The sequence below is a fragment of the Saimiri boliviensis genome, chromosome 17 (genome assembly GCF_048565385.1).
Source record: "Saimiri boliviensis isolate mSaiBol1 chromosome 17, mSaiBol1.pri, whole genome shotgun sequence".
Taxonomy (NCBI): Eukaryota; Metazoa; Chordata; class Mammalia; order Primates; family Cebidae; genus Saimiri; species Saimiri boliviensis.
Genome location: NC_133465.1, coordinates 58,043,608 through 58,159,133, shown reverse-complemented (window position 1 = coordinate 58,159,133; position 115,526 = coordinate 58,043,608). Strand labels below are relative to the sequence as shown.

At 43.0% G+C, this 115,526-nt stretch overlaps 1 protein-coding gene and 1 long non-coding RNA gene across 4 annotated transcripts; one reads left to right on the top strand and one right to left on the bottom strand.

The window, feature by feature from the left end:
- Window positions 1–11,626: 11,626 nt before the first annotated feature.
- GNA13 (G protein subunit alpha 13) lies at window positions 11,627–58,096 on the bottom strand. The gene is made up of 4 exons (XM_039476884.2): window positions 57,629–58,096; window positions 54,921–55,147; window positions 21,120–21,170; window positions 11,627–14,884 (listed from the first exon to the last, which is right to left on the bottom strand). The coding sequence occupies exons 1-4, from the start codon at window positions 57,909–57,911 to the stop codon at window positions 14,312–14,314; spliced, it is 1,134 nt and encodes a 377-aa protein (XP_039332818.1). The 5' UTR covers window positions 57,912–58,096; the 3' UTR covers window positions 11,627–14,311.
- Window positions 58,097–102,458: 44,362 nt separating this feature from the next.
- Window positions 102,459–112,311, top strand: LOC120366882 (uncharacterized). Of its 3 annotated transcripts, XR_012514693.1 has the most exons (5): window positions 102,459–102,691; window positions 102,858–102,928; window positions 107,566–107,665; window positions 108,619–108,836; window positions 110,451–112,311. It is a non-coding gene; the product is annotated as an uncharacterized LOC120366882 (long non-coding RNA). The 3 variants fall into 3 exon arrangements; XR_012514692.1 differs by lacking the exon at window positions 107,566–107,665 and having other exon boundaries at window positions 110,451–112,310; XR_012514694.1 differs by lacking the exons at window positions 102,858–102,928; window positions 107,566–107,665 and having other exon boundaries at window positions 110,451–112,310.
- Window positions 112,312–115,526: the final 3,215 nt, after the last annotated feature.

Below are 115,526 nucleotides of genomic sequence, written 5' to 3'. Positions count from 1 at the left end.
AGGCGGAGGTTGTAATGAGCTGAGATCCTGCCACTGCACTCCTGCCTGGCTGACAAGAGCAAAATTCCACCTCAAAGAAGAAAAGAAAAGGAAAGAAAAAGAAAATCCATTAGTTAGAGTTGAAAGCTTGAGTGAAAAAAAATGTAGTGTGTTATGTCCTCTGCCTGGAATCAGCAGTTTGGATCTCTTTTATTGTTGAGCAAAAAGGCCATTAAAGAAATGGAGCACAGTTAAGGCTGGCAAGAAAGCGCTGGCCCGCAGGGCTTCATTATAATGAGGCCACGAGGGGCTTCTGGCTGAGACAGAAGCTCTTGATGTCATGGAGCCACATAACTCAGTCCTTCATGCCTTCTGGCGTGGACCCTACTCAAGTCCAGGCTTTGAAACTGACTGCATTTATAACCTTTCCCCAATGAGGGCATGATCTCTTTATTCTTTCTGACTTTTTTATGATGAAAAGCTTCAAACTTACACAACATTTGAAAGAAGAGAATCATGAACACCTAAGAATAGAATAATGAACAATTAATATCTTGTCACTTGCTTTATTTCTCTGTCTCTGTCTGTCTTTCTTCCTCGACTTCCTCCTTGGCTTCCTTGATACCCCCCCCCCACTTCCTCCGAGAGTATCTGCCTCTCTGCTGCTCCTACTTGGACAGTTCTCCATCTGACTCTTGAAGGCAAGGTTTTCTGCTAGCCCACTTCTCTCCTGACTCTAGGCAGTCAGTCCCCTAGGATAGGGATCCCCAACCTCTGGGCCACAGATCAGTATTGGTCCATGGTTTGTTAGGAACCGGGCCACACAGCGGGAGGTGAGCAGTGGATGAGAGAGGGAAGCTTCATCTGAATTTACAGCCACTCCCCATTTCTCACATTACCATGAGCTCCACCTCCTGTCTGATCAGCGGTGGCATTAGATTCTCACAGCAGTGCAAGCCCTATTGTGAACTGTGCCTTTGGGGGATCTAGGTTGCACACTCTACTAAGTAGAATCTAATGCTAGATGATTTGCCGCTGTCTCCCATCAACCCCAGATGGGACAGGAACTCTTGTTGCAGGAAAACAAGCTCAGGGCTCCCCCTGATTTTACATGATGGCGAGTTATATAATTATTTCATTATATATTACAATGTAATAATAATAGAAATAAAGTGCACAATGAATGTGTTGTGCTTTAATTATCCCAAATCCCCACCCCTACTTGGTCCGTGGAAAAATTGTCTTCCACGAAACTGGTTCCTGTTGCCAAAAAGGTTGGGGACCACTGCCCTAGGACAATCTCCCTCAAACCCGTAACTTCAGCCACCGTGCGTGTAGCTTACATTCTGTGCTTTTATTTATCCAACCTCTCCACTGAGCTTGAGACTTGTAATCCAGCTGCAGCTGGATACCCCAAAAGGACCTCAGACTCAGCATTTCCCTCAGAGCCTGCCTGGCCCACCCAAAGCTGTTTCTCCCCCCAGAAGTCCTATTTCAGGAATGGCTCCACCCAGTTGCTCCCCCAGAAACCTGGGGAGCCTGCTAGGTTTCAATCCTTCCACCTGCTGCTTCCAAGTGCTCCGTCCAGTTTTCTTCCTGAAGTATCCTTTACATTCACCTCCTTCTAATTCCATTGCTAATGTATAAGCTCGGGCATCTTGCTCTTCCTGTACCTCAGCAGCCCTAAATTTAGTTCTTGCCTCCAGCCAGTTGTCACTCTCACTGGGATTACTGTCACATCACTGAGGACATGTCATTCTGCTTCTTTTTTTCCCCCGAGATGGAGTCTCCCTCTGTTACCCAGTCTGGAGTGCAAGACCCTGACTATCCAAAAAAAAAAAAAAGAAGTTGGGCGTGGTGGCATGCACCTATGGTCCCAGCTAGTTGGGAGTCTGAGGAAGGAGGGTCACTTGAGCCCGGGAGGTTGAGGCTGCAGTGAACTGTGATCCTACTTCTGCATTCCACCCTGGGTGATAGAGCGACACCCTGTCTCAAAAAAGAAAAAAAAAAAAAAGGCCATGCGCAGTGGCTCACACCTGTAATCCTAGCACTTTGGGAGGCCGAGGCTGGCAGATCATCTGAGGTCAGGAGTTTGAGACTACCCTGGTCAACATGGCAAAACTTCATCTCTATTAAAAATACAAAAATTAGCCAGGTGTGATGGCAGGTACCTGTAATCCCAGCTACTTGGGAGCTTGAGGCAGGAGAATTGCTTGAACCCTGGAGGCAGAGGTTGCAGTGAGCCGAGATCATGCCACTGCATTCCAGCCTGGGAAACAGAGTGAAACTCCATCTCAAAAAAAAAAAAAAAAAAAAAAAAAAAACACAGGCTGGGTGCCTTGGCTCATGCCTATATTCCCAGCACTGTGGGAGGCCAAAGCGGGTGGATCACGAGGTCAAGAGATTGAGATCATCCTGGTCAACAAGGTGAAACCCTGTCTCTATTCAAAATACAAAAGTTAGCTGGGCGTGGTGGCATGCGCCTGTAGTCCCAGCTACTTGGGAGGCTGAGGCAGGAGAATCGTTTGAACCCAGAAGGTGGATGTTGCAGTGAGCCAAACTCTCGATCGTGCCATTGCACTCCACCTGGGCAACAAAGAGCGAAACTCCGTCTCAAAAAAAGAAAAAGAAAAAGAAAGTCTCTGATTCCACCTAGATGGAAGAAATTGCCTTTTTCTGAAGGCTTGGCATTTTATCTAATCCTCTCAAATGGTATCTTGGCTTAAGTATTTATGCACCTATATTTTCTCCCCTGTTGGACTGTAAGCTTCTTAATTCAACTCCATATGTGGATTGTTTTCTTATCACCCAAAGTGTCCAGCACATGGGTGATGTCGTAGACATTTGACAAATTCAGTTAAATTCTACAGACACTTTTTGAGCACTTATATCTATCCATCGAGCTACTAGACTGAGGATTCAGAGGTGAGTGAAACCAATAGAGTGATCTCTGACTTCCGGGAGCTTACCATCTAATCTAGAAGTCAGGCTGGAAAACAGTTACACGTGTGATGACTGAAATCCACGCAGGTGAGCTCCTGTAAAGCAAGCAAGGAGAAGCATACACTTTGCTGGTCAAATGCAGGGTTGACCTTTGGCCTCTAAATGTTTATTAAGTTTTTTCTTCATAGAAAAGTAACCAATGCTCTTTGTAGAAAATTTAGAAAACAGAAAAGAGTAAAGAAGACAAAATACTTTCAATTTCCATCACTCAGAAAAGCGAACATTTTGCCATATTTACTTTTAGTCTCTTTGCTAACTTTGTGGAGTGACTGCAGTTTCAAATTCTTATATATATATATATATATATATATATATATATATATATATATACACACACATATATATATATACACACACATATATATATACATATATATATATATATATATATATATATATATATATATACATATTAGACAGGGTTTCACTGTCACCAGGCTGGAATACAGTGTCATGATCTCAGCTCCGTGCAACCTCCAACTCCCAGGTCCAAGCAATTCTTCTGCCTCAGCCTCCAGAATAGCTGGGATTACAGGCACGCACCACCATGCCCAGATAATTTTCATATTTTTAGTAGAGACAGGGTTTCACCATGTTGGCCACGCTGGTCTTGATCTCCTGACCTCGTGACCCACCTGCCTTGGCCTCCCAAAGTGCTGGGATTACAGGTGTGAGCCACCATGCCTGGCCTGAAGTTTCAAATTCTTTTAACAGCCTTGTTGAGATATAATTCATATACTATAAAACCGGAGAACCAGACCGTACTGGTAGGGTGGCATTCTCTCCACTCCTCCGCAGCCAGCCTCTCATCACAATTTGATTGAGAATTGAATTAGATGAGTCCGATGGGCACTCAAAGAGCTTAACAGGAGCATCTGTGTAGCAATGTGGAGTTCACAGCACAGTGGAGTAAAGGAGCTAAGAATCTATGAACAATAATAGCTTCAAAATAAGGTAGAGAGGCCAGGCGAGGTGGCTCACGCCTATATTCCCAGCACTTTGGGAGGCTGAGGTGCACAGACTGCTTAAGCTCAGGAGTTAGAGACCAGCCTGGGCAATAAAGTAAGACCTCATCTCTCCAAAAAAAAAAAAAAAAAAAAAAAATTGTCCAGGTGTGGTGGTGCATGCCTGCGGTACCAGCTACTTCTTGAGAGGCTGAAGTGGGAGGATCATTTAAACCTGGGAGGTCGAGATGGAAGTCGGTGTGCTTGCACCACTGCACTCTAGCCTGGTTGGCACAGTGAGACCCTATCTCAATATATAATAATAATAATAATAATAATAATGTAGAGTGATTTAAGTGCCCTGAAAAAGCGGTAATATGGGATAAGCACTCAGAGAAAGAACTGCTTCTAGCCCGGGATGGGTAGCAATTGGGAAATCCTTTGAACTGGGCCTTGAAGGACAAGTAAGATTTGCCATGTGGCCAACAGAACCAGAGAGAAGAGGTGTGGGGCAAAGGAGCCATCTAGTTAGCTGCTGTGGAGGAAGCTGAAGGGGAAGGCTGGTTAGAAAAAGGTTGATGCAGCCGGGCACGAGAGCTCACGCCTGTAATCCCAGCACTTTGGGAGGCTGAGCAGGTGGATCACAAGGTCAGGAGTTTGAGACTAGTTTGACCAACATGGTGAAACCCTGTCTCTACTAAAAATACAAAAATTATCTGGGCGTGCTGGTGAATACCTGTAATCCCAGCTACTGGGGAGGCTGAGGTGAGAGAATTGCTTGAACCCGGGAGTCGGAGGTTGCAGTGAGCTGAGACCGTGCCACTGTACTCCAGCCTGGGTGACAGAGCAAGATTGTCAAAAAAAAGAAAGAAAGAAAGAAAGGGAGGGAGGGAGATGAGGGAGCGGGAGTGAGGGAAGGGTGCAAGGGAGGAAAGGGAGGAAAGGGAGGGAGGGAAGGGAGGGAAGAGGGAAAAGGGAGGGAAGGAAGGAAGGGAAAGAAGAAAGAAAAGGAGGGAGGGAGGAATGAAGGAAGGAAGGAAGGAAGGAAGGAAGGAAGGATGCTGGATCCTGAATGGCATGGATGCCGTACAGGGGGTTTGAACACCCTTCTGTCACATGCGCTACAGAAAGGAATGACATCCGATATTCCTGTGTTAGATTCATGCTTCTCATTTCCGTTAAGTTGGGCATCAGCTCTTCATCTAGATTGTATTCCCCTTTTATATCAGTGTATGGCATCTTCCCCCAAACTATAACCTGCTACAAATGCAAGGATTGCCTGCAGAAGATTAGCTTGAATCTGCAATTTCATTAATAGAGCCAAGTTTGCTTTTTCTTTCTTTTCTTTTCTGAGTTGGAGTCTTACTCTGTTGCCCAGGCTGAAGCGCAGTGGTGATCTCGGCTCACTGCAACCTCCGCCTCCCAGGCTCAAGCGATTCTCCTGCCTCAGCTTCCCAAATAGATGGGACTACAGACCTGTGCCATCATGCCTAATTTTTGTATTTTTAGTAGAGACAGAGTTTCACCATGTTGGCCAGGCTGGTCTTGAACTCCTGACCTCAGGTGATCCACCTGCCTTGGCCTCCCAAAATGCAGGGATTAGAGGCGTGAGCCACCAGCACCCAGCGAGGTTCCTCTATTCAGAATAAAGTTTCAATTAAGTCTGATGGTAAAATCAGCTAGTTAAATCCCACAAAGTTTACAAGAACTGGGGATTTTCCATGTAGAATAATAGGAAAGCAAAATGAAACGACGATTTTTTTTTTTTTCTCTCCCCAGGTCAGCAGTGCTTGGCCTTCGGTTCATTTCATGTTCCCGCTCCCCTTCACCAGCTGCCAGGGGCAGAAAACCAAGCGTGTCTAAAGCTGCAGTGTGGGTCATTACGGAAGAATAATTAACTTTAAAGAAGACTTGATAGCTTCTGTTTTCCTACCACGAACCTTCATGGGGAAGAGAAAAACCAACATACTCCTCCACTCGCTATAAATGTAAATTCTGGACACAACGTCCCTCAGTATTCTTGTGGCAAACAGAGAACCCTAACACAGCCTCATTGAATGGCTAATTTGTATCACATACTTCTTTGAGCCTTTTGTTTTCTTGGTGCGCTTCAAAGAAAAAGGAACACTTGTAAAATATCCTTGCAGGAGCATTTTCATGGATAGCCCTTACTCTAATCACAATAATGTATTTCAGAGGCCCCACTAATTTCTGAGGAAAAATTACAGCGTGTACTTTGTTTATTTTGAAATGGAGTCTCACTCTGTTGCCCAGGCTGGAGTGCAGAGGCATGATCTTGGCTCACTACAACCTTCCCCACCTGGGTTCAAGTGATTCTCCTGCCTCAGCCTCCTGAGTTGCTGGGACTACAGGTGCATGCCACCACACCCAGCTAATTTTTGTATTTTTTTTTTTCTAATTTTTGTATTTTTAGCAGAGACAGGGTTTTACTGTGTTAGCCAAGCTGGTCTCGAACTCCTGAATGTCAGGTGATCTGCCTGCCTCGACCTCCCAAAGTGCTGGAATTACAGATGTGAGCCACCATGCCCGGCCTTTATTTTTATTTTTATTTTTTTTCGAGATGGAGTCTTGCTCTGTTGCCCAGACTGGAGGGAAGTGGCGTGATCGTGGCCTACTGCTTACAACCTCTGCTTCCCAGGTTCAAGCAATTCTCCTGCCTCAGCCTCCCAAGTCGCTGGGATTACAGGTGCCCGCCACAGGCCCGGCTAATTTCTGTATTTTTAGTAGGGATGTGGTTTTAGCATGTTGGCTAGGCTGGTCTTGAACTCCTGACCTCAAGTGATCCACCCACCTTACCCTTCCAAAGTGCTGGGATTACAGGCGTGAACCACCACGCGAGGCCTACAGAATGTATTTTAAAACACTGCCCTGGGTCATCCGTTGAGGATTTGCCAAATTTTCTAAGTCACCAAAACAGACCTCCGGTTTAACCTGTAGACCTTGAGTTTCCTACATTCTTAGGACCGAAAAGTCTCCGTTTCCTAGAATATTGAGGGAAGCTGTGTTCAGAATTGACATTTATACTGAGTGGAGGAGTAGGTTGATTTTTCTTTTCCCCCGGAAGATTCGTGATAGGAAAACAGAAGCTATCAAGTGTTTTTTAAAGGCAATGGTTCTTCTGTAATGACCCACCCTGCAGCTTCAGACACGCTTGATTTTCTGCTCCTGCCAGCTGGTGAAGGGGAGAGGGAACACGAACTGAAGGGAGTGAAACAGGTCATTTTGAGAAAGCATCCTGTACCGACATGACATTCCACGGTGCCAATTAACCAGGATTGTGCCAAAACACTTTGCTACAAATAGTTGTGTTCTGTTTCTTTTTACACAAGAAAAATATTCCCTTGTTCCAACAACAGCATAAGAAAGGCTGTTTTTGTTTTTTAAAATGACCTCTTGGTTTGGGGATTCAAATGCTCAAGTGAGTCTAGTTTCAATTTTTAAAGATCTTAAATCTCTCCCAGAATTTAATGACCATTTTCCAAAGTCACAGATTTTTAGTATTAATATTTAGACTCCAAGTCCAAATTTTCTATCCCAGTTTTTCTTGACATGTTAGAGGTGAGGCCCTGGAAAAGAATTTTGATTCGCCAGAGAGGGTGGAGTCAAACCAGGCCAGGAGTACAACCATCATCTCCAGACATTTCCTGACACCTGCTTTGCAATACCAAGAGAAAGCCCTTTGTTCTGTTTAGGGGAGGAAAAGTACAAGCACAGCTTTATCTATTTGGGTACTTATTTACTTAGAGACAAGGTGTGGATCTACCACTCAGGCTGGAGTGCAGTGGTGCAATCTTGGCTCACTGCAACCTCCATAGCCTCCCGAGTAGCTGGGACTACAGGCACACGCCACTACGCCTGCCTAATTTTTGTAAAGACGGGATTTCACCATGTTGCCCAGGCTGGTCTCAAACTCATGAGCTCAAGTAACCCGCCAGCCTTGGCCTCCTAAAGTGCTGGGATTACAGGCGTGAGGCACTGCATGTAGCCATAGGTTTCTACACATGCTAGTTAAGAAAAGGCGTAAGCGTGCCAACAGTGATTTGCGAACTGCTAACTTAGTGGAAAGTGTAAAGGGAAAAGCTGAGTAGCAACCACACAAGGTGCGCCCGATATGAGTTGATGAGAATCATGCTTTATCTCTGTGGTTCCCAAACCCATAATCCAGTCTATCATGAGAAAAACACCAAATTTCAACAGAGGGATATTCTACAAAATACCTGACTAATACTCCTTAAAACTGCCAAAGCCCTCAAGCCTGTAATCGCAGCACTTTGGGAGGCCGAGGCAGGCAAATCACTTGAGCTCAGGAGTTTGAGACCAGCCTAGGCAATATGGAGACACTCCATCTCAACTAAAAATACAAAAGGTAGCCAGGTGTGGTGGCAGGCACCTCTAATCCTAGCTACCTGGGGGGCTGAGGCAGGAGAATCACTTGAACCTGGGAGGCAGAGGCTACAGTGAGCCGAGATCAGGCTGCTGTACTCTAGCCTGGGTGACGGGAGAACCTATCTCAAAAAAAAAAACCCAAAAGACAAAAAACAAACAAACACACACACACCTGCCAAGGTCATCAAAAACAGAAAATCTGAGAAACAGGAGTCTGTTAATTTACCAAGAGGAGCTGAAGGAGATATGACAAGTAAATGTAATGTCATGTGCTGGATGGATCCTGGAACACAAATAAGACGTTAGGAGAAAACTAAGGAAACAGAACTAAGTATGTGCTTTGGTTAATAACGTTATCAGTACTGGTTCACTAATTATGACAAATGTACCAAACTAATGCAAGATGCTAATTATGGGAACCATTGTAAGGGGTGTGGAGTATAGGGGAACTCTGTACTGTCTTGAAATTTTTCTGTAAATCATAATCTAAGTTTTTTTTTAAAAAAAAGATGAGTGGTAAACATTGGTTTGTCTTCAAACATTAATTACAACAGACATAACAGAATTATTAATACTGTCTCAGCTGGATGAACTGAGCTCAGGTATACCCTAATACAGTTTCAGCGACCTTAAGAGGAAAAGGGAAAAACAAGCTGTTTCTCTTTCCCAATTCCCATGTCAAAATATATTAAGTGTCTGAGAACTTCTTTGGAAGAAGTCCACATCTCCATTTCTAGTAAGAAGTTTCTAGACTAATATTCAAGCCAAGTGTTGCTGGGGATTCTGCTGAAGTAGATCTCTGTGTCTTAAGTCAGTCCCTCGATGAAACTTTTGCTTTCAGACTTTCAGCACCTGCTTTACACTTTACAGTTAGCAAACTGTTAGTTGAAATAACATTGTAGTATTGAATCATTTACAAATGTTTATTAAATGTCAGTAAATTTTACAAAGCAAATATTAATAGCAAGAGGCAAATGTTTTGCAAAATATGTACAAAAGGAAAAGCTGTAATGAACTAGCAACTCATTTTATAAAATCAAACCGTTCTTTCCACTTTTAGACCTCCTTTAAAAATAATTTATTACCCATCCTGAACTAAAGCACTGACAAAATTTACAATTATCAGATAATGTGCTTAGTTCCTGGAAAGTTATAAAAAGACATATGTAAAAAAAAAAAAAAACAAAAAAACTCTAAGCCACAAAAATATTTTATACAGAGCTAATACAAATCATGTTTGTTAGGTACAGTATTTATGAGGTTGTTACAAAATGTATTTTATAAGGCTTCTTGTGGTAGATGAGCTCTCACCAGAGCAGAGTAGTACAGAAAAGCCATTTCAAACGTTTTGCAATTCTGCCTTAAAGTAAGAGGTAAAAGGTAAATGACATAGTTTGTTCCACTGTTGCATATACTTTGCAAGAATTAATATCTACCCTTTTCTTTCCTAGTACCACCAAATAGGCATGATTAAGGACAAATGTATCACTATGGCAAGAAACGTCACAAACTTTCTTAATACAAACCAAAATCACATACCAAGTACTGTATGACTTTCAGTGATATTCACTGATTGAAAATTTGTGCATAGGGAGTTCCAGCATACTCTGATCCATCTGTAAACTTTCATCATTAACAGCAGATTTGTATAGGTCACAAAAATTTCCTTATCAACCCATGAAATATTGCCATTATCATTCATGCTTTCAAAACAATGTTTCATATAAGCTCTTGCATTTGAAACCAGATGGTTAGACCTGAATGCCACAAGAGTGAACATAACTTAAATGCTAACTATACATTCAAGTACAGACATAAGAATGCTAGTAGTACAAACACTGTACTTCAAATGATATTGTTAATCACCTACCAGCCTAAGGCTAACATCTACTTGATGGAACTTGCAAAAGCCATAAAGTCCAACTTGTTTAAAATGTTCAGGCTTAGACTTATACTTCAGACTCTAGTATACATTTATTAAGCCCTAACCTCGTACCATAAAAAAATGGGCATGTGCTATATTTGGGACGTGCAGACACACCCACACCTACCCATAATCTCTCCCCTCCTGTTTACTAGACTGAAAAGCCACCCTGTATCCTATCATTAAAAAAAAAAAAAAAAAAAAAAAAAAAAAAAAATCAGTGCTTTTAGTCAAGCAGCACAACACAAGGACAGATCATCTGTGATTAACGTAAGTGAACACCTTAAAATGATGGGAGACAGACAAAGTAACTAGATCCTAAGTCAGATTTCCAAGTGAAAAAGACATGAGCAAAACTTCTGGTTTTGATTCCTCAAATAAAACTAAAATAAATGAAATGGTAACAGAGTGACTTTCTCTAAATTTATTAGGGAGTTTGTTACAAATGTTTGGGCTTTACAGGCATGATTTCATGGATTCAAACAAGAAATTAACACTGATCGTTAGCCTTCTCATGACATACACAGAAATAACATTGCTACAAATTGCAACAGAGAGAATCTTGTTTTAAATGGCTTGGTTTGGGGTTTTGCCTAAATGTATCATTATATAATGAAAGCACCACTTTGAGGGTTTCTCAAATAGTGATTTGAATTTCAGGACATAACAGCGTAACATGGTAACTTTATTCTTCATATATAAATAAGGCATAACCGGATGTGTATTAATGTGGAAAATACATTTTATCAAAAGCATAAATACAAGTATTTGGGTACACACTGAAAGTTAAGATTTATCTATTTCTTCTTACAAAAAATGATATGGACATATGATATCTGTTGAATCTAAATCAGTACTTCTAATCATTTCTAGTATTAAGGTGATCTTATCTCCTTCTACTTTAAACCAGCTGCCACCAACTTAATAAGGATTTCTCTAAACAGCCTCAATTTGAGAGATTAACCAGAGGACCCTCTCTATGTAAAGTACATGCCAATATACCTTAAAAGAAAATAAGACAAAAGTGAATGATCTTTTTCATTCCACATTGCTTTCTTTGGTTGCAGCGCCAAGCCAGTGCCCTTTCCAGATAATAAAACTAAAATGAAGATTTCAATTTAGTATCTGGCAGACAGCAACAATCCAGGTTATTAAAAATATTAAAGTGGCAGAGGCACACTTTGAATTATTCAGATTTTCAGAAAACATTTGACAAAACCCTTTCTCTATAAAAGTTATAGCCTAAATTTATGTTGTTGTTTTGTAAGGCAACTGTGTATATGATACATTTCTTCAAGGTCAATGAAGACACTTGTGTGATATTTCTTCAGAATTAAATGAGAAGGCATTCAGATTTAAGAACAGAATGTAATACAGGATTAGGCACATTTTATTCCAAATCATAATCATAAAGATTTAGAAAATCAAATACATCAAAGAACTTTAAATTACGTTTTTAGAGACTGGGGTAAGTTGGCATAGTGAAAATTATGAGCACCTTTTCAATTCTGTTCACTAAATTTCATCTCTCTCTTCATAAAGTGGTATTTCAAAAGGATTCAGTTTTCATGATACAGGTATAAGACTCCTTTCAAATGGTTTAAAAATACAACACATTAAAAAAAATGTGGACTAAAGCCTTTAGATTGAACTTAAAGTTCTATTGAATGTCAAAACAAGCCTAAGTTGAATGTAAGTAATTCATTGCCTCAAAATTGATTCTAAAATTTAAAAGAATGTTGATTCTGAGACATCACATGCAGCAGGGAAGAAAATTGCAAATGCCCAAAATAACACGCTATCTATTGGGTGTTTTAACACTTCCTAGTGGTAAGTCAAAATGGGGAAACTTCGTGATTTCTGGTTTGTCAGGCAGTATCTACGGTTCGTATCACAGATCTTAACTATTACTTAAATAACATGAAGTGTCCTCTTTCTATAGGGATCTAGCTTGAGTCCTCATTGGAGTTAAATGTTTTGGCCATTCAATAAAACTATCTGCAAAATGTATGGCTCAATTCTCCACCAAACAGGCGAAATGTTACTGTGCACATTCAGATATTCATTAGCACTGCGATTATGCTAACTTTGTGAATTTAAACAATGTATTCTTTTTGGTAAGAGGCACTAGATGTAGAACTAATCAAACAGGCATGAATGATACCATGAACACCTGCATCACGATGCCGGGCTAGGTGGCATGAAAATGCTGGAAGTTACATGGATATAAGGACAGTAGAAGTTCCAATGGGAGAAAAGTCAGGTATGTCGGCCGGGCATGGTGGCTCACGCCTGTAATCCCAGCACGTTGGGAGGCTGAGGCAGATGGATGGCTTGAGGTCAGGAGTTCAAGACCAGCCTGGCTAACATGGTGAAACCATGCCTCTACTAAAAAACATATGAAAAGTCAGGTATGTCAAGAACAATCCCTGGTTAGTTCACAGAAAAGCCCCACTCTTGTATCAGACAGCAAGACAGAATGACAGCCCCTGACTTGGAAAGACTGGGCGATTCGCAATGACCAGTCCTTCAAAGACCAATAAAATACCTGAGTGCACAGCCAGCTATACAGCAACATGACAGATATCACAGTCTTAAAATTTTCAGGAAAAGAAGAAAAGCTGTCAGACTTTTCTAACTGCCACCAGCCTTGGACTTTTGTTTCTCTGATCTAATTTTAACACTACATACAACCTACAAGATAGTATTTCAGTACTGCAAATCAGCCACTCTGATGAGTTCACTATGAATGCATCTGCAATCACAAAGCTACTTCATGGACACATTTTAATTTGGTAAGCAATGGGGGGAGGTCAATGTAATCATGTTTAGGTGCGAACTAAAAAAAATTACTACTTATCCTTAGAAGCATCCTAAAACATTTAAAATATACCTCAAAAAAGCTGGACTTCCATAAACAATTACACAAATGTATACATACTGTATCTTTTAGAGACACACCAAGAATGAACAGGAATCTCAAATAATGCCTTCTTGAATACTATGACAGAAAAATACTGCCCTTGGTAAGCTCCAAACAAACAATCCCATAAATGCTACAGTCTGTAGTTGATGGGAATGGAGAGGACAGCAAAAGATAGATGCTTGTGATGTTACAACAATGATTCCTTCAGTAAGGACTGGTCTTTACTGCCCAACTGAGACAGGGCTTAAAAGTCAAACACCTAACATTCCGCAACAGGTTGTTTATTTAGAAAGTTCTGCTACCAAGTCACTTGCAGTTTTTAGTTGCTGCTATGGCCACAATGTTTCACCTACAGTACATTAAACTACATAATAATTAAACACGAGAAAGGCAAATTCTACTTCACTCATTACGTTTCACCGAAACACTGTAAATAGCATTTGCTTGTCTTTTGCTCTCCCGCCGTACCACCTGTGAACTCTTCATCAGCATCAGACCGAAGATCCTTATGTAAACTTGAAAACACTAAGAGCATTACCCTCAGAAACACAGACATTTAAAAGCAAAACAGCTGCTGTGTATACAAGCAATTAAAATATGAAGGCTAAACCTTCTATAAATCTACAGAATGCCATTTCTTAGACCAAACTTTCTTCTAACAGCCCTTTCAAAATAGGAGGTCACCATTAAGCTAGGCAGCAAGTGTCACTGCTATGTGTAAGGCAGACAAGATATCTTACTTGTTTTGGAACCCAATATTCCTAACCTCATCCCTACAAGTGAAGACACCTTCTCTACTTGGCACTGCAGGGGAATTCAGTTTGAAAAGCAGAATTTAAAGCTTGAAATATGCCTAGTCTGAGGTCAGGTGGGAAGTTTTAGCTGGACTTGAATAGAGGCCATAGTGAAACGGATCAAAGCCTGCATTACAGCAAATCTTGGCAATGTGTCACTCAACAGCTTTCAGCCACAAACCCAAGACTGCAGAAAAAGTACTAAGATTTTCAAGAAGTTAAACACAGAATCAAGATTGTTCTAATTCTGGTTGTAAACTGCTATTTTAAAAAACAGAACACAGAAAACAATCAAAAACACAAAAAGATATTAAAACAACAAGTCTTTTGTACATCACTGTAGCATAAGCTGCTTGAGGTTGTCATGCAGAATAGTATCCTTCACGTCACGGAAAACAAGGCGGATGTTCTCTGTGTTGATAGCAGTGGTGAAGTGGTGGTACAGGGGCTTCTGCTGCTGGTCCCGGCGTTTATTCCGGAAACATTCCACTAGAAATTTTTGGACGTCTCTTAAGCAGTGGGGATCCCCTTCAAATTCTAGGAAATAGTCCTTGATGCTCACAATTTGCACCTTCTCCTCAAGCAAGTCTGTCTTGTTTAAGAACAGAATTATGGAGACATTGCTGAAAACCCGGTTATTGACGATTGTTTCAAAAATGTTCAGAGACTCTGTAAGGCGATTGGTCAGTCGATCTTCCATAAGCACCTGGTCAAATTCACTTGAGGAAACAAGGAAAAGTATTGATGTCACACTGTCGAAACATTCAAACCAACGTTTCCTTTCTGATCTCTGACCACCTACATCAACCATTTTGAAAGGAACATTTTTTATTTCAAAGTCATACTCATGAATGCCTTTGGTGGGTCTTCTGGCAAGCAGAATATCTTGTTGTGATGGAATATAATCCTGGAAAGGAAATAAATGGTTTTATACTTAACAATTCAGAAGTAATTAGAATTTTCAATGGACTACTAACTGGACTAGTGAATAGATATGCAAACAAAATGATCTTTTAAATTACATTTTCAGATATATTATTCTTATTATAAAATGCCAAGACTGGTCAGACATGGTGGCTCACGCTGAGACAGGAGGACTGCTTGAAGCCAGGGGTCTGAGAGTATCCTGGGAAACACAGTCAAAACCCCATTTCTGCTCCCCGCAAAAAAGCCAAGACACATTAAAATGTTAGCAGGACAGGTTCAAAATGTACTACAAATGGCCGGAATCTACTTGTTTTCATCCCTGCAACACTACTCAAAGTTTAGGCTGAAATCTTATCAACTGTTCTCACCCACCTTCACTGCTATGTATCTACCTGCAATTTTACTCCCCACTATCAGCCACTCTTTGTTCTAGCCAGAGTGATCTTCCTGTCTGCAAATTTACCTTCTTCACGCTGCTCCTTGCTCCTCTATTAAAAGCAATGGGATCTGAATCCAATGCCAATTACAAAGATCACTTCCCGGTTCCAAGTTCTGTCCACCTCTCTCTAACCTATTCTAAATGTTCTTTTACTGTGCTACCCCACTCATGACTTAGAATGTCCATGTTTTCAATGCTGCTATACTATGTGTGTGAAAAACACGGTCTCTACTATAATTAACTATGTTACAGCTTTCTTCCTTATTGACCCCAAAACTCAAACTAGTCACTTACTCTGAGTGTCAGCATCTCTGTGAAATGGAGGTGATTACATTGGCCTGTCTGCCTGAGAGGGAGGGCTGTTGCAAGGATCAAGTGAGCTCTTCTCTGCACTCTTGGTCAGTGAACTACAAGACCCTGAACAAACAGAAGCTGCTGGTCGCACAAGTCACTAGCTACTCTATGATGGCACACTTTCTTATGCAATGCAACTGGTTCTTCCTTCTCAGTGTCGCATTTCTTCCAAAACTACAACACAGTTTTCTGGTAATACATGAACAGGACAGCTAATATAGATCATCAAGGTAAAAATATTTTAAAAATCAAGGCAGAATTTAAAACAATGCTGTTATTCACAATGCTGCATTTTATGCCTTTCTGAATAGTGTAATGATTTTGAAATTTCATTACAAGAATACTCATTGTCTCAAAATGGTATAATAGAAGAATGTGTGTGTGTGTGTGTGTGTGTGTGTGTGTATGTATATATATATACAGGTGCATGCCACCACAAACACACACACACACACACACACACACACGCACACAGTTTTTGAGATGCAGTCTTGCTCTGTTGCCCAGGCTCAAGTGCAGTGGCACAATCTTAGCTCCTGGGTTCAAGCGATTCTCCTGCCTCAGCATCCCGAGTAGCTGGGACTACGGGCATGCACCACCACACCTGGCTAATTTTTTTGTATTTTTAGTAGAGACGGGGTGTTGCCATGCTGGCCAGGCTGGTCTCTGACCTCAAGTGATCCGCCGCTTCGGCTTCCCCAAGTGCTGGGATTACAGGCATGAGCCACTGCACCCAGCTGGAATTAAGAATTTTTAAAAAGTAAGCAGGTTCTTAGTTACTGGCAACCAACAGCTAGTCATTAAATAACTCTAGGACTCAAGTGTTAGCTTTTTCATGTTTTCTTCTAGCTTTTGTTCACACGCATGCCTACTTTACTTATAATCAGCATATGGACACAATATTCAGCCTACCTCTATGTTTTTGCTTAATGTTTTATTGTGAACTGTTCCATATGCTGATGCAGTCATGCCTTATTTTAAAAGACAATAAAATATACCCAATGCATTAACGTGCTATACTTTACGTTAACATTCCCTTACTAGTGGTCATTAAAGTTGTTTCCAATTTTTTGCCATAATTAACAGAAATACTGCAATTAAAATTCTCATGCACGTATTTTTTTTCTTTTGGATTATTTCCAAAGATTAAAATAATCAAGGATAAGATTATGAGGTTAAAGGTTACAAACATTTTAATGACTGTGGATACTTAATGTCCAACTGCTTTCTAGAAGGCAATACCAATTTACAGCATACACCTATGCCAGCCCCTTCAGAAACGCACCAGCACTGAACCTTTAAAAAATATAATTCCAGGGCTGGGCACAGTGGCTCCTACCTGTAATCCCAGTACTTTGGGAGGCAGAGGTACCAGCCTGGCCGATATGGTGAAACCCCATCTCCACTAAAAACACAAAAATTAGCCAGGTGTGGTGGCATGTACCTGTAGTCCCAGCTACTCAGGAGGCTGAAGAATCACTTGAACCCGGGAGGCGGAGACTGCAGTGAGCTGAGACAGTGCCACTGTACTCCAGCCTGGGCAACAGAGCAAGACTCCTTCTCAAAAAAAAAAAAAAAAGAAAAAAGAAAAAGAAAAAAGTAATTTCATAAAAATGAGAAGTTCTCTATCTATTATTGTCTCTATTAAAGCTAACAATCTAGGTAGGAACCTAAAGCTCTAAAGACTGCTTCACATGAAGCACAGAGCTTCAGGTAATTAAGTGTTAAACAGTCTGGCAGAGTAGAGTATGTTGATGAGGACACACACATACTAGCTGTGTGACACTGGGCAGGTCATTTAACCTCTCTGTGTCATAATTTCCTCATTTGTAAAGCAGAGGTAACATTTATAGGGTTGCTGTGACGACTAAATGAGAAAGGTTTAAAAGGCCAGGCATAGTGGCTCATGCCTGTGATCCCAGTATTTTGGGAGGCCGGGGTGAGTGGATCACCTGAGCTCAGGAGTTTGAGACCAGCCTAGGCGACATGGTAAAACCCCATCTCTATAAAAAATACAAAAATTAGCCAGGTGCAGTGGCATCCACCTGTAGTTCCAGCTACTCAGGAGGCTGAGACAGGTGAATCACTTGAGCCTGGAAGGCAGAGGTTGCAGTGAGCTGAGACTGTGCCACTGCACTCCAGCCTGGGTGAGAGAGCAAGACCCTATCACAAAAAAAAAAAAAAAAAAAAAAAAAAAAAAAAGTTTTAGTGAAGTACATAAGAACTGTGTTTGGCACACAGGTGATGTGTCAGCTTTTAAGATGTCTACCATGGTGACCACTGATGGCCAACACTGCCACTGCTGGGGGGCGGGCAATCAAAGAAGGCTAAAACAGCCAGACACACTTCCATTCCAATCTCTCATTCGTAAATGTTCACCAGTTATTTGCACCTGACAGTCTATTCAAAATCCAACACAACAAGCTCAGTAAGAAAACGCATTTTTTTCCCTACTGGCTCCTCTACTCCAGGTCTCCTAGTGCACGCTCCTTTCTATTTCCTGCACCCAGCAGTCCCCGCTTCTTAGTCTCCCTTCCCCATGGCCTCTTCTCTATCATCGGTTTTGTACCAAATCCTGTTGCTCTTTCTTTGAATATTTCTGACATGTTCTCTTTCCTCCTATTCCCACTGCTCCCACTTTCTTCTCATCTCAGGCATGGCTGCCATCTCCTTACTAGTTTTCCGACCTCGGATGTCTCACACCTCAAGTCCGTGTCTAAGCCACTGTATGTTTCTGTAGAATAACCATCCTGCATCAGGACTCCAGAACTCAGTGGGCTGACTGCGCCACCGCACTCCAGCCTGGTGACGGGTCCCTCCCTGCATCAAGTCTAAACTGCTGATGGGCCTCCGGGGCCCTCCTTACACCTTGTTGTTTGGAATTAGCGGGCTCTGCTCGGCATTGTTCCAGCTCACCAGAGTGCCTACCAAAACCTGCAGAAAGCTTCACATCTGAACATCATTACATGTTTGTTCATTTGCACAATAGTGCAGATACGATAAACAATGCCTACTGCCTTCTAAAAGTCTGTTTTCACAAGTCAGAGCTAAAAATTTCGCATACCCTTCTATCAGAGAGATGTGCCTCCTAGAACCAAGCACATCCAGCTGTCTCCCATATCAGTGGGCCACATCATGTCGTTATGTATCTAAAAGCAACCCATCCTTCAGGCAGTTCGGGTTCACTTACTCTTATAGCCTAGCTCCAACTTTTTCAGCCAATATATCTCTCTCCAGTTCATAAACTGATTTATCTTTGTGATCAGTATCATTTCATTGTCCTCTACTTGTTTTACATATGTTAGTTCTGTCTCTCTGAGTAGACTGAGCTCCTTAAATGCAGAGATCAAAGAACAGCTAACGTTGAGCATTTACTATATTCCTTCACCTTCAGGGGTTATTTTTTATGTGACTGTCCCATAACACTGGGAGCTCAGTTCTCTTACTCTGCTATTATGCCCAGTTATGAACGAAAACTACAGTTTAGAGATGACTGACGTCATAAAGAGCCAGTCAGTGATGGAGCTGGGATGGGAAGCTAGGCAGTCTGGCTGCAGAGCCCATGTCCTTGACCTTTGTGCTGTTCCACCTACCGGAGGGGAACAGGGCTCAGCACAGCAGGGTATCGATGGCCTTAGTACTTCAGTAAGAAATAAACCAGCAAGCAGAATTCTGTGACCTGTTCCATATGCACAAAATGACTGACAAAATGCAGTGCTGCTCAGGTGTAGTCTCCCTGCTCCTTTACCACTTCAGGCTGAACACAGCACTTTTTCTTCTTATTCCAGATGTGGCCTCAAAATTGTTCTCAACATAAGATCCTAAGCAGCTACAACAAATTGAATGGAGTTAGCCCAGAGTCATTCATTCAACTATTTGTTGAGTGCTTACTTCGTGCCAGGCATTGTCACTGGGCATCAGGAACCCTCAACTCCTCATAATCCAGAGATGAGGTCCTTGTACTTAAGGAAACAGGTGGGTGAAAACAAAGATAAAATAATTATCAAAGGACATGTGCGACGGAGGAGAAAAGCAGGAGCAGATGCTGCGCGCGGAAACTACTTTGGTGTGTGGTGTGCGCAGGAAGCCCTGCCTGAAAGGTAACCTGAGGGGAGCAGGTCAAGTCAGCACTGTCTGAATTAGAAAACAAGAAATAACTCTTACAAAACTAGTTTATTTGCTAACGTTCCTTTTTACTTGACTTTTTTAAGTTTTACAATCTGGCCAGATGGTAAAATGTTAGTAAAATAGATCTTAATACAAAGTTTCACTGATGTAGACTGAATTAGTAAAAACAAACTATGGAGACTTTCTCAACATGTGGGGTCACCTGTCGAGCAAATAGGCAGGAGAAATATACTGGACTGAAGGCAGACAAATGCAATTCAGAAAAATACAGGGAAAATGTAAAAATCACTCTGCTAGGATAAAAAGGAGGCACCTTTTCACGTGTCCTGGATACATTAGTATGCTATTTTCCTACTTGCAACAGGTTCATTTTGTGCTTTCCTTCAGTTATATTTTTAAAGATGAAAACCTCAAAGTACCCATACGGCCTTATTACAATTTGTAACATAAATTTGCTTTTACATAAGCAGAAAATGTATGAAAGAAAGAAAAGGAAAGGAAGAAAAGAAAAGAATGAAAAGTTTGCCTTATGAGGAGGCAAACAAAGATGCGCTACATTTAGAGAGTAACAAACGACTCTAAGGCAGTGGCTTTCAAAATTTTTCTAAGCAGCAGAAACCTTTCTCCCAGTAAACTCTCCTGTGTACGTCCAAAACAGAGGTCAAACAAGTGGAGCTGCTCTGCCTGCAGCGGGCCCCGCTGGCCACAGCGCCAGCTTAGAGCTGCTGGCTCCAAGGAATAACTACAGGAAAATAATAAACTCTCTTTTCAAGGGCAACTCCTCGTAACTCAACACAAAGGGGCATGAACTCAAAAATGTTGTCTGTCAAAAGATTTGGAAATCAGTCAACCCACTGTGTCCTATTTCTGTTTACAAACAAAAACCCCCAAAGACGCTAAGGTATAATAGATAATGTGCAATATCATTTTCGAACATAAACTTCTTTTTTAAACAGTTTTATTTTCAAGAAATAGCAGATAAAACGTTCCTCAAGAAAATGGTGACGATCTGGACAGTTAGAGGGAGAAAAAAAGAAGTGCCATGATTAAACAATAAAAATATTATTTTCATTTTGAAAAAATAAAAATCATTCAATATTTTTAGCTACCAATCACTCTAAATAAAGCAAGAAAGAATCAGAATGACACCACTAAAAAAAAGGAAAAGAAAAGAAAAAGAAAGAAAGAAAGAAGCCAATAGCTTAATACATAATTTTTCTCAATTTCCTAACGTTGGTATCCTGACTTCTGCTTTCAAATGGCACTAAACATAAACATCAGTTTAAACACTTACTGGTTCTCCAAGTTTATCCAAGTTATCCAGGAAATATTTTACAGATTCACCCTAAAAACAAGGAGAAAGCAAATAGTTATTAGGGCTTAGAAACAGAAGATCTTGTTACAACAGTCTGTATTATACTGTCTGGTTGTACACTTAACCCAAACTTTGTACACTTAACCTAAACTTTATTTAGTCACCAATTTCAGAGAGCTAACCTTCCTAAAAACATGTAAAATGTCTGCTCTGTCACAGAATGCTACATCTGCAAAGGCAGGTTGAGTTCACAAATGCTGTAATCAGTATCCCAAGTGCTCATCTATTTGGACAGAATTACATGCGTGCTTTTGCTGTAACTACGCATCCATAGCAAAGACGTAATTAGAAGATGAAAACTGTTTTTGAGATAAAACATATATCTACAACTAAAATTTAATTGACAGTCTTTTTGCCTACATTTTCTAGCTTGAGTTCATAGTGATGGTAGTTATCTTCAGAGACAAACCAAACCAGAGATGAGGTGAGACTACTGTACAAAATCCTCCAGTAACAGGCATGAACCTGGACAGACGTGCCTTGCTCAGCAAGATCCTGGACAGTGCCGCAGGCTTCACATCTCCAATAGGTCCTTTTCCAAGTGGCTTATCCTTTCTGAGCCCAGATTTCTCTACTAAACCTCCAAGCAATTTCAGACATCTAAACTGTATGAGACTACATTCCTAAGGTGAAAACGCTTGGCCAGAGGACACACAGAAGAGCAGAACTATTTTGGGAAAGAAGGGCTCTGTGTCTGAGTCTCCCAGTCCTCACTCCCTGCATTTCACTTTCCCTCGGGATTCCACAGCTGCAGCACTGCCCCTGCCTGAAGCTTCTTTCAAGTGTTCCTGAAAGCAGCACCTCATTTAGTATACATGGGAATCACATGAAGATCTCCTTACACTGCAGGCTCCGGTTTCGTAGGTCTGGGTGGGACCCCAGTCTCTGCAATTCAGGGAGTGCCTGGGACCACACTTTGAGACACAAAGCTTGAAAAAAGCAGTTCTGTAATTTTTTGGTCTCAAGATCCCTTTATATGTCTTAAGATTCTTGAGGATCCCACCATATGATCCAGCAATTGCACTGCTAGGTATATGCCCGAAAAGAAAGGAAATCCGTACATCAAGGAGAGAGATATCTGCACTCCTATGTTTACTGTAGCGCTATTCGCAACAGCCAAGATTTGGAAGCAATCCAACTGTCCATCCAAAGATGAATGGATAAAGAAAATGTGGTACATATACACAATGGAGTACTATACAGCTATAAAAAAAGAGATTCGATAATTTGCAACAACAGGCATGGAACTGTAGGTCATTATGTTAAGTGACATAAAAACAGGCATGGAAATATTGCATGTTCTCACTTATTTGTGGGAGCTAAAAATCAAAACAATTGGGCCGAGTGCGGTGGCTCATGCCTGTTAATCCCAGCATTTTGGGAGGCCAAGGTGGGTGGATCACGTGAGCTCAAGAGTTAGAGAGTAGAAGGATGGTTACAAAAGGGTGAGAAGGGCAGCAGAGGTTAGGGTGGCAGGAGGTGGGGGCGGCTAATAGGCACAAAAGATAGTTAAAGTAAATGAATATGGCCCAGTATTTGATAGCACCAGAGGGTGACTATAGTCACTAATAATTTCAGTGTACATTTAGAAATAACTAAAAGAGTATAACTGGATTGTCTTTAACACAAAAGATAAATGCTTGAAAGGACAGATATCCTATGTTCCATGTTGTGATTATTATGTGTTGCAAGCCTATATCAAAACAGCTTATGTGTGCCAGAAATATATGAATCTATTATGTACCCACAAAAATTAAAAACGGAAAAATTTTTTCTTAAATGGAGGACATGAAAACAAATGATGATGGACTCAGTAAGCTCAACAGCTTCTGATCACTTCTTTTTATCGTGTTTTGGGTCCTCACTCAAATTTTATACAAAGCTCACTACTAGACAACTGGTACTACTCTTTCTTACCTAACTCTCCTCTTACCTTACAAAAGTGTCTGGCAGACGAAATATGCACTACTGGGAGAAAGTTACTCTTCAATATTTTTTTCCTAAAAATTTCAGAAGTGATCAAAGTCTTCTCTCTTTTTTTTTTTTTTAGATGGAGTCTCACACTGTCGCTTGGACTGGGGTGCAGTGGTGCAACCTCCGCCTCCTGAGTAGCTGGGACTACAAGTGCGCACCACCATGCCCAGCTAACTTTTTGTATTTTTAGTAGAGACAGAGTTTCACCATGTTGGCCAGGCTGGTATCGAACTCCTGACCTCATGATCTGCCCGCCTCAGCTTCCCAAAGTACTGGGATTACAGTGGTGAGCCATCGCGCCTTCCCAGTCTTCTTGTTTTCTATTAGTGTTAAGGAAAAGATGTGAATTTCAGCCCTTTTTCTAACAAGGAGTGATCTGGCCAAGTCTCTAAACTCTTCCAGGCCTCGATTTCCCCCAGAGTTACATGAAGAAGTTCAGTGGTTCAATGGATAGCCAACCACCCAAGTTCTGACCTATACAACAGTTTTAGTTAGTTCAAGTGATTTAAAGTTAAGTTCTTCCCTCCTCATATGCCATATGTCTATTAATCCTAAATCTGTTTTTGTTGTGATTCATTCAAGTTGTGCTGTTTCCACGTTTCTGGCTAATAAGTAAAGGATTTAATATACTGGGCAAAAACATTATGGGTTTAAGGTTCACTTTTTGTTGGTTATAACTTGAGACTCTCATAACTTTTCCCAGTTCATTTTACGTTACTAAGGAGGATTTTTTTTTTTTTTTTTTTGAGACAGGTCTTACTCTGTCGCCCAGGCTGGAGTGCAGTGAAGTGATCTCAGCTCACACAATCTCCGCCTCTAGGGTTCAAGAGATTCTCCAGCCTCAGCCTCTGGAATAGCTGGGATTACAGGTGCGCTCTACCACGCCTGGCTAATTTTTGTATTTTTAGTAGAGATGGGGTTTCACCATGTTGGCCAGGTGGGTCTTGAACTCCGGACTTCAGGCAATCCACCCACCTTGGCCTCCCAAACTGCTGGGATTACAGGTGTGAGTCACCACGCCTGGCCTGGGAATTTTATTTTTTTTGAGATGGAGTCTCAACTCTGTCCCCCAGGCTGGAACACAGTGGTGCAATCTTGGCTCATTGCAACCTCCTTCTCCCAGGTTCCAGTGATTCTTCTGCCTCAGCCGCCTGTGTAGCTCAGACTACAGGTGCATGCCACCACACCCAGTTAATTTTTTTTATTTTTAGTAGAGACAGGTTTTACTGTGTTAGCCAGGACTGTATCAATCTCCTGACCTTGTGATCCGCCTGCCTTAACCTCTCAAAGGGAATTTTTAAAATAAAATTTAAAGAAAATTCATTTCACAGTTAATACTTTTAAAACTTAAGATGTTTTATTCAGCCCTTAGATCTTTTTTTTTTTTTTCTATTTCTTTAGTCCTTGTAGGTATTTCAGCTCCATTTAAATGGTATAGCAGCCAGTAGACTTGGATTTTAGCCATAAGACAGGATTTATTATTATCATTGTTTTTATTATTATTTAAGATGGAGTCTCATTCTGTCGCCAGGTCGGAGTGCAGTGGTGCAATCTAGGCTCACTGCAACCTCTGCCTCCCAAGTCCAAGCAATTCTCCCGCCTCAGCCTCTGGAGTAGCTGGGACTACAGGCGCATAACATCATGCCCAGCTACTTTCTGTATTTTTAGTAGAGACAGGATTTCACCATGTTGGCCAGGATGGTCTTGATCTCTTGACCTCATGATCTGTCTGAGCATTAAAAGTCTATGAGGTTACATGAACTATATTTCATATGAGTTTTACAAAGTGGTGTCCAAGCTGAGAATGGCCTCTATGCTGCCCCCACTTCATAAGAGTAATCTGTTATAAACATTCTTTGATTGTAAAGACAAAATGGATCAGGAGTCCTCAGTTTAAAGGTAACAGAAAAGCTAAGAGCCCAAGTTAGAAAATAATTTCTAATAAACAAATTCATAGTCACAGAGAGACTTAGCAGTTTATCTACCCAGTTACTGAACAAGTGACATTTTTATATTCAATGCTCTCTTCTGCACAACTAAAAGATACAAAGGAAAGGATTTAGAATGCACTTCTTTAAAAGGATATGGAATTTAAGCTGGAGAGCCAAAGAATACACAGTAAGAACTGAGCTGCTGTTTTAGAACATACTCAAGAATACCAGTGGCTTTATGTCAGTTAGAAAAGGGCAACTCTGCTTATAGAAAATAAGTAAAGAGTAGGGTTTTTTAACTTGGTCTAATCTGTGCCTGAAGAATATAACACAATATAGATTTTTTAATAAAAAGGTAAACATATTCTAGAAAGCAATTTGGCAATACGTATTAAGATCTTTCAAATGATCCTCAACACAGTACCACAGAAAAAGTATACACAACTACAACAGTGCTAGTGAATTACCATTATGGCAAAAGGAAGAGCTGGTTGAGAACACATGGATTGCTCCCTGTATTTATCTAGATTCTGGCCAGGAGTCTGTCCACAAACTACAGCCAGAAGGCCAAATCCAGCCCACTGCCTGTTTTTGTAGGGCTCATTTTTAACTGGTTAGGGAAAAAAATTAAAAAAGACTATTTCATGGCAGTAAAAATGATATGAAATTCAAACTCCAATATCCATAAAGAAAAATGTATTGGAACACAGCCATACTTGCTTGTTTGCATGTTATCTATGGGAATTTCAGGCTAAAACAGCAGAGGTGAGGAGTGGAGACTGATCATGACCACTGCTTGGTGCACCACAAACTGCCGTGACAGTTATAACCTGAAAATGTTGCAAGGGTCACCAATATTGCCATACCATGACAATAAGAAAAAAAAAAACTAGTAAATACACATCCATCCAAATAAAAAGAAGGCCCTCAATATCACATTTTGAAGGTACAGTGGGATGTAAATAATTCTGCTATCAAATTCCATGGTAAAGTATTGTTTATTATGCAATAACACTACAGCTATGCTAAAAGAAGGCCATGTATGCCAACATTTACAGACTAAGCTTTCTTCAGTCTTCCTGCCCACAGAAAAGCAACAGTCATAAAACAAAAACATGCAAAATTTTAAAATGGAATAGCTTATCGATGCAGAATTTCTTCACTAAAACAAAAAATGAAATGAGACTGCAACCAAAGTGTTTTCAAAGTAAGTTTTTGTTAGACAAGCAAGGAATGACATTTGCCAAGTGAGTTAATAGCTCATGTATGATTGTAACAGCTGAAGAAATATGGCCAGAGAAAATAAACTTGTTTAGGACTCTGAGCCTTTCAGTGAGAGCAGTTGCTCAGAGTTGAGGACACTGGGAACAACCAACCATCAACTGTCAATTAAGAAACAAGGCAAATTATTTCAGTGGCTTTCCTTGGCTCTTGCTGAGTTTATTACCACAGTGCTCAGTTGATGTTTACTTGGGGAATTGATGCCAAGCTTGAAGTGACTGAAGAACCAACCAGTATGAACAGTCCATGTGGAAAAGCTACATGTGAGAATTATTTTCAGAGAAGTTGAGAAAACACTAAACAAGTACAACCTAAACTGGAATATGCGAGGGTGTGTTACCACTGACGGTGGTAAAAACGTGCACGGAATAGAAAAGAGGTCAAACATACACAACCTGCCTGTGTAAGGGTTACTCACCGCATTCCTCATGAACATGTACCTTGTGGGAAACACATGAATCTATCGGGTGTTCCTGAAAGAGTGTCAATGATGTAACATGCTCATGTGTACCTGACCATCATCAGGTCATGAATTTTTATCAAAAATAGAAAGTGAAAATTCTGACACAGTATGATGTCTTAGCAGTGCTGAAGTTTTACCGACATTTTTCTGAGCCAGGGATGGAAATGATTTCTTTTCCTAAACAAGAACTACCCTTAACCACTACTGTTGCACGCTGAATGGTTTCGAAAATTAGCCGTAGGGCAGACTTGATTGACTTCTGAATAAATTCAACCTAAAATTACAAGGCAAAACCCAGAATTTTTGGTGAAACTTACACTCTGGTAAAGTCATTTCGACAGCATTATTTTAATCAAAAGTGTCAAACTGCTTTATATATTTCCTTTGCTGTCAAAAGTTAAAACAGGTGAGACCTCCATTCCCACACAAATTTCCAGTGGACATATTTCTAAACTCTAATTACAGTTCCAACAGCATCTTTCAGACCCCTATGGAAGCACAAAGGAAATTTCCATTATTTCAAAATCTATTTACCTATGCAAATGAAGAGCTTCCACCTAATCTTCAAGTGGTTGATCTGCAATGTAATGACATGCTAAGAGGCAAACACTGAGAAGAATCTAACATAATTCTTTTTTTTTTTTTTTTTGAGACAGAGTTTCTCTCTCTCACCAGGCGCCAGGCTGGAGTGCAGTGGTGCAATCTCGGCTCACTGCAACTTCCACCTCCTGGGTTCAAGCAATGCTCCTGCCTCAGCCTCCCAAGTAGCTGAGACTACAGGTGCACACCACCATGCCTAGCTAATTTTTGTATTTTTCAGTCGAGATGGGGTTTCACCATGTTGACCAGGATGGTCTCGCTATCTTGACCTCGTGATCCGCCTGCCTTGGCCTTCCAAAGTGCTGGGATTACAGGTGTGAACCACTGCACCCGGCCTTTTTTTTTTTTTTAAAAAGGTTCTTTTATTTATTTATTTATTTTGAGATGGAATCTCGCTCTGTTACCCAGGCTGGAGTGCAGTGGCTTGATCTTGGCTCTGTTTCCCAGTTTCAAGTGATTCTCCTGCTTCAGCCTCCCAAGTAGCTGGGACTACAGGTGCCCGACACTACACCTGGCTAAACTTCGTATTTTTAGTAGCGATGGGGTGTCACCATGTTGGCCTGGCTGGTCTCGAACTTCTAGCCTCAGGGATTCCACCCGCCTCGGCCTCCCAAAGTGTTGGGATTACAGGCGTGAGCCACAGAATTCTATAAGCATCTCTCAAGTAATGACTATCTGCTCAATAAAAATCATATGCTATGACTGGGCACCGTGGCTCATATCTGTAATCCCAGCTCTTTGAGAGGAGGCCAAGGTGCGAGAATTGTTTGAGCCCAGGAGTTTGAAACCCACCCAGGCAACACACTGAGACCTCATCTCTACAAAAAGTTAAGAAAATTAGCTGGGTATGGTGGCATGTGCCACCACAGTCTCAGCTACTAGGGAGGCTGAGGTAGGAGGATCACCTGAGCCCAGGGAATTGAGGCTGCAATGAGCTGTGATCATTCCACTGCACTCCAGCCTGGGTGATAGAGCAAGACCTTCTTTCAAAAAAAAAAAAAAAAAAAAAAAAAAAAGTACACTTATTTGGTAGTATTTGTGTGAAAAGGTATTTTCAAGGATGAAATGTGTAAAATCTCATTATAGATGGGAATTAATGGAGGAACAAATGTAACTGATTTTGACCAAAAAAAAACACTAAAATGTTGAATTCCAATAAGCAAAATGTAACCCCTGCAAAAAACCCAATTTTTTCCTCATTTGTAGCAACAAAAACTTGTACACAAGTTTATGATATTTTTAATTTCATCAATAAAAATCCTGTGGAAATTTGTGTTCTCTCTTTTTTTTTTTTTTCTTTTTGAGACGGAGTTTCGCTCTTGTTACCCAGGCTGGAGTGCAATGGCGCGATCTCGGCTCACCGCAACCTCTGCCTCCTGGGTTCAGGCAATTCTCCTGCCTCAGCCTCCTGAGTAGCTGGGATTACAGGCACGCGCCACCATGCCCAGCTAATTTTTTGTATTTTTAATAGAGACGGGGTTTCACCATGTTGACCAGGTTGGTCTCGATCTGTTGACCTCGTGATCCACCCGCCTCGGCCTCCCAAAGTGCTGGGATTACAGGCTTGAGCCACCGCGCCCGGCCCTCTCTTCTTATATAAATACATACCTACATAATGTCCTTGATTTCCTCTCTCGGCATGCAATGAATAAAGTATTACACTATCTGACCCTTTACACAGTTTTCTGACTGCTATTTCTAGACCAGTGATTCTTAATCCTGGTAGTAGATCAGAATCCCCTAATGTGCTTATTAAAAATACAGATTCCCAGGTCTGCAAACAAATCCACCCAATCAAAATCTTAGCAAGCTCCAAAAGAGGTGATTCTGATGTAGCCAGCCCTAGCATTACTTCAAATCTGGATATATACTTTATTCAAAGCTGGATTCTATAATTAATTTCACCTTTTAGGATCAATTACACAAAATCTGTTTTTAGAGTCTTCTAAAAATGCCAAAGTATTAGGTAGATAAGAAATGTAATTTAGTTTTATCTTACTGTAAAAGCGGGTTTTGTTTTGTTTTTTTGAGACAGGGTCTCACTCTGGTTGTCCAGGTTGAAGTACAGTGGCACAATCTCTGCTCAATGTAACCTCAACCTCCCGGGCTCAGGTGATTCTGCCACCTCAGCCTCCAGCGTAGCTAGGATTACAGGCAAGCACTACCATGCCTGGCTAGTCGTTTGTAATTTTAGTAGAGACAAGATTTCACTATGTTGCCCGGGCTGGTCTCAAACTCCTGGACTTGGGCACTGGATCGGCCTCCCGGAGTGCTGGGATTACAGGCATGAGCCACCACACCCAGCTATGGAAGTGGATTTCAAGCAGTATTTGCATTCCTCATAATTCACCAAGTCTCACAATAAAAACATCAGGCCTTCCTTTGGGATATCTGAATCATAAACAATAAAATTAAGTCTACATATAGCTTCCTCTTTTAAAAAAAACTTATTTGACAACTCTGACAAACTTTATTTCCTACTTTATGACGGTTCTAACTGCCTACCTCTCTATACCGCTAGAGTCTATTTTCAAATGTTCACCATAGTCAACAGCTTTCAAGCTAACTCAGATTTTGTGGTTAAAAATTAATGAACCTGATACTCCAGATGTAACATTACTGTTAACCTGATAAAAAGTACGAATGAGAAAAGTTACAAGTGCTAATTATGTTTTAGCAATAGGACCCTAAGGAACTTGAAACCTCAATTAAACTTACAAAATTAATTTCCTTCTTATATAATAGATACCTAAACACTGCGTGGTAGGTAAACAAGCAGTTAAAAATGCTTAATAAGGAACACTCCCTGGCCAGGTTCAGTGGATCAGTGCCTATAATCCCAGCACTTTGTGAGGCTAAAGTGGGAGGATCACCTGAGCCCAAGAGTTCGAGACCTAGCCTAGGTTACATAGAGAGATCCTGTCTCTACAAAAAAAATAAAATTAGTCAGGTGTGGTGGTGCATGCCTGTGGTCCCAGCTATCTGAGAGGCTGAGGTTGGAGGATCACTTGAGCCTAGGAGTTAACACTGCAGTGAGCCATGGCTAAAAAGCAGCTCTCCATCTTTTTATGTGGTGAACATGTTAAAAAAACAAACAAACAAAAAAAACTGCACTATGAGATGAAATCAGCAGATAAAACACAACAAATAAAAATTCTACGTAATGTTTAAGGTTTTAATTTTCAGAGTTAAAATGAGAGGCCTACTCTGCCAAATATAATTGATTTTATATATTTGTGTTTTTTTTTTTTTTTTTTTTTTTTTTTTTAAATGGAGTTTCGCTCTTGCTACCCAGGCTGGAGTGCCATGGCGCTATCTCTGCTCACCGTAACCTCCGCCTCCTGGGTTCAGGCAATTCTCCTGCCTCAGCCTCCTGAGTAGCTGGGATTACAGGCACACGCCACCATGCCCAGCTACTTTTTTGTGTTTTTAGTAGACACGGGGTTTCACAATGTTGGCCAGGATGGTCTCGATCTCTTGACCTCGTGATCCACCCGCCTCGGCCTCCCAAAGTGCTGGGATTATAGGCTTGAGCCACCGCGCCCGGCCGATTTTATATATTTGTTAATCATCACTAAAAGTCCAAAAACTATACCATTTTCTATATTTTATACTCCCAAAATAAGACCAAATCACTACTCTCCGCCAAAATAAAAAAACCCATAAAATAAAAATAATGTCCAACTCTTAAAAACAAAAATCACATCCAACCCTTAAACCTCAAATCCTTCAAATCAAGACTACACTATCCCTCTGAGTCAGGTCTACAAATACAATGTATCACTTTATCATCTGATCCCCAAAGGGAATGATGATCTATAAACAGTTATCAGTATCAGGAAGCGATGACAAGAAAACACTCTACAGCTTAGATGAGAGACCTTCCATTAAAAAACAAAAACAAAACAGTATTCATTTTCACAAATCATAAGCCAAGTTTATATAGGCTGTAAAATAAAGCCATTTCCAGAATAAATATAATTAAAGAAATAACTTTTTACCAAATGAAATCTAACACTAAAGAATTACAAATTCATTAAAAAATATGAAGCAGAAGGGGTTTATTAAAATACAGAAATCCTAGATCATTCAAGATCTAATACAGTATGAAACCCCTTTTAAGAAAATTGCATAGAAAATGAGATTATAAGGACACTCATCAAAATGTAATAGTGGTTATAAAGATACATACATGAACCTTTTCTCAGCATGTTCTTAAGGCTCACTACTTTCTGGAGCAGAAGGAAAGAAACTATTTTATAAAAATCTAGTTTACTGACTTTCTAAGCATTTTTCTACAATTCTGATCTTAACACCTTTATATCCTTTCTCTTGCCTCAGAAATCCAAAGTGCACCTGTCTTTCTCAAATCATCCAGATCTATTTACATAGTAAAGCCAAATTCCCACTTCACAACCCTCCCCCAGCCCTCCCCCCACCACCGCCTTTTTTTTAAGAGAGAGGTTTTGGCTATATTGCCCACACTGGTCTCAAACTCCTGGGTTCAAGCAATTCTCCTGCCTCAGCCTTCCAAGTAGCTGGGACTACAGGTGTACCACCACATCCAGCCATTAGGGGCCCTTTAAAAATCTAAGAAAATCTTTTGCTTGAGTTTCCATAGCCGTTTTATCAGTACCTCTTACGGCATGAGTCACTTTCTTCCTCATATGCGATCATCTGTGTACTTGTTTTATTTCCTTTTCTACAATGCACTGTCCCTGAGGACAGTTTTTGTATTATTAGTCATTGTATCCCTCCTACTATTTTCATATAGTGTTACACATTATATATGTTTGAAAAAAATGAGTATCATAGAATTGGACTCTCTTTAAAACTAGAACCACTGACATGCTAACTTCTTTACAACAAAAGGCTTTCCTAAGAATGAAGGAAGAGGCAAAAACAAAAACAAATATTCAAAACTTTTATCAGTTAAGAAAACAAGGCTGGGTGTGGTGGCTTAGGCCTGTAATCTCAGCACTTTGGGAGGCCAAGGCAGGCAGGTCACTTGAGGCTGGGAGGTAGAGACCAGCCTGGCCAACATGGTGAAAAATACAAAAATTAGGCAGGTGTGGTGACAGGCCTGTAGCAGGAGAATTGCTTGAACCCCAGAAGCAGAGGTTGCAGTGAGTTGAGATCGCATTCGAAAAAGAAAAAAAAAAAAAAAAGAAGACCACATACCATATAAGGAAGAAAGCGGAAGAAAACCCCCACTTCGCAGGTGATTCTTAAGGTTGCTCATCATCTATTTGCAAGAACCACTGTAATTATAATTTTCCTAAATTGTAGCAGTTGCCTCTTGTAGTAATGAGCTCACTGGTACTTATGGCATTTCATAAAATACTTGAGCCTAAAAAGACGACTATTATATCATAAGAAGTATGACTCTAGATCACTTGTCTTGGCCTCAACACTAGGATGATGGTGCCACAACCTTAAAAGCAACTTTCAGGTCACCAAGGAAGATGACAGTCAAGGAATACGGATCAAACTATCTCTAATCCTGCGTCCCTACTTTACTCTCCAGCTTCACACCACCTTCTTCTTCCCATGCATCTCTCACTTCCCCCCACAGACACACTTTCCAGAGAGCTACAGCTTCTACATGCAGTCTCTATAATCTAGCCTTCCCTAACTGGGTGACAGTTTCCTTAAAGAGGAATATTACAGATTTTGTTTCTTAAAAAAGGAGGTAAAAACAAAAAACGAAAAGAAAAAAAGAAAAAAAGGAGGCAGAGTTACTGATACAATACTGAGAAGATCACCTGAATGAGAAACGTTAAGAATGTCAGGCAAAACGTGGTGAACAGTGAAGGAACAAGGATACTAACTCAGTTGTGCCGCTGAGTCAAAAAGTATTTACCAAGAACTACCTAAGACAGGAGAAAGACAATAGTACCTGATAAAATGCTGAATTAGTCATGCAGTTAGCATCTCCTGCTTGAATTCTCCAGCTAGTCCCAATTGACCATTTCCAACATTATTTCCTACTTTTCCTTATGAAACAAGCTCCCTGCTCATCTCCCCATGCTTCTGGAAAATTTTGTGCATATTCCTACCTCCTCTACCTAACACAATTTCCCTCACACACCTCTGTCTCCACCTTCTCTTCTGGGGTTCTTACTACTATTATTCAGGGAATAATAAGTTGGAAGAAGCTTGCAGAACAACTAAGCTTATGCTCCATTTTACAGATGAGAAGCCTAAAGGTCACCTGTAGGGAAGATAGGTGGCTTAGCCAACAAAACTATTTTAGTGGCAGAACCAAGAATTTAATGTATCCTGACTCTTACTTTCCCCCTGCCTCCCCTGCAACTTCCCAACTCTCAGTAATCATACTCTTTACTCAGTATCCTTTGCACTTATGGTTTATACCACCCATAGTACGTCTTTATTTTTATGTATAGCCCTACATGGCAAATTTAGACTCCAAATCTCTTTGCTACACCTCCCTGTATCCTAGGATAGGAATTTTACCCTGTACACAGCAACAGCTACATAAATATAGTTGAATTTTTTTGTATTATAACTTCCCCTTTATGACATCCTGTTTCCATCTTATTATTTCTGCAAATGTCAGAGTTATTACAAGCCTAATACATTGAATGGGAAGGTGTTTTTAAAAGGCAACTTTCTACCACTAAATTCTATTTGTTTATAAACATAAATGCTAAAGATAGAAAAAGAGATCAACTCAAATGCACATGGCATAGATCTTCGGTGGCATCAAGTGCATGAATCTTTTCCATAAGTCTGAATGTGCTGAAGAGCACTGCAGGCAGTGGTACAGGAAGATGCTAAGACAAAATGGGAAGCTCTTACTCCATGTATGTAACCATTCAGTGTTAATATCAATCAAAAAGACATCCCATAAAAGAGAAAAAGTATCCTGGTAGTTCAAAGAATAATATTCACATAGAATTTGGAAGAGGCAAAGATGATGATAAATCTTCATAACTGCTTTTTCTCTGAGCAGATTTAGAGACTTTCAGAATATTTCTAATTCTTTAGTTTCAGCAGATCCAAATTCAAAGTAATGACCAAGCAGGGCTATTAACTACTCCAGGACAAGATCTCCAGATGCTGGTGAAGAATCACAGATTACGCAGAATTTGAAAGGTTTTGTCTTTGTCATAGACAGTATATGTTCTAATGATTAACACTGGGAATGTGACAAAGGTCAGATTCTGACAAGAAGAATGTTAGGTAATATGCATCACACATGTAATTAACTTCATTTTACTAGATTTTATAGACTACAATGAAGGTCAGAAGACTATCAATTGAAGTAGGCTATTCAACTTTGTTTCCTACTAAAATAAAACATCATTGCTTAATCTTGTAAAATGTCTAGAATTTCACTGCAGGCCAATTAAGTATGTACGTAAATGGCAGAAATTTCACTTTGAAAAAAAACAAACCAATTATAAAGAACAAAATAAAGTGAATTAAAAGTACCCAATTTAGGTTGGGCATGGTGGCTCGTGCCTAAAATCTCAGCACTTTGGGAGGCTGAGGTGGCAGGACTATTTGAGCCCAGGAGTTCAAGACCAGCCTGGGCAACATAGTGAGACCCTGTCTCAATGAAAAAAATAAAAGTATTCAATGTTTCTGTGTTGAGATCTCCTTAGTTATGAGGCTAACATCACCTAAAGGTGTCTTTTAAAAGTAAATGGTTCAAAAAATATTGAAAGTAAAAGAAAAATTATATTACCAAGATAATTAAGTAGAGAGAGTTTCTTGAAACCTAAACATACATGTGATTCCAAAAATGAAAATATAATTCAAAGTTAATATCCAGTTTTTCTTTATAGAAAACCAACCAAGTGCTATAGAGAACAGAACATCTTAATGAAGTACTAGTATACACAGCCTACTACATATGTAGGCTATACGATATGGTCTATTGCTTCTAGGCTACAAACCTGTACAACGTGTTACTGTACTGAATAGGTTAGGCAACTGTAACACAATGGTAAGTATTCATGTATCTAAACACAGAAAAGGTGCAGCAAACATACAGTACAAAAGATTTTTTAAATGCTACACCTGTACAGGGCAGGTCCCTTATAATCTCATGGGACCCCATCATACATGCAGTCAGTCATTGACCAAAACATCTTCTTGGCACTCGACTGTAAATGTCCGTGTTCTAAAATAGCTAAGCCCAATGGTTTAAAATGGTTTACACACTTCTCATGCATATGAGTCCTTCATTTTGCAAGTTTGGAACATTTCAAAGAGGAAAAAGAATCAAGTGATATGAGAGAAAACTGTGAATTACCTTTAATAGCACAAGGTTTTTATATACCTACAACATGGCTTTAATTTCCATCAGTGTTATAATCCCAAAACAAATCCAGGTCAAAATGCTTGCTAAATATTCATTAGGCAGGACTCATTAAGCACATGCCTGGGGAAATCTATTCAACAGCAAATTTATTAACTTGCTCTTTTAAAAGAGACCTAAGAGTTAGGCATGGTGGTACATGCCTATAATTCCAGCTACTCAGGAGACTGAGAATCACTTGAACCCAGGAGGCAGAGCCAAGACCACACCACTGTACTCCAGCCTGGGCAACATAGCAAGACTCCACCTCAAAAAAAAAAAAAAAAGAAAAGAAAAGAAAAGAAAAACAAACCCACACAAAAAAACCCCACAATATTTGATGTGATGCATAGCATTATGTTTTCAACAAGGGTAATATTGTCATTATTATCATTAGAGCATAGTTAGGCTGGGCGCAGTAGCTGACACCTGTAACCCAATACTTTAGGAGGCTGAGGTGGGAGGATCACTTGAGCCCAGGAGTTTGAGACCAGCCTGGGCAACACAGTGAGATGCCATCTCTTAAAAAAAAAAAAAAAAAAGAAGAAGAAATAAGCTGGGTGTAGATGTGTGATAGACTTGTAGTCCAGCTACTAGGCGGCTGAACAGAAGGACTGCTTGAGCCCAGGAGTGCAAGGCCACTGTGAGCTATCATTGCACCACTGCACTTCAGCCTGGGTGACAAAATGAGACCCTGACTTAAAAAAAATAAAATAAAATAAAGCATACTTAAAGTACTACCAGTCATGCCTTTTTGTTTAGTTCACGAGGAACAAAACTTATAGCCAACAAGCCATTTTCCTTTGCTGTGTAGATACATAAAATTAAGTAGACTCCAAGTGAATATACAGTTCCAAATTTCTTGCCACCAAGAAATTTCCAAATTTCAGCATTTTCCATGTGCATCAGTTAAAATGTCCAAAAGAGCCAAATTAGTTACATCGTAAACGATCTCAATATTTGAAAACTTATTTTTAAAATTATCTTTCCAGGCCAATGTAAGACAATCTATAATAGCATAAGCAGAATACTACCTTTATCTCATTTAGATAATTTATTTCAATTTTTTCTAGCATGTAAGCTATAAAAACAAATTAGTGCACATGAAATAGATATTTGGAAAGAACTTATTACTTTATTCTTGAAATTACCTTTTTCTTGTTGCTGCTCACGAATTAATTAATTCCTCTTTATATCAAGTTTTTCTGTTGGCTTTACCACCAAAATAACTTAAGGCTAGTAATCTTAATGATCCAAGTGTTCTAAGAGTATTTCCACAGTTCTATCAAATTGCAGTTTACATGTTAACACAAAATGTACAATGCAGTTTAGTAATTCTACTATATCTATGACTATACCACCCTGAATGCGCCCGAAAAAAGAAAAAAAAAAAGTAATTCTACTACAGAAGTCACAAAAAAAGGACCTTATTTAAAATGCTTCACCTTGGAGAAACAGAAAGAAGTTTTAGCCATATCTTTAGTATTTATAAATACACATGTATCTTATACATGTTTACAAGATACTCGATTCATTATTATCTTAAGAAAGTAAAAATTAAGGCCAAGGGCAGTGGCTCACGCCTGTAATCCCAGCATTTTGGGAGGTCAAATTGGGCAGATCACTTGAGGTTAGGAGTTTGAGACCAGCCTGAACAACATGGTGAAACACCATCTGTACTAAAAATACAAAAATCAAGGCAGGCGTGGTGGCTCACACCTGTAATCCTAGCACTCTGGGAGGCTAAGGCTGTCGAATCACTTGAGGTCAGGAATTAGAGACCAGCCTGGACAACATGGTGAAACCTTGTCTCTACTAAAGATACAAAAATTAGCCTGGTGTGGTGGTGTGCGCTTGTAATCCTAGCTACTCGGAAGTCTGAGGCAGGAGAATCGCTTGAACCTAGGAGGCAGAAGTTGCAGTGAGCCAAGACTGTGCCACTGCACTCCAGCTTGGGCCATAGGGTGAGACTCCATCTTTAAAAAAAAAAAAAAATTTAAGCACAAATTTTAATTGTGAGAAAGGAGTTTAATACTGCAGAAATGCGTCAGCTCTGACATCATATATAATGTATATTGCTGGTCAATCAGGTAGCAACATGGTAATATTTACCCCACATTTATTCTGTGTTACCATTTAGCACCATTTTCTTCTGTTGGCTAAAAAAAATACATGTGTGCAGGGAAGAATTTTCCATTTGAATTAAAAATCCACATCTATTTCTAAAAAATGCCTTGCTGTTCCTCTGAGAAAATCACCTCCTCCAGAAAATGCTAATGTTGCAACATTAAATGAACAAGATATAAAGTTGTACAGAAAGTACAAAAAGTTTATCTCAACACCCAATATTGTATTCAAATACTGGAAGAAAATACACCCCAATGTCAGCAGAGATGTCCTGAGGTGGAAGGATAGTAGCTAACTGGATGATATTTTACAATGAACCGTTTACATTTTAAAATTTTAAACTTAAAAAAAATTGCTAATTTGGGTTCTGGAGCCTGTAAGTCATTCCCTCAAAACAGACAGACAAAGCACTTTCCTACTCTTCAGTTTTCACATAATGGTAACAACAGAAAGCTTAGGAGTTCTGAGCCTTGAAAAATCCCTCAAGGTTAAAATACCTTTTGAAATGGGCCAATCACATATAATCCCATCAGCATATCAAGAAATATTTAGCTTTGTCAGAAACAGAACCCTTAGGTTGTAAATCTTTTTTTGGATTCCCAAAAAGAAATGACTTTAACTGTTAAAAAGGAAAAAAGAATATGCTGTTCTCCAACACAGGACATACTTCCCAAATACAGTTTCAATTCCCCTACTATCTAAACAGAGGGGCCCATAAGAGCACTTCATAATACCCTGAAGTCCTTGTGAATGCACTCTAGATGGAAAATTCTGCTCTGTGACAATGTGCTATAAAATACCCTATAATTCAAACATTACACCATAATCAACACTAATGAATAAAGTAATTCTTTTTTTTTTTTTTTTTTTTTTGAGACGGAGTTTCGCTCTTGTTACCCAGGCTGGAGTGCAATGGCACGATCTCGGCTCACCGCAACCTCTGCCTCCTGGGTTCAGGCAATTCTCCTGCCTCAGCCTCCTGAGTAGCTGGGATTACAGGCACGCACCACCATGCCCAGCTAATTTTTTTTTGTATTTTTAGTAGAGACAGGGTTTCACCATGTTGACCAGGATGGTCTCGATCTCTTGACCTTGTGATCCACCCGCCTCGGCCTCCCAAAGTGCTGGGATTACAGGGTTGAGCCACCGCGCCCGGCCTGAATAAAGTAATTCTTTACCTATGATCAAAAAACAGGTGAAAGGAAATCCCAGATGACTTTATTCCCAGTTTAGAGTTCAATCATTATCCCAAACTCTCTCTCCAGCAGAAAATTTCCACACAGCCTATCAGGAGCACTAACTACTTTCCCATCCTTATCCTCCAAACAACCAGTCAGGTGGCAAAGCAGGCCAATTGGTAAATATTTTCAAATGCTGATGAATGTGAAAATTAGCTCAAAATGCATATTGGTATATCAGCTCCTGTTTCCAAGTTACTATTTCGTTAATTTTATTACTAAGGAAAGCAATGAAGCAAGGCAGTGGAGTGTCAGACTTGGGCTATGGAATCCTACAATCCAGAGTCTGAATCTTGGCTCTATCACTAAAACTAAAACCAGCTGGGCCAGGGGCGGTGGCTCACGCCTGCAATCCCAGTTCTTTAGGAGACAAAGTAGGGGTGGATGTCTTGAGGCCAGGTGTTCGAGACCAGCCTGGCCAATATGGCAAAACCCCGCCTCTATTAAAACTACAAAAATTAGCTGGGGATATTGTGGTGCGTGCCTGTAGTGCCAGCTACTTAGGAAGTTGAGGCATGAGAATCACTTGAATCTGGGAGACAGAGACTGCAGTGAGCTTACATCGTGCCACTGTACTCCAGCCTGGGCAAAAGAATGAGACTCTGTCCTAAATAAATAAATAAATATATAAAGAAATAAAACTAGCTGTGACCTTAACCTCTATGTGACCTTGACCTCTGCGGCCCTATGTATTACTTACAAAACGAAGTGAACTGGACTACATGCTCTTTTCGGTCTTTTCTAGGTTAATAAAGAGTGATTCAGTACACTCTTGGCAGAACAGCTGTAAGTACAGTATATGATAGCATTGATCATTTCATTTGCCAATACTGTTGACTTACCTGCCTCTCTCCTTGTAAGCCCTTCTAGGCGGGCCTCTCCCTCACCAGAGCACCTGCTGCCATAGTCAGCATATGCAACTTTCTGGTGCCAAAACCAATGCACATGTCATTCTTTCTAGACCTCTCACTGGCACAGGTCACCACTGACCACTTTTTTCTTCTTGAAACACTTTCCTGGCTTCCATGACATGACATGTTTCTAAATTTCTCCTACTTTTCTGGCCATTTCTGCTAGGATCTCCTCCTCTGAACATTCTCAAAAGATGTGGCGGTTTCTCAAGACTCTACTGTGAGGCTGGGCACAGTGGCTGAAGCCTGTAATCCCAACACTTTGGAAGGCCAAGACAGGCAGATTGCTTGAGCCCAGGAGTTCGAGACCAGCCTGGGCAACATGGCCAGACCCTGCCTGTACAAAAATGGGGAGGAAAAAAAGCCTGTACCATGAGCCCTCATCTCTTCTTTCTATACCCTTTCCCTGAATAATCATATCAGAGAAATTACACTCAGTATCATTTCACAGACTTTAAATATCACCTAGATACAAACATCTTCTGAATTTCTATCTCTAGCCCCAAACTGTTCTGAATTCAAGACTCATGTATCAAGCTGTCTACTTGGTATCTCCACCCGCACATCTCACAGAGTTCTAAACCTTAAGTACTTAAGCTTGTTGACTTCTGATGAGGTTATGTCCCAACAAACCCATCGGTTAAGATGAAAATAACGTAAGTCAAAAACACATTCATGGTAGGGCGTGGTGGCTCATGCCTGTAATCCCAGCACTCTGGGAGGCTGAGGCGGGGTGGATCATGAGGTCAGGAGTTCAAGACCAGCCTGGCCAACATAGTGAAAGCTTGCCTCTACTAAAAATACAAAAATTATCCAGGCACGTTGGTGTATGCCTGTAATCTTAGTTACTCGGCAGGCTGAGGCAGCAGAATCGCTTGAACCTGGAAGGCAGAGGTTGCAGTTAGCCAAGATTGCGCCACTGCACTCCGGCCTGGGTGACAGAGTGAGACTCCATCTCAAAAACAGCAACAAGAAAAAACATTTATTTTTAGAAACAGGGTCTTTCTTTGTCACCAACGCTTGAGTGCAGTGGCATAATCACAGCTTACTGCAGCCTCAAACTCCTGGGCTCAAGAGATCCTTCCACCTCAGCTCTGCATAGCTGGGACCACAGGCATACACCACCCCATGCCCAACTATTTTTTTTGTATTTTTAGTAGAGACGGGGCAGGGCGTGGGGAGGTCTCACCATGTTGGTGAGGCTGGTCTCGAACTCCTGAGTTCAAGCAATTTGCCCACCTCAGCCTCCCAAAGTGTTGGGATTACAAGCATGAGATACCATGCCTGGCCCAAAAACACACTTAAGACATCTAACCCACCAAGCATCACAGCTTAGCCTAGCCTCCCTTCAACATGCTCAGAACACTTACATCAGTCAATAGTTGGGCAAAATCACCTAGCATAAAGCTTATTTTATAATAAAGTGCTGACTATCTCAAAGGTTACTAAATACTATACTGAAAGTGAAAAACATAATGGTTGTATGGGTACCTGAAGTATAGTTCCTACTAAATGTGTGTCCCATTTGCACCATTGTAAAGTAAAAAAATCGAAAGTTAAACCATGGTAAATCACGAACTGTCTGAATGCCCAAACTAACTTTTCATCTTCCCCCTCAAATATCATTCTCCCACGATCTGCCATTTGAGTAAATAGCACCAATATCCACCTAGTTGATAAAGCTAGAAACTTGAGTCACTCTTAATACATACCTTTCTCCCCTGCCCCACATCCAATCTATTAGATCCCAATGATTTTCCCTAAAAAGCATATCCCGAATCCATTTTCTTCTCTTATCTCTATGGCCACCCCCTGACAACAAGCTGCTTGATCTGCAATCGTCTCCTAACTCTGGAACTGGTGAGGACCAAGAACAGTACCCAGTGCAAAGGCTCTCCCTCACTCCCCTCTCATTTCCACACAGCAGCCTGAGTGGTCTTGCTTTAAATCCTTTGGTGGCTTCCCAAAAACAGTCAGAGAAATCCCAAACTCCTCAACATGGGCTACAAGGCCTGGCAGTCACAGGCTGCTGCCTACCTCCTCCACCTCAGTTCTCCCTCACTCGCTTCTCCCTCTTGGCCTGAATCACATTTTCTGACCAGTAGCAAATTTTTTCCAACTTTGTACATGGTGCTCATTCTGCCTTGAGCATTCTTCCCCCTCCTTGCCCAGAGGACTTTCTCATCCACGGGGTCTTTACCTAAATGTCGCCTCCTCAGACCATCCTCTTGGTCTCTCACTGTTTTTCTTCAGAGCATTTATCACATGTGTAACATATTTGGTTGTGTATTTCATGTAGGTTACTCTGACTAGCATCTAAGATTAACACAGATAACTTTTGTTTGGTTCACTAGCAAACACCCAGTCCAATAAAAGGTAACTGACTCATTAACAGGCGTTCAGTAACACGTGACTGCATGGCTGCTGAAAAGTGAACTGTTACCAGACCAGTTTCAGAATAACACATTTCCTATTTCCTGTAATCCACTATCTAGGGCTTTCTTGTCCTCATCACTTTTTACATTAGCTATTTACTTTTCATATAGATTAAAATACAATCATATACAAAAATATCACATGAACATACATATTCTTATCAAAAAAAGTATTTCTATGGAATGAAGCTTTTTAATAAAATACTGTTCTTTTTCAAAAGAAAGATACAGTAAGGTCAAAATACCGTACAACAGAGGGAACATTGGTTCTCTTACTAAACTATTAAACTGTAACACCAATTTTAAAATTGGTTGCAACATTTAGTCATAACATATCATAATTGAAAAAGTCAAGAAAAAACTGAAGGAAGTATAATTCTCCTTGTTCTAGTCAAGAGTTGAAATATATACAAACTTTACGGTCACGAAGTCCCTACCATGTTGAAGCTGTAACAAATAGTTTAACAGTAAATGTGGCAGGCTGGTAACAGTTAAAAATAAAAAATCATTTGAATTACAGTATTTTTAACTGAACTGGATAAATCACATTTTCTTTTTAAATTTTTCAATTAGGATAAACAATACTTGCAGCTTTGTGAACATACCATGGTTTTTTTTTGTTTGTTTTTGTTTTTTTTTGAGGCAGAGTCTCGCTCTATTGCCAGGCTGGGGTGCAATGGCACCATCTCAGCTCACTGCAACCTCCAACTCCCTGGTTCAAGCAATTCTCCTGCCTCCTGAGTAGCTGAGATTACAGACACGTGCCACCATGCCCAGCTAATTTTTGTATTTTTAGTAGAGACAGGGTACCATGTTGGCCAGGATGGTCTCGATCTCCTGACCTTGTGATCTGCTCAACTTGGCCTCCCAAAGTGCTGGGATTACAGGCATGAGCCACCGAGCCCAGACAATTATTTAGGTTTTTAAAAACCCATTAAAAATTTAGTCATCTTATAGTTGAATAAAAATTTTATCTATCTAAAGTATACTCCGGTACATTTTCTCATGTGTTAGGCTTACTACAGCAGAGTTGGCCAGGCAATAACTTGTGAGCAACTCTCTAGCAACACGGAAATTCTTTCATATTCTATATGAAAGCTGCTCATTGCTAGTAACTTCCATAAATGTTTCCTTTATTTAATATCAATGAATAAATAAAACCACATTTCACATCATGAAGCTTAAATAAAAATCACATGACATAACAGATTTTCTATATAACTTTTGAGTCAATTGATCCTATTTAGTGGAAAAATAATTTTTTTAAAAGTTACCCAGAGACTAGGAAAACAGTAACCAAGATGTTGAAAAGGAAAATGAAAGTCTCTCACCCCAATTATTCATATTCCAGCTCTTTTTCTTTAACCTTTTCAGAATAGTTAAAAGAGAAAATAAATGTCCCATTTATAAACTAAATATAGCAGCCTTGGCTCAAAGAACCCAAAGACATTGTTCTGTGTTTTCTGGGGAGAGGGGGTGGTATGGAAGAGTTTTGTTTTTAAATGCTAAAATCAACAGTTTTATTTAAGGGGAGCAAATTTGAAACTTGCTAATTTTTCTCCAAGAGAAAAAGTAGATATTCTCTAACTTTTTCATTGGTTTTTATACAAAATAGAAGTTCTAAGATCTCACCAAAAAAACATGGAATCTTAAAAAAAAGTTCTGTATTTTGTGAACATAGGAAAATTTTTTAACTTGGAAATGAAGCTCAAACACCCTCTTTAACCTAAGTACTCTCAACACCTCTGCCAAGTCACAGGCCGGAGAAATGGCAAAAAGGCAGAGTATGTCTGTGTGTGTGGAAGGGGTATGGGGAGTGCCTCAGAGACAAAGGTGAAGGAAGAGGAGAAAGCAGCACAGTCAGTGGGAGTGGTGAGCACTCCGCACCTGAACCAAAGGTGATCTCCCCGTGCCTCCAGCAGGAAGATACATGATTTGGCTCACTCCGATACATCTGAAGCATTTCAGCAACACATTCTCCAAACAATTAAATAATTCTGGCTACAACTCTCATTGTGATAATGAGAAGGATCAATATTGGTTAGTTTCACCACACATCTATATAACACTCTTATTTTTAAATGACATTTGATTCTTTAGAGTTGCATGTTTTCACGAAGGCACACGAGGACTAGCCATGAAAATAGAGACCCATCGTTTGTAAAATGTTTTCACTTGTTTAAAAAGGTACTGTGAAAAAAAATGAAGAACTGGCCAGGAACAGTGGCTCACGCTTGTAATCCCAACACTTTGGGGGGACAAGGCAGACGCATCACCTGAGGTCAGGAGTTCGAGATCAGCCTAACATGGAAAAATCCCGTCTCTACTAAAAATACAAAATTAGCCGGGCATGGTGGCACATGCCTATAATCTCAGCTACTCCCAGCTACATGGTGGTACATGTCTGTAATCCCAGCTACTGCTTCTCCTAAAGCAGGAGATCACTTGAACCCTGAAGAGGGAGGATGCGGTAACAGGTAACTCCAGCCTGGACAACGGGCTGGAGTGTAGTAGCTCGATCTAGGCTTACCGCAACCTCCATCTCAAAAAATAAAAAAGAAAGAAAGAAAGAAAAAAGAAAAAGAGAGAAAAAAAAACAAAAACAAAAATTAACAGAATTCTACTAAAGTATTCTGCATCTACTGCAGAGTAGGCGGGGATGAAAAAGTTTACCCACTGCACGGATTTAAAAATCTTTTAGAGGCTGGGCACAGTGGCTCATGCCTGAAATCCCAGCACTTCAGGATGTCAAGATGGGAGGATCATTCAAGGCCAGGAGTTCAAGGCCAGCCTAGGCAACATAGTGAGATGTCATTTCTGAAAATAATTTTTAAAAACTAGCCAGTGTAGTAGGGTGTGCTGTTAATCTCAACTACTCAGGAGACTGAGGTGGGAAGATTGCTTGAGCTGGGAAGGTCAGGGCTACAGTAAGCCGTGACTGTGCCACTGCACTCCGGCCGAGGCAACACAGCAAGACCCTGTCTCAAAAAGTAAAAAAATAAAAAACACTTTCATTTTGCCAAAAGAAGAGTGATTAAATTTGGAAGATTAAGATAAATAGCTACCATCACTGCAACAGATTGGTATCTGGCCAAGTGCACTTAAACTCAGTTCTCAAAACAAAACTGTTTTCTTGATCCATATCAGCTCATTCTAATACTGCTCTGCTAATGTAGCTATAACAAGTTCTTTGGAGAGAAAAGCATCTTGTAAACAAGGTAGGTTCACAATATAGACATACGTGAATAGTATATAACTAGAGAAAAACAAAATACTTTCAAGCAAGGGAATAAAAATTTTCAGAAATACACATTTAAAAAAAAAAAATTAGGTCACTTGTAACTGGAACAAAAATTTGTAACAAGCCAGGCAAGGTGGTGGCTCACGCCTGTAATCCCAGTACTTTGGGAGACCCAGGTGGGGGAATTAATTAAATCCACAAATTCAAGACCAGCCTGGGTAACCTGGCAAAACCCCATCGGAAAGAAAGAAAAGAAAGAAAAGAAAAGAAAGGAAGGAAGGGAGGGAGGGAGGGAGGGAAGGGAAGAAGGAAGGAAGGAAGGAAGGAAAGAAAGAAAGAAAGGAAGAAAGAAAAACTTTGTGACAAACTGCAATCTTGGGTGATGAACACTGCCTATGAAGGCAGTATGAAAACTGTGACATGATTACACGGAAGCATTTCAAACACTAGGCCACATGTGATGGCTCACGTCTGTAATCCTGACACTGTGGGAGGCCACAGCAGGCAGATCACTTGAGGTCATGACTTTGAGAGCAGCCTGGCCAACACAGTGAAACCCCATCTCTACTAAAGATGCAAAAATAAGCCAGGCATGGTGGCCTGTACCTGTAATCTCAGCTACTTGGGAGGCAGAGGCAAGAGAAGTGCTTGAGCCTGGGAGGTGGAGGTTGCAGTAAGCCAAGATTACGCCACTGCACTCCAGCCTGGGCAATGGAGTGACGCCCTCTCAAAAAAAAAAAAAAAAAAAAAAAAGTGTTCTGGTGTCCCCTTCTCCAAAACAAAAGCAAATCTGACCAATTACATACAAGATAGGCACTGATTTCCAAATGACACTTTCCTAGAAAAATGTTTGCAATCTCTTTCAGCTAACTGGTTGCCATTAGGCTTCTGTTTTTCAGAATACATTAAAAACTGTGTTCAGCCAGGCATGGTGACTCACGCCTGTAATCTCAGCACTTTGGGAGGCTGAGACATGCAGATCACCTGAGGTCAGAAGTTCAAGACCAGCCTGGTCAACATGGTGAAACCCCATCTCTACTAAAAACACAAAACTTAGCTGGGCATGGTGGTGCACACCTATAGTCCCAGCTACTTAGAGGCTGGGTCAGGGTTTGAACACGGGAAGCAGAAGATGCAGTGAGCCAAGATTGAGACACTGCACTCCAGCCTGGGCAACAGAGCAAGACTCTGTCACCAAACAGGAAAATTAAAAAAAAAACAACCTGTGTCCACTGATGAAACAGCAGTTGACAATCACTATTACAGTTAGTTTACAAGGAGGCAAAGATTAAAAGTAAACCTTTACCAAGTTGAATAGTGATTATGATAAAATGGTTAGAAACATCAAACATTCTTAACAAAACCTTACAGGCACTTAAAACAACATGCTAGAGCTTAATAGGGGAGTGTTAATTATTTCTGCATATAGATGGTGGTCAGAAGTTGTTGGGAATGAAAGAGAGAAAAATGCTCCATAGATGCCATGTTTAAGTGCTTGTAAAATGGTTTGGTGACTAGAACTGTGGACTAGGAGTCAGCAGATTGAGGTTGCGGTGGCTATTCTTCTATTCTATTGCTATTTACTAAGTCTGTGAATTGAAACATCTCAAGGAACTTTTCTGAGACTCAATTTTTTTAATCTGTGAAATGGGGTAACAGTGTATCTTGTTTTGTTCTTTTTTGGGGGGACATGACACTTCAGGACTGTTTCTCCTTTTTAAATATAGGATTCTATGATCATGTATGTGACAGGGCTTTCAAAAGTGCAAAGCAAATGTTGTTATAAAACATAAGGTATTAAACAGTTATTACAATCATCAGTTCTATGTATTAATTTTAAATTTATTTTTGAGACAGGATCTCACTCTGCTGGCGACCAGGCTGGAATGCAGTGGTGCAATCATAGCTCACTGCAACCTTGAACTCCTGAGCTCAAGTAATCTCCTTCTCTCAGCCTCCCAAGCAGCTGGGACTGCAGGCATGTGCCACTGCATCTGGCTAATTTTTAAAAATTTTTTGTAGAGACAGGGTCTTGCTATGTTGGCCAGGCTGTTCTGGAACTCTTGGTCTCAAGCAGTCCTCACAGCCTGAATTTTCTGAAGAAAGAAACCGGCACCTGTTATGGGCTAATAGGACTGGATACCCCAACTTGGTTAGCTGCTGCGTATCTGTGAAAGATGAGCAGGGAACATTCAATCCAAGGAGTGCTTTGGCCATTATGCTTTTTTTAAAAAAATGTAAGCTCACAAACCTTTTTCCTGGGTTAGGTCCCAGGAAAACTCTAGGTAAACAGTTCTGAAACGAAAGTCTATGCTTTATAACAAAACTATTTGCTTGTTCCATCTCTTAGTTGTTTAATAAACATTTTCAGAGAATCATAAATTATTATACCACTAGCTTTGTTTAGCAATAAAAGGTAACATAGAAGGCAGCACACTGCCAAGCACTGTGGCTCAAGCCTGTAATCTCAGCACTTTGGGAGGCCGAGGCAGGCAGATTACCCGAGGTCAAAAGTTTGAGACCAGCCTGACCAATATGAAGAAAACCTGTCTCTACTAAAAATACAAAATTAGCCAGATATGGCAGCGCATGCCTGTAATCCCAGCTACTCAGGAGGCTGAGGCAGGAGAATCGCTTGTGAGCCGAGATTCTGCCATTGCACTCCAGCCTGGGCAACAAGAGCAAAACTCTGCCTCAAAAAAAAAAAAAAAAAAGCAGCATGGTATTTTCCAATTCCGCTTCAGCACCAGAGAGACATCCCACAGCCAATCAAGTTTTCACCCAAAAAAAACACAAACATGTAAATTTCAACATAATAGAATACATCAAGTGACACCACCTATGGGTGCATGCCAAAGCTCACAAAGTTGTATGAAAACTGTTAAGTGTAAACTTAAAAGAACTGATAGAAATTTTAAAAAAGAAATTAATTAAAAAGAAAAAAACCTGTAAGTGTATATCAAAATATCCTTTTTGTTTTTAAAGTAAATAAATTTCTGGGTTTACAAGATTTGGATAAAGTGTAACCACTCTGACATCTGATCAATTTCATCAAAAAGAAACTAAACTCAACTTTAAAATCTCTACTCTCTGGCTGGGTGAGGTGGCTCACTATAGCAACCCCAGTACTTTAGGAGGCTGAGGCGGGTAGATCACTTGAGCCCAGGAGTTCCAAGGTTACACTGAGCTATGATCACACCACTGCACTCTAGCCTGTGTAACACAGTGAGACTCTGTTGCTAATCTTATATATAATCTTTATTTTATATGGAATGAAATATTTTACCCTAACCCTAGAATCAAAAGACACTCAATAGGTTTTTAGAAACTCAAGGTCCTTGCTTGATTATACTTATGGAGAAAATGGACCAATCATCCAACAGAAACATAATATTTTACAACTGAAAGTAGCAACTGTTTACCATTTAAAGCAAATCCAAATTAATGTGAATGAATAAATGACTGATTTTTTTTTTTTTTTTTTTTTTTAAAGTTCAAGTTGGACTTGAACTCTTGAGCTCAAGCAATCCTCCTGTCTCCCCAGTAGCTGGGACTACAGGAACTTCAAATGACTCCTGATTGCATTATATTTCTACTCTTGATTGTATTACATTTCAAGTACATGCTGCAGTACAAATTTAAAAATTTTTAGCGGAAACTGAAGTTTCTAGTATTAGTTAGGGACCTCAGCTTTTTACAGGCCAATTGTGGAGCTAAATGGTTACTTTGTTACACAGGAGGGTGTGAATCTCTGTCTTAATGAATAAATTACCTTATCAGCTTCAAGAAGAGTAACATCAGGCTCAAAAAGAAAAGAATTAAGTCCAACTGAAGGTACCATAATTAGCAATAACCGTTTTGGTTTCAGGAATTGCAAAGACAGACTGGCCATTACAGGAAATTGTATTAATGCTGACAATGTTAAATTGTTTACAGAAAGTAGGAAGCTGTGGGATGTTCCTCCCACTGTCACACACACTGTCCTGTCCTACATAACCATTGTTGCTTATTCTTCTCAATAAGTGAATATAAACAAAAAAATTAGTTGGAAATGACTCCTAGCCATTTTGTTCCTTTTCATCCATATCTCCAATTGTATCATCCAGTCAACCCCTGACTCCCATCTTTTTATTCATCTGAGTTAGCAAATGATCTAGCTATTGTCACATGAGGTTTTCTAAAGACAGCGTAACTTGTAAGTGCAGTGGCAGGCTATATTGAATGTACAGCCAAAGTAAAGTATTTTAGATATTTAATTCAGTACTAAAAAGAGGCCACTTCTTACAATATATTATCCTCAATGTGCTAATTTTAATAACTAGAAAGGTATGTGAATCTTAGATTTTTCTTTTCCACAGTAAGCTATTTAGCTGACCCATAATGGAACTAACCAGAAAAGGAAATGTTTGCCTTTGGGAACTTAGAAAGAAAAACATTCATGTTTACACCCAAAGTTATTACTAACAAATGAGTAGTCGGCTAAAAAGCTAAGCTGTGTTATCAACACCCTATCCCTTGTCCTTAAAATTGATTAAAGGGCAGCTGTTCATCTTAAGGAAAATGTTAAGTCATGTAGACCCTTAAAAATGGTTTGTTTTAATTTGCATTAATAAGTTTAATAATCAAATCATTAGTTGAAACGAAAAGGCTAATTTTAATTTTAAATATTTTATCTGCTAACCCCTTCTATTTCCTCCAATGTTTACCCTTTTCCTTTCCTTTTCTTTTCTTTTTTTGGAGACAGTCTCACCCTGTCGCCCAGGCTGGAGTACAATGGCATGATTTCGATTCACTGCAACCCCCGACTCCTTAGTCCAAGTGATTCTCCCGCCTCAACCTCCCAAGTAGCTAGGATTACAGGCATGCAACACCATGTCTGACTAATTTTTTTTGTTATCTTTAGGAGAGACGGGGTTTCACCATGTTGGCCAGGCTGGTCTCAAACTCCTGACCTCCTGATCTGCCCGCTTTGAACAGGTTGAACTCTGTACTAGAGGCAATGGCGAGCCACCAAAGCTTTCTGAGCAAACCCAAGCTGTGTTTGAACAAGACTGCCTTTGAGTCCAACCAAGAGGTAGCAGGACAATAACACAGAGGAAAGGAGGGAATGAATGCAGAGACATTACAGAGGTGGAAACATCAGAACTTGGGGAGCTGCTGCTTGGAGATGAAGTAGATGGAACTGATGATGACTGAGGAAAATTTTAGGTAAGCCAAGTGCTTTCTCAGTGCCTGACACTAGGCCAAGCACCACAGCATATCCAAGAATTTAAGAGTCATTCAGTCAACATAATAATAGAGCATCTATATGTGCCAAGTACTTTTAACAATCCTGAAGCCAGGCACAGTGGCTCATGCCTGTAATCCCAACATTTTGGGAAGCCAAGGCAGGAGGACTGCTTGAGATCAGAAGGCTAAGACCAGCAAGTGGCAACATAGTGAGGTCCCACCTCTATAAAAAATTTTTTAAAAATTAGCTGGGTGTGGTGGTACACAACTGTAATCCTGGCTACTTGGGGAGACGAAGGCTGGAGAATCACTTGAGCCTAGGAGTTGAGGCTACAGTGAGCTACAATCACAACAGTGTCCTCCAGCCCGGGCAACAGAGTGAGACCTCGTCTCTTGCACAGACTCAGGAAAAAAGAATCTCTGTCCTCCAGAAGTTTAAAATTAGATCTTGCTCTGTTCCTCTTTTCTTGTCTCTACTTTTCATCATGGAAAAAAGTATTTCTGGAACTCATCTCTCCTCATCTTTGAGGACTTCTTTGCTCTTTAAGCATCAGCTGGCTCAAGTGAGCAACAAGCAGGTCCTCATCCTGAGTTCCTATCTGTTCTTAATCACAAAGATAGACTTAGGCATGCTTTCTCAATGATGATGACATGACAGTCCCGATGTGAGATGGTTAGATGTGAATTTCCAAATTAAAAGCTGTCCATGAAACCCAACTTTAATTAAACGGACTTAGGGCAAATATGCAACTTCCCCACAGAGAACTTTCAGGTATACAGTTCTTCGTTTATTCATTTAATCCATATGCACGGAATGCTTATTACAGATGAATGTTTATTACAGATGAATGTTTCTTCTCTGACCTGGAAGGATGAATAGAGCCTGAGAAAACTGAGTTGAAAGTGTGTGGTTTATTGAAAAAATGACGAAAGGAGAATAAGCAGCACTTAAAAACAGGAGGTAGACGGCCAGGCACAGTGGCTCATACCCATTATCCCAGCCTTTGGGAGGCTGAGGCAGGCAGATCACCTGAGGTTGGGAGTTCGAGACCAGCCTGACTCACATGGAGAAGCCCCGTCTCTACTAAAAATACAAAATTAGCCGGGCGTGGTGGTACATGCCTGTAATCTAAGCAACTCGGGAGGCTGAGGCAGGAGAATCGCTTGAACCCAGGAGGTGGATGTTGCAGGTGAGCCAAGATTATGCCATTGCACTCCAGGCTGGGCAACAAGAGCGAAACTCCATCTCAAAAACAACAACAACAAAAAACAGGAGGAATGGTTATGGGCAATGGGAAGGGGTATACGGAAGAACTCATGCAAACAAATCTACCAAAAATAAAGTAACAAATGCTGATCAACGGACAAAAACTAACCAGAAATCTGGGAATTGGATAGAGGTCATTTGTCAAGTTAAATTCATAATTTTCAACATGTAATACTGCCAGCTACTCAATTTTAACAATAATATGAGACAGTCTCTGCCTTTCAGAAATAAACATATTACTTGAAAAGGCAGAATACAAACATGATAGAAGAGAACCATACAAGACAGTAAATAATCAAATGCCAATTGAATAACAGAAGCCATAATTCAGACATAGTAAAGATTAAGGTGTCAGTTTTATACAAAGCTATCATGAACACGTTCCTAGAACTTTCAAAAGGCAAGACTGCTTCTAAGTACAAATAATAACAGCAAGGACAGCTGGTTGTACATCATTTTGTAACCACACCCATTAACGTGGATTAATGTTGGTGATATCATCAAATACTTCATAAGCAGTTTTACTCTCAACTGTCATTTCATTTTAATCATATTAGAGCGAAACACTTCAGATCTGAACTACTTCCAAATTGCACACAAGTCTAGATTTCTATAATTGCTGCAATCTTTCTGGTCTTTGGCAAATAAAATCCAATACAATCACAGCATTCACAGTTAAATTACAAAATACTTGATTAAAAATCTGCTTCAACTGTTATTTCAGTATTTTTAACCTAGATTCGATACTTTTTTTCCAAACTTGTCTTCAATGCTGTGTAACAGCTACAAAATGGGTTTTTTTGTTTGTTTGTTTGTTTTTTGAGAGGGAGTCTTGCTCTGTAGCCAGGCTGGAGCACAGCGGTGCTATCTTGGCTCGCTGCAACCTCCACCTCCTGGGTTTAAGCGATTCTTCTACCTCAGCCTCTCGAGCAGCTGGAACTACAGGTGCATGCCACCATGCCCAGCTAATTTTTGTATTTTTAGTAGAGACGGGGTTTCACCATGTTGGCCAGGATGGTCTCAATCTCTTGCCCTCACGATTGGCCTGCCTCGGCCTACCAAAGTGCTGAGATTACAGGCGTGAGCCACCGTGCCCGGCCAGCTACTAAGTATTTTATGGGTAGTCTTGTTTAAGAAAAAAGGGGAAAAACTCCTGGCTGGGTGGCTCAGGCCTGTAATCCCAGCACTTTGGGAGGCAGAGGAGGGTGGATCAGCTGAGGTCAGGAGTTTTGAGACCAACCTGGCCAACGTGGCAAAACCTTCCATCTCTACTAAAACTACAAAAATCAGCTGGGCGTGGTCATGCATGCTTGTAGTCCCAGCTACTCAGGAGACTGAGGCAGGAGAATTGCTTGAACCCAGCAGGAGGAGGTTGTAGTGAGCTGAGATGGCGCCAATGCACTCCAGCCTGTGTGACAGAGCGAGACTCCATCTCAAAAAAAGGAAAAAGAAGAAAAAAAAATAAATTTAAAATAAATTCTGGGTGCTTCCCATGTGAAACAAAGATACAAAAATTTAAGATTATTTTGTTTTTTTTAAGGAGGAACATTTAATAAAATGGGCTTAGTTGCCTTAAACACACACACACACACACACACACACACACACACACAAATGCCAATATACAAAAAGCACATTACTATGCTTTTTTAATATACATTAAGAATTTTAATCTTTGTATATTAAATTAAGCTGTATCACAAAATGAATGTCTCTAAAGTCTAAATAGCGTATTTGAACAACTATGTTCAGTGACTGAACTCTTACTCCAGAGTAAAAGGTTGGTTTTTTTAGAAGGATGAATACGGATGCTATACCTGGGAGGAAAATATTTTCAAAAAGAGAACCAAATTAGAACAAAGTACCTCCGGAATCATTATGACTTTACTTTCAAAAAGGAAAAGTGACCAATTAAATATAGTAAATGAATACAATCCAAATCTACAGAGTTTACCTTATCTTTATCTCGCTTAGTAAAAAAAGCTCATCTACATAGCAATCCAAATTTCTGAGGCTACAAGCCAGGTGCAGTGGCTCACAACTCTAATGCCAGCACTTTCGGAGGCCAAGGTGGGCATATCACCTGAGGTCAGGAATTTGAGACCAGCCTGGCCTACATGGCAAAAACTGCCTCACCTGAACCCAAGAGGTAGAGGCTGCAACGAGCCGAGATCACACCACTGCACTCCAGCCTGGGCAAGAGAGTGAGACTCCATCTCATCTCCCCAAAAACAAACACCAAAAAATCAAATTTCTGAGGCTATAATTTTGGATAGATATATTATATTACGGAAGTTAGTGAAAAAAGTGTGTGAAAATCAGATACAGGTTGAGTATCCCTTATCTGAATGCCTGGGACCAGAAGTGTTTTGAATTTCTTTAGATTTTTGAAATATTTGCACACACATATTGAGATATGTTGGGAAGGAGACCCAAGTCTAAACCAGAAATTCATTTATGTTTCATATATACCTTAAGACAAGCAGGCTGAAGGTAACTGTATACACCATTTTTACATGTAGTTATTATAGACTAGAACACATTAGGTTTTCCCTTAGCCTCTCAGACTGTTCTTCCATCTCATATACTTTTCTATTTGGGAGCATTTCGAATTTTCAGATTAGGGATGTGCAACCTGTATTACTAAATGTTGTTAAAATAAAACCACACATTTGAAAAGAGCAAATCTCTTACCAGCTGAAATTCTCGACGCCGGTCATAGGCATTCTGTATGCCACTGTCTGCCCATAACGCTCTTATAGCAGGAAGATATTGTAAGAAAACCCTTGTTTCCACCATTCCTTGGGCTGCCATGGGGGCCCGGGTATCAAATGACATCATCTTGTCTCCATGGAGTTGGTTTGTGTTATCTCCCCAGGGAATATGAAGCTTTTCTCGAGCATCTACCAGCACCCTCATACCTTTGTTTAAAAAGAAGAAAATGTATGGGAAGAAGCCATTAGATATTATCGTAAGTTTTTACTCCAGTATTATTTCCTTATACTTCTGAATCAATCCAGACATACTTTCTCCAAAAATGGAGACCAACATCAAAAACTTCTCAGAGCTTAAAAAAATAACAGTCGCTCACTGTCTTAAAATTAGAGCCTTGGAAAACAAATACTATTAGCACAATTGCTCTTTCTGAAGGACTTTTAACATGTTCCAATTTATAAAATAACTTCTGCGGTAGTCGAAAAAGAACCAAACTCAAGAAGGAAAAAGAACTTAGGCTGCACAGACCACTGTCCAAGCATGGAAGAAAACACACAACCAAGATTTTATGAACTTAAAAGATGTTCACTTATGAACCACTAAGAACCAAGTATTATAGCTCCATGCTCTGTTACCTCCTTCGGCACCCTAACCCAACATTGAGTCTTCCAGGAACATTCAAAATTTAAAAACTTCTACCAGCCCGAGCTTCAATTCAGTTTAACTCACAGGACAGCCTTCGATTTCCCTAAAAGAAAGATCAACTGCAAAATAATACAAAATCGAACTCCAGCTCACAGAGGCTAGTTCAAGCTTGCTTTTTCTATCACTGATCTCTTATTTTTATTACCTTTGATCCATCTGAACAGTCACTTGGCTACTAGGAAGTCATTTGTTTGAATAACTGAAAAACTGGTGTTTTTTAGTTTTTTGTTTTTTAATAGGGATGAGGTCTGGCTATGTTGCCCAGGCTGGTCTGGAACTCCTGGGCTCAAGCCATCCTCCCACTCTGGCCTCGTTGCTGGGACTGCAGGAGTGAACCACCACGCCCAGCCTGAAAAAGCTGTTTTATTGTCAACTTTCATGTCAACTCAAAAACACTAGATTCCTGATGACTTACTTCATCTCATAATCAATGCTCAAAGTAGATCACACTTAACAACTCAGCGGACATTAAGAACGAGGTGTTTACCTGGCTCACAATCAGTTAACAAGTTGATGCTATTCATTAACATAATTCCTTAAGTTCAGCTGCATCAGGATACAAAGGTACCTTCGATTAAGGACTAAGGTAGAGTCTGCAGCCTTGAAAGAGACCTTAATTAGTTTTGTGCTAAACATTACAGCAGGGTAAATACAACTGTTCTTTACAGTTAACTGCAGAGGTACCGGGGCTAGAACTGGCTGCGGTCTGTGAGCTACTGGCCTTGAGATTCTCTCTAGTCATTCCACAATGCCTGCCTCTTCAAGCAGTTTTCCTTTACCCAAACGCTGGGAGGGGCGGGGTGGGAGTGACATGAAGAAGTCCCTTTTGTACTTCCTGAACAAAAATCCCACCTAAAAAAAACCTGCAATCTGTAGCAAGCTCCTAAACTGCTCCCTAGATAAAATAAAATCCAGAGGCACGTGAAATACCAGGCTCTGCACCTGAATTTTGCCAAAATGCCTTTTCTATAAAACATACATGACACACAGAAAAAAGGGTGTTATCTTTCAAATGACAAAATAAAAACCATCTTTTCGATTCTTTTGAATGCCCAGAAATAAACAACTTATTTTTCCACTTAAAAACAAAATTTAACTTAAAAACTACTGTCAATAAAGAGCAGAGCCAATTACCTAACTCAACACTCATTCATTGTCTCCATCTGTACAGGATCCACACGACTTTTAAGCCAGTCTTCTTACAACTACAACGTTTCATCTGAACAGAAGTAGTAGTGGCACTCCCTTCCCGCCAGCCCCAGCTACTTAGCGAAAAGGAGAGTGGACCGTGCTGCACAGCGATTATAGACAAACATCCTACCTGACAGTGACACTGGGGCGAAAAAGGTCAGATGCCACTTTTTTAGACTAACCGTATGGGTCTACTCTCTCCTGATCAGTACAGTCAACCTGACCCTTTCATACTCTTGCCCAAAAGGAGGCTGTCACCCTACGCCCTTGACAAGAAGGCAAAAAGTTCCCTTACTGCGACGGTTCCAGAACTTGGAGGCGGTCAAACAAGCATGGAGTTGGGAGTGCATGCGACCCCATGTGACTCGGGTCACTCAGCTGGGGTAGCGAGGTTCGGCCCACATCGCCCGAGCCGGGAATGGGGGTGCAGGGGCTGGGGCTGCTCTAGGGTCTTCCTGCGTCATCCGCAGCGGGGAGGACAGGAGCGGTCTCCCATACCCCGAGGCACCCAGTTCGCCTCACTTCCCTCTCGCAGGGGGCGAGACCAGGGGCGCGGTGGGGGGTGAGAGAATGGCCGTGACGCCCACCGGGGAGACAAGGGGGAGAACAGGGCGTCCCCGAGCAACCTCTCGCCTGGGGGGCGAGGGCACCCCAGGCAGGCAGGCCCGGTGCCCGGGGCGCGCCCCCTTCCCGCCAGCGACGGAGCGGACGAGGGCGGTGCCCGGCCCCGCGCCCGCCGCCAAGCCAGCCCCCGGCCCCCACGCGCGGGGCCCCCGTTCCCGGCCCGGCACCTTTGATCACGTTGCTGTAGATGGTGGGGCGGAACTCCTCGCGCGCGCGCTGGTCGAAGTCCTGCCCGTGGATGATCCGCATCTGCTTCAGGAAGGTGGACTTGCCGCTCTCGCCCGCGCCCAGCAGCAGGATCTTCACCAGCCGCTTCACGTAGGTCTTCTCCCGGGACAGGCATTTGTCGATCTCCTTGGACTTGCGTTGCTGCTCGGCCTCGCTGCTCGTCAGCAGGCAGCCGGGGAAGCACACGGACAGCACGGACCGCGACGGCAGGAAGTCCGCCATCTTGCCGCCGCCGCCGCCGCCTCGGCGGGCCCCTCCGGCTCCCTCCACCTCCTCCTCGGGCGGCGGGCGGCTCCGGCACCGCGGCTCGAGGGCGGGGAGCGCTGCGGCGGCCCGAGCGCGCCCAGGGAGGGAGGGAACCAGCGAACTGACTCGCAGGGCGGGCCGGGCAGGGCGGGCCAGGCGAGCGGGGGAGGGAGGGAAGGAGGGCGGACCCGGCCCGGGAGGGGCGGCGGCCCCGGCGCGTGCGCGCTCCCGCTGCTTCCCGGGGGCGCGCGCGCACGCCGCGGCCGCTCCCTCGCCTCCCTCCCCGGGCGGCGAGTCACGCGCTCGCTGTCTCGCTCCGGTGCCCGCACTCGCGGCCGCGGCTGGGCTCGCGCTGAGAGGGCCGGGGAGCCGCGGTCACGTGGGCCGGGCGGGGGAGTCTAACTTTCTGTTTCCCTTTCGTGGTCTGCGCCCACTTGTGGGCAGAAGGGCTCCTTCCCGTGGGCCTGGAGGCGGGAGACCGGGTCCCGGACGCGGCTCCTCGGGCTCCCGTTTAGCCACCCTTTCTCCCACATGCGCCTGCTGCCCGCTGCCACCGCCCACCGGACCCTTTTCGAGGCCACGGACTCGAAAGTTATTCGAACAGAACAGCCAGCGTGAGCCTGGCAGGCCTTTGGTGCACTTTCTTGATTTCATGTCCTTTTTTATTTTTTGAGATGAAGTCTCTCTGTCACCCTGGCTGGAGTGCAGTGGCGTGATCTTGGCTCACTCCACCTCCCACGTTCAGCCTCCCGAGTAGCTGGGATCACAGGGATTACAAACGCGCGCCATCACGTCCTACTAATTTTTTGTATTTATTTTTAGATACGGGGATCTCCTCCTATGTTGCCCAGGGTGGTCTTGAACTCCTGAGCCCAAGCGATCTTCTAGCCCCACCTCCCACAGTGTAGGGATTCCAGACGGAGCCACCGCTCCCTGGCCTGGTGTGTTTTCATAAGGTGACTCCCTTGACCTTCTACTTTCTGAATCCCAGAACAGTAATCAGACATCATCCGCCCACACTTCCAGCTCTTTCTGGCATTTTCAGACCCATGCCAGGCCCCCCGCCCCCAGGGGAAAGAGCTGGAGTTGATGTTCACCTGAGGTGTGCTACCAGGGGCTGTTAATGGCTCACTCATGTGCACTCCACCTGGGCTATGATGTGGCTTCGGGGACGCTTGGCCAGGCTGGAATCAGTGAGTGGCAGTAGGAGGGTGAGGTCATGGTGAAAATCCCCTACACCGGACACTGATGCAGGCTATTTCCAACAAGGAAGCAGATTCACAAACACCACGAGGAATGGGAGCATGCAAATGTTAGGTTTCCTGCCAGATTACAGAGGATGTGACCCGTCAGGGGACTTTTTTTCTGTCTTAGCAGCAGATTCAGGCCAGGACACCTGAAAGGCCAGGAGACAAGCCACAAGTGACAGCTGTGGGTTGGCAGAGAAACTGCTTAACCTGCACCCCTGAAAGCCAGCCTCTTCATTCTTAGTATTTAGTTTCAAGTTGAAAAAGAGAGTTTGGTCTGTCCCTGGTTTGGGCACTGCAATATAGCTTTGGGCTCCTGAAGATCAGAAACTTCCTAGGTGTCAGGGAGTTGAGGTAAGAGGTCAGCATTCTGAGAAACTCTGGAACAGGTTTAAATTTTAAAATCGGTGCTAATCAGTTACTGTCTGGAGTCGGGTTAATGACAGAGAAGCCTAGACTCAGTAGATTGGCTGCAGTAAACAATGCCTGTAGTAGTAGGATTATCTCCTGTGGCTCTGGCAAGCCCATAGGGTGGACAACCTACAATATGCAGGTACAGAAGGCCCACCTCCGATATCTGTGGATTGATAGAGTCAGAATCACTGAACAGGGCTGTCACTTTTACTATCAAAGAAATGGTCAAAGTCTGCCATGGATGGAGAATTTCTCCATCATCTTATCTAGTGTTTGGGAGGCCCTGTTCTCTAACCATGCAAGGACTGGTCTCTCCCAGGATTGGGGCACAAAATGGGCCCTCAAGGACTGTTTCTGCATTGACCCCAGGTGCTAGCCTGAACTCCAACAAAGACAGAGGAGAGAAACTTGTAAGTTAGGTAGTTAACATCTTTTCTCAGCAGTGTGTGTAACGTAGTGGAAAACCAAGAATGCCCAGGAGTCAGGAAGGTATTCCTGCCCAGCCAGTTCATGTCGTGACATGTAGAGAAGCAGAGAAAGCTGTTCAAAGCCCTGCCTGGAAACAGACTTGGCTCACATTGACCTGGCCTTTCTACTCAGTATAGTTTTTAAAAAGAGACCTTTTTGACCTGAAAGGCAAATGAAGGAAAAGGAAAAGAGAAGAAGAAGAAAGAAAGAAAAAGAGAGCCGGGCGTGGTAGCTCATGCCTATAATCCTGGCACTTTGGGAGGCTGGGGCGGATGGATCACTTGAGATCAGGAGTTTGAGACCAGCCTGGCCAGTTTGGTGAAACCCTGTCTCCACTAAAAATACAAAAATTAGCTGAGTGTGATGGCGTGTGCCTGAAATCCCAACTACTCAGGAGGCTGAGGCAGTAGAATCGCTTGAACCTGGGAGGTGGAGGTTACAGTGAGCAGAGATAACGCCATTGCACTCCAGCCTGGGGCCTGGGTGACAAAGTGAGACTCTGTCTCAAAAACAAAAAAAAGAAGGAAGGAAGGAAGGGAAGGAAGAGAAGAAAGGAGAAAAGGAAGGAGGGAGGCAGGGAGGGAGGAGGGAGGGAGGAAAAGAAAGAAAGAGGAGAGAGGAAAAGAATGAAAAGAAAAGAAAGACCTCTTTGGGTCCAACCTGGGTTTGGCACCAGCTGTCCAGCTTCTAACTGGTGATCAAGACACCTTGTAAATTGTTATCATAAAAATGAGTTAGAGATTTGGTGGTTTCTCAAAGAGTTCAACATAGAATTGCCATACGACCCAGTAATTTTACTCCTGGGTATAACCCCTCAAATACTAAAAAGAACTGAAGACAGTGTTCAAACAAAAACTTGTAAACCCTGTTCATAGCAGCACCATTTATAGTAGCCAAGAGATTAGCTGGCCACAGTGGTTCATGCCTGTAATCCAGACAGCTTAAGCCAGGAGCTTGAGAGCAGCCTGGCCAACATGGTGAAAACCCATCTCTACTAAAAATACTAAAATTTAGCTGGGCGTGGTGGCAGGCACCTGTAATCCCAGCTACTCAGGAGGCTGAGGCAGGAGAATCTCTTGAACCCGGGAGGCGGAGGTTGCATTGAGCTGAGATTGCACCATTGCACTCCAGCCTGGGCAACAAGAGTGAAACTCCATCTGAAAACAAACAAACAAAAAACCTATTACATACTATACTTATTACCTGAGTGACTAAATAATCTGTACACCAAACACTCGAGACAAGCAATTTACGTGTATAACAAACCTGCATATGTACCCCTAAACCTAAAATAAAAGTTTTTTAAAAACCCACAACAAAAAAGGAATGACCATAAGGTGTCCAAATGTCCATTGATGAATGAATGGGTAAACACAATGTCGTATAACTATGCAATGCAATTATTCAGCCATAAAGGAATGAGATGCTGACACATGCTACAACATGGATACTCTTTAGAAATACTAGGCTAAGTGAAACCAAAGGCCACATATTATAAGGTTCCACTTATGTGAAATGTCCAGAATAGGCAAATCCACAGAAACAAAAAGCAGATGGGGTGAGGGAAGATGGGGATAGACTGCTTAACGGGTACAGAGTTCCCTTTTGGGATAATAAAAATGTTTTGGAAATAGATAGTGATGATGGTTTCAGAACATTCTGAATGCACTAAATGCCCATTAATTCTGTACTGTAAAATGGTCACACGATACATTTTATGTTATGTGAATTTTTCCACAGTAAAAAAAAAAAAATGAGTTGGGGGAAAAATATATTTAGATAGATGTGTATCTACGTATATAAATATATATGTATCTACATCTGTATCTATATATGCGTATGTAGATATATATATATCCCCCCCACCGGCGAGTTGGAGCCTTGCTCTGTCACCCAGCTGGAGGGCAGTGGCACAATCTCAGCTCACTGCAACCTCTGCCTCCCAGGTTCAAGCAATTCTCCTGCCTCAGCTTCCTGAGTAGCTGGGATTACAGGCACAAACCACCATGCCCGGCTAATTTTTGTATTTTTAGTAGAGACCAGTTTTCACCATGTTAACCAAGCTGGTCTCAAACTCATGACCTGGTGATCCACCCTCCTTGGCCTCCCAAAGTTCTGGGATTACAGGCATGAGCCATCACGCCCTGCTGGAAAAATATTTTCTGTAAAAAATCATTGGGATCATTTAACATTGAAATGCTCACAGTGTGCAACATTCAAAGAATAAAAGTGCCCTTGTGTTTATTTCAAAATAATACCAACCATTGAAATTTGTTGCAACAGAAGGAAATCTAGCAGTTGCTTCAGGCTACATTGTAATCTTAATAGTGGTATATTAATTTTCAGATACATTGTTTTGTAACTTTTAACTTTAAAATTCAGATACATTGTTCTGTAACTTTAAAAAAAATCCAAACTTTTTAAGGGAGTATAAAGTCTACTAGTTAGAATTGAATCTGCTGGATGCTACATTTCCAACAGACCCACATGTTAACTCATTGGAAGCATCTGTATTGTTGCTAGCCAGTTAATCCATATGCAAATGGATTCAGATGCCCTGTGGAGCTGTGATAAAATAATTGCAATAGTTGTTTAGTTGCAATGCTCATTTCTTTCTGGAAACTCAACGTTTAGCATGAGTCTTGCAGGATAAAGGTGTGATTAAAAAAAATACATTTCCAAATAGCTTTTCTCTTCTTGTCACCTTAGAAAGAAAGAAGCTCTTTCCAACAATACTGCCAGTCTTGAAATCTATGCATAACTCTTCTCTTGGAACTGAAAGATAGGCTTCCTATAGTTAGAATTTATTTTCAATTAAAAACAAAAAACAAAAAACAAAAAACAGAAAAAAAAAAAAGGGTCTTACTTAGCTTCTTTGCCAATCTTTGTGCCAGATTACTTTGGGCTGTTTACAAAAATCAGAATCATCCACAAAGAACAAAAAATGTGTCACCCTCAGACGTATTCAAAAGAATGTGCCAAAGGCCCTAGGAAGAGTTCCAAAAGAGGAGTTAAAAATTTTTTTTGATGGGAAATATAATTTAAATAAGTGTTTCCCCTGCCAAGGTGACTACTCACTACTCAGGATGGGACAACACCCATTTAAATATGTTTATTTAAAAATCAGTCACATTACTTGATGGTTAAACCTTGTGTTAATCCAGCCTTGTTATTACAACACTCTCTTTTATCTCACCGTCAGTACAAAATAAGTGGATTCTAGTCCTTCCTTACAGATAAAACAAGCATAGGCTTTTCTTACCTTCCTAGGGAAAGGGAGGGAATTCCCAAGCCCTCCCCAAATACAACCCCCTTGCATTTGTGTCATGTTTTAAATGCCTCAAAGCACTTTGACCTACTTATTCTCTGCTTGCAGTAGCCTGACTAGGAACACCCAACATTAACCTCGCTCCCATTGGGCAAGTGACTCTCTCTGAAAGCCTCATTCACTGTGGCCAGTTGCAAAGCTGGAACTGGAAGCTGCTTATTTTGACTCTTAGTCCAGTGCTTTGTTTTCTTTTCTTTTCTTTCTTTCTTTCTTTCTCTTTCTTTCTTTCCTTCCTTCCTTCCTTCCTTCCTTCCTTCTTTTTCTTTCTTTCTTAGACATAAGATCTCCCTCCATTGCCCAGGCTGCAGTGCAGTGACACTATCATAGCTCATTGCAGCCTCGATCCTCCCGTCTCAGCCTCCTGAGTAACTAGGGCCAGAGGTGTGCCCTACCACACCTGGCAAATTTTTAAATTTTGGGTAGAGACAAGGTCTCTCTATGTTGCCCTGGCTGATTTTGAACTCCTAGGCTCAAGTGATCCTCCTGCCTTGGCCTCCCAAAGTGCTAGGATTATAGACATGAGTGACTGCACCCTGCCCCAATGTTCTTGGGTTTTTTTTGTTGTTGTTATTGTTGTTTGGTGTTTGGCTTTTTTCTTTTTAAGAGGCAGGCTCTCACTATGTTGTTCAGGCTGGTCCTGAACTCCTGACCACAAGCAATCCTTACACTTCAGCCTCCCAAAATGCTAAGATGACAGACGTGAGCCACTGTGCCTGGCCCCACTCCACTCCCCCCCACCCCACCCAGTGCTCTTTTTGATATACCAAAATTGCCTTAGTGCCCAGCATGCCCAAGTGTATGAGTTTCACCTGAGATAAGTAGCTAACTGGACTTAACCTTCAGGCACCATAGAGTTCAGTACTTTCTTTATTCTTTTTCCAGCCCCTTTCAGGCTGACTGCCATGTTGAAGTTCCCTGACTCAGACTGATTCTGGTAAGATGTTCTGTACTTTGAGCTCAGGCTCTGGTTTATAAAATACTCCAGGTGGCTGATGGAGAAATAAGAAAAGAGGAGCCAGGCTTGTTTGTTTATTTATATGGTGCACAAGCCCCACACATTATTCCCTTACTGTGAGGTAGATTTAAAAAGGAAACCGTGTGTGTGTGTGTGTGTGTGTGTGTGTGTGTGTGTGTGTAATGAAATTTGATGTTGCCTTTACCAGAATAAGCCTCTCATGTGGAAAATTTTGTGTGAAACTAGACATGTGGAATCAAATTATTGGCGGTTTTGTTTGTTGTTGTTGTTGTTAACGGAAAACATGACTTTAATTAGTGGTTGTATTTTTCTCAGCCTCCAGGAAAGAACCATGGTCTGCTGTTGACCAGCTGAGACCTCAGCTCCTCCGAAATCAGAAGCTGGTACTGTCTTAAATGCACACTGGCACTCATAAACTCTTTCTACCTTGCGTACTGCATCAGATACGTTTAAGGGCAATCTGTTTATGTAACACTAATCACAAGGCTTTGCCTGTAAATCTGAGATTCTGGAAAAACTCAAAACATCCTGCTCACCACCCCTCCACTTTATGTTTACTTACAGCTTTTAAAGCTGAGGGATACATTTTTAATATTTTATTGCCTGTCAATGGGCTGCCCCTTGCCAGAAATGGATGACGATACTTTTAAATTATTATTTTTTAATTATTTATTTATTTTTATGAGACAGAGTCTCACTCTGTCATGCAAGCTAGAGTGCAATGGCATGATCGTAGCTTACTGCAGCCTCCAACTCCTAGGTTCAAGGGGTCCTCCTGCCTCAGCCTCCCAAGTAGCTGGGACTACAGGCCACCACACCTGACAAATAATTTTTTTTTTTTTTTTTTTTTTTTTTTTAGAGACAGGGTCTTACTTTGTTGTCCAGGCTGGTCTTGAGCTCCTGGCCTCAAGCGATCCTCAAAAAGTGCTACAACTATAGAGGAGAGTCCCTGCGCCTGGCCTAAGGATGCGTGAATGTAAATTCTGTTTCTCTAGTGAAGTTCCAGTTGGCAGTCTCAATTCATTCCAGCATGTGGAGATCTTCTGCTCGCAACCTGGCAGCAGGCAGCAGTTTTCTTTCCCTTGGAACAGTGGATTAGCAAGCTTGGACCTGCCCCTTCCAGCAACCACACTCCTGGCTAGCTTGCTCCGTCTGCAGGTAGCATCGCAAGTCACGGCGTGTAGACCTGTCCTTTGCCTCAGTCCAAAATGCCAGACATGTCAGCTGGTTGAGCTTATCGTCGAGCAGTAAGGACTCATTCAGGGGTGCTGAGAAATGGTCCATGCAGCCTTTGTCAGACTATAACACGTGGCCTCCCAGTACAAATAATATCATCAGCTTTCTCTAACCTTTTGTGTCAGCTGCTGCAGACAAGAAAAGCTTGCTCACGATAGGAGTCAGGGAAAGGCAGCAACTGCTGAGTCAGAATGACAGCATTGGAGGGCTTAGCAGATGAGGCACACTGTACACTGTAGCTGAGGTCCCTCATTTACTTTATTTATTTATTTAGAAACAAGGTCTTGCTCTGTCACCAGGCTGGAATCTAATGGTGAGATCATCGCTCACCACAGCCTTGACCTCCTGGGCTCAAATGATCCTCCTTTCTCAGTCTCCCAAGTAGCTGGAACCACAGGCACATGCCACCATGCTCTGCTAATTTTTAAATTTGTTTGTAGGGATGTGGTCTCGCTATGTCGCCCAGGCTGGTCTCGAACTCCTGGTCTCAAGCAGTCTGCCCACCTCAGCCTCCCAAACTGCTGGGATTGCAGATGTGAGCCACTGCACCCGGCCCTCATTTACTTTAGTTATTAGCTTTCTCCTGGTTGTGGAAAGGTTATGCCAGGCCCAGAGAGGAGAAGAGCACACAATAAAAGCAAAGGAAGGTGCTTGGTATGTGACAAGCAATTGCATATTTGTGATTGTTTCCCCTTTCTTTGCTAATAGACAGAATTGTAACAGGAAAAGATCCCTTAAGAAAATGAGAGTGCTGTAATCCCAGCACTTTGAGAGGTCAAGGTGGGAGGATTGCTCAAACCCAGGAGTTTAAGAACAGCCTGGACAACATGGTGAGATCCTCTCTCTCTCTGTATATATGTATGACTTATTTTTATAAAAAGATGGTGAGGGAATCTACTTTTCTGTATAAACCAGGATGGACTGTATCAGACTGTTTGCTATTCATCTGGCTTTCCAGAGAAGGACGCAGTACAGTGGGGAGAACCCTAGGGAGAGCTCAGTTAATAGAACAGAGCCTTGCCTTTCTTATCTGTAGACTGGGAGTTATACACACATATTTATTGTAGGATTAAATTGTAGATCCTCCAGACTCAGTGTTTGTCCATAATTGGGAGGTTTCGTTTTAGATTTTTTTTTGGAGCAGGAACAACGAAACTTCTTTAAAAGCCCTTTGAGGGTTTAGCAGCGCTGTCATTGTCAGCCGCTCTCACTGTGTCTTTCCAAAGCCCTTCCTTCTGTGGTTTACACATAGTTGTTCTCTTTCTCAGGCTCAGGCTCACTCACAGCCACAGGTGTGTCCCCGAACAGGATCTGTTTCTGGTGGAAAGGGCCTGGTGTAGCAGTAAGAAAAAAAAAAATGTTTTTCAATAAAAAAGTAAGAAACAAACATGCCTATTTGGGATTATCCCCAGAATCTCAACTCTGAAGAGAAGGATTTATTAATTCCCACAAGCCTAAGGAGTCACTTCTTCAACCAGAGAGCAGAGGTTCAAGTAGGGATGCCGGCACAGTACCGTAAGAGCAAGAACTTTTATTTGAGGGGGTGGAGGGCTTGTGCAAAAAGAGGAGAAAAGGAGTGGGTTTTGTTTTTTTGTTTTGTTTTGTTTTGTTTTGTTTTTTGATACAGAGTCTCACTGTGTCACCCAAGCTTGAGTGTAGTGGTGCGATCTCAGCTCACTGAAACCTCTGTCTCCCAGATTCAAGCAATTCTCCCTCAGTCTCCCAAGTAGCTGGGACCACAGACATATGCTACCACCCCCGGCTAATTTTTATTATTATTATTATTATTATTATTATTATTAGGGGCGTTGGGGTTTCATCATGTTAGCCAGGCTGATCTTGAACTCCTGACCTCAAATGATCTGCCTGCCTCAGCCTCCTGAAGTGCTGGGATTACAGGTGTAAGCCACTGCACCTGGCCTGGGCTTTCCATTTTAATCTAGAAACTGGACATCATAATTACAGAGGGTTTTGTAGGGGTTATAAATCAATGTGCTCATTGTCCAGTTGATGGACTGGTGTTTATACCATCAAGGTTATGGGCAATAGGGGGTGCCTCATGGGCATGAATGTGGATGAGTCAGCCCACATGTCCATGCTCTGCACACTCCCCCATCCCCAGCAGCTGCCACTGGGTGGCCCTCAGGCCTAGGATGGGCACATCAGTGGTGAAGTCCTCCTCAGTGCAGCCCTACACCCAGAACTTGGGCTGCTTGAATGAAGAGCTTTGGAGTCCCCGGTACCTAGGGTTTGGTGTGAGGGGAAGCACAGGCTCTGGTAAGTCCCTTGGCCTTGCTCCATTCATGGGAGCAGCACCAGACAAGGGCCAGAGCAGGATTCTCTAACACACAGGCAGTCAGGGTCCTCCTACTGGCTGGGAAGACATAAGGAGATAGCATTTAGATTGCACCTGTTTGACAGGGGCGGAACTAGACCTCCAAGTTCCCAGACTCTTGAAGTGGATCCCAATGGGGATTCAATGCTCAGCTGGAACACTGCACTGAATTCATGCAGTAGCCAGAGCCTGGAGGGGGACTGTCTGTGTCCTTCCTGTGGGAGCCTACTGAGGCTCCCATTGTCACTCCCCTTCCCAAGGCTACCTGGGGCAAAAAGCCAAAGGACGCTTTGTAGATTGGCAGATACAAAATGCATTGTGGACTAGCCTTCAGTTGTTCTGTCACCGTGGTTTCTGCTAAGGGAAGAAAGTTATTCTCAAGGAGTTAAACACACTTCAAGAGAAGATGAGAGTTCTGCCCTGAGTTAGGGTGTGAAGCCCTTAAGGCTTCTCCTCTTCCGTGATTTATGAGCCAAGTGTAGGCTTTTAGAACAGTGGAAGGTGCCAGGTGCTCAGATTTATAAAGATTAACACCTCCAGTGCAGGAGTCTGTAATCCCAGTACTTTGGGAGCCTGAGGTAGGTGGATCACCTGAGGTCAGGAGTTCAAGATCAGCCTGGTCAACATAGTGAAATCCCATCTCTACTAAAAATACAAAAATTAGCCAGCATGCTGGTGTATGGCTGTAGTCCTAGCTACTCCGGAGGCTGAGGCAGAAGAATCACTTGAACCTGGGAGGTGGAGGTTGCAGTGAGCCAGGATCTTGCCACTGCACTCCAGCCTGGTGGGGGCACAGCAAGGCTCCCTCTCAAAAACAAACAAACAAACAAACAAAAACAAACAAAAACACACAAACACACACACACAAAACCACCTATTGCCTTAAGTGGTTTTCTAAGACTCACAGATCCACAGGGCTGTGGATACAATGTGACAATGGTAGTGTAATTTGTTACAATGGGCTGCTTTGTTACAATGTTAAAAACAATTAAGGAACTGGGAAAGGGGATGCTATTTAATTCCTCTTGGGACAAACGCTCTTCATCTAATAGACTCACCAAAGACAGCAAAATGAGTTCTGATGGAAAATTTAAACAGACTACATACTTAACAGTTTGATGTCTTGTTTCCTGAAAGATTTAACCCTCAATGGTCCTATTCTTGATTATTTAATCCTTGCTGTAAATGAGGGAACAAATAATAGTAGTAATCACTTTCTCAATAGCCAGAAACTATGAAGTATTTCTACAAAGCCTTTCCCTCCAACCCTCAACCTAGTCTTCTCTTAGAATAACAGCATTTACTTTCTTCTTTCTTTTTTTTTTAAAAATTTCTCTCTCTCTCTCTCTCTCCCCCCCCCCCCCACCTGCAACTGTCTTGATCGAGTTATATCTTTCTTTTTCTTTCTTTCTTTCACAGAGACTCTTTCTCTGTTGCCCAGACAGGAGTGCAGTGGTGGGATCTTGGGTCACTGCAACCCCCATCCCTCAGCCTCAAGGACTACAGGCAGCCACCACCACACCTGGCTAATTTTTGTATTTTTAGTAGAGATGGGGTTTCACCATGTTGTCCAGTCTGGTCAGCCGTTTTTCGAATTTCACCAGCAGTAGTAGAAAACACCTGAAGCTTTCCTTGTTTTGATTTCCAGTCCATCTCCCCCATCCCATCCTTCCCTTCCTCCCACTCCCTCCCAGCCCTTCCTTCCCTGGACTCCTTTCCCAGGCTACTCAAGGTACCTTGCCTCTGAGGTTCCAGAGCAGCCTCACTTCTTTCCATCACAGCGCTTGTTACCCTAGATTGTAATTGTCGTCTTCCTTGCCTACCGCACCAGAATATGGGTTCTTTGAAGCAAGAGGCACAACTAACTTATTCTGTCTTTTCAGTACCTAGCATAGCATATAATAAAAGCCCAATAGTGCTTTAATTTTTTTATTTTTTTTTTTTTTTTTTTTATTTTTTTTTTTTTTACTCTTTTAGAGACTGCTTCTCGCTCTGTCACCCAGGCTGGAGTGCAGCAGCACAATCACAGTTCACTGCAGCCTTGAGCTCCTGGGCTCAAGTGATCCTCCTGCCTCAGCCTTTTGAGTAGCTGGAATTACAGTGTGCACCACCATGCCTGACTAGGTTTTAAATTTTTTGTAGAGACGAGGCCTTACTGCATTGCTTAGGCTTGAGTGCAGTGGTACAATCACAGCCAGCTAATTAAAAAAAAAAAAATTTTTTTAGAGATGGGGTCTTGCTATGTTGCCCAGGCTGATCTTGAACTCCTGGCCTCAAACGATGTATCTACCTCAGCCTTCCAAAGCACTGAGATTACAGGCCTGAGCCACTGCACCTGGCCGAGACTCAGTAAGTGAACATGATTTAAATAAATATGCACTATCTTCAGGAAGCCACCGTTCTTCCTGCGTTTCTGAGGGTTGGGAGCTGGATTTGCTGTCCACCAGAACTACAGGGAACTACGCAATGACTAGAGAAGAGACTTTTGGCTCATCTCCACTGGTTAGAACTGGAGTCCTGGGTCTTACTGCATGCTATGCTACCTTAAAATGGGTAAATGATTCCACATGTGGGCTAAGTGGATCTAGTTAATGACGTATGTGTGTTGGGGTGGAAGTGGAAGATTAGGGCACGACAGCATACAACAGATATCCGTCTAGTAGACTGCTCACAGGTGGGCAAGTGGGACAGTCACATTTCCCCATGTGAGCCAGGGTAAACTAGAACTTCAGCCACCATTATCAACAACAGATACGTCACGGATGCCCACTCCTATCAGATGTGAGCTGGGGTCAGAAAGAAGTAGGCAGGCAATTTCAAATCCCAGCTGTGCCACCTCATGCATCTTTTGGTTCCCAGTCATGACCCACGGAAGTGCTTTATCTGAAAAATGGAGCTTATTATGCCCACACCTCAGGGTTGCTGAAAGGGTTAAGTGTGATAACATGTAAAGCTCCTAGCAAAGTCCCTGGCCCATAACAGGAGTCTAGAAATTGTAGGCTTTGCTGCTAGGTATTGGAGATAAAAATGGTAACAATGAGGTCGTTATACACATAGGAAGATTGAAAAAAACCAATGCAAAGTTGCGTATACTGAGTTTTAAGAAGCTGGGCTGATCATTGCTTCAGGAATGCAGAGATAAGAGCATGACTAATATAAATACCATGCAAGCCACCTATATAATTTTAAATTTTCTGGTAGCCACATTTAAAAGATTAAAGGTCCAGGTGAGATTTCTTAAAAATTAAAATTGTATAAATAAATAAATATATTAAAAGGAAGTGAAATGGGTTTTGATATTTTAAGTCCAATATATCTAAAATATTATTTCAACATGTAATCAAAATCAAGATTATTAAAGAGATATGAAACCAAGTCTTCAAAATCCAGTGTGTCTGGGCCGGGAGAGCTGGCTTATGCCTATAATATCAGCACTTTTGGGAGGCTGAGGCAGGCAGATCACCTGAGGTCAGGCATTTGAGAGCAGCCTGGCCAACATGGTGAAATGCCATCTCTATTAAAAAATACAAAAATTAGTCGGGCATGGTGGTGCATTCCTGTAGTCCCAGCTACTCAGGAGGCTGAGGCAGAAGAATCATTTGAACCTGGGAAGTGGAGGTTGCAATCAGCTGAACTCACACCACTGCACTCCAGCCTAGGCAACAGTGAGACTCCATCAAAGAAAAAGAAAGAAAGAAAGGAAAAGAAAAGAATCCAATGTGTCTGGAGGAAGAATTGCTTTTGAAAAGTGAAGGAAGGAAGGAAGAAAGAAAAGAAAGAAAGAGAAAGAAAGAAAAAGAAAGAAAAGGAAGGAGGGAGGGAGGGAGGGAGGGAAGGAAATCCAGTGTGTGTGCTTTATATTTTGCAGCAATCATCAGAGATACTTCATCTGTGTTTAGTTTTCATAAAATTTGCTGTTGAAAAATTAGGTTCACAAAACCAAGTTGCTCCAAATGTAGCCACACAATTTCTAGTCAGCGTTAAGACTGACTCTTAATTAAAATTAAATAAAATAAAAATTCCAGTTCCTCAGTGACACTGGCCACATTTCAAGTGTGCAGTAGTTACCTGGAGCTAGCAGTTATTTCCTGGGCTAGTCCATGGGAAGTGGACAGGAGCCTTGAGTGATTGGCTAGGAGGAAAGGAGTAGGGAAAGGCAAGTGGAACAGCCTGAGAGCCGGCATGCACCTGGCGTGAGCCTGGGACATGTGGAAGCTAGGTTTGATTAGGACCAACAAGCTGAGGCTGATAAGTCAGGATGACATCAAATCAGGAAGGCTTTGGACCTCAGGTTACAAGGCTAGGATTTTATTCTGCCATTAAACACAGTAACCAATGGAACATTTCTTTTTCTTTCTTTTTTTTTCCCCCCCTTTTTTCTTTTTTTCTTTTTTCTTTTCTTTTTTTTTTTTTTTTTTTTTTTTTGAGAGAGTCTCACTCTGTCACCCAGGCTGGAGTGCAGTGGTGCCATCTTGGCTCACTGCAACCTCTGCTTCCTGGGCTCAAGCGATTCTCCTGCCCCAGCCTCCTGAGTAGCTGGGATTACAGGCATGCACCACCACGCCAGGCTAATTTTCATATTTTTAGTAGAGACAGAGTTTCCACATGTTGGTCAGGCTGGTCTCAAACTCCTGACCTCAAGTGACCTGCCTGCCTCGGCCTCCCAAAGTGCTGGGATTACAGGCATGAGTCACCACACCCAGTCAACTGGAATGTCTCTGAGCAAGGGACAGGCAATGTGAGCACTGTTTTAGGTTAACTGTCTGGCACCAGTGCTGGTGAGGGAATGGAGAAGAAAGAGACACCAGCCAGTGAGAGCAGGCTGGAGATAGCTGTGGTGATTCAGGCATGCGATTAAAGCACCTGGCTAGCATGTGAGCCAATGGAACCATTCAGAGACTTTACAAAGCCATACTCCAAAGAACTTAGACACCATCCAGACTCTTCAGAGATAGGCCGAGGAGCCAGGAGCAGTTGCTCACGCCTGTAATCCCAGCTCTCTGGGAGGCCAAGGTGAGCAGATCACTTGAGGCTGGTAGTCGAGACCAACCTGACCAACATGGAGCAAACCTGTCTCTACTAAAAATACAAAATTAGCCAGGCATGGTGGCAGATGCCTGTAATCCCAGCTATTCAGGAGGCTGAGGCAAGAGAATTGCTTGAATCCAGGAGGCAGAGGTTGCAGTGAACTGAGTTGCACTCTAGCCTGGGCAACAAGAGTGAAACTCCAACTGAAAAACGAAAAAAAAAGAGATAGGACGAGGAAAGAGGCAGAGAGGGCAGGAAGCTTGGGAGACTGGGTGGACACTGTAAAGTTCAAGTAACTGGGGTCATTCTGCTGCTTAGGACATGACTCCCTAAGACAGATAACTGAACCCAGACCCTAGAATCTGTATTTTTTAATGGATTTTTAAAAAGCAAATGTAACATGTGTAACACCCACCCCACCCTCTGAATCACAGTGACCCTGGACTTTGTCCTGCATGTCTGAGATAACTGAAAAACACTCCTTTGTTCTAGGGAACTCTTTGAGGTGTGGAGTCCAAATGGGAGTTGAATTAAGGGCGCTTCATACTCAAAAGTGAGGGGAAAAGGCGAGGCAGCAACCCCTGGGCACTCTGGCTTGCTGTTCCTTACCCCAACATCTTCCCTGGGAAATGCGTTGCTTCTAATGTGAATTTTGGTTTTGCTGTGCCTTGCAGAGGAAGACTCTGCTGGGGAAATTGCTCCTCCCCTCCCCCTCAGCTTCCCTAATCTTCCACTCCCCTGAGTCTCTGCAATGTCCAGTCTCTGTGCTCAGACAGTCCAGGTCAAAAGCAAGCCTCTTGGGACTCAGGCAGGCTGCTGGCCCTCAGCGACTGACCTTCGGACTGTGCTTCTGTTATGTGAAAGAAGGCCAATACTGTATTGCTCAGACATGTGAGGAGTGTCTGCCCTGTGCCAGGCACTGGGCTAGATGCTGGGAATGAGTTTATAAGATGATCACAGTCAATCTGGGCGAGCAGATGTGTCACCCAGCTCCTATGGTGCTAAGTGCTCTGTGCCATGATGAAGGCAGGGACAGCTGCCCAGGGCCCTGAGATTAAGAACCAGCCTGGAGCTTAGCATGAGTTTCAAAAGAAGAGGAAGAGGATGGACACAGTGGCTCATGCCTGTAATCCCAGTACTTTCGGAGGCCGAGGTGGGTGGATCACTTGAAGTCAGGAGTTGGAGACTAGCCTGGCCAACTTGGCAAAACCCCATGTCTACTAAAAATACAAAAATTAGCTGGGCATGGTGGAATGCATCTGTACTCCCAGCTACTTGGGAGGCCGAAGATCCCTGGAACCCGGGAGGTGGCTGAGATTGGGCCATCGCATTCCAGCCTGGGCAACAGAGGGGAAGGAGGGCATTCTGGGCTGGGGAACCACACAGGGTAAAGACACAGAGGTGTAGAATAATAATGCAATGATAATAAGATGATGGCGGCACTTGTCTGCTGAGCTCTTGCTGCATGCTGGGCACTGTTCAATGATTTCTCATCTATTAGCCTTCTTCCCATTGCTCAGATGGAAAAAACTGAAGCCCTGAGCAGTAAAATGCACTTGTCCAAGGCCATACTCAAGGAATGGTGTGCATTCAAACCCATAAAAGCCTGACTCATGCCACTGTTTTAAGCAGCGTAGATCTGCAAACCACTGAGGGGCCTATTGGGAACACTGAAGAACCCCACATTAGTCTACAAAGCATGAGGTTTTATTATGGTTTTGATGAGTGGACCAAAGTCATAAAGTAGGGATATCAGGGGGAACTCTCTATTTCTCATTGGAATAAACTGGAAGAATCAAACAGGTAATTCTGTGTGGGACATGAAGGGGATACTTAAGCTATTGTCATGGCTCTGCCCAGCCTGCAATATGGGGCCAGCAGTGTGCAGGCAGCCCCTGCTCCTCTCCCCCAGCCCCCAGCATGTCCCAGCAGCTCAGAGCCCCTGGTTGGGTGGATCTGGGCAGGCGCTTCCTCCCAGAGCTGGCTGGGCACCGGTCCCAAACCCAGGCTTTTCTGGATCAGGCAGTTCTATCTTCAGGCTGGCCCAAGGATACAGTTTGTGTAAACTGCAGACATCCCTGGCGAGCTGTGTAAACACAGACTATCTCCCACCACAGCTTTCCTTTGGGGAGGCTCCCCCTCCAGCTGGGATACTTCTTATCAACTTGTGCTTCCTACTCTGATATAAGGAAACTATTAAAGTCCATTTCCTGGCATTGCCTTGACCCCATCAGGACTTACTTATGTGGAGGCAAATGTCCCTTAGAGAAGTTTTTCACACTCCCCAGATCCATTACCCAGCCTCAAATCCTCCACTTTAAACAAAACTGCAGGAATTTTGAATGTGTTTTAAAAGACTTAGGCCCTTAACGTTTACTTTCTACTCCAGCTAATTTTTTTTTTTAATGTGTTTTCTTGGCTTTTGGGCCCTTCTTGATGGGCCTGCTGCTTCCTTCAGCTTCTTTTATCTTATTATTATTATATTTTGAGACTGAGTCTTGCTCTGTACCGTAGGCTGGAGTGCAGTGACATTATCTCAGCTCACTGGAACCTCTGCCTCCTGGGTCAAAATGATTCCCCTGTCTCAGCCTCCTGAGTAGTTGGAATTACAGGAGTGTGCCACCACACCAGGCTAATTTTTGTATTTTTTAAAGTAAAGGCAGGGTTTCACCATGTTGGCCAGGCTGGTCTCGAACTCCTGAACTCAAGTGATCAGCCTGCATCAGCCTCCCAAAGTGCTGGGATTACAGGTGTCAGCCAATACGCCTGGTCTCATCTTCATTGTTTCTAAACTTTTTGTTCTTTCCAATGTTAATCTACTCTTCACTGTCTCTGAATCAGGCCCTGCTTGACTCTTCTAAACTTTTCCTTATACTTCCCTGCTTCCTTCTTGTCCTTCTTTACAAAAAAAAAAAAAAAAAAAAAAAAGAAAGAAAGAAAAAAAGAATGAAAGAGAGGAAGAGGGAGAGGGAGAGAGAACGGGAGTGTTGTTGGTTTATTGCCCAGGCTAGAATGCAGTCTAAAAATGGGTATTGAAAACTTCTTTTATATGAATAATTGGGCTTAATAATGGAAACGGGAGAAAAAAATGAGGGAAGAAAATAACAAACAAGTAGCCAACCAATATTTCATTTAAACCTGTGAGTAGGTGTGATGTGGTACTGATAAGTGTATATTTTGTGTATTTAGAGTGGTGAGTTCTATAAATGTTAAGTTTACTTGTTCCGGATCTGAGTTCAAGTCCTGGATATCCTTGTTAATTTTCTGTCTCGTTGATCTGTCTAATATTGATGTTGAAATCTCCCACTATTATTGTGTGGGAGTCTAAGTCTCCTTTTAAGTCTTATGTATCTGGGTGCTCCTGTATTGGGTATGTATATATTTCGGATCGTTAGCTCTTCTTGTTGCATTGATCCTTTCACCATTATGTAATGTCCTTCTTTGCCTCTTTTGATCTTTGCTGCTTTAAAGTCTATTTTATCAGAGGCAAGAATTGCAACTCCTGATTTTTATTTATTTATTTAGTTTTGCTCTCCATTTGGTTGGTAAATCTTTCTCCATCCCTTTGTTTTGAGTCTTTGTGTCTCCTTGCATGTGAGATGGGTCTGGATGCAGCATACCGATGGGTTTTGGCTGTATCTTTTGATCGGGGGATTTAGTCGATTTAAATTTAGGATTAATAACAATATATGTGAGTTTAATACTGCCATTTGATGTTAGCTGGCTGTTTTGCCCATTAGTTAATGTAAATTCTTCATTATGTTGATGCTGTTTACTTTTTGGTATATTTTCGGAAAGGCTGATACTGGTTGTTCCTTTCTATGTGTAGTGCTTCTTTTGGAAGCTCTTGTAAAGCAGGCCTGGTGGTCATGAAACTTCTGAGTACTTGCTTGTTCACAGAAGATTTTATTTTTTCTTCACTTTTGAAGCTTAGCTTGGCTGGATATGAAATTCTGGGTTGAAAGTTCTTTTCTTTAAGGGTGTTGAATATCGGCCCCCACTCTCTTCTGGCTTGTAGGGTTTCTGCTGAGAGATCTGCTGTGAGTCTGATAGGCTTCCCTTTGTGGGTGACCTGACCTTTCTCTCTGGCTGCCCTTAGTATTTTCTTATTCATTTCAACCCTGGTGAATCTGATGATTATGTGCCTTAGGAGTGGTCTTCTTGAGGAATATCTTTGTGGTGTTCTCTGTATTACCTGGAGTTGAATATTGTCCTGCTTTGCTAGGTTGGGAAAGTTTTCCCCAATAATATCCTGAAGAGTATTTTCCAGCTTGGATTCATTCTCTTCGTCACATTCAGGTACACCTATCAAACATAGATTAGGTCTTTTCACATAGTCCCATATTTCTTGGAGACTTTGCTCATTCCTTTTTATCCTTTTTTCTCTAATCTTGTCTTCTTGTTTTATTTCATTAAGTTGGTCTTCGACCTCTGATATCCTTTCTTCTGCTTGATCAATTTGGCTGTTAAAACTTGTGCGTACTTTGCGAAGTTCTCGTGTTGTGTTTTTCAGCTCCGTTAATTCACTTATATTCCTCTCTAAATTGCCTATTCTCGTTAGCATTTCATCAAACCTTTTTTCAAAGTTCTTAGCTTCTTTTTATTGGGTTAGAACAAGTTATTTTAACTCACAGAAGTTTCTTATCATCCACCTTTTGAAGCCTGGTTCTGTTAATAGAACACACTCGTTCTCCATCAGGCCTTGTTCCACTGCTGCTGAGGACCTGGGATCCCCTGTAGAGGGAGAGGCGTTCCTGTCCTTCTGACTGTGAGAGTTCTGTCCTCCATCCTCCTTTCTTTCCAAGTTTTGCTGAAGGGAGGAATATGAAGAAAAAGAAATGGAGAAAAACATTCCCTCAAGATCTAACTGATTGGATAATAATCTGAATGTACCCTGAGCCCTCTAACTTTCATTTTTCTCCTTTCATCTGAACCCCTGTGGGGCTCAGGGTCTCTACACAATTTAGTACTTGCAGTAGCCAGCCTCCAGGTGGCCCTGTGTGACTCTATGCCTGGTTTTCAAGCATACAGGTCCGGTGGTGTGCACCTGTCATCCCAGCTTCTTGGGAGGCTGAGGCAGGAGGATCGATTGAGTCCTGGAGTTCTGGGCTGTAGTGCACTATGCCAACTGGGTGTCTGCACTAAGTTCAGTATCAGGAATATGACCTCCTGAGAGCAAGGGACCACCAGATTTCCTAAGGGCTTAATAATAAAGGCCCTGGCTGGGCACAGTGGCTCACACCTGTAATCCCAGCACTTTGGGAGACCAAGGTGGGCAGATCACTTGAGGTTGTTAGAGACCAGTTTGGCCAACATGGTGAAATCCTGTCTCTACTAAAAATACAAAAATTAGCTGGGTATGGTGGTGTGCGCCTATGATCCCAGCTACTCGGGAGGCTGAGGCACAAGATTTGAACCTGGGAGGCAGAGGTTGCAGTAAGCTGAGATCATGACATTGCACTTCAGCCTGGGCAACACTCTGTCCCAAAATAATACTAATAATAAGGGCTTCAATAGGCTGGGCACGGTGGCTTACGCCTGTAATCCCAGCACTTTGGGAGGCTGAGGCAGGCCGATCACAAGGTCAGGAGTTCGAGACCAGCCTGGCCAACATGGCAAAACCCCATCTCTACTAAAAATACAAAAATTAGCTGGGCGTGGTGGTGGGTGCCTGTAATCCCAGCTCCTTGGGAGGCTGAGGCAGGAGAATTGCTTGAACTCGGGAGTCAGAGGTTGCAGTGAGAGGAGATTGCATCATTGTACTCCAGCCAGGACGACAAGAGCAAGACTCTGTCTCAAAAAAAAAAGAGGGGGCCCAATAAGGGCTCAATAGATGCCTGATGGTTGGGTGCATCCCCTGGTTCAGTTCTGTCATTCAACAGATTGAATGATAGTGGCATTGTGGCACTTTTCGCATGGAAAGATCTTAAAAGCTTTTTCCTGGCACAAGAGAACTGCTGCCATCAGAGACCCAGACAACACTGCATGAAGAAATGTATTTTCTTATCTAGAGCCATGAGGAACTGCACACTGATGGGTTTACCCAAACAGGCTGCTACCAAATGTGAGGCCGGGGCTGGGCCATGGGATTTGATTTGTGGTCACTGATGTTCCTTGATCCTCTACGCTCCTATCCTGCTCATTCTGGGGTGCTCAGCTCTCACCATGGACCTGGCGACATTAAAAGTTCCTTCCCTTTATTAGTCAGACACTTGCAAAAACCTCTGGCATCTATTTCACTTAACAGGACAATCAGCCATGTTCTACATAAACATCGGCTTGCTTCAGCTCCTGTCTCCTGGGAGTTGGAGTTTTGAGAACCTGGGAGAGAAGAGGATGTGGAGACTGCAAAATTGAGGAGTCCTTGTTTAAGATGATCACTAGCTGGGCGGTGCTAGCGGGACCCCGATAGGATGAGTGGCCAGCAAACCCCCAGCGGAGAGGCTTCTGTGTGTCATTTTGCTCCAGCATTGACCTGACAACCCAATGCTTTTTTTCTTCTTTTTCTTAGAAACACACTCTTGCCATGTTGCCCAGGCTGGCCTTAAACTCCTGGGCTCTTGCTCTACATATTCTCAGTCCAATAAAAAAAGAAAAAAAATACGGCAGGGCACAGTGGCTCATACCTATAATCCTAGCACTTTGGGTGGCCAAGGCAAGAGGATCACTTGAGGCCAGGAGTTTAAGACCAGCCTGAGAAACATGGTGAAACCCTGTCTCTACCAAAAAAAATACGAAAATTAGGCAGGGCGCTGTGGTGGCTCACACCTGTAATCCCAGCATTTTGGGAGGCTGAGGCAGGCAGATCATGAGGTCAGGAGTTCTAGACCAGCCTGACCAACATGGTGAAACCCCGTCTCTATTAAAAATACAAAAATTAGCCAGGTGTGGTGGTGCACACCTGTAATCCCAGCTACTCACATAGCTGAGGCAGAATTGCTTGAACCTGGGAGGAGGAGGTTGCAGTGAGCAGAGATCTCACCACTGCACTCCAGTCTGGGTGACAGAGTGAGACTCTGTCTAAAAAACAAAAACAAAAACAAAAACAAAAACAAAAACAAAAACAAAAAGAAAAGAAAAAATATGAAAATTAGCAGGGCATGATGGTGCATGCCTAAAGTCCCAGCTATTGAGGAGGCTGAGAAAGGAGGATCACTTGGGCCCAGGGAGATCAAGGCTACAATAAGCTATGATTGCGCCACTGCACTCCAGCTTGGATGACAAAGCAAGACTGTTTTAGTTAAAAAACAAACAAATAAATAATAATAAAAGAAAACAGAAAAAAAAAAATTTCAGGGCTCAAGCAATCCTCCTGTCTTAGCCTCCCAAGTAGCTGGGACCACAGGCATGTACCACTATGCCTGACTCTCACCAGTTTTTTTTTTTTTTTCTTTGAGACAGAGTTTTGATCTTGTCATCCAGGCTGGAGTGCAATGGCACGATCTCAGCTCACTGCAACCTCTGCCTCTCTTGTTCAAGTGATTCTCCTACCTTAGCCTCCTAACTAGCTGGGACTACAGGCACCCGCTATCATGCCCGGCTAATTTTTGTATTTTTAATAAAGATGGGGTTTCACCATGTTGGCCAGGCTGGCCTCGAACTCCTGACCTCAGGCAATCCACCTGCCTCAGCCTCCCAAAGTGTTGGGATTACAGGGTGTCAGCCATTGTGCCCAGCCACCAGTTGTTTTTAAAATTAATTTTACCCAACTTTTTTTTTTGAGATGGAGTCTCACTCTATTGCCCAGGCTGGAGTGCAATGGCGTGATCTTTGCATCCTCTGCCTCCCAGGTTCAGGCGATTCTCCCGCCTCAGCTTCCCGAGGAGCTGGGATTACAGGTGTCCCACCATGCCTGGCTAATTTTGTATTTTTAGTAGAGACGGGGTTTCTCCACGTTGGTCAGGCTGGTCTTGAACTCCCGATCTCAGGTGATCCGCCCACCTCAGCCTCTCAAAGTGCTAGGATTACAGATGTGAGCCACTGTACCCGGCCTTTACCCAACATTTACTGAGCCTTTACTACAGCAGAACCCAAGGCCCTAAGGATTAATATAGCAAGGTCCCTGTCTTCCAACGTGTTGACATCTAGCTAGGAATAAAAGTGTAATGTATTTTTCAGGTCATCCTGAGGACCTGGACACGGGAGGGAGAGGCTGAGAGCAAGGGATGAGTATGGAAGTTGCTGGAGTCCAGGTTTCAAATTGGAACATCATGACCGCAGCCACTTAAATGTGATCCTGGTGGCTTGCTCTGCCTGCTGCATCTGGAAGCAGGATGTCCAGGCTGGATGGAAAGCGCTGCTTTTACATCATGTTCCAAGGGCTTCCTGGAAAGACAGAAGAAGAAAAAGAAAACACAGGCATTTGAGTCCCAGCCCGCCTCTCTCCCTGGAGCAGTGACTCACCCTGGGACACAATCAGCAGAACCCTCTAGGGCATCCTGAAACTTGACTTGGTCGTTTTGACCTAGCATGAGACTGGACTACTATGTCCTGGGGGCTGGCCCGTGGAAATGGGACAAAAGCTCTACCAAGCTGCTCAACACCCTTTGAGATCCCAAACTCTTCATGGATTCCTGGTGCCTTCCTTGAGCAGAATTTACTGACTCAGTACCCGGCACTGGAGGCCTGTGGGGTGTTAGGCCCTGTGCTGGGAGCTGCAAACTGAGCATGCTGAGGATCACATCCTTGGGGCAGGAGGCTCAGGTTTACAAATTACTGCATGTCACAGACTTATGGGGTCACCAGAGCCAGTTGGAAGCGCAATTTAAAATCAGTGACTGCAGCCTAGTGCGGTGGCTCATGCCTGTAATCCCAGCACTTTGGGAGGCCAAAACGGGCAGATTACCTGAGTTCAGGAGTTCGAGACCAGCCTGGCCAAAGTGGTGAAACCCTGTCTCTAGTAAACATTAAAAATTAGATGAGCGTGGTGGTGCATGCCTGTAATCCCACTTACCTGGGAGGCTGAGGCAGGAGAATTGCTTGAACCTGGAAGGTGGAGGCTGCAGTGAGCTGAGATTGCACCACTGCACTCCAGCCTGGGTGACAGTGAAACTCCATCTCAGACAAACAAACCAACAAAACAAAACCAAAAACATCAAAAAATAATACTGGTGACTGCCACTATTTTTCTTTTTTCTTTTTTAATTGCACTGAGAATATGCAGAGCCAGAGCCCAGGCGTTTAAGACCAGCCTGGGCAGCATAGCAAGAGTCTGTCTTTAAGGAAAAAAGAAAAAGAAGAATAATTGTTGAGTTGTCAAGTCAATGCTGGAGCAAAATGGCACAAAGACGCCTACTCAGTGACTGCCAGGATCCGCTTGGCACTCCCAGTAGAGCCCCAGGAAGACTCCACATCCAGTTAGGATCCCAACACCCCCAGCTTCCCAGCCAGGAGAGACTTGAGCTTCCCCAGATGTATGCATTTTCTGCGGCTGCCATAACAAAGAACCAAAAGCTGAGAGGCTTAAAACAACAGACATTTATTATCTCCCGGTTCTGGAGCCTAGAAGTCTAAATGCAAGGCGTCAGCAGGGCCGTGCACTCTCTGATGGCTCTGGGTTAAGAATGCTTCCTCGTCTCTTCCAACTTTGGTTGCTGGCCAGCATCCTTGGCGTCTCTCTATTCACATGGCTGTCTCCTCCTGCGTCTTCACATCACCCTCCCTCTGCATTTCTGTGTCCAAATTTCCCTTTTACGAGGACACTAATCATATTGGATTAGGGCCCCCTGACCTCATTTTATTATTTTTCATTTTATATGTGCATACTTTATTATTTTTCATTATATATATGCATATATATAATGAAAAATGAATATTATTAATATATTGTAAATCCAATATAAACTATATTCATATTAATAATATAGTATAAGTGACATATTATAAATATAATATATATTTATATTTAATATATGTATAGAATATACATTATAAAATATAAATATAATATATTCCTATATATATTTATCTTTTATATAATATATTCCTATATTATATATATTTATATTTTATATAATATATTCCTATATTATATATATTTATATTTTATAATGTATATTCTATACATATACTGAATAAAATTTTTTTCATGTTAAAAAAAAATTTTTTTTTTAATTGTATTTGGGCTCTGGGGTACATGTGCACGTCCTGCATCCTGTAGGATTGTTGCATAGGTGCATACATGCCATGGTGGTTTAACTGTCTCCATTCCCCCCTCAGCCCCCATCACCTACATCAGGCATTTCTCCTGGTGTTATCCCTCCCCATCCTCCCTGCCCCACTCCCTGCTGTCCCTCCCCTTCCCTCCCCTCCACCCCCTTCCCTAGCCCTGTGAGTGTTGTTCCCTTCCCAGTACCCAAGTGTTCTCATTGTTCATCACCCGCCTATGAGTGAAAACATGTGGTGTTTGGTTTTCTGTTCTTGTGTCAGTTTGCTGAGAATGATGGTTTCTAGGTTCATCCATGTCTCTACAAAGGACACAAACTCATCATTTTCTATGGCTGGATAGTATTCCATGGTGTATGTGTGCCACATTTTATTTTGTTCAGTCTATCATTGATGGGCATTTGGGTTGGTTCCAGGTCTTTGCTATGGTAAACAGCACTGCAGTGAACATACGTGTGCATGTGTCTTTATGACAGAATGATTTATAATCCTTTGGGTATATACCCAGTAATGGGATTGCTGGGTCAAATGGAATTTCTATTTCTAGATCCTTGAGGAATTGCCACACTGTCTTCTATAATGGTTGAACTAATTTACACTCCCACCAACAGTGTAAAAGTGTTCCTTTTCCTCCACATCCTCTCCAGCATCTGTTGTCTCCAGATTTTTTAATGATCGCCATTCTAACTGACACGAGACGGTATCTCGATGTGGTTTTGATTTGCATTTCTCTAATGACCAATGATGATGAGCATTTTTTTATATGTTTGTTGGCCTCATATTTGTCTTCTTTTGAAAAGTGTCTGTTCATATCCTTCACCCACTTTTGAATGGGGTTGTTTGTTTTTTTCTTGTAAATCTGTTTTAGTTCTTCGTAGATTCTGGATATTAGCCCTTTGTCTGATGGGTAGATTTTGAAAATTTTTTCCCATTCTGTTGGTTGCAGGTTTACTCTAATGATTGTTTCTTTTGTTGTGCAGAAGCTCTTAAGTTTCATTAGGTCCCATTTGTCTATTTTGGCTTTTGTTGCCAATGCTTTTGCTATTTTAGTCATGAAGTCCTTGCCTATGCCTATGTCTTGAATGGTTTTGCCTAGATTTTCTTCTAGGGTTTTTATGGTGTTAGTTCTTATGTTTAAATCTTTAGTCCATCTGGAGTTAATTTTTGTATAAGGTGTAAGGAAGGGGTCCAGTTTCAGCTTCCTGCATATGGCTAGCCAGTTTTCCCAACACCATTTATTAAACAGGGACTCCTTTCCCCATTGCTTGTTTTTGTCCAGTTTATCAAAGATCAGATATGTGGCATTGCTTCTGAGGCCTCTGTTCTGTTACATAGGTCTATATCTCTGTTTTGGTATCAGTACCATGCTGTTTTGATTACTGTAGGCTTGCAGTATAGTTTGAAGTCAGGTAGTGTGATGCCTCCAGCTTTGTATGATACATATTATATACATATATTAAATAAAATATATTTTAAACTACAAAATATATATTAAATAGAATATATAACATTATATACGTATATGTATATATATTTATAAATATAATTGAGATAATGTCTCACTGTATTGCCCTGGCTGGTCTCAAAGTCCTAGGCTGAAGCAATCCTCCTGCTGCAGCCTCCTCCCAAAGTACCGGGACTATAGGTATGAGCTGCTGCACCCAGCCCTTGACCTAATTTTAACTTGATTACTTCTTAAAGAACTTCTTTCCAAAAAAAGGCAAATTCTGAAGCAGTGGATGTCAGGACTTCAACATATTCTTTTATGAGTGTGGGAGGAGCTCACAATTTAACCCGTAATGCCAGGTTTATAAAACTATTCTTGGCAAGACCCACAGCAACATAAAACTGTGGCCAAAAGTATGAACTGTGGAGCTAGAAGGATTTGGTTTGACATCAAATCCAAACTTCTTGCCAGTTTTCTGAACCTGGCACGTCACTGCAACCTCGGCCTTCTGGGCATCCTTTAAGACAGAGAAAATAGTGCTTCCCTCATAGTGCTTGTGGAAAGGGGTCACTATTGATATATTTATTTATCTAGCACCTGGAGTGCCTGCATCAATAAAAAAATATTTTATTTATCAATAAAATATAACTTTTTAAAGAGACAAGGTCTCACTCTGTTACCTGTTAGCTATATTATACACACACACACACACACACACACACACACACACACATATATATATATATATATATATATATATATATGGTAATTTGTAAAAGGTAGGGGTATATATATTTTAAAAAGGTAAGGTATAAAAAGATAAGGACATATATATATTTAAGCCAATTTATTTATATTATATTTATTTATATTACTTTATATATCTCCTTACTTTTTTTTTTTTTTTAACAGGCAAGGTCTCACTCTGCTCCTGGGCTAGAGTGCAGTGGTGTGATTATGGCTTACTGTAGCCCTGTAGCCTCAACTTCTTGGGCTCCTCCTGTCTTGGCTTCCTGAGTAGCTGGGACTGCAGGTGTGTGACACCCTGCTCAGCTAATTTTTAAATTTTATTGTAGAGGTGGAATCTCACTATGTTGCTGATGTTAGTCCTGAACTCCTGGCCTCAAGTGAACCTTCTGCCTTAGCCTCCCAAAGCACTAGGATTACAGGTGTGAGCCACCACATCTGGCCTAGTCCTTCCCTTGAGAGACACTCCATGGGCAGAAAAGATGATACAGACCTAAACAAGAAATTATAATATATCATGATGTCAGAAACAATGGAAATAGCTACAAAATACAGTAGAAGTAGAAAGGAAGGTCTGGGGGACTTCATAGAGCAGGTGACATCTGGAGAAGGGTTTTAAAGGTTAAGCAAGAGTTTGGCAGTCATAGGCATGGAGGTGGGAAACAATAGAGCCCATTCCAGGCATCATAAGCAACCTGGCATTACAGGACTATAAAGTGCAAAAGAAGTAGAGGTGGGAGATGAAGTGGAAGGAGCAGGCAGGAAACAGATCATAAATGGCTTCAGGTGCTCTTCAAAGAAGCACAGGCTTTATTTATCTCTTGTGGTGTTGAGGAGGGATTTCAAGGCTTGGAAGTATTAATCAAGTCCCAGGAGAAATGGATAACTCACTCAATCTGGGTAACCAAGGAGAGTTCAATAAATGGACCATGTATAAAAGATTGAGAAGGGCTGGGCAAGGTGGCTCACGCCTATAATTCTAACTTGGGAAGGCCAAGATGGGAAGATTGCTTGAGCCCAGGAGTTTGAGACTAGCCTGGGAAATATAGTGAGAACCTCATTGCTAAAAATTAAAAAAACAAACAAACACACACAAAAATAACTTAGCGGGGTGTTGTGGCATATACCTGTTGTCCCAGCTACTTGGGAGGCCGAGTTGGAAGGATCGCTTGACCCCAGGGGGTTGAAGCTACAGTGAGCCATGATTATGCGACAGCATTCTAGCCTGGGCAAGAGTGAGATGCTGTCTCAAAAAAAAAAAAAAAAAAAAAAAAAAAAAAAAAAAAAAAAAAAAAAAAAAATGTGGGAACAGGGAGATGGAGAAGTGATTAGAGAAACAACAAGGGATGGTGCAGTGCCCCAGCAGAAGCGAGAGCAGGGTACTCTTACTGCATCTCGGCTGGAAGCAGCAAGTGAAAAGAGTGAGAACCAGAATCCTATAGCTGTAGGTGTGGCCACCTGATGGACGTGGGCTTCGGTAGAGGAAGGGAGTCGCCGGCAACCCTGGGAGCTCAGTGGTTAGATAACGCCAACCTCTTCCCACCCTCCAATCTCCCGACCCAGTTGGAAGTCCAAGGGCAAAGAAGTCCAGGTGACAGAGTCTACAGAGTTCAGCTCCCAGGGCATCAGGATGGAGAGGGTGGAGACGGGGAGAACGTCTGGAGAAGCAAAGGAAAGCTCTCCAGCTCAGAGGTCTGCTGGTGGCTTGAAGGAGGCTGGGTGCGCGGAATTGGTAATCGCCTGGCAGAGAAGCTTTGATTCTGAACTCAAGCCTCTGAGAAGGTTGGGAAAGGCAAGGCTGGAGCTGCAAGAAATTTAGGAGAGAGAATTGGTCACGTATAGAAGATGAGTGGAAAGGAGGAACCTGGAACTCTCGAAGGTTAGGCTTTGGGTAAAGGCATGAGTGTTGATGCTGTCAATCCAGGAAGGGAAATTAAGAGAAAGAGAAGGTTTTCATTTTGCTTAGGAGTGCGGCGGTGAAGGTAAGGGGGAGTGGTGCTAATGAGCTCAGTTTGGGACTTGTTGAGGAGCCAGAGGGACATCCTAATTAAGATGTCCACAGGCAGTTAGCAATGTAGGTCTATAACTGTATTGTCTAATATAGTAGCCACTAGCCACTTGTAGCTTTTTTTTTTTTTTTTTTTTTTAATATTTAGTTTTTTCATTTTCTTTGAGACAGAGTCTTGCTCTGTCTCCCAGCCTGGGGTGCAATGGTGCAATCTCGACTCACTGCAACCTCTGCCTCCCAGATTGAAGCAATTATCCTGCCTTAGCCTCCTGAGTAGCTAGGATCACAGGCACCCACCGCTGGACCCAGCTAATTTTTGTATTTTTAGTAGAGACAGGTTTTCACCAGGTTGGCCAGCTGGTCTTGAATTGTTGACCTCATGATCCACCTGCCTTGGCCTCCCAAAGTTCTGGGATTACAGGTGTAAACCACTGTACCTGGCCCTGTACCTATTAAAATTCAAAATAAATAACATCTAAAACTCAGTTCCTTGAACACACAAACCTATTTTCTTTTCTTTTCTTTTCCTCCTCTCCTCTCTTCACCTCCCCTCCCCTCCCCTCCCCTCTCCTCTCCTCTCTCTGTGTCTTTCTTATGTACAGATAAGATCTTACTATGTTGCCCAGGCTCTACTACTGGGCTCAAGCAATCCTCTCCCCTCCACCTCCCAAAGTGCTGAGATTATAGGTGCATGCCTGGCCATTAGCCACATTTCAAGTGCTCAGTAGCCGTATGTGGCTAGTGGTTACCATATTGGACAGCTCAGTTTATAGAACGTTGCCATCATTACAGCAAGTTCTATTGCACAGCACTCATCTAGAAGATTGGAGAGTAGATAGGGCTGGAAAGGCAAGACCCGGAGGTCATCAACACACAGGTGTGGTTAACCATCATGGGATGACTGAGGTCAGCTTGAAGAGCATGAAGAATGAGAAGAAAGATGAAGTAAGAGTGAACTCTTGCAGGACACACACATTTACTGGGCAGCTTGAGGAGCCAGCCAAGAAGACCAAGAAGCAGCTATCAGATGAAGAATAAGAACTAGAATAGAGTCATGTCCCAGAAACCCAGGGAGAGCCTTCAAGAAGGGAGAGGTGAGCAGTGTGAAATGCTGCAGATAGGACAAAAAAGGGGGAGCAGGTACAATGGCTCTCCTTTGTAGAGTTGCAAATCCCAACACTTTGGGAGGCTGAGGCAGCCAGATTGCTTGAGCCCAGGAGTTTCAGACCAGCCTGAGCAACATGGTGAAACCTGATCTCTACAAAATAATAATAATAATAATAATAATAATAATAATAATAAACTAGCTGGGAGTAATGGCACACACTTGTAGTCCCAGCTACCCAGGAGGCTGAGGTGGTAGGGTCACCTGAGCCTGGGAGGTCCAGGCTGCAGTGAGCCACGATCATGCCACTCCAGCCTGGGTGACAGAGTAACACCCTGTTTCTGTTTTTTTTTTTTTTTTTTTTTTTTTTAAAGGAATGCAGAGTGTCTCTTGCAGTTGACATTTGGCAGGATATTGGTGGAGAGAGCAGTTTAAGTGAAACAGGGGTGTGACCAATTCCAGATTGCCCCAGATTAGGGAGTACATGGGAGGAGAGCAAGAGAGGACCACTGTCCAGAAGGCACAGAGAAGGGCTGAAAACAGAGTGGTGGCTGAGGGCAGGGAAGGGAGAACCACATTTTCTTAAAAGGTAGAAATGGCTGGCCAGGCACAGTGGCTCACACCTGTAATCCTAGCACTTTGGGAGGTCGAGGTGGGCAGATCACCTGAGGTCAGGAGTTTGAGACCAGCCTGGCCAACTTGGTGAAACCCCCGTCTCTACTAAAAATAAAAAAAATTAGCCGGGTGTGGTGGCATGTGCCTGTAGTCCCAGCTACTCAGGAGGCTGAGGCAGGAATATTGCTTGAACCCAGGAGGCGGAGGTTGCAGTGAGCCAAGATCGTGCCACTGCACTCCAGACTGGGTGACAGAGCAAGACTCCATCTCAAAAAAAAAAAAAAGAATAATCAATCAATAAGATAAAAATAAAAGATAGAAATGGTTTTAGCATATTTATAGACCAAGAGAATAGGGGTGGGCAAGGTCAGAAAGGAGACAGGAGGGACAGCACACAGCACAGCTGAAGCGAATGGCCTTGAACAGGAAAGAGATACGTCACCCTCCAACACGGGCAGATGAAGATGCATGTGCGGTGGGGGAGGTAGCCATCCAGGCTGCCAGCTGTTCAGCTTAGCAAATGCATTGTCACCTGCCAAGAATGGGAGGAGTGGCGGCTTGGTGGGGAGCTTGAGAAGATGGGCTAATGTGTAAGAGCCACAGAGGGCGCTGCCACGTTCAAGAGAGGAATAAACAGCTTGGGGACCCCAATTGGATGGTGAGCCTTGGGAGTGTCCTGATGTGATTTCGCAGTTGTGTTTTATGAAACGCAAAGCAAATGACCCCATGCTTGGGGGACTTCAGGGTGAGTCTTCACACTAGGGTGGGAGGACCTGAAGAGTGAAGGAGATGGAATTTGAAATTCCCTGTCTAAAGAAAGAAAGAGAAACGTGTGGATAGTAAACAAGGGCACCTGCAGGTGCTCCTGTTTTCATTTCCTTTGCATATCCTGGCTCAGTCATCTTCCTGCACACTTCCAGATGTTGCCATTCCCAGGAAAGTCAGGGGCAGAGAGCAGCGAGGGTGGGAACTGGAAAATCCCTGCTTTGGAGAGTCTCGGGTGGATGCACCAGCTCTTGCTTCCCCATCTGCTGCTCATGGAAGGAGACGCCTGCTGGAAGTAAAAGGAGGGACTGGGGGTCTGGAAGGCTGAGCCTGAGTCACGGGAACACTAGGGATGCTAAGACCCCTCGGGAGGTCTTGGTGGCTGGTGTCTCTTTGGCCGAAGCAACCCAGACAGGGATTGGGAAGGGTTAGGAGTATGGAATCCAGAGCCAGCCTGCCTAGGGCAAAATCCCAGTGCTGCCACTTACCATTCAAAGCCTCAGGACCTGGGCAAGTGATTTAAAGCCTCTGTGACTCAGTTTCCCCATCTATAAAATGTGGATCATAAATTGTTGCTTCCTTATAGGGATGTCTTTGTGAGAAGTAAATTAAGGGAAAGGTGGGGTCCCCAAACATGCAGTAAAGGTGGGGTATGGTCCTTCAGCTCATGACTGAGTGCCTGGCACTGGGAATTCAGCTTGGGGTGTCTAAGTCAGAGAGGCCTGGCACTGAACCCCAGTTCCCCTCCCAGACCACTCAGGGCTCCCTTAAGATCCTAATGGGTGTGGAGTGTGCCTGCCCTTCCTTCCTCTTTCTCTCTCTCTCTCTCTCTCTCTCTCTCTCTTGCTTTCCTTCCTTCCTGAGACAGGGGTCTCAGTATGTTGTCCTGGCTGGTCTCGAACTCCTGAGCTCAAGCAATCTTCCCACCTTGGCTTCCCAAAATGCTAGGATTACAGACATGCGCCACTGTGCCTGACCTACGCTTTCATTTCTGGTAAAGGCTAAGTGGAGACCTTAGCTTAGTCTGAGAGCCAAATGGGCCGGCTAAAGCCAGAGTGGAGAGGACTCTCCCACCTGGTCACAGCCACGCTTGCCTCAGGCAAGCTGGCTTAGGGTGGAGTCACGCAGAATAGATGCTGCCTGCAGGAAGCTCAATGCCTAAGAGCAGGCGTCCCCAAACTGTTTACACAGGGGGCCAGTTCACTGCCCCTCAGATTGGAGGGCCACCACATACTGTGCTCCTCTCACTGACCACCAATGAAAGAGGTGCCCCTTCCTGAAGTGCGGCGGGGGGCCAGATAAATGGCCTCAGGGGGCCGCATGCCGTAGTTTGGGGACGCCTGCCTAAGAGGAAGGGGCATAGTACTTCCCAAATGTATTAATCCAGTGGGTCATTCCACCTCTTCAAGGGCTTATCCAGCAAAGGGGCAGAGCCTCAGCGGTTGTTGCAGGGAGGGCAGGCTCAAAGAGGAAAAGGGGAATGGAAAGCAAACCTTCCCCTAACCCTCAGCTATTCTGTGTCTCTTATGTCTAGTCTACAAACACTTACGCCACACTTGGGATGGGGAGTTGCCATTAGTATACTGGTTCAGCAATGGACTTTGGAGCTGGACTACCCAGGTTTTGAATCTGACTTTTGCTACTTCCCAGTTTTGTGTTAGATCCACACCTGCCTCCAGATTCTCACCTGAACAATGAAGAGGATATCACCATATCCCCCTCAGGGGCTGGTCACAAAGATTAAATGAGTGGTCTTTAAATGAACATTTTATGAGTGTTTGTTATTACCCTTGCTATTAAATGAAAGGCCTTGAGAGCTTTTTATTTTTGAGTTAGGGTCTCACTCTGTTGCTCAGGCTGGAAAGTCGTGGCATGATTTGTCTAACTGCAACCTTGACTTCCTGGGCTCAAGTGATCCCCCGACCTCAGCCTCCCAAGAAGCAGGAACCACAACCCTGTACCACCACACCTGGGGCTGTGTGGTTCCCCATCTCTGGTCTCTGCATCTCTCTGAATCTTATTCTTTTGTATATTGATGGAGGAGCTGCTGTACCCTAGGTATGGAGCCAAGTGTTGGGAAGAAAGAGTGAATAACAAAATCTCTGCCCAAGCCAGGTGCAGTGGCACATGCCTGTAATCTCAGCACTTTGGGAGGCCAAGGCAGGTGGATCAGGAAGTCAGGAGTTCAAGACCAGCCAGGCCTACGTGGTGAAACCTCGTTTCTAGTAAAAAATTAAAAAATTAGCCAGGCATGGTGATGGGTGCCTGTAATCCCAGCTACTTGGGAAGCTGAGGCAGGAGAATCGCTTGAACCTGGGAGGCGGAGGTTGCAGTGAACTGAGATTGCGCCGCTGCGCTCCAGCCTGGGTGACAGAGCGAGACTTCAACTAAAAAAAAGAAAAAAAAAATCTTGGGCTGGGTGTGGTGGCTCATGCCTGTAATTCCAGCACTTTGGGAGGCTGAGGTGGGCAGATCACGAGGTCAGAAGATCGAGACCATCCTGGCCAACATGGTGAAACCCCGTCTCTACTAAAAACACAAAAATTAGCCGGGTGCGGTGGCACGTGCCTGTAGTCCCAGCTACTCAGGAGGCTGAGGCAGGAGAATCGCTTGAACTCAAGAGGCGAAGGTTGAAGTGAACCGAGATTGCGCCACTGCACTCCAGCCTGGTGACAGAGCAAGATCCCGTCTCAAAAAAAAAGAAAAAAAGAAAAAAAACCTCTGCCCTGAAGGGACTGCCAAGCCAATGAGCAAGACAGACAATAGGAAGAATCACATAAAAATCATCTGTGTTGCAGCATGTGTCAGAATTTTCTTCCTTTTTAAGGCTGAACAATATTCCATTGCATGTATGTAACCCTCTGTCTAGTCATCCATTGATGGGCCCTTCGGTTGCTTCTGCCTTTGGGCTGTTGTGAATCATGGTGCTATGAATATGGCCTACATTTAACCTTTTCCTTTTACAAGTGAAAAAAAAAAATGTCATTAGGAAAAGTGGGCCAAAATGAGGCATAATACAAAGATCTAACGTAGCAGGGGGAGGGAGTTGGGGAAGGTTTTCCCTTGAGGAAGTTCTATTTTGGCTGGATCACAAAGGATGAGAATTTAGGTGGGTAAAAAGTAAGTGAAGAATAGTTTTGGCCACATGTAAGAGCCTCAAGGCAGAAAGAGGCTTGGGTTGTTCCAGAAATGGAAAGGGAGCAGTGTGACCGGGGCACGGAGATCCATAGAGAGAGGGACAAGGGGGGTCCTTGGGTGGGCAGCACCCAGATTGAGGGACCATGAAGAACTCATTACAAGTGGGCTGTTTCCTAAGAGCTGTGGTAGATAACTGAAGCCCCCTAAGCAGAAAAGTGGAATGTCTAAAAAAAGAGTTTTAAAAAACTGGTCGGGCCCGGTGGCTCACGCCTGTAATCCCAGCATTTTGGGAGGCCGAGGTGGGCGGATCACCTGAGGTCAGGAATTTGAGACCAGTCTGACCAATATGATGAAACCCCGTCTCTACTAAAAATACAAAAATTAGCATGTGCCTGTAATCCCAGCTACTTGAGAGGCTCAGACAAGAGAATCTCTTGAACCTGGGAGGCGGAGGTTGTAGTGAGCCGAGATTGCGCCATTGCATTCCAGCCTGGGCAACAAGAGCAAAATTCCATCTCAAAAAAAAAAAAAAAAAAAAAATTTTGCTCTGGCCACAGTAGAAGAATGAACTGGAAGCTGGAAGGGCGTGCAGGGCAAGAGCAAATGCAGGAAGATCAATGAGGCACGGGAGTTGCCCAGGCAAGAGATACTGGTAGGGTGGGTGGAGTGAAGAGGACTGAAAGTGATGTGTTAAACATTAAGGAGACAGAGTCAGTTAATTTAATGATTGATTGGCTCTCAGGAGTAAGGGAGAAGAAAATTATTCACTCAGTTTTGGACATTACAAAGTTGAGATCCCATGTGAGGTTATAGTGTTTCTGGGTAGACAGCATTGGGCATGTGATTTTCAGGAAAGAGGTCTTGTGTGACATGAGATGCAGCTTGAAATGTATCAATGGGCCATGTTTAAGATAACAGTACGTCTGTAATTCCAGCACTTTAGGAGGCCAAGATGGGCAGTTGCTTGAGCTCAGGAGTTTAAGACCATCCTGGGGCAACATGGAAGAACCCCATCTCTACAAAAAATACAAAAATTAGCCAGGTGTGGTGGCGTGCTCCTGTAGTCCCAGCTACTCGAGAGGCTGAGGCGGGAGGATCACTTGATGAAAAAGGAAACATGATACATATCTCTCTTAGTTTTCTTGGTACTAAACTTTGAAAGAAATTTCTCCTATTGTACATGGTAGAGAGATAGAACGGGCAAACTTGAACAACAGTGTTGGGATCTGACTTGGTATAAAATCAATTTTTTTTCAAAGAGAAATTCACACAACTAATTCTTTATTTTTATTTTTTATTGAGATGGAGCCTTGCTCTGTCACCCAGGCTAGAGTATAGAGGTGTGATCTTGGCTCACTGCATCCTCTGCCTGCCAGGTTCAAGCAGTTCTCCTACCTCAGCCTCCCCAGTAGCTGGGATTACAGCCACCGCGCCCAGCTTTTTTTTTTTTTTTTTTTTTGTATTTTTAGTAGAAATGGGGTTTCACCATGTTGGCCAGGCTGGTCTCGAACTCCTGACCTCAAGTGATCTGCCTGCCTCAGCCTCCCAAAGTGCTGGGCATATAGGTGTGAGTCACTGCAGCCGGCACAGCTAATTCTTATAATGATTTTAGATAACAGTGGGAAACTGTTAACACTGAAGTTCAGACCAGAAATGTTGCTTCACAGGGACGTTTGATCAGTTCTTGAAAGCACACTGGCTTAAGCCTTGATTGGCAAGAACTTTTGGAAGCAAATCCTATTTTCTAACGTGTTAGTCATTCTTTCCATTTTCATCTTTGTTTGAAAATGTAAACAGTGTGTCATCAATGTTATCTAAATCATTTTAATTTTTAACAGAAGGCAGTTTTGGGTGAATCCTGTGACATGCTTCTGGAGACCTATCTCTATGCCTGTGATGATGATTAATAGGAAGAATTGGGGTTATGGTCATTCAGACACAAGTCACTTAACTTAGTTCTCATCTGGTACATTTATTTACTTACATTGTATCTCTTTCCACAAGTAAGTCAACAAGGCATTTAGGAGATGCGTAAAATAAAATGATAAAGTATAAATGAAAAATCAGGACAAGGAAACCACATTAAATATGGAGGCAAGGGTGGATGTAGGGTGAGGTTGGAGAGAATGAAGTTATGATGGCAATAAACTTCTATTGCTTCAGGTTGGCTGCAAATTGGCTTTGGGTTTCCTAGAGGGAAGGGGGCAAAGTTCATTTTTTCCTCTCTGGTCTAAAAATGTCTCATTGAAACATAACTGTACTATTCTTCTAGTCTGTAACCTGTTACCATCATGAAAAATGAAGTTGCTCTTTTTGACCCAGCAACAGCCCCCAGTGGCTTTCCCTTCTGTGTTGGTTCCTAAAGAAAGGGGATTTAATTGGCTCATGGTTCTGCAGGCTGTACAGGAAGCACGGGGTCAAAATTCCCTTCAATTCTGGGGAGGCCTCAGGGAGCTTTCATTCATGGTGGAAGGTGAAGCAGGAGCAGATATGTCACATGGTGAGACAGGCAGCAAGAGAGAGAAGGGGGAGGTACTAGACTCTTTTAGACAACCAGATCTCACATGAAGTACCTGAAGGAGAACTCACTTATCACCAAGGGGATGGTGCTAAGCCATTCTTGAGAAATCTGTCCCAATGATTCAATATCTGCCACCATGCCCACTTTTCACATTGGAGATCATGTTTCAGCATGAGAATTGGAGGGGGGACACATCCACACCACATCAACTTCCATTTCTAAGAGCTCTTAGGGCATCTCTGCAATGCTCTGTGCTTCTGTTCCATTCTGGTTTCTATCACGGGCTTCTACTGCCTGCTCAGAGTTCATTTCCTTCATAACTTTGCTCCCATGTGGCTTTGCCTTATCATGGGTCGGATTCCACCCTTTTCAAGTTTATCCACTTCCACCAACTGGCTCAGCTGGCTATTTCTAAGACTGATCATGTAGTTGGTTGGTCCAGGTCACCCTTTTTTTTTTTTTCTTTCTTTCTTTTTTTTTTTTTCTTTTGCGGGATCTCTCTTCATCATCCAGGCTTGAATGCAGTGGTGCAAACACAGCTCATTACAGCCTTGACCTCCTGAATTCAAGTGATCCTCCCACCTCATCCTCCTGAGTAGCTGAGATTACAGGCATGCACCACCATGCCTGGCTAATTAAAAAAAAATTTTTTTGAGATGATGTGTCACTCTGTTGCCCAAGCTGGAGTGCAGTGGCATAATCTCAGCTCACTGCAACCTTCAACTCCTGGGTTCAAGCAATTCTCCTTCCTCAGCCACTCGAGTAGCTGGGACTACAGGCATGTGCCACCAGCTAATTTTTCTAGTTTAGTAGAGATGGGGTTTCATATGTTGGCCAGGCTGCTCTTGAACTCCTGACCTCATGATCTGCCCGTCTCAGCCTCCCAAAGTGCTGGGATTACAGGCATGAGCCATTGTGCCTGACCAATTTTTAAAATTTTTTTTCAGAAACAGAGTCTCACTACCTTGCCCAGGCTCAGGTCATCCTTTTATACGTGGTCATGTTACAGGTTGACAGCCAGTCTATGAGTCAAGTCCCACCGTCCGAAATGGGAGTTAAGGAGTTGGGTGGGAATGTGAAGGGAGCTGCGAGTGAAACCAGTTTTCTTGCAATGAGGTTTAAGTATGGCAAGACAGGCCGGGCGCGGTGGCTCAAGCCTGTAATCCCAGCACTTTGGGAGGCCGAGGCGGGTGGATCACGAGGTCAACAGATCGAGACCATCCTGGTCAACATGATGAAACCCCGTCTCTACTAAAAATACAAAAACATTAGCTGGGTGTGGTGGTGTGTGCCTGTAATCCCAGCTACTCAGGAGGCGGAGGCAGGAGAATTGCCCAAACCCAGGAGGCAGAGGTTGCAGTGAGCCGAGATCGCGCCATTGCACTCCAGCTTGGGTAACAAGAGCGAAACTCCGTCTCAAAAAAACAAAACAAAACAAAAAGTATGGCAAGACATCATCTGTTTATCTGGGAGAGGAATTGAGCAGGAGTGTGGGAAAACCAGTCGCCCTCTTGCCTCTACTGCAAATAAAGACTTTTGTCTTTCTGAAAACGTTTCTTCTGAGTTGCTGAAGTCATTCTCGTCGGAAGTATGTTAGAGGCTTTGGGGAGCCCTGCACTAAATAATCCCTTTTAAATGTATTAAACACATAGACGTCTGAATGTGTTTAGCTATAACCCCCCATATCCTATTTCTTATATTTGTTTATTTCTATCAGCTGTCGGTAGCTAACATGCTATCGCTTTTAGATCTTGCTACTCAGATTGAATTTGGCTTGGACGTCATCTGGCCTGTTTGAAATGCAGAATCTCAGCCTCACCCCAGAGCTACTGCATCAGAAGCGGTACCTTATTTATTTATTAAAAAGAAAAAGTTTTAATTATTTTAAAAATGATTTTAAAAATGAGTAATTTTTAATTTAATTTGATAAATTTATACATTTATTATTATTATTATTATTATTATTATTATTATTATTATTTTGCTATAGAGTTTTGCTCTGTTGCAGGCTGGAGTGCAGTGGTACGATTTTGGCTCACTGCAACCTCCGACTCCTGGATTCAAGCGATTCTCCTGCCTCAGCCTCCCAAGCAGCTGGGAATACAGGTGTGGGCCACCATGCCCGGCTAATTGTTTGTATTTTTAGTAGAGATGGGGTTTCACTGTGTTAGCCAGGATGGTCTCCATCTCCTGACCTTGTGATTCGCCCACCTCAGCCTCCCAAAATACTGGGATTATAGGCGTAAGCCACCGCACCCGACCTAAATTAATAAATTTAATTAATAATTAAATTAGAAATTTACACCTTATACAAAAATTAACTCAAGATGGATTAAAGACTTAAATGTAAAACCCCAAATCATAAAAACCCTAAAGAAAACCTAGGCAACACGAATCAGGACATATGCATGGGCAAAGACTTCATGACAAAAACACCAAAAGCAAATACAACAAAAGCCAAAATTGACAAAAGAGATCTAATTAAACTAAAGAGCTTCTGCACAGCAAAAGAAACTATCATCAGAGTGAACAGGCAATCTATGGAATGGGAGAAAATTTTTTCAATTCATCTGACAAAGGTCTAATATCCAGAATTTATAAGGAGCTTAAACAAATTTACAAGGAAAAAAAAAACCCCATTAAAAAGTGGGCAAAAGATATGAGTAGACACTTCTCAAAAGAAGACATTTATGTGGCCAACAAACATATGAAAAAAAGCTCAACATCACTGATATCAGAGAAATGCAAATCAAAACCACAATGAGATACCATCTTATGCCAATCAGAATGGCAATTATTAAAACGTCAGGAAACAATAGATGCTGGTGAGGCTGTGGAGAAATAGAAACGCTTTTACACTGTTGGTGGGAATGTAAATTACTTCAACCATTGTGGAAGACAGTATGCAATTCCTCAAGGATCTAGAACCACAAATACCATTTATTCCAGCAATATCATTACTGGGTATATACCCAAAGGAATATAAATCATTCTACTATAAAGACATATGCACACACATTTATGGCAGCACTATTTATAATAGAAAAGACATGGAACCAACCCAAATGCTCATTAATGATAGACTGGATAAAGAAAATGTGGCACATATACACCATGGAGTACCATATCCCCATAAAAGGAGTGAGATCACGTCCTTTGCAGGGACATGGATGAAGCTGCAAGCCATTATCCTCAGCAAACTAACACAGGAACAGAAAACCAGATACCGCATATTCTCACTCATAAGTGGGAGTTGAACAATGAGAGCACATGTACACGGAGAGATAAACATCACCCCACTGGGGGTGATGGGTGAGAGGAGGGAACTTAGAGGTGGATCAACAGATGCAGCGAATCACCGTGGCACATGCACACCTATGTAACAAACCTGCACATTCTGCACATGTATCCTGTCTTTTTTTTCTTTAGAAAAAGAAAAAAAAAAAAAAATAGAGACAAGGTGTTGATCTGGCTTGAGACCAGTCATGTTGCCCAGGCTGGTCTCAAACTCCAGGGCTCAAGCAACCCTCCCAACTCAGCCTCCCAAAGTGCTGGGATTACAGGTGTGAGCCACCATGCCCAGCCTATTTATTTTTGAACAAGTTCTTGCTCTGTCACTGAGGCTGGAGTGCAGTGGTTCAATCATTGCTCACTGCAACCTCAAACTCCTGAGCACAAGCTATCTTCTCACCTCAACCTCCTAAGTAGCTAGGACTATAGGCACACACCACCTTGTCCAGCTCATATTTTAATTTTTTTGTAGAAATGGAGGCCGAGGCTGATCTCGAACTCCTGGCCTCAAGCAATCCTCCCGCCTCAGTCTCCCAAAATGCTGAGATTACATGTGTGAGCCACTGTGCCCAGCCTATTTTTTTTTATTTTTGAGATAGAGTCTTGCTCTGTTGCCCAGGCTACAGTGCAGTGGTGTGATCATAGCTCACTGCAACCTCAAACTCCTGCTCACAAGAGATCTCACCCCAGCCTACTGAATAGCCAAGACTACAGATGCAGGCCACAGCACGCAGCTCATATTTTTATTATTTTGTAGAAATGGAGATATTGCTTTGTTGCCCAGGCTGATCTTGAACTTCTAGCCTTAAGCGATCCTCCTGCCTCAGCCTCTCAAAGTGCTGGGATTGCAGGCATGAGCCACTGTGCCTGGCCAGATGTGCACTTTAACAAGATCCCGAAGAGACTAATATTTGCACTAAATGTTGAGGAGCATTGATTGTAGAGCATACTTTGGGAAACACTGAACAATTCTGATCAGTGAATGCGGCTCTGAGAAGTGATGTGCCTTGTCTAAATTCCCTAATCAGTCAGTAGTAAGTAGATTTAGGATTAGAATCCAAGTGTCAGGAGTCCTAGACATGCTCACTTTCTAGCACACCCTGGCCGTCTCCCTCATCTAGGAAACAAGGAGGCCTAATTTGACAATTGTTAGAGAAGGAAGTTAGCATGTGATTAGGGTGATCACATGAGTTGTCATCCAAACATAGTCACATTTTGGTTTTATTTTATTTTAATTATAAAGTAATTTTCTTTACTAGAAATGGAGTCTTACTATGTTGCCCAGGCTAGTCTCAAACACCTGGGTTCAAGCGATCCACCTGTCTTGGCCTCCCAAAGTGCTGGGATTATAGGCATGAGCCACTGCACCCAGCCTAAACATAGTCACTTTTGAGAGTGCAAGAGGGCACCATTAACTATTTCAGAACAATAAATGCAACCTGGCATAAGCGGTCACTCTATATACCTATGGATTTTTCCACCTTACAGGTCCCTTTCACATTTGTTAACTCAACTGCATACATTACTGATGACAAAATAATTTTAAAGTTCTAACTTTTATTTATGTATCTTTACTTATTTATTTATTTTCAAGACAGGGTCTCACCTTGTTGCCCAGGCTGGAGTGCAGTGGCACGATTTTGGCTCACCATGATCTCTGCCTCCCAGGCTCAAGTGATTCTCCTGCTTCAGCCTCCCAAGTAGCTGGAATTACAGGCACCCACCACTACTGCCCACCTAATTTTTGTATTTTTAGTAGAGACAAAGTTTCACCATGTTGGCTAGGCTGGTCTTGAACTCCTGACCTCAAATGATCCACCTACCTCAGCCTCTCAAGGTGTTGGGATTATAGGTGTGAGCCACCACGTCTGGCCTAAAGTTCTAACTTTTAAATAAAACCTGGTTCTCAAGCACATACATGCATCTCATTATAATTTAAAAAAATCACTATTTAGCCTCATTAAGAATAGAGAGAGAGAAAGCCCAAATTAGCAAAATAAGAGAATAAGAGAAGCAATCACGGATACATAGAAAGTTAAAACGATTTGGAAGTTGCTTTGCTGAACCCATTCAACTAAATTTGAAAACCTGGTTTCCACGCTGTCATTCACTGTGGCCATATATGTGGCCAAGCCACGGTTGGAAGCTACATCTCATGGCTTTCTGCCGAGTCATTTCCCTGTGAGTCAACCAGACTTCAGAGTCTCATTCCTGAAACTGTTATTCCAGTACTCTAACCTGGAGCTAAGATGTCTGGGTAGCTTGGTGGGAACACGGCTCTTCCATGGGAATGGGACCTGGATGATCTGAAGATATATTTCGTGAGCACACCTCTTATGACAAATGCCCACATGTCCCCACCTGACACCAGCATAGTCTGCCCTACCCAGGCCACCCAGCTCCAGAAAGAAAAGATGGGAATGTCACTGATCCTGAACGTTAGACCTGGGAGATCTCCTCCTGTCGGAGATGTAGCTAGCATTCCATATCTACACTATCTTGAATGATTTTAATATTGGTAATAGTAACAACGACTGGTATTTATTGTTTCTTTACTCCTTTGTCCCCTGTCATCGCATCATCCCCATTTTACAGAAATAAAAGCACAAAGGGGTTAATCAACTTGCCCAAAGCCACACAGAATGTAACTGAGTTGAGATTTGACCCCAAGCAATCTGATTCCAGAGATTACACTTTACTTCCAGTTATGATTCCAACAGTATTTTTCTCATTATTATTTTGAGACTTCTGAGAATTATTCTCAAAATAATATATATAACAGTATACCAGACTATGTATATAATGGAACCACCATGCCTCGTAATTGTTTTTTAAAAAAGTCCCAAGAGACATAAGAGAGAAACTATTGGTTACTGGATATTCACCAAGTGTAAGTGCTTGTACATGAATCTGATCAGTAATCTTAAAACCAAAACCAGAACCAAACAAACCACACCTGTCCCCCAGGGAGGGTGCCACGTTGATTCCCATTCATCAGCTGAGACAAAGGAAGCCCAGAGAGGTTCCATAACTCGCCTGAGCTCCTACAGCTAGGTGGCAAGTCCGGGGCTCAGAGCCAGCCCATCTGGCTGGTGAGCACATTCTTCGCCACCAGCCACACCCCACTGCCAGTCCTTAACCCAGTTATTCATTCAGTCCTCACAGCACCTGATAGGAGCCATTTCCCACCCACTTGCCTTTCTCGTGTTAGATGGGGAAACTGATGCTGAGAAAAGCGTACAAGGTTGTTGCAAAGTCATTGCGGTTTTTGCCTTTAACGTGACAAAGCCACAATTACTTTTGCACCAATCAAATAATTTGCTAAGTGCCATGCGATGATTTGGGGGCTGGCTAGCCAGGGAGCCAAAGCCTGCTGCAGCTGTTTTCACTTCCCCAGGCCTTAGCGGTGCTGTGGCAGAGGTGCCACAGATCCTCCTCTCCCTCCTCCCCACAACAGCTCCTCCTCCTCCTCCTCTCCCTCCTCCTCTCCCTCCCCGCTCCCCTCCTCTTCCTTCTACTCCTCCTCCTCCTCCTCCCCGGGGCCTCGCCCTGCGGGTCTCACCTGCGGCTCCGCGGGGTCCCGGCGTAGGTCGGACAGCGCCCCCTGGCGGCAGGAGGGGGCCCGCGCAGCGCATGCTAATGAGACCCCGGCGCCGCTCGCCGATTGGCTGGCGCGGATTCCAGCTGCTTTCCAAGTCGGCGGCGCCGAGCCAGAGTCAGGGGGGCCCGGCCCGCGCCCTCCCCGCCCAGCCGCCTCCCCGTCCACGCCCAGGGCTGGGGCGGGCCCGGCTGCCTTCCAGACGTGGGGGGGCTTCTCCTCTTGTCTCCCACGGGTGCTCTGGCTGTGAATCCATCCAGGGGCCAGGATGACAATCCGACACCAAGGCCAGCAGTACAGGCCGAGGATGGCCTTTCTCCAAAAGGTAACCCCGGCCCCTCACCTGGGCCCCGGCAGGCGGCGGGGGACCCCCGTCTGGGAAGCGTCCGAGGACACGCGGGGCAGGAGTGCGGGGCCCCCCTTTGGGTGGATTTGAGCTGCTTTTTCATTAAGAGACTTGTGTGAGTTGCGATAAAGACAATCCCTTTTAGGTTTCCAAGCTGTGTCCTGGGCCTGGAGACTGGGACAGAGATCGGGCCGCCCCAGCTCCGAGTCACACAAGGTAACCCAGACAGCCACCTACGAATTTAAAGCTCCTATACGTTGCCCTTTCTGGATCCAACGTGTGATATTTGAAAGTTAAAAACGTATCTTACACACATAGATCTTAAAATGTATCTCACACCACAGCCTACTCACAGCTGCAAAGGCAGTGGTCAGGGTCTTCCATTGCTTGGGGTCCCTGGCTGGATTTGAGGTTAAATATCAGGGTTTCCCGTCCCACGATCTCATTCTACACCACGTGCTCTCTGTCAGCCAGGCAGCCAAAGTGGACTTGCAGCCTGGCATCTGCTGGGCACTGCTCGAGGTACCAGACACACAGTGGTGAGCAAAACAAGCATGGCCCCTGTCCTCGAAGTCCCTGGAGGCTAAGTGACTCACACAAGTGCAGCTTAACAGTGCCCAGACTTTAGGGATGGGGGCCGATGGAGGACTGGGCCCACCACAAGGTACCTTAGGGTGCCCCCAGTCAAATATATCTACTTTCTTTTTGTTTGAGTTGGAGTCTCACTCTGTTGCCTAGACTGGAGTGCAGTAGTGTGATCTCAGCTCACTGCAACCTCTGCCTCCCAGGTTCAAGTGACTCTCCTGCTTCAGCCTCCCAAGTAGCTGGGATTACAGGTGCATGCTGCCACACCTGAGTAATTTTTGTATTATGGTAGAGGTGGGGTTTCATCATGTTGGCCAGGCTGGTCTTGAACTCCTGACCTCAAGTGATCCACCTCCCAAAGTGCTGGGAGTACAGACATGAGCCACTGTGCCTGGCCAGGAGAAACATAAAATTAAGACTGTAGTGAGAAGGAGCTTCTGATTCTACGTGAAGAGTGGGGGTAGTTGTCACAGAAGAGAGAGCCTTGAAGTGTGGAGGATGTTGAGGCTTCTGCTGGGCAGAGGAAGGAAGACCCCGGGCTCAGAAGCAGCCCCTTTTAAAGCCCAGAGATGTATGAGTCTGGTGTGTCTGAGGGCACATGGATTGCGGTTTGCTGAGATTATGGTATACGGGGAATATGAGGTGGGACAGGCAGGCAGGGACGAATAGGAAAGTCTCCTATGCCTTACGAAGGTGGTGCTATTTTCCCCCAAAGAGCAGGTGTGGTCAAATTTAGGTTTAAACGAGCACTCTAACGTAAGCCAGGGGAATGGATGGAATGTATTCTCTTCCCTGAACTAAGAGAATTCACTCAGGGTCTTTCTGTGATGCCTGAAACTCCAGTCACCTAGATGATGACACCTTTTCATGGGGTCAGAGGGAGTGGTGCTGGTCAGAAGGGCCCCTCCTCTGGGATTGCTGAGGCTTTCACACCTATGTCTCCATCCCAGGCTTGATGCAGCCCTATGTGGGCATGTCTACCAGCCAAGCTGATGCCCACCTCTGATGCCTGGACTTGTTTAAAATGTGGTGGAGGCTGGGCATGGTGGCTCATGCCTATGATCCCAGTACTTTGGAAGGCTGAGGTGGGAGGATGGCTTAAGCCCAGGAGTTTGAGGCCAGACTGGGCAACAGAGTAAGAAACTGCCTCTACAAAAAAATTTTAAAAATTAGCCAGATGTGGTGGTGCATACCTGTAGTCCCAGGTACTTAAGCTGAGGTTGGAGGATCGCTCGAGTCTAGGAGGTCCTGGCTGCAGTGCACTGTGATTGCACCATGCACCATTGCACTCCAGTCTGGGTGACAGAGTGAAATACTGTCTCAAAACTACATACATAGAATTTTTTTTTAATGCGGTAGAAGGAGATTAAGAATTCCCCTGTCCAGCGGCTGTGCCTGGGGGTGTTAGCTGGTGACACACCACACAGTGAACTAAACAGCAGGGCAGGGGGGAAGCTGCTGTGGTCTCCAGCACCCGCTGGGCTTTTTTTGTTTGTTTGTTTTTTGACAGAGTCTCAGTCTGTCACCGGGCTGGTGCGCAGTGGCGCAATCTCAGCTTACTGCAACCTCCACCTCCCAGGTTCAAGTGATTCTCCTGCCTCTGCCTCCCGAGTAGCTGAGACTACAGGCGCACACCACCACGCCCAGCTAATTTTTGTATATTTAGTAGAGACAGGGTTTCACTATGTTAGCTAGGATGGTCTCAATCTCTTGACCTCTTGATCTGCCCACCTCCGTCTCCCAAAGTGATGGAATTACGGGCATAAGCTATTGTGCCCGGCCACCAGCAGGGCTCTTGTTTCAGTCTAGCTCTTCATTTCCTGTGTTTTGGCAGCCCTGACCACCTAGGAGTGAAGTGGAAAAAAATCCTATCTGGAGTTCTAAAATGCTTTCCTAGTTGACTTAAGGAAGAGTTGAGGATGTGAGGGTGTTCTTGGGGCAGATGGGGTGCCAGGAAGAGAGTTGAGCTAAGACGAGGGCTACAGGAAGGCAGGATCTTAATGAGGCTTGGGCAAAATTTAGAATTGTTTATATCATTTGTTCACTCCTCCATGTAACAGACACTTATTGAGCACCTACTATGTGTCAGATATTGATAGACACTGATAACACAGACTTCAGGACACAGTCCCTGTTCTCAAGTGACTTGTAGTCTAGTGGTAGGAGATGGCCATGAATATCAATGCAGACAGCTGGAAGGTAACAGCGGTGCTTAAGTGTGGGCCTTTTCTTTATCCTGGGTAGAATGCCAAGAAAGCATTCTGAAAGATATGGTGGTGGTTTAGCTGGGTCTTGGGAATGTGAGGGTGTTCTTGGCGCAGATGGGGTGCCAGGAAGGGAGTTGGGACAAAGGTGAAGGAGGAACATGAACTTGGCTGTGGATCTACTGTGTGTCGGTTGTTGGTCAGAGCCAGATGGTGATGTCCAGCAGGCAATTCTGTATCTGGAAGGCAGGGCTTGAGAAACTCTGGAGACACATCAAACTGGCCATTGAGAATGTAACAGAAACGAGGGATGTTTCTGAGGCAGGGCACAGTTAACAGGGCATATTAGACTTGGGCATTTGGACTGTGGCTGGCAGTGCTGTAGTTGGGATGTGAGTTGCCTACCAAAAAAAAAAAAAAAAAAAAAAAAAAGAGTGCAATGGCTTGTGTTGGAAACAGGTTTATAATGTTGGTAAGAGTCCACACGAAGACAATGGATCACGCAGCAAGGCTAGTTTACTTCCTGCAGGCAGGGGGCAACTCGCTGACAGTCTCGCCATGAGAGCACACCTGGACAAAGGAGACAGGGACATTTATTACTTTCATAACCTGACGCAATCGCCCTACTGCTGTGTCCAGTTTCCATTGGCCGGAACAGGACCTCACATGCTATGCTTGATCTGATTGGCTAAAAAATCTGAAAATTTCCCGAATAGATAAGGGGAACGATGACAAGGAAAAAGAGGAGGCTAATCAGGAGAAGGCCAGGAGGGTTTCCAAATAAGGGATGGCATGCACCGGGGTGTGGAACTTGCCTATTCCTGTTCAGACAGGCCCGATCAAGTCTAGGTAGCTGATTTAAGAAGTATCCGATTTAGAGAGTATATATACATGAGTATATGCTTATGCTAATAGCAGATAATGGCCATAGAGCAAGAGATTGTAACTCCTTATAATGCAGTCTAAGATAGAAACTTTGAAGAAGAACTTTCCCATTTCTCACAGTTTGGGGTCACTATTTACATCTCTGCATAGCAAACACATAATTATGTTTGTCTTCCAGGAAGCCTTCTCTGAATTATAGGAAAATTTCAGTCCCTGAGATCTTGTAGTGACAGCCACTTACTATGAGAAGAAATCTTGACCATGGGGTGGATGAGGTATTGAGGCTATCACTCTCTGATACTTTTAGTGACTGTCTGGGTTCTTTAAAATGTTCAATGTCATACCTCACTTAGCTGGAATCTGAGACGGCAAATGCCAGGGCTGTGGTGGGGTCAGAGAGGGTCCAGTGATGACTCCCCCGACCTTTTTTTTTTTTTTTTGATAAAGTGAAGTGGCACGATCTTGGCTCACTGCAACCTCCACCCCTGGGTTCAAGCTATTCTCCTGCCTCAGGCCCCTGAGTACCTGGGATTATAGTACCTGCCACCATATCTGGCTAATTTTTGTGTTTTCAGTAGAGATGGGGTTTTGCCATGTTGGCCAGGCTGGTCTTGAACTCCTGACCTCAGGTGATCCACCCGCCTTGGCCTCCCAAAGTGCTGGGATAACAGACATGAGTCACTGTGCCCTGCCCAGTGATGACCCTTTTGTGCAGCATTGGCTTCAGGCCTCAGGAAATAGTTGTGGAGAAGTCAGGATTCTGAGAGAACTGGGCAGCTGTGGTCTGGTCAACAGTGGTGGGGTGGGGTTGTGGAGGTGATGGTATAGGGAAAGACCAGGGGGTCTTCAATGTGTCTCACAAAAGGAGATGCCTCAGAAGGGATGCAGGCTGGACAGAAAGAGAAGGGGGAGCCTAGAGAAAGGCCACAGCTACACCCTTCCTGGAGAGCTTGAAAACCAGGGTGGATTTTCTCGTCATGAGTGGACACCAAGACCACCTCTCTAAGACCATCCCAGACCCACAGAGTCAGTCATATTTTTTTGTATTTTAGATTTACTACAATTTAAAAAGGAATCCCTTAAGTGAATTTACATGGAAAGAGGTCAGAGGAAAATTATTCTGTCCCCCAATGGGAAGACCTCTAAAGATGTTCACGACACAGATTTCCCTCTTTCCAGCAAATCCCTCCTTTGCGCGAAGTGAGACTCCATCGCTGGAAAGCCATCTGCCCCTCTTGATTGTGCTTTTAGGAATAACTCCTGTTAATCTCCTTTGAAGGTTAGTTGCAAATTCTTCAGAGATTTTTTTTTTTTTTAAACACAAAGGGAAAGAAATGGAGTGGTTGTCATTTTTATCAGAGAAGTTTAAATTTCTAACTGGCAAAACAGGTACCACTCCTCCATCTGCTGTTTTTCTCCCTCTAGCTCGCTACTAAGGAGATGGTTGTTTCACCTGATGAAGTAGAGTATTTATAACCTGAAAGGTTATGACTGAAAGGATGAGGATGCTTTAAGCCCTGTCATCAGAAACTAGCGTAACAGCGTGTGTGTGTGTGTGTGTGTGTGTGTGTGTGTGTGTGTGTATGTGTGTGTGTGTTTTGGGGAGGAGGGGCACTGGCTGCTGCTAAAAAGCATCACTCCAGAGGCTGTGGCTCCTCATCCCCTGGCCATCCCCAGGAGGAGCAGGACCACCTCCCAGCATCCCCCAATACCGTTTGGGGTTGTGTCTTTGCCTCCCTCTTTGCTGTTAGCTTCATGGCTGACCCAGTGGCCAGAAACACTGCCAGGCCCTGACATTGCAGAAAGCCAAGGACTGTGGCTCCAAATCAAGCTGAAATGAATAGCTTTTGTTCCAAAACAATGCTGTGAGCCAAGAAAGTGTCCATGCAAATAAAGCTTGCAGTCAGTCTTGCACAAGGAGCCCCAGCCATGTTTTGCATGCTGAGTCGCTGGCGCGGTGCCCAGAGTGCTGAGTGGTGAGGCTCTCCTTGGAGCCTTCCCTGTGCACCTGATCTTGGCCCACGTCTTGAGATTGTGGTTCAGCTGCGAATGCTTGTTTAGCAACAGAGATTGAAATAGGAAATCCCTTTCCTTAGTGTTGGCATAAGACATTGTTCCATCCTCTTTCCCGCCTTGGGAAGATTGGAGCCTTCTAGCTTCAGGAGCAGGCTGGCTGAGAGGCAGGGGGCAAGTAGGATTTTTTCTGATTCAGCTCTCTTCTGATATTTCCAGGTTAGTCTACACCTCCATCCTGTCTACCTGGCCATATCATGGATTCCTTCCCAAGTTCACTTCCTCTAGGAAGCATTCATTGACCGTCGGTTTTAGTTGCTTTTCTATGGATACAACAGAATGCTTGAGACGGGCTAATTTAAAAAGAAAAGAAGCTTATTTGGCTCCTGGTTACAGAAGCTAGGAAGACCAAGGGCATGGTGACAGCTTCTGGCAAGGTATTTTATACTGCACTATAACACGGCAGAAATGTGGAAGGGCAAGTGAGTGCATGCAAGAGACCTCAGGGCACTAACTCAGTCCCTTGGAAATGATCTCACTCACAATCAGCATTAATCCATTTATGAGGCTCTACCCTTATTACCTAATTCCCTTTTAAAAGGCCCCACCTCTCAATACTGTTACATTAGCAACTAAGTTCCCAACACATGGACTTTTCGGGGACACACTGAAACCCATAGAAGCATCCTATTATCATGGTCCCTTTTCAGCTCCTGTGCATTTAGGATCCTTATAATTCACATGAGACACACTTTTTTTTTAGACAGAATTTCACTCTTGTTGCCCAGGCTGGAGTGCAATGGCATAAACTCTGCTCAGGACACCCTCCACCTCCCAGGTTTAAGTGATTCTCCTGATTATTTCCCTCGGATACAGAAAGGTTTGCTCCTCCTTTTATTCTACTTGGTCATACCATGGGTTCCCTTCCAAGTTCACTTCCTCTAGCAAGTATTCTTTCATCGTTTGTCTTATTCCATTTTCTATGGCTCTAATAGAATACCCGAGACTGGGTAGTTTACAAAGAAAAGAAGCTTATTTGGCTCACAGTTACGGAGGCTGGGAAGTCCAAGGGCATGGCTATAACCAACTCATGATCTTTTGTCTCTGCACACCTCCTTTTTGCCACCATCTACAATTTTGCAAAACAACTCAAACACTGCTGCTCTTCCATGAGAGCTTCCATTTGTCTATGAATAACGGTGAAGATCTATTGTGTCCTGAATCGATTTGCTCTCCCCATGCATACCATGCAGTTTTACCCATTCATGCCTTTGCTTGTTCCTCAGTCTGGAATACTCCTTTCCTCCATAGCAGAAGCAATAACTTCTTGCCAAATAGCCCATGTTCTCTGAGTTAGGATTAATGGGCCATGAGCAGAAGTGTGCAGGCTTTCAGGCTGAAGCTTTGATGGGCAGGTACGAACTCTCTATGATTTCTCTTTTCCCCTGCACAGTGATAGATGGAATGAGAAACCACAAATCGTAGCAGCCAAGACAGCTGAGTCAAGACATCAAGGAAGGTCCCTGGATGTGGCCCAACTTGACTTAGTATTTTCTTAAGAGAGATAAACCTTTGTTGGGTTAAACCTGCATTATCACAGCATAATCAAAACTCTCCTGACTACATTCTCATTTTCTGCCGGTTAAAAATCTTCATCTTTTAAGTATCAGCTTAAATACTCTTTCTTTAAAAGCCTTCCAGAACCAGCCCACCCCCAGTCAGAATTGATGTCTTTTCTTTGGGCTTTCACAGCCTGTGTAACTTATGTCTATCTGACACTGAACGCCTGGAATTACGGTCAGTCATGTAGGGTTAGTAACAGAATGAATAGGAGTATGCATTCCAAAGCCAGACTGACTGGTTCACATATCAGCTCTGTCATTTACCAGCAGTGGGACTTTTGATGAGTTACTTAGACTTCCAGAACTTGGGTTCACATTTGTCCCTCAAGAACCTACCAGAGCATCCGTCATGATAATTATATTAAAATATGTCAATAATTATGTTAAATAGTATCTGTTACCAGTCTCCTTCTTTTTTTTGTCTTGCAGGTTGAAACCAGTAAAAAAAAAAACATGCAGAAAAAAAGATGGGGACCGAAATCCAAAGCCAGAGGGTCCTGAAAATCAGAGGGTGTTACAACATAACAGGTGGTTACAGGCCATGGCTCAGGCTAGGCCTGGAATAGACTGTGGTTCTCTTCTACAAATCAATCCAGACTGGACGGACAGAACTCCAAGGGAGGAAGGAAAAATGAATCTGATGTTACTTCTGGAAACCACATTTTCTGAAGTCACCATTTTTATATATCTATCAACTCATCATTTTTATGTATCTATCAATATGATTTTCTGATCTTATTTCTTCCTACTAATGTGATGAATTACCTTGATTGATTTTAGAATATTAAATCACTTTTGTATTCCTGGAATAAACCCTAAATGGATGTTTGATTTTTGCTAATTCCTTAGCAAAAATGCTAACATTTTATTTAGGATTTTGCATCTATATTCACAAATGAGGGTCTTTTTCCTCTCTTGACATCAACCAATTCTCCAGTTCTCTAACACAAACTGAGTGTCCTGCAATTCAATTCAACTTTTGACACTAACTACCCAGGGTTGGAATTAGCCTCCACAGATTTAAGGGCTCAGTCCCACGAGACTGTCCCAATCAGACTCCAGTTGCGAGTCCTAGGTCAACCCATCCTTTTGGGCAACGATTAGAGGAACTCAGGAAAGTGCTTAACTTAATATTACTGGGTTATTACAAAGGATAAAATTCAGGAAGAGCCAAATGGAAGCCATGCATAGAGCAAGGCAAGGGAGAATGAACACAAAGCCTCCTTCACCTCTCCGGGCACACCCCTCTCCCAGCACCTTGATGTGTTCACCAACCTGGAAGCCCTCTGAACCCCATCATTTAGAGGTTTTAATGGAAGTTTCACTACACAGGCATGGAGATGGAGTCTTACTCTGTCGCCCAGGCTGGAGTGCAGTGATGCCATCTTGGCTCACTGCAACCTCCATCTCCCGAGTTCAAGCGATTCTCTTGCCTCAGCCTCCCGAGTAGTTGGGATTAGAGGCGGGTACCACCATGCCCAGATAATTGTATTTTTCGTAGAGACAGGGTTTCACCATGTTGGCCAGGCTGCTCTTGTACTCCTGACCTCAGGCAATCCACCTGCCATTGGCCAGGCTGGTCTCGAACTCCAGACCTGAAGTGATCCTCTCGCCTTGGCCTCCCAAAGTGCTGGGATTACAGGCATGAGCCCTACATAGCCATGGTTGATTAAATCATTGAACGCTGGTGATTACTTCAATCTCTAGCCCCTTGTCCCTCTCTCCTTCCCAGAAGTCAGTGGGTGGGGCTAAAAGTTCCAACCCTATAATCATGCCTAGTTCTTCTTTTTTTATACATGCAATTTTGACTTATTTCTGTGTAATATAAATTATTACTCTTATCAGTTCCTGAAACATTTAAAACTTTAGGAAACTTTAGTTTCATTTATCCCCTTCCTCATTTTGTGTTGCTGTTATGCATCTTTAGTTCTACACATATATTTAAATTCCATAAGACATTGTAACTATTGAGTTGGGAATAAACATTCATTAATAATCATCTAGATATTCATCCATTCTGTTTTTTTGTTTTTTCATTTGCTTGTTTTTTCTTTTCTTTTCTTTCTTTTTTTTTTTTTTTTTTTGAGGGACAGGGTTTTGCTCTTTGCTTTATCCCCAAGGCTGGACTGGTGTGGTAGCACAATCATGGCTCATTGCAGCCTTGGCCTCCGGGGCTCAAGCAATCTTTCCGCTTCAGCCACCTGAGTGGCTGGGAATACAGGCATGTGCCATTATGCCTGGTTACATCTTTTAATTTTTGTAGAGATGAGGTCTCACTATGTTGACCAGGCTGGTCTTAAACTCCAACTTTGGCATCCCAAAGTGCTGGGATTAGAGGCACTCCTGGCCTATATACATATATATATATATATATATATATATATATATATATATATTTTTTTTTTTTTTTATTGAAATATGATATTCACTCTGAAAAGAAAATATGTACAGATCAATACATTTTCACAAACAGAATGTTTTACATATATTTTAAAACATTAAATTCTGTTTAAAGAACCAAAATTTTGTATTTTAAGAACACATTACTTAGTGTTCAGCAGATGGTCCCCTGAGGAAATGTGTGACTTCACACCACGGGCTGTCTTTGTCAGCCCTCCCAGATTGCCCCATCTGTGACTTGATTTTTTTTTTCTCCTTGTCAAGGTATCCTCCTCAACTCAATTCACCTCTGCTTCAGGCCAATCAAGCTAGGGCCCTTTTGTCAACCTTCTGGCTTCCTTTGCCCTGAGGGAGGGAAGCCTTTCTTCACAACCCCAATCAGCTTCTCTTTCTGCACATTACTCGTCTGGAGGCTTGCTGTCATTTGTGGATGAGACATGGCCTGGCCATGGGGGCAGTGCCTCCCTTTGACCGCACCATTTGTTGGCTGTGCTTTAGCATCCTGTGGAGATTACAACTGAAAAGGCTGGAGACACTGATGACCGGTCCAGCAACAACAGCTTGAGCTGTATGAGAGGAAAGACTGAAAATTACAATAACAGTCATTACTGGGGAAGCTGAGGCAGGAGGATCGTTTGAGCCCAGGAGTTCATGACAGCCTGGATAATAGCAAGACCCTGCCTCATTACATAATAATAATAATAAACTGAATTATGGGGAAAAAAAAAGAAGTCAAAAAATATTTTTAGCAGTCACCATTCCTTAGGCATCTACTGTCAGGTGCTCTGCCAGAAACTTCTATGGAACATCTCATGAATACTCAAAACAATTCTGTGAAGAAATATAATTAATATCTGATATGGTTTGGCTGTGTCTTCACCCGAATCTCATCTTGAATTGTAGTTCCCATGATCTCCACATGTCACAGGAGGGACCCAGTGGGAAGTAATTTAGTCATGGGGGTGGTTACTCTCACGCTGTTCTCGTGAAAATGAGCCAGCTCTCATGAGATCTAATGGTTTTATAAGGGACTTTTCTCCTTTTGCTTGTCACTCCTCTTTCCTGCTGCCATGTGAAGAAGGTGTTTGCTCCCCCTTCCACCATGATTATAAATTCCCTGAGGCCTTATGAGCCACGTTGAACTGTGAGACAAACCTCTTTCCTTTATAAATTATCCAGTCTTGGGTATGTCTTTATTAGCAGTGTGAGGGTGGATTAATACGCTATCCAACTTCAAATCAGGAAGTGGAAGCTCAGGGAAGCAATTAGCCTAGGGTCACACATCAGTAAGTACAGAGAGTGTTTGGATCAGATTTAATCCATGCTCTTTGCTCTAGGTCCAGTCTCTTCTATGCATATCTCAGCTGCTGATATGCGACTCAGCTGTTCCCATTTTCCCTGGCAAAGCAGGAGCTGGAAAGGGCCTTAGAGGTCATCCAGGTCAATCATCTCATTTCACTGAGGAGGAAATTGAGACTTGCATCAGGTCAGTGGTCGTCATTCCCACCCATGTGCCATCCATACCCACGTGGTAGTGACTCCAAACTACACACATTTCTCCAAAGGCATCTGGGTGTTCCCACCTCTCTGCTTTTGCTAACAAGTGTCCCTCTGCTGGACGTTCCCTTTCTCCTCATTTCACACTGTGAATGATCTTTTCAGCTTTCCAGGTTCACTCCAAGCATAATTTCTCTCACAATTTCCTGAGTATCTGCAGGCTACACTCAGCAATTTCTTCTGTGCAGAGGAGACAGGCCTGAGGCTGCTATTCTTAGAAAGTCCTTCTTTCAAGGTTGGCCCTTCCAAGGCTGGCATGTAGAAGCTTGGATTTCAGGAGAGTTCCCATGATTCCCTGATAAGAGTGGCTTATTAAGCCTGGGCTGCTTGGGCAAACAGTATGGCTTATGTGGAACCTGCTTTCCTTCTGGGAGTCTGGAATCTTGGTGCATGTAGGCAGAGGTTGTCTAAATGACCAGCCCCCAGCAAAACTTCGGATTCTGAGTCTCTAATGAGCTTCCCTGATCATAGACAACATCTCACACTTGTCACAGTGCATTGCTGGAAGAATTAAACGTGTGCTGTGTGATTCCACTGAGAGGCTCTTGGAAGCTTGCCCCTGGTGGCTTCCAGACTTTGCCCCATGTGCCTTTTCCCTTTGCTAATTTTGCTTTGTATCCTTTCACGGTAATAAGTTACAGCCATGCTGATGGCTATACTTTGGGTCCTGTGAGTCCTCCAAACAAATCACTGAACCTGAATCTTGAGTGGTCTCAGGGATCCCCAGCACACCTCCCATATGTTCTGCCATATGCTCAAATAAAGATTTCCTGCATTAACATCCAAATGTTGCAATGTTTTGGTTTATGAATCACTCACTCACACTGTCAAAAGCAAGTATGTTTTATTCTTCTTTTTATTTCAATAGCTTTTTGGGGAACAGGTGGTGTTTGGTTACATGGATAAGTTCTTTAGTGGCGATTTCTGAATTTTGGTGCACCCATCACCCGAGCAGGGAACACTGTACCCCATGTGTAGTCTTTTATCCCTCACTCACTCTCACCCTTCCCCTAGAGTCTCCAAAGTCCTTTGTATCATTCTTATGCCTTTGCATCTTCATAGCTTAGCCACTTTTATTTTTTTGAGACGGAGTCTCACTCTGTCGCCAAGGCTGGAGTGCAGTGGTGCAATCTCGGCTGACTGCAACCTCCACCTCCCGGGTTCGAGCAATTCTCTTGCCTCAGCCCCCTGAGTAGTTGGGATTACAGGTGCACACCACCATGCCCAGCTAATTTTTTTTTTTGAGACGGAGTTTCCCTTGTTACCCAGGCTGGAGTGCAATGGCACGATCTCGGCTCACCACAACCTCCGCCACCTAGGTTCAAGCAATTCTCCTGCCTCAGCCTCCCGAGTAGCAGGCACATGCCACCATGCCCAGCTAATTTTTGTATTTTTAGTAGAGACAGGGTTTCACCTCGTTGACTAGGATGCTCTTGATCTCTTGACCTTGTGATCCACCCGCCTCGGCCTCCCAAAGTGCTGGGATTACAGACGTGAGCCACCACGCCCGGCCAATTTTTATATTTTTAGTAGAGACAGGGTTTCACC

Bases quoted from the DNA above. Each gene is read 5' to 3' on its own strand.
- GNA13 (XM_039476884.2), bottom strand. From the start codon at position 57,911: ATGGCGGACTTCCTGCCGTCGCGGTCCGTGCTGTCCGTGTGCTTCCCC. The intron at 21,171-54,920 runs GTAAGAGATTTG...CCTTGTTTTTAG, and splicing joins GGCGTCGAGAATTTCAGCTG to GGTGAATCTGTAAAATATTT. The intron at 14,885-21,119 runs GTAAGTGTTTAA...TTTCCTTTCCAG, and splicing joins TGGATAAACTTGGAGAACCA to GATTATATTCCATCACAACA.